Genomic DNA, 144,179 nt, shown 5'->3' on the forward strand with positions numbered 1-144,179 from the left:
GAAGTGAGGAGGCTTGGCAGCTTTGTGTGCTCTCAATAGCAAAATCCAGCATCACTTGTGTGGAGGGAAATGCCAGTGGGCCACCTTCCCCACAGCCACCAGTCTCCATTGCCCCAGCTGAGAGGTCCTCTCAGTGTAAGGCCCACAGAACAGCTACCTTCCCCCTTCATGAATATTTCAGCTGTAGCCCATAACAGTTCTGAAACCCCATTCCCTACAGGCCTGTGATACTCCCTCAGGCTCTCACCACCTCAGTGTTCTGCCTGTCCCACCTGAGAGTTCGGATGGTGAGCCAGGGACCAACCCGTTTCACTCATCACAGTGAGCACCTGAACACTGGGCTAGCCCAACCCTGGTCCAGCTCTTTCATGACTCATACACACTCTCCAGTGGGCCATCTAGGGGCCAAAGAACTGAGGAACTACCTACCCCATTCCAACTCAGCTATTAGCTGACCACTTCCTTAAGAGCAGAGCCTGAGGTGGGGCTGACCCAACCAGTTGACACCATTACAACCAACACCCACCCACACAGACCTAACAGTGGAGCTCCCACTTTTAAACAAAGTGGCAATGCTATAATGTTGGAGAACAGGTGAGAAGCAAATCCAAAAGACCCTTCTGAACATACTCTATAATCACACTGCCTAGGTGAACAATAAAGCTATCTGTATTGTGCTCAGTGACAAGGTTCTGCCCTGAAAGCAATCTCAGAGAGAGTCACAAAACCAGGTTTTCCCCACGACCCTCAAGCACATCATGGTCTGGAGATAGCCTACAGTGTATGCCTGAACTAGAAGTCACCATCCCTGGAACAGGGGTGAGATAGGGAAACAGATCACATTCCTGCTTCTCTTGGATGGGGAGCCAGTGACAGTCCCTCACTCTCCCACAGACATCTCAGTGTCTTTCGACAGGAGCTCCCTGCAGCCACCCTCATCAGGGTTGGTGCTTGTGCTCACTACTGGGGTATTCCAGGGCAATTCAGGGACTCTAGCTCTGCCCAGCTGTGTCCCCTCACCCACACAGAATAGGAAGCTCAGGGCACTGGGTACTCCACTATCTAGTCCATCACCTGAAACAACAGAGAGCACCTCACAGTAAACAAAAATCCACAGTTGATTGTTGCCCAAAAGTGCCTTCTACTGGCCTGTACATTAAACCACACAGCCCAATATAAAACTTACCAACAGAAGTGGCAACATGTTATATAGTCACACTCTCTAGTGAGGGAAAGATGGGAAAGAGAAATAAATATATAAGCAAAGAAAAAAATACGATTTCTACTAAAATAATTACAAATTTAGAAGTGCCAGCCACTTCAGGTAAGAAGGAACCAGTAAAAACACTCTGGCACTATGAAAATTCTGAATGTTGTAAAACTACCAGAGAATCACACCAGCATTCTAGCAGTGAACCTTAACCACAATGAAAACTCGGAAGTGACAGGTAAAGAATTCAAAGCATGGATTGCAAGGAAGCTCAGTGAAATCCAAGACAAGGTTGAAAATCAACACAAAGAAACTAATAAAGCAATTCAGGAAATTAAGGAAGAGATAGATATCTTTTAAAAAATCAGTCAGAACATCTGAGATTGAAAAACTCACTTGAGGATTTTTAAAATAAAATTGAAAGCTTTATCAAAAGACTAGACCAAGCAGAAGAAAGAATTTCAGAACTTGAAGTCTTCCAAACTAACCCAATTAGAGAAAAACAAATAATTTTTAAAAAATTTGAGAAATATGGAAATATACGAAGCAACCAAAACTATGAATTATTGGCATTCCTGAGAGAGAAGGAGAAAAACCTAGATTTTAAAATGTTTTTAAACACTTATGTTTAAAACATAGAAAATTTAAAATTTCTATGTTTTAAAACCTAGAAAACATATTTCAGGGAATAATTCAAGAAAAATTTTTGTAATCTTGCTAGAGACATAGACATCCAGAGGACATTTGTGAGATATTATGTAAGATGAATATCACCAACGTGTGTAGTCATCAGACTATCCAAAGTCAATGTGAAAGAAAAACGTTAAAGGCAGCAAGAGAACAGGGAGCCCCATCAGGCTAACAGCAGGTTTCTTAGCAGAAACCATATAAGACAGAAGAGATTAGTGAGCCTATTTTCAGCCTTCTTAAAGAAAAGAAATTACAACCAAGGATTTCATATCCTGTCAAATAAGCTTCATAAGCAAAGGAGAAATAAAATCTTTTCCAGATAAGAAACTGCTAAGGGAACTTGTTACCGCTAGAGCAGTTTTATAAGAGACCCTTAAGGGAGTTATTAACATGAAAACCAAATAACAATAGTTGCTACCACAAAAACACACTTAAATACATGGCCCACAGACTCTATAAAGCAACTATACAATTGACACTACTAAGCAACTAACAACATCATAACAGGATCAAAACCCTGCATGCCAATATTAAGTTTGAATGTAAATGTTCTAAATGACTCACTTAAAAGACACAAAGTGGCAAGTTGGATTAAAAAAACAAGACCCAGTCAAAGTAAAGGATTGGAGAAAGATCTGTCACACAAACAGAAAACAAAAAAAGAGCAGGAGTCACTATTTTTACGTCAAATAACAGACTTTAAACCAACAACAGTTACAAAAGGACAAAGAAGGGCATTACCTAATGATAAATGGTTCAATTCAACAAGAAGACTTAATTATGTATGCAACAATATTGGAGTGCTCACATTCAAAAACAAGTAATTCTACACCTAGGAAAAGCCACAGAGTAATAGTGGGGGACTTTAATAGCCCACTGACGGTGTTAGGCAGATCATTGAGAAAGAAAACTGACAAATTTTGAACTTAAATTTGACACCTGACCAATTGGACCTGATAGAATACTCCACCCAACAACCATAGAATATACAGCTTTCTCATCTGTACATGAAACTTACTGTAAATACCCGATGTTCTCACTTGTAAGTGGGAAGTAAACACTGGGCACATATGGACATGAAGATGGGAATTGTGGGGGGGCGCTGTTGAAAAATTACCTGTTGCGTACTGTGTTCACTACCTGACTGATAGATTCAGTCATATCCAAAATGACAACATTGCACGATATACCCTTATAACAAACCTGTACATGTACACCCTCAATCTAAAATACAAGCTGAAAAAAAATCTGCATAGTTAGAGCAATTAGGAAACCATCTCTTTATAGACACATCTAGGCCACTTGATTAGATAATTCACTGACTTGAAATGAGAAGACCAGAAATATTGGAGTAAAAAATTCAAAATATTACAAGAAGATTTTCAAGTTGATATAAGTATACATGCAGCTACAGACATTGCCTGTGCCTAAAATATGCATGAAATTAGTCTTCCAAGGGAAGTTCTAGAAAAGAGAAATAAGTACGGAGGTTAGAGATGGAAAGACAGGGACAGTTTGACTCCAGGCCTTAGTGACGTTCTTATGGGTGACACATCTTGAATGTGATTCTTCCAAATTAGAAACTTGAAGATGGAGAAGATTACCTGAACAGGGGCTCATTTGGGAAGTCCCTGAACTAATTTTCACTACTTACCCTATGGAACGCAACATGAGACAATATAAAGAAGATTATGAAGGAGGGTGCAGGCCAGCTATGAGGAGAGAAAATGAAAATTAATGAAAGAAACCATTCTGTCCCAGAAATCAATTTGAGCCCAAATGTACGAAAGATGTAAAAGAAACAGGCCAGGCACAGTGGCTCATGCCTGTAATCCCAGCACTTTGGGAGGCTGAGGCAAAAGAATCACTTGAGCCCAGGAGTTTGTGACTATCCTGCGCAACATAGTAAGACCCTGTCTAAAAAAGAAAAAAAAAAAGTGTAAAGAAAGCAATGGACACATTGATTCAGCTGGGCCTCCCTAAAAGAGATAAAAAAATATAGAGCAATGAAATAACAGAGGTATGAGAGGCATGACTCACTGCTGCAAAAAATGATGGAGCAGATAGAATGTTACTCAAGGCTAGAAAGCCACACATAAGCCTTTCAAAAGCTGAAGAAATATACAGACGCTGTGGAATGACTAAATCTAGCTAATTAACATGTATTAACTCACAAAGTTATCATTTTCGTAGTGGGAAAACTTAACATCCACCGTCTTAGAATTTTTTGTACATGATAAATACAATTTTATCTGTCAATTAAAATAACTAAAATTAAGAAATGCAAAAATAAATAAATAAATAAATAAATAAAATGTCAGTGTAGAAGAAAAAATCCTGAAGAAATACAGTGCCTCGGGAAGGACATATTCTGATTTGACATACTGACTTGACATCTTCTGACATTCAGAGTTTACTCCTAGTTCTGACTTGAGCCATGCGGCCCAAGTTCCAAACCTCAGTGGCAGCCTCAGTTCAGAAATCTCATAAGGACAAATACATATCTGAAACAAATGTGGAAATGAAAGAAAAACCTTGCCTAAGAGGCAGATATCAGCTGAAAGCCTGTGGAAGACATATCTTTCCTAGAGGCTGTACTCAGCAAATTAAGGGGCATATTAAGTAGGAGAGTTCACATGTGCTGGATGGGTACATCTTGTATAGGCTGGGCCAAAATGCCATTCTCTGAGAAAAGACAAAGTATGAATCTATGACGTTTCCTGCAACAGAAAAATGCACAATGTCAAAATTATCATTTGAAAGGAGGGTATTCTAATTACATCTTAAGTCTCAAGCGACGAACTCTGGACAACTAGTGCAGACAAAATGGTAGCTATTGAGGCAAAACAAACAAACAAACAAAAAAAACTTTCTCTTCTGCTCTTCATCTGGAGACACTACTGAGTCTCCATTTTATGTTTTGGAATCACTCTGGAGTCCCAGATTTGCCAGGAGTAATTGGTTTAGGGGCTTTTTTATTTAAAAGGTTGGACTTTTAAATTTTATTTATTTATTAATTTGATGGATGAGGAGCTGGTGCTGTGATCTTATTTATCCCACTAACTCTTGAGCTCCTTTAAAAGGGAACACATGAGACTAATTAGGACTCGAAGTACTGGAAAAATTACAATGATTTTCATGGAGAAAAGCCCAGGATACAGATGCTTGAAGGTGCTCACATCTAACCAGCCATTGAGAATGTCTTTGGCTGAGGCTGAGCAGAATAAAAAATCAGGGAGATGAGCTTTAGATTTTAATTTATTTGAAGTTTACATGGTAAAAAGAATTTAATTTTGTTAGTCATTTCTACTCTTTGAACTAGAAACTGGAAACTTGGCCAAAGTCAGCCACATAGAGCTCCAGAAAAATAGGCCAAAAATAATTATTACTTTTGCATGTTTGTGATAAAGTTTGGTAAAACATTCATAACCAAAAATAGGACATTAGTTGGAAGAATAATATCCAACAGTTGGTGAACACATACATATGTATTTGTAGGTTTATATAACCATATACATAATGTTTTTATAAAGAAGATAGAGTTGGGGCACAGAGATTGATACCCCAAATTATGGTACTCCGACATGCTAGGTACCTTGAATTTTAAAAAACTGGAATGACTTAAAAGATGCTTCAAAACCCATAACTTCCTAAACTTCTTTTGTTCCTCCCCACTATTCTCCCCGCCGTCAGCGCAGGGAGGAACTCTCTTAATTTCCTGATTCAACTAAAGAAGCTTCTCTCCAAAAGAAATGAAACTGTCTTTAACACATCCCTTCCCCCAGGGATCTCATTAAATAACCAGGAAAGATTAACCACTGGAGAAAAGACTAAGAGAAAAGATTAAAAGTCGCTATGCTCAGACAGACTTTTCATCTGTTCTGAGGGCAGCACTGAGAGATTATCTAGGGGGCCGTCTGCGTCATAAGAACCTTTGTTCATGGTGAAGTTCCACCCCTCAACTTCTCTAAATGTGCCTCCACCTTCCCCAGAGCTCAAAGAAACTCTTTTTCAAGTCAATTGTCTGTTCCTTGGGCTCTTGCATTTTCCCTGAAAGTGGTTATTTGCTACTCATAATTTCTTACATCCCCCATTTCCCCCCGTCCCTATAAGAGAGTATCTAACCTTCAAACATCTGGCTCTTCTTTGAGTCTCGTATTTGTGGGACTCCGATGTCCACGTGCATGTAAATAAATGTGTATGCATTTTTCTCCTATTATTCTATCTATTGCAAGTTCAGTCTAGCGAATATTCAGAGAGGACAGAGGGGAGCTTTCCCTCTGCTCCTACAATACACAGATACATACATACATACATACACACATACATAAAATCTGTGACTCTTAGTGATTACATCATACTTTATCAATAAAGGTTGCCTCAAGGTGAGAAATATTACTGATATGTATTGTGATTGTTTTTTTCTTTCTGATGATTTGAGATATATGAAAATACGATCAAGAATTGGGGCAGAAATAGGTACTGTTTTGGGAGGACCGGCTTTTTTTCCTGCTCTGAAACAAAAGAACTCCAAAATTAATTCTTTTATTTCTTTTCTTACTTGCCTACTTTTGATATATTTGAATAAACTATATATATATATATATAAAATCTTCTAAAAGATCACCTACTGTACATATTGATTTTTCAATGTTTCCCTAACACAAATTTGGAAAAAGAAAAATAGCTGATTGAAAATGAAAGTAATAAAACAATACTGACAATAATGGGTAAGATTTTAATAACATTAACTTATTAAATGCCAGATGCTGTTCTACAGGCTTTACAAATCCTAAGTATTTAATCCTCATCATACCAATATGATGTTTTACTCTATTATATGAGATTAAGTGTCTTGCTTAAGGCCATGCAGCTGTTTCTGAGAAAATGATTATTAGGATTGGGACATCATTGTTGCTTTGCACAGAACTTGATCAAAGACATTTCAATTTTCAGAACCTGGCTGGACATTTCTGAAATTTTTTTGTTTCTTCACTTGTTAATGTGTTGTCACAAAAAAAAAAAAAAAAAAAGAAAATCATCTAGGGTGATTTGAATTTGCACCTGATCTAACAAATTACTAGTTCTGGGATCTTAGCAAGCTTATGAATTTGATATTCATTCCTTCAATAAATACCTATAAATAAATACCTATAAATACCCAATGAATAAGAAAGTATTCTCGGCACGGCACTGAGGGTATGGTTGTGAAAAGACAGAGCAAGATCTCTGTTCTGGGGATTGCATTCTAGTGAGGGAGATCTACAATAATCAAAAAAACATATAATACAAAGTAATATCATTTTAGGTGTTTAATATTCCTTAGCCTCAATTTTCTTTTCTATGAATTAAGAAAGATACTACCGACTTCAGGGCTGTTCCTGAGATCCAATAAAAATAATATGTGGAAAGTGTTTAATACAGTAAAAATTGCAGCTCTTCTCTGGCTACTATAGAAATACATATTTAACTTTTGTTTGAATCTTTCTCTGTATATAGTTTTTTTCTTCTAAAATAACACATGCATACTTTTTCATTTAAACAACACAAGCGACTTTCTTAGGTATTACACAATAGGATCTCAGTTTATCTTTGAACATCTAGGCCTCCTTGTGTTCCCAGTGTTAGCAATAATCTATTCTCTGTTTAAAATTTTTGCTTTTATTAGTAGCTTTAAGGAATTTAAGATAAATATTTGCATAAGAAAGACTTTTTATTGAAATGATCCCAAATCAACATATGCTTTGTCATTTGTGATATTCCCACTAGGGAGTAGAATGAATAATAAATGGCCAGCCAGATGTAGGACTTATTTAAGTACTTAACAGAGAGTTTATATTTGAGGCATTTAGCCGTAACCATACTTCAGCTGTGCTTTTGCCTTAAGACACATTTTTTAACTCCATGAATACAGAGAGCTTCAGACATCTACTCTGATTCTCTCTCTCTCTCTGGGCTCAAACAGAATTGAGTAGTAAGAGAGTACATAATTAAAACATGGTAAAAAACAATCTCAATTAAATTTTGGTTTAATCTGCTATGAAAAATGGCATTGCTCACATTGAACTACCTGTAGGTCAATGGTCAGTTTACTATAAATACGAAAACATAGTCAATTGTAAGATATGCCTTGAGGCACTTTATCCTGGTCAGAATTCTACAAAGTACTATAAGCTTATACATTATATATAGCAGACAGTGCACTGTACATTTTTAAAAACAGACATACTAAAGGTTTATTAACAGCTTTTATACTTAGCATGTATCAGCCTGTTTTAAGCAATTTACAAATATTATTTCATTTAATATATTGCAAAAATCTAATGAGGATAGTTCTAATATAGACCCTATTTTACAGATAAGGAAACAAAAGCCAGATAAAAAGTAAATTTCTCAAGATTGTAGAGCTAGTAAGTGGCTGCAAGTTGGATTCAGCACTAGCACATGGGGGAGTCTAGATAAACCATTAATCATATGCTATTTACCCCCATCGGGCCATCACGTTCTCCTGTATCATCATCGCATGTGACTCTATGGCAAATGCACCTGAGAGCAGTAACTCAAGCATACCCTTAGAATGACCCTGTGTGGCAGACACACCTAAATGTGTGTTCCCAGTTCTGAGCTAAGGAATCCAGGAATGACCAACCCAGAGATTCGTTCTATGAGGAGCATCTGAGCCTCCGTCTTGTACCGTGGACCACAGGCTGGGTCATATGCAGAATCAAGGCCCCAAGTTTTGGGTTGAATAAATGTTGCCAGGTGGAAGCTGTTAGGGAGAGGGTGCTAAGTGAAAATGCTATATAAACTGCCTGCTTTTTGCAAGCAGTTGCAATTCTTCTGCTCAGCCTGCCACCATCAAGCCATGCGATTCTCCTGTCCAGTCTGCCACCAATGGACTCTCTTTGAGATGTAAGCCCTTCTGAAACCCCTCATTTGCTAGCTCTGGTTTGGCTTCTTGAACCTGGTGCCATCCCCATTGGCATCGATACAGGTTGGCCACAATGGCGATTGACCCTTAACCCAGATCAGCTGCTTGTCAAAACACAAAGTCTTCAGACTTGACCAATAAAATTAAATGGCTCTAAGTGTGGTGGTTCACACCCATATCCTCAGTATTTTGGGAGGCAGAGGCAGAAAGATTGCTTGAGGCCAGGAGTTTAAAACCAGCCTGGGCAACAAAGCAAGACCTCATCTCTAAAAATACAAAAGAGTTTTAATTAAAACAAATAGCCAGACATCGTGGTGCACACCTGTTTCCCAGCTACTCAGGAGGCTGAGGTGGGAGGATCGTTTGAGTCCAGGAGTTCAAGGTTACAGTGAGCTACGCTTGTGCCATTGCACTCCAGCCTAGGCAACAGAGCAAGACCCTATCTCTAAAATTAAAAAATTAAACAAAACATAAAACTAAATAGCTCTATATAGGTACCTAGAAGTTTCATCTTGAATTCCTTTTAATGTCTATCAAAATTCATCATTATTAAACAGTAGTTGATGAATCTGTGTCCCATCCTCTTTTCTAAAATTTTCCGAGAGTCTACATGATCAGAGAACAGTCTATTGGACATTATTAGGTGCACAAATTTCCTGAAGTGTTTCTTATGCAATGGTATTAGTTTAGGTTTTAAAATATTGTCAGAAATAGGCCCATGAAACATCATCACTCCAAGGATTTTGAGAAGTACATTGCTTATTAAACTGCCTTCTTTATTGGGACACTTAGAACAAATTCATGTCCGGTCTTAGCATCAAAAAGAGCTTTGCCTCTTCTGAATAATTTTTGACACAAACTTTGTGGCTACCTACATTTCCCCCTTTGTTAAAAAGCTTAAAAAATAGCTACCTCTGTTTATCAAGCCAGTATGTTTTGGGGCAGAGTTTTATGTAGTACCTTCATCTTTGCTCACTGGTGTGTTCCTACCATTTTCTTTTGGAATCATGTTATCCACTTCTCATTTATGTTATTGTGGCAGTCCTAGGGCTCACACTTATCTATGATTGTCTTCCCAGCTCCTCTCAATTGGTTTCCATTGTGTTCAGCCAATGAGAGGCACTTTGGGAAGGCTGGAGCCCACAGGCTGGGAGAAGCCAGGGTACTTTTCCCTCTCTCTTTCTCTCTCCAGAGATGCAGTCAGCAACTACATATCTGCTGAGGCCCTAGTTCTGCCAAAGAGCCCTGCAGTGGTTCTAGCTCCTGTGGGAAGGATTCAGTCCTTAGGTTCCATTAACACAACCTTATCTTCTTTCAGCTGCAGGATGGCAGCTGTCTCCTGCTGTTGCTAATTTCTGTGTACCTCATGATCCCCTATTTACCATTTTCCTCAGTTTATCGCCTGTGTAAACACTGTTTTCTATTAAATTCACTTTATTAAACATGTTTAGACCAGTTTCTGTTTTCCTGGTTAGACCCTGACGGTTATCTTGCGAAATGTCATGCATTTCTATATAAGGTAACGTAAATCCTTTTGGAAGACAGCCAGAAGTCTGGATAGATAGGGAGAGGGGGCTGAGGAAGATAGAAGGAGACAGAGATAGAGATGAAAGAAAGTGTGAGACACTATGTAAATATTCTAAGTTCATAGTGTTTGTAAATAGATTTCTCGGCATAATTGCTTTCAAACTTGTATTTCAGACTCTTTGCACTTCTCTTTGCACTTCAGATATTTAAATTCATTTTTGCTTTCTTAATAAGATGTTTGTGATAGAATGTTAAGGAATCTAATTTATGAAAAGAAATGATTAGCTATTTTTTTTCATGACAGTGAAAGTAGCAGTAATCTTTTAAAACTTTCCATTTTTCATTTGGATTTATTTTAAGCATTCTTCAGTCTTGCCTAAAATAACATTTCTTACTTACATACTCTTACACTTTAAGTCACGTTGAAAATTATGTGCAAAATCTGATTTTTTTGAGAAAGACACACGTGTTTTCCTTTTAATGTCATTAATATTAATTACTACTAGAAGGCCCTGATATTAACATGTGGGAAGTATAATGGCGATATTATAAATCTGGTTAACCTTACAACAACCTAACAGCTGTCTTATTCCATATGGGCTCCAGATATTTTTCCAGGATCTTTTAATGGGAAATACTCGTATTATTATGTATACACACAATTGTAATATATTTGTTACGAGGTTTTTACATTCCTCCCTGATATACCATGACAAGAAAAAGACCTGTAATATGTGAGCTATAGCTCTTCAGTAGCAGCCATATGTTCATGGGAGACCTTGGGTTTCCTTTTGTTAAACATTTCTGTGACATTTACACCACAAGCTAAGCTCTCAATAAGCAGCCCTGATTATTTTCCTCCACACAAATCTTTATTTAAGGAATATATTGGCAAAGGCAGCCCAATATTAATTATCAACATAAAATCAGTAATTATTACTAATTAAAATTTAAATTCTTGAGACAAAAACTTTCTCCTCCATCAAAAGCAGAGATAAAGTTTCACACTTGGTAATTAGTATTTCTGTTAATAATGATGGTCTTTATTACAACATTTATTATTTTTTCATAATTCATTAATTTTTTTATCCTAATTTACTTATGATATATACTCCACCCTCTTCCAGTAAGATTTTTGGTAGAATAAAATTAAGTGTGAAAAAAATGGGGAAAAATATTATATTATGAAGTTAAGGAATGAATTTAAGACCACATATATATGAGTTGCCTAGCACTAGATCAACTAATCATCAATATTAAGTGATAAATATAGTTATATATTTCCTGACAAGATCAAAGAATCCAAACAAATATTGTCATTCACAAACATATGCCAATTCATGTGTAAAGATCCTTTTTCCCCCCCAGAATTCAATTACAGATTTACCCTCCATAGCATTTAACAATTGAGAAAACAAACATTCTTAACTATAAAGTTATCTAAATTTTATTTTAAGTAGTTCAGTAACACCTGTTTTAGCTAAAAATTTCCAGAAGATGCAGTTACTGTTTAAATGGTTAATTCTTAAAACATCCTTCTATGCAGAAGATATGATATTAAATCAATATATAAGACTAAGATATAAGGTCTGGACACTTTGCTACTTTTTTAATGCTATTACTTAATATTGGACTAGAACATGGCAAATGTATTCAAGTAGACAGTAAACATGTCCATTAGGCTTTCCTGAAACATCTGTCTTGAAAGAGGTTTTGGCCGGAGCCGGATGGCCATCAAGACATGATTGAATCCCCTAAGTATATTTCACTCAGTTATATCGCTTAATTGAAAGTCATATGCTCTGTTTAGCAGAAATGAGGAGGATAAGTCCTCATTCTGCTTTAAATTTTTAAGAATTCGATATTTAGTCTCAAAGACAATTCAGAATTGATATAGGCATCAGGCACTAGCTATTAGATCTAGGTTCATACACAGAAAAAAAGCTTTGAATCTTAAGTACCTTCAGAAAATGTCAAAAGTGTGGACTTTAAAGCACAGAAGATAGGACAGTATGAAAACAAAAAATGAGGAAAGTGCTAGTTCTGTATAACTAATAGAATGTCTAATATATATTTCTTATATAAAGAATTGTACTTGGACATGGGGAAATAAGCTGTAAAGCTGGAAGAAAGATTCAATGCTATTATTTAAATCTCCTGGTTTAAATGTTGAAGAACACATATGGAATGCAATCATTTTTGATTAATCATTAATCAGAATTCATACTGAGATGCCTTTCTAAGCATCTGTCAGTCATCAAGCCCAATCTCAATATAAATCTACTACCAAAGCAATAGTGATGCTTTGTTTTTGTCTTTTCATAGATAAAAAATATTTTTCCAATGCACTTGGAGGCTAACAAGTGGTTATACAATAAGCAGTAAGAAGATATGAGAAAATGGCTGTTTCACAATATTTAAAAGTTGAAGTTTTATGTAAATGTAACTGATATGGGAATACACAGCATGAAAGATAACTAGCAAAGATTAAAAGAATGAATTAAAATTTGTGAAGATAGAAAAAGATTCAGAAAATTAGAAATAATGTTTGAAGAAACATCCTGATAAATTGTCTTTTATTGGCTATCCCAGGAGACTAGTTCCAGGGATTTCAGATATCATAGAAGACAGAAGATAACTGGCTTGTGATGTTTCCAAAATTAATTTTGGTTTACACTCAAGGCTTTACATGATAGCCACCAAAAAGTACCTCGTTTATTAAGCCCTGGTTCTAAGTGGTTTGAAGGACTAAGAAAACGCAAAACAATTCATTAAACTGTATAAAACCCCTTCTGAAACTGCATTTATTTATTTGTAGTTTTTCTCTTACAGGACTTGTTGTGATGAAGTGATACCTACTGAGAATGAAACAATTCAAAGTATGTAGGCAGACTGTTAAGAAAAGCTAAGTCCTTTGTGTTTATTTGATGCCACAGTTTAAATAGGAGAATTCTTTTAACAGCTTCAGGGGTTGCTATTGTTTGGATGTGGTTTGTCTCCACTAAAACTCAAGTTGAAATCTGATCCCAAATGTGGCAGTGTTGAGAAGTAGGGCCTAGCGGGTGGTATTGCGGTCATAGGGGCAGATCCCTCATGAATAGATGAATATCCTTCGGTAGGGATGAGTTCTTGCTCTCATGGGAAAGGATTGTTAAAAAGTCTGACTTCCTTGGTTTCTGTCTCTGGCCTCCTCTCTTCCATGTGATCTGTTTGCACACACCCACTCCCCTTTTGCACTCACAGTAGATGGGGGCAATATGAGGCCCTCGCCAGATGCGGCTGCCGAATTATAAACTTTCCAGCCACCAGCATCATGAGCCAAATAAACCTCTTTTCTTTATAAGTTACCCAGCCTCCAGTATTTTGTTATAGCAACACTGAATGGAGTGAGGCAGTAGTGGTGACAGTAAATTTTAAATACTTCTTTTTGAGACTTCTGGCTTTTGTCCACTTAAACTTAATGGCCTTGCAGTCAACTTCCAATTATATCCATCCAATCCTAGTGATTCCAAAGTGCCCTACCACATCACCAATATCTGTCATCACTAATGATTTTAGTTGGAAAAATAATAACTATGAAATGCATGGTTGCAACAAGGAAAAACTTTTATAATTTTGAATTAGTAGTAGTACTTTAATTCATCTGTTTTGTATTTCTAGTCTATGTAAACTAGGACCACAACTAAAATGCAATACCAGCCCCAAACTCTTATTTGACGATTATATTCTCCCAAAAGACAAAGGTAAGGTAAATCAGTAACTTTAATCACAACATTATCTATGAAGAGATTGACAAATAAATATAAGATAGCTGAATTTACCCACAAAACTGTAATTGCTGTTAGTTGTTCACATGCATAGTGTAGAATCCTCACATTTCGAATGCCTAACAAAACGTAACTGAAGTCCTAAAGTAAATGTTAAAATTAGTTAAAGTTAAAATGTGTCTTTAAGCCAAACTTGAAAGTGTCAGAAAGTGCTATAGGAACTTAAAGGCAAACTTGGTGACTTCCTTTCTCTAAAAGAACTGAAAAATGATTTATTTGTACTTAGATTCACAGAAGTATATGCTCTAGTTTAAGGCAAATTAATTTAAATTAACATTTGATCTTACTTTATGGTTTGGTTTAAAATATATTTGTGTATTTTAAATTAATTTATTTGTAAAGGAAAGTAATTTTTGTCCAACTGTGGTAATGTTCTCTTCTGCTCTGAAAAGGAAGGAAGGAAAGAAATTTGAAGTTTTGCTAATGAAACAACTTAAAAATACAATATATTTTATTATATAACTGCATTATATTTGTGCAGGGGAAAAATTGTGGCTAAAATATCCCAAAGGTAAACACTAAACTAAAAAAAAAAAAAAAAAAAAAAGTTAATTTGTTTCTGCAATTCAGCTAGGAGAGTCAGAGCAGCAAGCTAATTGGAGCAAGGAGGGTTGCATTAGGGTAACAGTTTTCAAATTTAAAATATATACCTTTTTCCCTCTTAAGAAATACTTACTTCTTTGCTGGCTTCCTCACTGCTAGTATTTATCATTTTTTTTCCCCATGGATTTTTTTTTTTTTTCTTCTTTAGTCCCTTCTAAAAAGGGAACAGGAACTCCATTCTGGAACTGACTCCCTTCATTAGGAGCCAAGAATCTACCCTACGAACTTTCTGGAGGAACTCCCAGTTGCTGAAACATAAGTTAAAATACAGCAAATAGAGTTATCAATTGTTACGAAAATAATATATAGGTGTTTATGTGGCTATACTACAACATTAGCACCACTTCCTAGATCATACTAATGGAATAGACTGAACATTATTTCAATAACCATCTTCGTCTTAAAGCCAAAATAATGTTAAAAGTCCTATTTTATAACAGATAAAAGTACATTCACACATTATTGAAAGCTACATTTCATTTTATGTCATTCTTTAAAGAGAATTTTACTTTTAGATTTTTTGGGAAAAAAAAAACCAGCTGCTTTTAGTTTAAATAGTTTACTCTTGCTAAATGCAATGGCAGTCTAGAAACATTTTTCTATCAAGGTTTATCTCCACTTGTTAAAGTTTAGATAAGAGACCGCCAGATTTTCTGCTTCAAAAGCGATAAGAACAAATGTAACCATCGATTCTGCTCATTTATCATTAGTATGTATGGTTTCACAGAACAAAGTAAAAATGCATCCAGCTCTGCTTAGAAAGAGGATACATTTGATTTAGACCAAAAGGGAAACATCAGATATTTAATTTCAAAAGATAGTGGTACAGGTTTTATAGAAGAGGAGAATAATTCATAAATAATACAATAATGGAATTTTAAGTATAAAGTTATTGGTTTGAACTTCACTAGACTCAGGTGTTTTTAAGGGTTTGTGGGGCAGACATCTTAAAACAGTCACTCATCATTATTCTAATGCTTAAGGTTGAAACACAGTGCTTTCTCTATTCAAGACGATTTGCAAATACTTTGTATACCTACATAGTATCATTTCTAATTCAGCAATTAACATTTACATGCACTTAAATATTGCACAAAATAACTATTGGGAATCATAGGACAGATAGTATAGTCTAGGCATGCTAAACACAGCAAGATAAAAGAATGCACAGGGAGATGATACACAAAGATACAAATAATCCAAATGTAGTATGATAGGCATTATGGGTGAAAAATGAGTGAGCAATTTATGGACAAGGCACAATTCATGGAGGGAAAAGGATTGGATCTAGGACTTGAAGAACAATCAAGATGATTCCAAGTAGAGAATGAGAAAGGGAGAAGACAATTCTGCATAAGGGGCATAAGTAAAGGCACTGAATCATAAAAGGATATCAGGAGTTTGGGAACAGAAATATTGTTTAAATTGGTCATACATCATCAGTTGTTGAAATGGCATAGGAAACAATGGAGGAGATACAGATTTAAGTCAGGATAATGAAGGAAATTTAACTGTAGCTTTGGCAAAATTGCATGATATATTTCTGTCATGGCAAATAGGTCACTGGCTAAAATATGTGGTATCTTTGACTAACAAAAGAAAGAGGCAGATGAAATGACTGGAGAGATACATATGTAAAAAATTGAGAAGGGTCTTGCAGAGTGTGCTAAAATGTTGTATTTCAGCTGCAGTCAATGGGGGTCCACTGAAGAATTTAAGCTGGGAGATGACATGATGAGTTCTGTCATTTGGGATAACTGGGTGCTGCTGTGTAGCATGAGAATGTGAAGGAAGTGAATTGCATAAGACCAGGTCATGTTAATTTTGCCTTCCCACCATTCTTCCTTCCCCTTCTACCGAAAGGATCTTTTCCTTTCTTTCTTTTTTTTTGCTGGTTCTGGGAGCAAAAGTCATCGTATTATGTCTTGGCTAGGTTAATTATCTGGGCTAAAGAATACTATAGTATTCTTTATCTCTGGCTACAGTGAAAGAATCAGAGATAGGTATGTATCCCTAGTGGGGTTTACCCTGGGATATTTTTTTCAGACGTTTCTTCTGAGGAAGAATGTAGTTTCATTTTAAGTGCGGAGCCACTTACAACTTTAGAACCAGCCTCGTGGGATTAGCTGGCCTGAAAATAGATCAGAACTGAACAGAGGAAAGGAGAAAGGAGACTCCTGATAGACTCTATCCCCATAGTCAGCCTTCTCTGGAAGTAGCTCTACCTCATTTCTAAATTGTATTTATGTGATTACAGTAGTTTGAAAGTGGCCCCAGTTCTTCCCCTCCCTTTATCTGTGCCCTTTGCAATGTGAATTTTCAGCTCCTCCCATCGAAAAAATGGATTCTATTCTCCACTTCTCAAAGCCAGGATAACCTTGTAATTAACTTTGGCCAATAGAATGAGGAGGAAGTGATCATGTACCAGCTCTGAGCCTGAGTTTCAAGAGGTCTATGGCAATCTGTCCTCTTGAAACCCTGCCATTGCTGTAAGAACAAACCTACACTGGCTCACTGGAGTTTGGAAGACCTTGTGAAGGAGAGCTGAGTCATCCTGGCCAGATGGCAGCCGCCTTGCCAGCCTACCTCAAATATGCTAGCACAACCAAAAGTATTCAAACCCAGTCCAGCTTAGCGGTTGTGCTCACCTAACTCATAGGCTTACAGGGCAAAATCAATGTTTAGTGTTTATATTCCACTGAGATGTAATGACTATTTCTGACATTGTTTATTGTGACATTATATAATTGACAGTGTATGGCTGTGACAATATATAACTGATGCAAGAAGCCAATAAATTTACCCTTTTTAGAGTAAATTAACTGGATTCGAGATTATGAAACAACTAAATGAATCCAAACATAACCAGTTAACGAGGCATTTCAATCATCTAGATGACAGTTCACAGCCTTAAATACCATGGAATGCACAATTATTTAACATTGTAAACAAATTAGAAAACCTAAAGTTGCACTAAAATAATCTTTTAAAAACAACAAATGTGATGGGTGAAGCACAAAACTTGTTATACAGTTGGATGCAGTCTGGGAGTAAGGGGACATTGTTAAAAATGATGCTAAGATTTCAATTTAGAAAAATTAGGAGTTTGATAACTAAAATGCAGAATAAAGAAGCAGAGCAGAGGACTGAGAAAACATGACCTAAGTGGCAAAGACAGAAGTTAGGGAAAGAGTAGAATTCAAATGTGTTAGCATTTAATGATTTCCATGGTTATGGAAAGATCAAGTATGATGGAGTCTAAAACGAAGGCATTGGTTTTGATAATTAGAACAGAGTGGTTGAATTTTCCATTGCAACTTCAGTGAAAACAAAGTGGAATGTATGAGAAAATACAATCTGCACCAATTATTAAGCACTATTATTTATATTGTATATGTCTGTTTTTAAGTATATATGTCTATATTTACTTTGAAAGGAAGGCATACATGTGTATTTACTCATTCACGCACTCAACATTTATGCATTGTCTGCTTCTTGTCATGTTGATTGCCAGAGATATAGTGTCTCTGCTCATATTCCTGTGAAGAAGATATTATGTAGACATACATATGAAATGTGTAAAAATTAGAAGAAAACATTTAATAAAATAAAATATATCACAGAGAAATCATCAACTCTACCTTTCAGAAGGCTTCCTAAAAGACAACATATGAATTGGGTTTTGAAGCATGAATCTAAATTCTCCATTTGAATAAGCAAATATGTGACCATCTAGTCAAAGGAAACTATTGCCTAGATGGTCATAGATTGTAAAATTGTACTGGATATGATAATGACATTTCAAAATTTGATTCTGATGAAGCACAAAGTGTGCTGGGAAAGCTGTGATCATTGAGATTGGTGATGAAGTCAGAGGCCAAATCTGCCTTTGTTGCAGTCTCAATGATCACAAAGAGATTTGTGCATTCCTAAGGCTGACATCTGTACTATAGGGAAGGCTAAGAGTTGAAGACCCCTAATGCAAGGGGGCCACAGAGTCATATTTTTGTTTGGAAAGGTAATTCAGGGGATAGCAGAGAATTGAAAAGTAGGGAATGAGACTGGGGTAAAAAGATGGTCAAGATAAAAATCTTTCTAAATATCAGTGACTATTCCTACAAAATGCTATCAAGATTTTTTGCATATCCATGTATTAACTATATATCTTTACTTGATGCTTTATATCAACGTGCTTTAAAATTCAAACTTATTCATTCAGAACAAAACTAATTTCACTATCTTAAAACAGAATAACTTTATTTTTATGATTTATTCTTACATGACATCTAAAATAATCTTCTGTACTACTAGTGCCAAGTAAACTGAAAACAGTATCATCTGTCAATGATGGTAAGAAAAAGGAGAGGATAGAGTTGAGAGACACAGAGAGAGATTCACCAAGGCCTGATAATTGATTGGGTGATGGTAGTAATACTAACTTTACATTAGACACTTCATATGTGCTGAACACAACTGTAAGCACTTCAATATGCCTACAATGAGAATAGAGTGAGTTGTCTCAATTTTTATGGCATTATCTACGTTTTACAGATGGGAAATGCACCACAGAGTCTAATAGAATGGTTCTTAGGTTTCTCATCCCACTGGTTTTCTCTAAAGATTTACCTGGATAAAATAAAGATTCCATATCATTCTGAATAAGCTAGCATTTATTGGGTGCTATATATTATTAGATAATGTAATGGGACTTTGATAGTATTTGATGATACTAAGTCTAGGAACAAAAAAAGAACCATAGTCTCCCCTGCTAATAAAAACTAAAATTGGCCCGGTGCGGTGGCTCATGCCTGTAATCCCAGCACTTTGGGAGGCTGAGGCAGGCAGATCACGAGGTCAGGAGATTAAGACCATCCTGGCCAACATGGTGAAACCCCGTCTCTACCAAAAATACAAAAATTAGCCGGGCATGGTGGCAGGCCCCTGTAATCCCAGCTATTCAGGAGGCTGAGGCAGGAGAATTGCTTGAACTAGGAGGCAGAGGTTGCAGTGAGCCGAGATCACACACCATTGCACTCCAGCCTGGGCGACAGAGTGAGACTTGGTCTCAAAAACAAACAAACAAAACTTTTTGTCTCACTACCACATTAATATCCCTGTGGAATTATTATTACAGAATGGTAGCAAACTTAGGTAAAGTGCCAATTGATTAAGAGCTGAGGTTGTCTTATTCCATATCCTAAAGAATTCTGGTGAAATTGAATTGGAATGTATAGTGTGGGCATTCTACCTTCTGCTCATTTATCTGTATTGCTTTTTTTTTTTTCGATTATTTGGAAAATATATATTAAAGACTGACTCTGACAAGTACTCTGGTTACAAGATCCAAGAAACACCTGTTGACCTTCATGGAATTTATATCCTATTGAGGAAAGAGATAATTAATGTTGGATGGCCGTAAGTGGCTTGGGCAAATAAATAAAGCAGTGACAAATGACAAGGAAAGCCAAAAGGCTCTGAATGCAGTTTATAATGGATGGACACGGAAAGGTCTCATTGAGAGCTTTGTGATTTTGACAAAGATCTGAAGGAAATAAGCCGTAAGATAACCCAGGTGGAAGTATTCTATACAGAGGAAGCAGCAACAGAAAAAAAATCCCATATGTTTCAACAGGCATGGGGAAGATACTCTCCCCTGGGTAAGGTAGAGAGAGCTAGAAGACTCTGCAGGGTCTTTTTTTTTTTTTGAGACGGAGTCTCGCTCTAGCCCGGGCTGGAGTGCAGTGGCCGGATCTCAGCTCACTGCAAGCTCCGCCTCCCGGGTCTACGCCATTCTCCTGCCTCAGCCTCCCAAGTAGCTGGGACTACAGGCGCCCGCCACCTCGCCCGGCTAGTTTTTTGTATTTTTTAGTAGAGACGGGGTTTCACCGTGTTAGCCAGGATGGTCTCGATCTCCTGACCTCGTGATCCGCCCGTCTCGGCCTCCCAAAGTGCTGGGATTACAGGCTTGAGCCACCGCGCCCGGCCGACTCTGCAGGGTCTTAACCACTAAGCTACAAAGAGGAAATAGGAGAGAAAGTACCTGATAATAGCAACTACCTTTTAAGCCATAATGACTCCATTGGCTCGTTACTATGGTTTATAGTAAATTCAAACTCTGATCAAGTAGATTAGCAACTAGTTCCTCCCTGAGGAAAAACTAGAAATGAGTTTAACAGGAGCAGGTGTAGCATGAAAAAAGGGAAAAAATTGTTCTTTCCAGTGGCAGTCTTAGATGAAATATAGGTGAATCGGGGATCTTCCTTCAGATAGCTCCATTTCATGCCAGATTGCATTTCCAAACTGGCTTCCCTGTGTTATCATCATGTATGCATCCATATCCTTTCATTTATTGCTGAAATAAAGCCAATACTATGCTTAAATACAACAGCTGTTTTATAGTATATTATGGAATAACTGAAGATAGGTTTAAACACCATAATAATGCAACTAACACTCATGTTTTCAGAGTTCTCTCACTTAAATGTAATCTTATTTTAATAAAGTAATTGAGTTTCAATTTATAGAAATTCATACCTTATTTGAAAAGAATTTTATAACAGCATAAATATGCATATAACCAGTTAAGTTGCTCATGAGAACAACTTCCAAATATAAGATACTGTTGAAATGAATTTACTTCTTTCACTTAAAAGATTATTTCTAACATAAGAAGGTGCTTATAAAAAATAAATCAAAAGTAGCTCAAACATCAGCAAAATCCAATAAAAGAGACATTCAAATGGCTTTTCAGTATTGGATTTACCAGAGCTAGAAAATTATAAACAGAGCAGTCATAGATGTCATGAAGTTACACAAGGCTCTAATGCCTTAAAAAGAGGCCAGGGGTAATTTCCCTAGGTTTTTTTCTTGTGCCCAATAAAACAATATGCATTGGACCTAAGTTCATAGTAAACTCTGGCAATATCCGTTGGAATATTTAAATGGTCCTAGAGTGGAAAGAGAAATCTGTCCTATACTCTCAACTTTTCATAACAATCCTAGAGTAAAACTGGCTACAGCAGTAGAGAAGGTTTGGGACATAATTAGTATGGTCCATCCATACAAAAATACTCATCCCTCAGATATGCAGATTTAGATTATTAAAGCTGATCTATATTCTCATGGTAGATTTGGTAATTTCTTATTCAGGGGTCAGAGTAATTTCTTATTCAGGGGTCAGAGGAACCTAACCTCAAGTATTCTATGGTATTTGTTTAGCTCTCATTTCTTGAGCACTATTTGTTACCTTAAGAGCTAGACTGGGTAGAAGATAAATAGAAGCTACAAATACAAATTTTACTTTCTAAAAGTTTGTGCTCCAGTAGAAATAAAACCATAATTGCACTATATTATGATATGATATAAACTATGGTAAAGGCATGTCTAAATTGATATAGCAGCTCATAGAAGGAAGTGATTATTCTCTCTGAGGAAGTTTAGGAGGGCTTCCCAGAGGTGGTGACAATTTAGTTGTATGGAAAATACAAGTATGTTTACCATGTATAGAAGGAAGGTATAGTAGCATTTGAGAAAGTGATATGCAAAGTTATGACATGTAATGTTTGGTGAATGAAAATTAGTTCTGCATGATTATAGGATTGAGGGCTTGGAGACAAAAGAGTTTAAATGGCTTTGAAACTCTGTTGAGTATTTCAGACCAGATACCCTAGAGAATTGCAAGCCATTGCAGGTTTGTAACTAAATTAAATTTTATTTTTAGGAAGATGAATTGTGAAACAATGTGAAACAAATATTATTTATTATAAACACTTAAATGAGTAACCTTAAATGGTTTAATAGAAAAATAAACACTATGTTTTTATACAGACATGTTCAAATACTATCAAATCCATTTATCACCTTTAGTTTTTAGCCTCTTGAAGTCAGTTTTCCCTTCCCTTTATGAAATGATCACAATATATCTAACTTGCATGACAGCTAGTTCATACAACATTGGGCACAAAGGAGGTGTTCAATAAATATTGAATTACCAATGGGTTTTATTCACAGAATTTTTATGAAGATAAAAAACATACATATTTAAAAGTCCTAGTATAAATCCTGGCACATATTAAGCACGATGTTTCATTTCCCTTTCTTTTTCAATTTTTGACTGAAATAATTGGATTTTGATACTTATTTTTATAAGAAAAGGCAAAGAAAAATTACTTATTTTGAAAATGCCATAAGGAAATCTAGGGGATTAAGCAGTGTGATTGAAAGAAAAAAATGACGATAATAAGGTTGTGTGATATCCATTCACATAAAAAGCAATAGCTTCCCAGTGGAATACTGATCTATATAAATATATACACCTAAAGTATAGAATAATTTCAGTTATGGAGGATGGAAATGGTCTTTGAATGTGATCATGGAAAGATATATATGATAGAGTGTTGAGAGTATTAAAAAAATTACAGAACAATATCTGTAGGCTGATTACATTTTTGAAAAGAGCATAAATTATATAAATAGAATAGCATTTAAATGATATATGTCAAACTGCTAATATCTCTGTGATGATGTGCTATTTTCAATTTTACTCTATACTGTTCTGTATTTCTTACATTTTTATATTCATAGGCATATATTACATTTATACTATAAATACAAAATGGTAACACACACACACAGACACCTCTCACCAAGCTCTTTATTTTTTGCTAAGCTAACACACAAAAGATAGCACTAAAGAATAAAACACCAGCTCCTTTTACCAAGGGACTCAGCACACAAAAATGCAAAGGGAAAGTGGTAGCTTTGCCTTAATGAAGATAAAGCTGACAGTGAGAAAGTCCAGGGGAGGGTAATTGAAGAGATGTGCAGACGTATGCCTCCACTCACTTATGGTTACTGACTACCAACGCTGCTGCTGTGCGTGGATGGCAGAGGCAATCTATGAGGCTTGAAATTAAGTAAATAAAGACAAATTTCCCCTTTTATTACACATAGAATTAGAAGCAAAAAGAATGAGGGAACGTGGTGATAAATAGTGTAAAGCTAAACCTTAGCATATGGCACCTACAGCCACACAGGATACATTTTTAGAGACTCCTACTACAGTTAGAAACAAAATTCTGAATCATTTTAAATGACAAATTGAAGGTATAAGATTATGAAATTGATTAATATGGAGTCACAAAGAGACTCGTTCTAACTTGCACAAAGAAAACATGGCAATGTTAAGGGGGAAAATGCTATTTTTCATGTCCATGAAAACTCAGATTTTCTCTTTTAAACACTTTATGAGCACTTTGTATGTGCATATATTATGTTTTCTGCTTAATTTCAAGGCTGAGAGAGAACATTTGGAAAAACACAAACTAAAATTACCTGCTAATCCAATACATCATGTTTAGTTTCTTTTCTCCCTCAATTAAATCTTGTTTTTCCAAAGATCAACCACAAAACTCTACCTTCCAAATCCTGCAGGCCCTATTTTGTTCCATATTGTGTGTATATGTTCTATATTGTGTGTAAATATCATAGGGTGATGACATTTTGTTAAACGTGGCAAGAATAATTTAAAATCACTCTTTTGTCCATCTTATGGCTATAGATGTCACCTTTTTTCCTTGCTATCCAGAAATACTCATTTTCACTTTTATTTTTACTATGTTTTATATTTACACACAGACATACACACACACACATATACATCATCACATTTTCACAAGTAACTCTCAACAATGTGACATATTTTAATAGCAGCAAAATATATCTGAGTTTATGCTATATATTAAACCATCCTAAAGTCAGATATTCAGGTTGTTTCACGGTTTGAGTATTATAGAAATGCAATGATAAACATATTAGCACACTTTTTTCTCTGTATATATAATTCTATCCTTAGGCTAGATGAGTTAGCCTCCTCAGCCTTGCTCTCAATAATCAATACTACTACTTATGACAATAAATAAGTCTCTGATGCCACTCATCGTAAACCAAACCAGAGTCATCTGTGAGTGACAGGTTAACTCTAAATCAACACCTCTTCATTTGGAGTTTCCACCTGTCTGAATTTTAATTTTGACCTCATACATGAAACCACTATTTGTTTTCACATTCCATAGAATCGGAATGCTTATTGTGTGCTGTTACTGATTGACTGTCATGTAGCAGTCTTAGTGTGCCTTCATTTCAATCTTCTGAAGTGTGATTATTTCAGTCAAGATAGTCTAGGTTATGCCATGGTAATAAACAACACCAATATCCTAGTGTTTTTCTAGACAAAGGCTTGTTTCTTTCACACCATTTTCCATTGCAGGTGGAGAGGACATGAAAAAAAAAAAGCCATCTTCAGAGCTAAACACACAAAAATTCTAGCTCTTCTTACAAGCCAGAGCAGGAGAAAGTACCCCTGTTATATCAAAACAGCAAAATACAAGAAGTCAGAAAACAAACTGCTAATGATGCTTCAATGACACTTAAAATTCTCATATGTTGTTATGAGCTTAAATTCATGAAAATTCTCATATGTTGTCGATGAGAGCATAAATTCATGCATCCTCATTTTGTAGGCAATCTGGTTATATGTTAAAGAGCTTCAGAAATAATTATCTCCCTTACTTTAATCCAGTCATTCCTTTTCTGGAGCTTTAAATAAATAAAGCCAGACCTGTCTAGCTGATCTGTTTCAATGACATAGCTGATTTTTTTTTTTTTCTTGCAAAGTTGGGAAAAAGTATTTTAAATTGTATGATTTAAATTCTGTCATATGGAATATATGAAATTCATTTGGGGTCCCAGAGGACCCTCCAATTAACAGTTACTTATGATAGGTTGTGTTATGATTCACACATGTTCCTTGCTCTTTTCTCAGGGAGAATTACATTCTGACTCACTGACTCAGGACTGGCCCTGTGACTCACTCTCATCAATGAACTCTAACAAAAGTGACGTGTGTTGCCTCTGGGGAGCAGCTGTGAGTCCCTTCTGCAATGCTGACTGGCAGTGGTCCAGAGTGAGGCTGTTCCCTCAATCTGAGTAAGCAGAGCTTCCTACTAAACTCCTAACCATAGCCTACAAAGCTTTCCATTTAGGATCTGGCCCCTGTCTATCTCCAACCCTACTTCTAGACCTCCTCTTCCACCACTTTCTAAACTCATCCAAACATGCAGACCTTCTTGTTGCCCTAGAGTTCTCCAAGCATGCACCCACCACTTCATGTCCCTTATGCTTGCCGCTCCTCCCCATGGAGTATATTTTGTTTTGGTTTTCTTTCCTTCTTGTGTTTTCTGTCTCTACTCAAATATGATCTCATGAAGAGAAAGGTCTTATTTGATCATAGATCTTATATCTCAGACTCTTCCTCAGATTTCTTTAGCTCCCTCCTTTTTTTTTTATTTTTTAAAACTGTTTTTATGTTTTTAAGTTGTTTATTTATTGCCTAAGTCATCCCTACTGTGTTCTCAATGCTTAGGCAAGTACCTGACACATAACATCTGTTTAATAAATATGTCAAGTGAAATTAACAAATGCAGTTTACAGCAGGGCCGAATTTCACATTCTTGAATAAACGGTTTGTTCTATTGCCACAAGGAATTTTCATAAATAGCAACAAGCAGAAATAATTTAACTCCTTGAAATATATACTTAAAAATAAGGGAGGCAGAACACAGAATAACATTAGTATATCTTTCAAAATAGATATGTTAGCTTTTTCATCCTGAGATTATGAAACAATGAAAATAAAACATATGTCATGGTGGAGCAAGATGGAAAAGTCTGTGGCGAAGAGTATAAATTGGATGCCCATCACTTAATAATGATCACCATGCCTACTTCCTAACTTTCCATTAACTTGTTGGTAAAATGAAGATAGACAAATATACTAGTCTGTTCTCATACTGCTATAAAGAACTGCCTAAGACTGGGTAACTTATAAAAGAAAAAGGTTTAATTGACTCACAGTTCCGCAGGGCCAGGAAGGCCTCAGGAAAGTTACAATCATGGCAGAAGGGAAAGCAAACACATCCTTCTTCATATGATTTCAGGAAAGAGACGAATGAGAGCCAAGCAAAGGGGGGAAGGAAGCCCCTTATATAACCATAAGATCTTGTGAGCACTTACTATCACGAGACTAGAATGGGGGAAACTGCCCCCATGATTCAATTATCTCCACCTGGTCCCACCCTTGACATGTGGGGATTATTACAATTCAGGATGAGATTTAGATGGGGACACAGAGCCAAACCCTATCAACAGATTATTGTGAGATTAAAAATCTATACTCGTGGCCAGGCACCATGGCTCATGGCAGTAATCCCAGCACTTTGGGAGACCGAAGCAGGTAGATCACCTAAGGTCAGGAGTTCAAGAGCAGCCTGGCTAACATGGTGAAACCTCGTCTCTACTAACAATACTAAAATCAGCTGGGCATAGTGGCGGGCACCTGTAATCCCAGCTACTCGGGAGGCTGAGGCAGGAGAATCCCTTGAACCTGGGAGGCGGAGGTTGTAGTGAGCCGAGATTGTGTTTCTACTAACAATACTAAAATCAGCTGGGCATAATGGCGGGCACCTGTAATCCCAGCTACTCAGGAGGCTGAGGCAGGAGAATCCCTTAAACCTGGGAGGCGGAAGTTGTAGTGAGCCGAGATTGTGTCGCTACTAACAATACTAAAATCAGCTGGGCATAATGGCGGGCACCTGTAATCCCAGCTACTCGGGAGGCTGAGGCAGGAGAATCCCTTAAACCTGGGAGGCGGAAGTTGTAGTGAGCCGAGATTGTGTCGCTACTAACAATACTAAAATCAGCTGGGCATAATGGCGGGCACCTGCAATCCCAGCTACTCAGGAGGCTGAGGCAGGAGAATCCCTTGAACCTGGGAGGCAGAGGTTGCAGTGAGCCGAGATTGTGCCACTGCACTCCAGCCTGGGCGACAGTGTGAGACTCCATCTCAAAAAAAAAAAAAAAAATCTATATTCACTTTTTATATCGTGAATACACATAGTTCTGCACATAGAACGTATTCAATAAGTATTGGTTCATTTCTTTATCTTGGCTTACTTATATTGTATTAATTGTAATGTTTTAAATGTTGAACATATAACACATCATTACTTAAAAGTAGATTACCTAATCATAAATATTTTCCAAATAGAAAGCCTATCTAATGGTGAAAAAGTAAGCATTACATTATACACTTTAACTAAAATTTTAACCATTGTAAATTAAGTCTCTTTCCTCATGAATATATGAAATTCATATAAATTCCTATAGATTACTAGGCTTTAGTGAGATTAAAAAAATTTATAGCTTACTTTATTATAGGAATATAAGTATGTTTAAATTGAAATGGTTGCTAGCAAATGTATTTTAAAAACTCTACTTTCTTTCCCATATAAAATCCAACTCTCATAATTATCTAGCATATCATCAAATCACATGAGTGTTGCTTGAAATAGTCATGACCAGATGTTAAGTATAGTTTTGTCTTCATAATTTTAAGATATTGTTTAGTTTTTTTCTTGTCTTTTAAAGCTCACTGATTACACAATACATTCTCTCTACACAAAGTCTATAAAGTTTGTTCCAACAAAAGTATAAAAAATAAAAAAGTAAAATATATTAAAAATGAAATTTTAGAACTGTGATCCGATGAAAACAGTAGAAAATGAAGGTAAGAGGAAAAATTTGGAGATAAAAATTTTTTCAGTAAATATTCTTATACTCACTCTGAATCACTAGAAATGATGTCTCTAATTGTCCCTTTATGTAACCTGATCCTTCAATTCAAATAAAGTTCTACTGTCATTAAGTGGGTTAAATAATTGTTTGTATCGATACTCCATCTAAGGAAGTATAATACTACTACTTTACCTTTCCACCCTCACCATTTATGTTCTGCTACACAAGGAAAAGAGAACTATATGTCACATTTTCCTCCTTAAAATTATGAAGAATTCTGAATCTTTGAAAAGAACGGGAAAGAAAGTTTAAAGTTTTTCTTTATAAAAGTAAATATCCTTTAGCACAGAGTTGGCTGGTGCTCCCCTAAATCTATTTTCTACTTCTGTTAGTAATAGAATTCCAAATATTTAGTTGGGCACATGAAGCCTAAGTCACCCTTTCAGCTAGGTTTGGCCATGTAACTAAGTTCATGGTCAAGGCAACATAAGCAGGAGAGCCATGCTTGGGCTCTTGGGATACGTTCTTAAGGAAAGGCTGCACTTCCTTCTTTTCTCTCTCTGGGTGCTTGGAACACAGACTTGATAATGTCCTTAAGCAACCGTTTTGTATATGAAATGGAGCTGAGTATTGGGAATAATTCAGTACAAAATAAACAGTATCTGAGTCCCCAGTGATTCCCAAAACTACCGTGTCAACTCGGGACTTCTACCCCTACTTTGCTTTTATATGAAGGAAAAATAAAATTATTATCTTGTATTTTTGTCAATTTAGCAAAACCTAATTCTAACTGATAAAACCACATTCATGAGACTTTCTTTCATATTAATAACATACTTTATATTGCAAACAACAACTCATAAAGGCATAGATAGAACACCTTAATATCACACAAGTGATGTTAAATATTTAAATGTAGGGAAATTACAGTGATTCAAACTACTGCTGATAAACTAAAAATCTAAAATTAAGATCAAACAAACCCAAGGTCATAATTATTTTAAGAGCTATTTATGTGTGCCTTGTTCTAGATTTCATTTCATGGCAGAGAAAGCAAAGATATCGATTCATGGTTCAGTGGTGTGCACACTAGGCAACACTTGATGTAGAAACCGAAGCTCCCAGGAAGAGAGAATAGCTGTGAGAACAAGGTCTAAGGGGTTTTATGTGCAACAATGTCAAGCTCTAAGTGGGCTAAGCTCAGTTACAGAGCTGAAATCCTATTGCTTCAGGAAAAGTAGGTTCTTTCAGGTTACCCACTTAAAAACAGATGGAACAGATCTAGAGCAGTGTTTCATGCCCCGACAATGGGGCTGGTAGGAACTAAACTAGAAAGGCAGGACCCAGCCAGTCACTTACTTGGTTGGGATAAGGGCCAAGAGGAAGATACAACTGAAGTCAAACTCAAAACCTAAGTAGGATTTAGCAAAGAATATAGATGATAGGTAGAATTATTTAAGAAAGAACACCATGACAAAACACCAAAATGCAACACCATGACAAACACCATTGAGGCCAATAAAACAAAGGGACAGATAAAAACAAACAGCAAAACAAAAGATATGAATATTCTTCCAAAGAAAGACCATGCAATCTCTTCGCTTAAAGCAGAACTAACAATGAGGGAAGAGGTGAGGGTAAGCTCTAAGGTCAGTAAAAACCTGCCGCCTGCATCATGGCAGTTGGAAAGCCACAGAAGGACAGTAGTGTTGGCTGCCTTTTCCACATGTGCCTTTTAAAGAGGTCACTCCAACAGAATAGGGGAGAGGGGCTTGAGGAAAAACTAGTTTGCATTCAGCTTTTTAGAACAGAGGCAGTGGAGGGAAATGATGACAGTTTCTACCAGAGCGAATGAGGCAAACAGGAAGAGGAATGGTAACTCTGAGGGCATAATTACAAGCACTTAATGAGAGAGCTGAGCTGTGGGGCAGTGGCAGAAGAATGGGATGAGCCAGGGCTCTGGCTTTGGTGGTTTTGCAGATGCTACTGCCAGAACTGGAATAGAAACTTGAAATTTTTAGAGAAAACTGGGTTCTGGAGGGAAATGACATGATCTGTGTTTGTAAGATATCATTTGAAGTACCTATTGGACATCCAGGTGGATAGATGCACAAGAGTTTGTCTTTTTGAGTAAACCTCAGAAAAGCATCCAGATACACTAAACTCCAGGCATGACACTATAAGAGGGTTCCAGAAAATGTAGCTAAAATTTGGGCCACATTGCTATAATGTTACTCAAAACATGAAAGTCGATATAATACAATTGTACATCATTGACCACATGCAGACGTGATCAGGATATCTCATTTGCCAACCCTCTCTCTTCCCCGAAACAGTACTATTTCGTAAAGGAGACTGCACAGTTTCCACAGGGATCATTAGAGTAAAGAGGGCTTTTGTTTCATTTTTAAATATGTGAAAATCTTGAGAATACTCATAAGATACACAGAGTTTGAAGATTCAAAGTAATGAATTAAGGTGGCTGAGAAATCCATAAATCACGAGCATATTGAGAAAGATGAGAACTATTTACTAAGCCTGTAATCAAAGTGTACAATCTGTATTTGGGAAACATCAAGTTAGAGTCTCAAACTGGTCTATTTAAGAACTCATCTTACAGGTTGCACAGTCACAGAACACCCCTAGTTGTATAAAAGTAAGTGAAAGCAATTTTAAATCTGCAAGTAAAGATAGTCATCTAAAGCTGCTTAAAAAAAAAATAAAATCACCTCTCTAAGTCAGGAACTCTTGCAGGTTTCTGAATTAGCAGGGTCATTTCCCCAGAGGTTGAAAACAATGGACCTGCACTCATTCCATTTTATGCTACCGCTTGCTGGCTTGTGCTGTTGTTTGATTTGCATTTCAACTCCATTTCTGCCAACAAATTCAGCCCCAGGTTTTCCTTAGGAGAACTTCTTCCTGGCCAGGCATGAAGTCAAATTACAAACTGAATTGGGGAAGGAGGCCAAATGAAGATCCACCTTGGCTTGCTCCTTATGTAGGAGTTTACTAGGGCTGCACCTGGGATTGGCTTTCTCTGCCAGGCCTTTTCTATTATCTCTTTCAGCTGTAAGGTAGGTTGAATCGCTCCTTTTCTCTGACAGTGTTTTAAATTTTTAAACTATTCATGCTTTTAAACTCTTTTAAAAGTATTGCAGATACTTTAGAATTTTGATTAAATTTTAATATACTTGAATATGATTAAAAATAAGTAAATAATAAAACTAAGGTTTTAAATTTAAAATAGAGTAGATCTTGTTTCCAGGACTGGCTCTGCCTCCAGCTACATGACCCTGGGCAAGTCATTATACTTTTCTGTTTGTGTGTGTGTGTGTGTGTGTGTAAGTAAAATGAAGAGCTGATTTTTAACAGGCCTTGGCAGTTGTCAAAGTCTATGTAATATAGACTTGTAATGCAAAATGACCCTACGAAAAAGATTGTAATTTCCTTTGAAGGTGTTTCTCTCTTTCATAAAACACCTTCTAGTATCAGCAATAAAGGGCAAGGGACCATTACTGCTTTTCTTTGTATCAGAATAAATGTTGAACTTTTTCCCAACAAAGCCCCTTAGAATTCTTACCAATACACATTTCTCTACAGTTCTATTTCTGTCTCACAAGCCTGTTGCTTTTCTTTTTCAATAGCTGCATTCCCTTCCCCAAAAAAGATAAATAAATCTCCTCTGCTAAACTGGCCTTTCCCTGCTAACTTTCAACTCCATGGTAAGAAGCAACTCGCATGTTAGCCAGGTGTATTTAGAGATGAGGAGGCCATGTTCCTTTAGTTGACATCTCAAAGAGCTTTCGGCAAGGCCTGCCTGAAAAGCAATTTGACCTCCGAATAACTTCTTGCTCATATCCTACCCAGATGATAGCAGTGTTTTCTTGTTTAAATGAGTGTTTTCCCTCCTTCCTACTTTCCTGGAAAATAATTAAATCAAATGTCCACCACACAGTATAAAGCAAAGGGCCAGGTAGAATTAATATTGAAAATCCACTCCTTAATGTATTCTAATTATCAATTATTTGAACATTTCCTTTTCTCTAAAATGGATGTAGTTTTAGAACCTGACTATGCAAAGTTGTAATGGTGATTAAATGAGATAAAACAGAGCCTGGAAAACAGTAAGCACTGAATAAGCATTATCTACTGTTATTTGATCATCTTCAAATGTAATTAAAAACTTATGATGAAACATTTGTCAATTTCATCCTAACTAGAGAAATCTTTGTAATTTCGTGTGTAAAATTTGCTAGTGTTTTCACTATTTGAGAAACTACGTTATTCCCTTGATAATAGACACAGACCTCTTGAATCTATTAAGTGTTATAAGATTCTTGGGAAAGTAAGGAAGAAGGGGCAAGACTTAAAAGATTAGGAATCTCGAAAAACTCAACAAAGTAAGAGGGAGATAAAAGATAGAAACATTAAATATAATTAAATAATTATGTCATAATGGAAGTGTTCATAAAAGAGAAAAAAAATTCAAATACAGGATTTAAGATCACCACAATATTGAAAGATTAAGGAAGGGTGGACTGAAAAGCACAGTAAAATCTTGCTATAAACTCCAGAAGCTATTTGCACTTCTCAGTTAACACTTTCAGATTCTCGGTTTGTGCCTGTTTCCCAAACTTGTTTGTATTTATAAGAAGGCTGGGTCAAGGTTTATTTATTCATGACGGCATCCACAGCACCCAGTACTATCATAGTAAATGCTCAATAAACATGTGCTGATTTAAAACAGAAGTGTATGACAGAAGGCAGTGGAAACCACCTCCCCAACACTACTGCCAAAGGAATTTGGAGATGCTATTACTAAAAGAGTAAACAAAAGAGATTGTAATGCTGTCATATATTTGAATTGAAAGAAAACAAGACAAAAACTGTGCACATAATTACTGACTCATTCATTTAAAAAATATTTATCATGTAGTAACTAGCCTAGCCCATGTTCTCCTGGAGCTTAGAATCTAGGAGTAGAGACATCATTTGTATCTATGTATGCAAATAACAATTTAATTAATTGAGGTAAGTGTCCCGAAATAGAAGTGTGTCATCCTGTGCGGTGTGTAACTGGGTCAGGAAGGTGGGTGGGGGGACGATTGGTGATATTTAAGCTGAATGATGAAGTAGGCATTAGTCAGGCAAAAGTTCGTGGGTGGGGGGATAATTCCAGGCAGAAAGAACAGCAGATGCGGAGGATCTGAGGCAGGAAAGAGTTTCCTGGCCTACTCTCAGGACCAAAAGATACCAGTGTAGCTAGAATATAGTGCACAAAAGGAAAAGAGGTGACTGAGGAGTTGAACCATCAGGGACAGTTCATCTATTGGTCAGCTGATAGGAGATTATTGAGAAAATTCAAACAGGAGAATAACACAGAGTTACATTTTAAAATGTATATTCTAGCTGGATATGGTGGTGCATGCCTAGAGTCCCATCTGCTTGGGAAGCTGAGGTGAGAGGATTGCTTGAACCCAGGAATTCAATACGGTATTGAGCCATGATGGCCACTGCACTCCAGCCTGGGCTACAGAAGAGAAGCTGTCTCAAAAACAACAACAACAACAAAAAAAAAAAAAAAAAAAAAAGAAAGAAAAGAAAGAAAAGAAAAAAAGAGAAGGTGGAGAATAAATGTGGAGAAACAAATTTTGAGATCACTGTAGTCATGAAAGAAAACTGTGCCTTGGGCTAAAGTGGAGCCATTGGAGATAGAGACATGTGAGTGATTTAAGATGAATTTAGAAGATAAAACTGATGTCTGGGTGATTGGCTGAATGGAGAAAGGACACAAATAGGTTAAAAATCACTTTCTGGATCCTAACTTAAGCAAGCCCGATGGATGTTCCTTTTATTGAGAAGAAGATTGAAGGGCAGGGAGAGATTGGGGTTCAGTTTTAGAAACATTCAGTTTAGATGCTGAGAGCACATCCAAACAGTGAAATCAAGTGCATAGATGAGCCTTTGCTTTTGTCTCCACCTGCTTCAGTGCTTTCCCATTGAGCTGCTTTGCTGAGATCCAGCCAAACTCCTCTGTAAAGTCATGGTGGTGGAAAGATGCTAAAGCATTTGAAGCTGAGAAGGGAGTTATAATATGCTACAGAGCAATTTTACTAAGTACTGGAGCCTTAATGTACATCTTGGTAACTATAGTTAAGAAGATGTTGTAGACTTGAAATTTGTTGAGAGTAAAAATCAAGTGTCCTCATCATACACGGTACCTGTGAGGTGATGAATATATTAATTAATTTGATTGTGGTAATCATTTTGCAATGTGTACATATATCAAACATTGTTTTACACCTTAAAAATATACAATTTTTATTTGTCAATCATACCTCAGTAAGGCTGATAAAAAAGACATTACTGAGGAAGTTCAGAAGTAAAAAGAAGAACAAGGATGATTAAAAAATAAAAATGGGACGTTTTGAACGTGGAAGAACTGAATTCTCTGTGCTTGTTAATTTCGGGATGACTCATTGTATTTGGTTTGTAAGTGGATTTTGGAAGTACAAGTGATTGTAATTAAGAGGAAAGAGGCTAATAAAGAAGAATAATGTTTTATATCTTTTTGTTGACCTCACTTCTAAGGACATGTAAATGCCTTCAGAAAACTTTTCTCAGCTCCCCTCAACTTCTTTTTTAATCTTTTTTCTTTTTTCCTTTTTCTTCTTTCGTTTTTATTTTTTTTCATAATCTTTACATGTCTTTCTTTTCCTTGGTGCCCCATTTCTAGAGCTGGAAATTTAGGCAGACGAGGGGATATTGTAAACACTAGAAAGATTTTTAAAAACAGACATTTTTTTTTAAGCTTTCGTACTGTTAAAATAGGACTACCTTCATAGTTTTGTGTAATCAATTTTGGTTCTGTATTATTGATAGGAAAGTTCCTATAGATGGTATGTATATGTGAAGAAAAATATGCATCAACTCCTCCTGTCTGAATTTTACTCAAATTAAGTAGAAAAGAGTAAATCAGGTAAAAAAGAAGTTTGATCGGGAAAATTTGCTCTGAGATGCTTTTGTTGAGAAAAAAATATTTTACATTATAGACATAGAAATCTCAAACCATATAGTAATAACTGCCTCTCATTTAGAAAGTAAATTTGAAAATCCAGTTTTTCTGGACTGCATTTATCAGAATTCTAGTGTCTTAAGAGGAAATGAAATATTGGCTCTGTAATTGTAAGGGGGTTCTGTAATACAATAAATCTGAAGGATGTGCTCTACCATACTCCCTCATGGAGCTTCAAGACACACATAAGCACCTAAAGGCTCTCAACTGTCCCACAGCAAAGTGGCCTGTATAAAGCATCCCAGCATCTCCAAAGCTTACTTAAGCCTTGAACAGTTTATTCTTCTCAGTATAGCTTTTGAGGATCCTGCAAAAGACGAGTTTGGGTAAAGCTTATGAAAGTCATTAAAGAAATATTTCCTTCTTTAGAAAACGTTTGTAGTTAGAGACTCTATCCTTCTTGTTCATTCTTCTGCAACCCTCACTTTTGGGAAGTACTGCCTGGTACCTAAACTATCTGATTGAAATGTCAATCTTATTTTTCACAAATTCTTACTTTTTTAACCAAAGGGACCTGAGCATTTCCTCTCCGAAAGACTTTTTGGACAACTGAAGAAACATTTAATCATATTTGCACCTTCTCTAATCTAGAGATCTTTAATCACTTATTTCATAAAGTCAGTTTTCCACGTATTAAATAATTTCATTATTTTTAATAGGATGTAAATTCTTTGTTTTACGGCACAACAATATATTTTGAACTATCACTACATTTAGGTTTTAATTCACCTAAAAAGTCAGAAACTTGAAAACCGCACACTTTGTAAAGCTTTAAAAATACGTGGCCGGGCACGGTGGCTCACGCCTGTAATCCCAGCACTTTGGGAGGCCACGAGGCAGGCAGATCACGAGGTCAGGAGATTGAGACCATTCTGGCTAACACGGTGAAACTCCTTCTCTACTGAAAACACACACAAAAATTAGCCGGGCATGGTGGAGTGCACCTGTAGTCCCTCCCAGCTACTGGGGAGGCTGAGGCAGGAGAATGGCGTCAACCCTGGAGGTAGAGCTTGCAGTGAGCTGAGATTGCGCCACTGTGCTCCAGCCTGGGCAACAGAGGGAGACTCCATGTCGCAAAAAATTAAAAAAAAATAAAAAATAAAAAAAAGGCTTTAAAAATACATGAAAAATAATTAATACGAAAATCCATCTGCCTTCGGTCCACCTCATTTCTTGCAACATGCTACCCATGTTGATTTCTCTCAGTTAAGAAAACTCATCAAATGAAAACCTCTTGTTCCTTAAATAATGATACTGTGAAACTTCTCAATGCACAACAGATTGGATATATTTGGCACGTATGTAATGAGTGGACTATTGTGGACTCAGGATATTTTTGCAATAATTTATCCTTTAACTTCATCCTCCAATGTTATGACATCAACCTTTCATAGAAGAATCTTTTCCCAGATGGGAAAAAAGTGTTCACTAGCATAATCTAAACTCTATTAGTTTGATAAAATAATATATTTATCCATAAGCAAACTAAAATTTAAATTTTCGTTTCTATTTTTAATAACCACATTGCAAATGTAAATGTATAAACTCTCTAAAGTTAATAATTTCTCTTTTCCAGCTGCATTGTCTGTTGTATAAATACAATAAACTTTTAAAAAGCCCCACTTACTAATTCAAATCTAAATAATGCAACTAAATACAAAATCTTAAAATTCTTAATCCACATTGAGAGTTGCATAAGTTTTACAAAAATCCCAAACGTCTTGTTAACATTGATAAGGCTTCAAGAAGAGGGTGAATTATAGAATATTAATAATTATAAAATATATATTGGATACCATATGTGAAGCACTGTACAAAATAGTGTACAAATATTACTAATGTGACAATGCTAAATGTCTTCAAGGAGCTCAAACTCACTGGGTGATTGCACATTGAAAACAAAGCAGAATAGCTGGGCATCGTGGCTCAGGCCTGTAATCTCAGCACTTTGGGAGGCCAAGGTGGGTAGATCACAAGGTTAGGAGTTCAAGACCAGCCTGGCCAAGATGGTGAAACACCGTCTCTACTAAAAATGCGAAAATTAGCCAGGCATGGTGGCATGTGCCTGTAATTCCAGCTACTCGGGTGGCTGAGACAAGGAATTGCCTGAACCTGGGAGGTGGAGGTTGCAGTGAGCCGAGATCATGCCACTGCATTCCAGTGTGGGCAACAGAGTGAGACTCCGTTTCAAAAAAAAAAAAAAAAAGAAAGAAAACAAAGCAGAATAAAACAAAACTAATCTAATTCAGCCATACACACACTATTGTAACAAACAAAAAGAAAGCATCAACAATTCACAATTGCCAAATTGTGGAACCAACCCAAATACCCATCAATCAACGAGAAGATAAAGAAACTGTGGTGTGTGTATGTATATAGATGGAATACTATACATATAGTATACATTTATATCATGTATACATATATATGATGGTGTATATATATATGATGGAATTCTACACAGCCATAAAAAGGAATTAACAGCATTTGCAGTGACCTGGGTGAGATTGGAGATTATTATTCTAAGTGAAGTAGCTCAGGAATGGAAAACCAAACGTCGTATGTTCTCATCAATATGTGGACATTAAACTACGAGGACACACAGCATAAGAATGATGCAATGGACTTTGGGGACTTGGGGGGAAGAGTAGGAGGGTGGCGAGGGATAAAAGACTACAAATATGATGCAGTGTATACTGCTCAGGTGATGAGTGCACCCAAATTTTGCACATCACCACTAAAGAACTTGCTCATTTAACCAAATACCACCTGTACCCCAATAACTTGTGGAAAAAATAATGAAATAATAAAACATTTAAAAATATATATTAAAAAATAAAATAAAGCATAAGCAGCCACTGTAGCAGGCTGAGGAAATGATGATTTTTTGGATAGAGATGTTGAGGATGGAATCACATAGGAAACTCAGTGACATATAAAGGTTTTTAAGTCTGATATTCATAGGGACTGTTTGAACACAGACATGAAGTTTAAATATGAAGACATGTTCAAAAATGATGAAAATAAAATAATGAGTGTTAAGGAGTATTTGAGAGGATGAGGGTCTGAAGTTGGTTTGGTGTTAGATTATATGCCAGATTGATAAGTTTTTTGTTTTCATTGGTGGTTTTTGATGTAATTATTTACTTTTAAAATCCATAAACAAACATATAACATATGATCCCATACTTCTTTTGAATTATATAAAATAAAAGTAAGTTTCTTTCCTTTGCCAGGTATTTTCTGTCTTGCTTAGCTGTGCTTTAGGCAATAATATATTCTTCATAATACTGTAAACTCTTTGCCAATTACTAGAAGTATTCCTTTTATTTTTTAATTCTCAGCTTTTAAAAATAACACATGCAATCGAGATATTTGTAAATACAAGGGACAAAAGAAAAATATAGAGTGCCAAGAATAAGACTTCTAATGTGAATTACACATGAGAGGCTTGTAATTTGGTGAGAGTGACATAGAAAGCCTGTAATCTCAGCACTTTGGGAGGCCGAGGTGGGTAGATCACAAGGTCAGGAGTTCAAGACCAGCCGGGCCAAGATGGTGAAACACCATCTCTACTATTGTATAGGTTAAAGATGGTGCCTGTGTAGGAGAATAATAAAATACAATGGCAATAGAACTCTGGGACTAAAACACAGAGTTCTATTCAGGACGTTGACAAATGGTAACTATTTAGAGCATGGCAATTTATAAGAGTAAATAAATAAGAAACCAAGAAAAATATTTTCTAAATATTATTTATGAGACCCCAGGTATCAAAATAGCTCACTCCTTAACTTTTACTGAGGACCCTGTTCAAATATCTCTTAAAGAAGCTTAGCTGGACTATTTTATTAAAATAGCAGAATATAAGTTTAGAATGGAATGGAATTCTAGAAAAGAGAGAAAAAAGGTCAAAATCTAGAGAAATCAAGTTAATATATTTGAAATATTCTTACTGTCACCATAAGTGGATAAGTATATGTTCTGCTTTAATCATCATCACTTAAAAGATTAGATATCTTAATATGGGCTGTAGAATTAGATGCATTAAACATCACTTGAGATCACTATCTATGCCAGAATAAACTAGTACAGCAACCTTTTGAGGGAAAAAGGCAGTAAAATACAATTTGAAATAATCAGTGGTGTTATAGAGCTCTCTTTGCATAGATCATTGATGACTAGTTCTTCCAATTTGAATTACATGAATCCATTGGATTATTATTTATTCTTAACTGAATGCACACTTTAAAGAGATACCCAAAGTGATTCATTAAATAATTTAAAATCACCTTTGTATTATATAGTGGCATGAGACAGGAAATTAGGTGACAATTCATGGGAATATGTTGTATATCTTGGCAAATAACAACATAGCACCATTCTAGCAAATATGAAGAATGAATAAGTAGTTACATTTTACAGTGGGAGAAACTAAAGTGCACAGAGATTAATGGTTTACTGAAGACCATCTATATTGCTGTGGATATTAGTTGGAATAAAATAATACTTTTTGTCTTAGTTCTATAGACAAGTTATATTTTTTGCAAGAACGTATATGTAATTTTTGTCAGTGATGTTGTTGTTGCTATTTTCTGCATTTAAGCCATAAGATACAAATATGTACATGTAAATAATTATAACAGAGAAAATAAGCATTTTGATAAAATATTTTATTAATAATAATAATATAATCATGGTTATAAAAATAACAACTTTATTAACTACAGAAAGTTTATAATACAAGTCATAACCACAGTGTTCCCTTTTTTGGGTAAGCATACAGCTATACCACTCAATAGGCAGCTTATTAATTTCCTATTTACATAGAAGACAAACAGTCATAACATCCACAGTATTTCATTTTCAGTTTCCTAAAGACAGAAACTTTCTGTGCAAATGGAAATGAACCTACTTAAAAGTTACACTGTCAAGATATATATGGTCCAAAACATTTTAACTTTTTTTGTATTAGTAAATTCTTAGCTCCAAACTTAGTTGAATATTGAAAGATAACTTCTTTTTGGACTTTATCATGACAAGTGATTTATTTTAAAATTATGTATTTTAAAAACAAACACCATGTACTTTTACCAAAATTAATTTTATTTTTTAAATGAGTTTGCCTACATATATAGGATATAATTGATTATAATAGTATGTTTTGAATCTCAGTAAATCGATTTAAGGCTTTTTAGTATAAGAGCTTATTGAAATTCTTTACCTCATGATCTCTATCTTGCAAAACCAGTATTTCTTTTTAAAAACGTTTAAAAACAACAACGAAATGCCTACAGCAATTTCCCACTTCTTGACAGTGTTCTTTTCAAGAGAATGTTGTGGCTATAACATTCACTTTGTACAGTACCATTGGTACCAACAAGAAATATTCACAGGAATAAGTGAAATACAATTTTGCTATCACATGCCATTACTGTTACTTTTCTTGCCTTCCAGTGTCTCACACTTTCCATAATTTGAAACACTTAGATAGCAAGCAAAAGCCTGTTAATACTAGAAATTGACTCAATAGATTTTACTGAGGACCTGCCCACAGCATATAGGTAAAAGTCATTACACATTTTACAATAAAATTAAAGAAGTATACAAAAGGATTATCATTCCTTCTGCACGGCAGAGGCATTATGAAAAATATTTTAGTTTTACACTTCAATTCCTGGTAGACATGAGAAAATGTCTGCAATTATAACAGTACATAACCATTATGCAAACAGCCAAACCAAAAATCACATTGAAACCTCTGATTTAAAAAATCCTTTTGTCAATGACACAAAATAAAGTGGATAATTGGATTTTAAAAAATGTTTAATAATTTATTCAGCAAAGAACACGTGGTAAACAGTATCTTCCGCCCACAAATAATGATATGACTCTACCCTGTTCTATTACCTAAAATAACATGGACCTTGTTCATCTAACTTTCATTGTCAATTCCACCCATGTCCCTCTATCACAAAAGGAGCCTCCCAAAGAGACAATTATTTTGGACAGTTTGTTTGATGATTTATTGGTGGTATTGTTTTTAGCCTTTAATAAAATGAAAAATACTGGGCTCAAAATGTCTAAATACTTAGCTGCATCTTGTATCTAGCTAATCTTTATCTGTATTTCCAGGAAATTTAGAGAAAGAGTCATAAAAGAAGTATTTTTAAAATGTGAGTATTTAAGAGTATGACAATTTTTATAAAAGTTTTAAAAGTATCATTAATATGCAACAATAAAATTTCACTGGTTCAGCCAGAAGAAACTATGAAATATACTTTATATTTTGGCAATATACTCTTGAAATTTCTAGGTGTTCTTATTAAAATGGCGTATTATATAAGGAAAGGAGAGAAATACAATCAGATAAGATGACGGAGACTAGCAACTAGTTGGATGTCTTATTGCTTCCACTTTAAGTTTCTTGATACCAGCACATACCTTATTATGAAAAAAAATTTTGTATAAGCATTTCTGGACTTGCCGCCAGAAGTCCAGTTAGTTCTGTGGACTAAACTCTCCATAAACTTAAAACCATTTTAGTCCAGATTAAACAGTATTCTAAAGAGCTGTTAGGGAATCATTTGGGGACTTAGCTTTGATAAAAATCACTCAAGAAAACTAAGTCAGAGAAATGGGAATACTGGATTCACACCATTCAAAAAATTATTTTTAAAGATGTTTTGTACAGGAAGATTTTTGCAAAAATTCAAAGCCTATCCTATTACTGTTTGTTATTCTATTTCTCAACAATACATGATTTTTAGCTAAAAATGACAAATACAATGATAAATATGATCATTTGGCTGTTATACAGAACACAAAATTTAAATGTCTATTACATATGGCATTGGGAGTGATCTTTGTAAAATGAAATAAGAAAAAATGAAGATATCTTGATAAAATATCTGATTCAACAGATTCCACTGTACTTCAAAAAAAAAAAAAATGAATACAGAGTTTAGACAAACTAGTTTCTTTCCTTTTACAAGTTTTCTTTTACTTCAAAAAAACTTTATTAGGCTAAAATCTCCAGGTTGAGAAAAGTGTTTTTATTTTTTTCTCCTATATATACTTTAACACATGACTTGATGAAGGGTATTTATAAAACTTTGGAGACATGGAAATTTTCCTCTTAAATTTTTGTAAATTTAAAGGCAGTGAGCTAGAAGTCAATCACAGCAGCAAGTCTTAGAATTAACCTATTTAAATACGTTTTTAATGACCAAACAGTTTTAATCTTCTTCAATTAGACACTGATCTGAGCACTTAAGAAATGCTTTAGGAAAGTAGATACACAAATATCTTGTGTAAATAAGTGGCCTTAAGTTTGGAGGAAACAAATTACACAAAGAGAACTATTACCCTCTTTCCTTTCAGAATTAGAAACTCCATGAAATAACTAGGATATTGAATACATGTAAACACCTAGATTAGGTGTTATTGAACCGGGGTGATGGCCACACCTGAAATGTTAACCAAAGAAGATCATCTGCAGATTATATATGGAGAATTAGCTAGTCATTTTGATTTTGCATCATTTTAAAATATTTCTACTGGTCTTTAGAGATTTCTATTTTTTTGAGGTAAAACTATAGGTATATACTTCTAAACTATTTAGGGGTTACATTAGGTACATCATAATTTAAATTGTAGTGCATGCACATGTGTACCTAGGCATGTGTACATGGGTATGTGGTTTTGTAAAAAGTGTGTTCGTGTACCAGTATTGCAGGATACATGGTGAAGAGAAATGAATGAACTATAACATATAGCATATGAAATGTAATATAATTTAATATAGGGCTACAATGTAAGGACACAAGGTATAAATTGTTTTGGTGAGGTTAAAATAACATTTAATTTATGGTTTACTCATTATTAAGAAACCAATCTCAGAAAGCAGCTTAGAGAGATTAATTGATTTTTTTCCCACGAAATCTTTATCCAGCAATTATACCTGTGTGTTTTTTTAATCCATTCAAGTATCTTCAGGAGATATGTTACTACACTTGCATGTACCTTAATTCACTTCAACACTGACAAAATAACACTGACAAACAAAACAACAGAAAACACCCATAAACATTAATGAGAATTTTAACAAACATGACTCTCCAGTAGTTGTCTTAGGATTGTTGTAAGTGACACTTTTAATTCCACATTCTCTGAAATCTTCATGTAAAAGACAGTTGTATTGGTGGGTGCTTCAGACACACTTACTTCAGCTATGACTGTGGTACCTTATATGTTAAAATAATTTTGTGTATCCATTTTGCATAATATGCTACTCGGACAAAAATACCAGGACGATTTGGAATGGCACATCCACGGCCGGGAACAATGACACCAAGAACCATTCTCATTTTATGTTGCTCACAAACAAGTGGGCCACCATAATCCCCCTAGGAGTAAGACATACAAAAACAAAGTATTATTAGGAATTTAAACAACAGTTCATTAACATTATCGCATATAGATTTGCATCTCAGAGATATATACAGAAAAAGAGAATAACTGCAACTGAAATATGAAGATATAAAAATTAGTGTACTAGACCATTTGTTGACTTTCTACTGAATTAGCCAAGACTGAGATAATACAAAATTTAAAGTGTTCTATTATGTGTAGTATTGTCCTAAAATGACTTGCCTTTTCCAAAATAGTCAATCATCCTTTTAAGTGTACTCTGCCTTTGTTGGATGCAGACTAACATATAACCGTTGGTACCTATTTAATAAGGTAGATTTTATATTTATTTCAATCTTCTTATGTTCAATATAGAAAATTTGGAACATGTGGAAAAATACAAGTAAAAAAGAAAATAACTTGTAATCATATAATCTTAATAATTAAACTGCATTATATTTTATCTTATTTCTAAACCTTTTTTTATTTGCCTCACCCAATCCTGCCCCAGATGATTTTAACAAGTTAAATAAAAAACTTGTAGTCAATAAAATAATTCTGTTATTGAAATTGCTTTTCCAAGCAAGGAATATTCCTCCACTTACTGCTGGTATTAGTAGTTAATATAGTTATATTTATATTTTATACCCTCCTTTCTGTAGGATGTCCTGTGATTTCATGGCATTTCTTATATGGTAAGCCTGTTGCATCGTCAGATAGAGATAGATAAAAGATTAACAGATAGCTTTACTTGTGTTATATATATATGCATTCATATATTCATCTATGGTTTTATTTATTCATATAAATATAATTATATAAAAATATATAATAAGTCAATATAAATAAACAATGCACTTATTGTTATATATAACCAGTACAACTGTGCTGCACCACTTTCATGAACCATGTAGCCTCCTAAGAATGCAATGGCTGGCTTTTGGTATCCTTATATGCAGAAGAGTGTTTGGAACTACCTTAATTTTCCCCCAACAGCGACGGGGGAAACCACTGCAAAATTAACTTCTGTGATTCAAATGGGAAAGAAGAGAGACATTGGCATTCTATGATGGGGAAAACCAAATTAGGGGTAAAGCAGAATATTAAACAGTAAAGAAAAATTGTTTATTCCAAGAGACTTTGCATAAACTATGCCAGTTGAGGAAAGAAAACTGATTTTTATTTATTTTATTTTTTTTCTGAGGCAGAGTCTCGCTCTGTCACCCAGGCTGGAGTACAGTGGTGCAATCCCGGCTCACTGCAAGCTCCCCTTCCTGGGTTCACGCCATTCTCCTGCCTCAGCCTCCCAAGTAGGTGGGACTACAGGCACCCGCCACCATGCCTGGCTAATTTTTTGTATTTTTTTCTTTTTTTTTTAGTAGAGATGGGGTTTCACTGTGTTAGCCAGGATGGTCTTGTCTCCTGACCTCGTGATCCATCTGCCTCAACCTCCCAAAGTGCTGGGATTACAGATGTGAGCCACCGTGCCTGGCCAAGAAAACTGATTTTTAAACAAATGCACTAGTGATTACTGACACAAACTCCTCAAAGTAATTTACTCTGGAAACTTTCACTAAATATGATGTTATTGCTATTATACAAACATTTGGGAGGTATCTCCTTCAAATTTATTTCAGTGGTTAAATTGCCTTGATTTAAATGTCAGTGACATATATATTTTTAAAAACATTCTGGAGGATAAATTCATTTTTTAGAAGTGGCAGAATCTATTTGAGGTCAAGTCTTATCAATAAGGTTAAAAACAACACATATAGTAGACAGAGATGAATAAATCAAGCTGAAGAAGGGAAATGAAGAATATATAGTTGATAATCCAGATTAAAGGCTATTCTTCAAAAGCAGTTGTCAAATTGGTTTTGGTAGTGACAATAATTAGATGATCTGTAAGGTTGGGTCTACTTAGAAACTTCTGTGTTTCCGGGATGCTTATTGCTTTTTCTTTTTAAAGTATAGTCATTTCTTTCTCCTAGTAAAATTTCCCCTGTTACAATGAACAACGGTTTCATTGTTCATGATTTACTAGAAAGGCAACAAATTTGAAACTGGTTATAAACATGTAATCTGTTTCTAACCATATCATTTTTAAGCAGTTCTAAAAACTGAGTAAACAGTAAACATTTTCTCTTCTTTTCAGAAATAAAATCTCAGAGCAAGGTGTATAGCACTTGCATTTCAATACATATTTATGTTCCATACTTACAGAATGCATTTTCCTATATATCAAAGGACATTTCACTATCATTGAACTCATTTCATCCTTTGCCACACACAGCATTCCACAATCCCACAGCCCTGAAGCTTGGAGAACATGTCTCTCACATTTAAAAGCTAATTAAACTAACAGCTTAACAGCTTGTCTATGTAAAATAGGGATAGGAACATTGCCAAGCCGAAATAACAGTTGCCTAACAAATGAAATGTCCAAGCTCATAAAGTCACAAACTTTGACCTTTGGGCTTTTTAAAACAGAATGTTTAAACACATACACAGAGCGAGAGAGCAAAAGAGAGACCAGCTTACCCAAAAAGAGATTTTAAAGTTTAAAGCCAGGCATCTCTAAATGATACAACTAGTGGAGTTCATTTCGAGATAATTTGGGAAGATGAGATACATTTAGAAAAACATTAGAAAAATGCAAACTGTTGATTTAACTGATTTGGACACTTCTCCTTTGAATAGCTCTCCCTTGGAGTTCCGGCTCTACACACTTAATTGTTTTTTGAGTGACAAATGTCATCATAGTTTGCTGCTAATAAAGCATTGATTATCTCACTGTTTAGTTAAATAAATGCAGAATATTACAGAGTTAATTTTCCCAGTTCCTCTCTCCTAGAACAGGTTGGTATACAACATTTTTGATTTGAGAAAAATAAACAACAACAACAAAAAAAACCATGAAACACTAAGCTATTAATCACATCCTTCTTATGAAAGAACTTCCTTTTTACCTCACATGGTCCTGATCCAATCTTCTCAGCCCCAGCACATATTTCAGACTCATTCAGAGTCACCTTCCCTCGGTGGTGCTGGCTGCATTTCTCATTTCCCATTATATAGAGATGTGCCACTCGTAATAGACCATCATAGTTGATCACTAGATTGATGCAAAAAAACATGATAAGGTGAAAAAAGTAAGAAACAAAAATAAAATAAATATAGCCTCATCTTTTGAAAACTAGCTTACATCCAGTGTAGCCCCAGCCATAAACACTGCAACTGGTCTTTTCAGGAATTGTGCATCCATAATTAGGTAAATCAATTGTACTAACAAAATCATCCAGGACAGCAGGCCTGAAAACACAAAATAAAATGGTAAATACTCTTAACTGGATTCAACACAAAATTAACATATTACATGTAGTATTCATGTTTAATATGGCATGGACTTTACAGAGAAGTCCTGTTTCTTAAAAAAAAAAAAAAAAAAGGGAATGTCCAAATGTATTGATGAAATTTGGAATAGGTAGTAAAGAAATGAGTCATGTATTTGCCAATATTTAAGAATAAATGGTCAATGCTATTTTTTAAAAGAATTATTTTACATTAGAAAGTTATCAAATAACTGCTAAGTTTCCATTTTAAAACAGACTGATCAGACTGTTGGCCCAATGTTAGTTATTCATTTTTTACAGTTTTGCAAATACTTCTCTCTATATACACACAGAGAGACCCATAGGCACACATATATACATATATATAGCATGTGACATATGTTTATAATGCATCTGCATGAGAGAGAAACAACTGCCACACAGCTGAAGAAAATGCTCCAACAATTCTAGTCCAGGTGAAAAATACAAAATCTTCTAAAGTAACTAACCTGGCAAGCTTCATTAAAACCAGATCTGATCCTTCAGGGCCATATACCAGCTGGGAAACATTGAGAACCTGTTTGCGTTTCTCATCTCCTCTTCCATGGACATCATGAATTCCAAGCCAAGCTTCATAATCTTTCAAGTCTCTGTTTTGAAGGAAAAAGCTTTAAATGTAAAACACAGTAATTCCAAATTCTGTAGTATTATTCCTATCTATTGTTATTTTAGACTATTAAGGCACATAACCTAAATTTAAAATTTGATTCATAGTATAATAAAGATCAACACATTTGTTATAGGTGATTCTGAATACTACAAACATACGTAAGCAGAAAGAGGCTTTTAAGTTGCTGAGATTCTAAATGATTATTTTAGAAACTTGCTTATGCTTGCTAGAGTAAGTCACTTGTGAAAAATGCTCAGGTAAAGCACTTTACATGAATTACAATTTTTTTCTGCAAATTTTGTTTTGTTTATATCAGCTGTGTATATATTTGGTTGGGTAACAGGTGTTGAAGTTTTCTACAAACAAAATCAAAGTGACCTTGCTGAGAAGCAGGAAGGAAGTTTACGAATGCTACCTCTTTATCTTTTCCTTAGGCCAATTTTCTGAAAATTATGCCCAGGATGATCCTGAGGCTGACTCTACAAGAGAAAGAAGCAGTGAGGATTGGAAAAAGCCTATTGCTAATTTAGAAAAAAAAAGAATTATATCTAGAAATATAGGGTACAAGTAGAAAGGTGGGATATAAAATATTTACTATAATTCTAGCAAAAATTTTCCCCAACTGAGAGTAATGCTAATTGTGAAAAGAGGTGAACTGAAGTAGTGTCTTATAAATATCAGTGAAGTCAAAGTAAGTTTTGTAAGGCAAATTCTAAAAATAAAATAATTTGTTCACCCCACTGGTGAATCTCTGTAAAATGAATACATATTATAACCTTAAGAGCAAAGTGGAAGACATATAAATTTTAAAGACTCAAAATAATACTAGTTTTAAAAATACTTTACCGAGAAGGGAAACACTGTCGTGCAGTAAGAACCCAACTTTCCTTTATCAATGATCCTCCGCAGATATGTTTATTTCTGTGAAAAAGAGGAAAGAGAAACAAGTAACATCTGTGCAGAAAGAGTGACTGCCAATTAATGCAAAGCTTGTGGCTCCATTTGTTAAAAATAAATGCACTGCAGAAGAAAATATATAAATTAACCCAATTGGGATAAAATGAGAAGTTCTTTTATCTGAAGGTTGATACTTGGTGATTGTAGCATTAGAACTTTTTTTTCATAATGTGACTACAAATTTATGAAATCAATTTTACTTTTGTGTAGTCTAAAGAACTCAGTTATTACACATCAATAGCCATCCCGAACATACACATTTGTGTGTATGTGCATCTATCCTTATGAGGAAAGTATGTGCTACAAACATAGAATAATTATAATTTTTTAAAACTGTGAACCTATTTTAAATTCAGTGTTTCCTTATTAAAAATGCAAAGTTGAGTTCTATTTGAACCCTGAAAACCATCCAGTGGTAGCAATTTTATTTGTGCACTATTTCCTTCTTCTACTACCATTATGTAGTTTTGATATATTAACTTAAAATGTAACTGAATCTGAATAAATTACTTTCTCCAGTATAAGATCAGGAATATAATATTTCATCTCTAAAGTAAAACAATTTTGCGAGGCAAATCATTTAGGAAATTGTAAGATATTTGTAGAGTATGATGAGTACTAGTACATTTATTTGATGGTATCCAAAATCTGTAAATCCATTCTTTTTTGGCAGAGACATGGAAAAAGTACAACTTTTCACAATTTACATTTCCAAAGAGTACAGATGTTCAGTGCTTCAGAGGGTAATACTAGAAGATTCCCAGACTGAGACCACAGTTATTTATGGCCTTTACCACACAGGAGGATAAGAATATATATTGACTTTTAATTTCTATCCTTCTCAGTATGAGTTTTGGAAGAATAACTAAGCAGCTGTAGTTGCTAAGAACTTGGACTTATAAAGGAAAAAAACTAAAAATTTACAGTACTCTAATCTGATGGAAAAATAGCTTCACCTGCTTCTCCAAAAATGGAGATGACCAAAGGAGTATCCTTGTGAATTCTCTTACTAGAAAAAATACTTTAGAAGTATTAATATATGTCTTCTTTTATCCTCTGGGGTTATAAGAAAAGCAAAGAATCACCAATTAACTCAAATGTGGATTATTGAAAGATTTCTCCTTCTTTCCTTCCTTCCTTTTTTTTGACAGAGTCTCACTCAGTAGCTGGGATTACAGGTATGTGCCACCGCCACCATGCCCGGCTAATTTTTGTATTTTTAGTATAGATGGAGTTTTACCATGTTGTCCAGGCTTGTCTTGAACTCCTGACCTCAAGTGATACACCTGCCTCAGCCTCCCAAACTGCTGGGATTACAGGTGTGAGCCACCACACTTGGCCTCTTGAAATATTTTCTATAATTAAGAAAATTAAACACTCCAACAGAATTCTAAAGTCTTTACTAAATCCTCATACTGCACACTCGGCTTTAATATTCTGGTTAGTTTCACAATTCTGTTTTAGTACTACACACTTAGGACAGCTATACGACAATTATTGGCATAAATATTTGTAAAATCTGATGAGCCATTCCTTGAGAAAAGGGTATACTAAAAAAGAACGTCAGGCCATCTCCTACAACATTATGGTCATCTAAAGTCACATATATCAAATGATATAAACTCTTGCTTTCTAATAATTGGTTTATTCATAAAAGGACTTACGTTTCAAGTTGTCTCTATTCTAATGTCACTGTGATTTAATAATAGTAACACACATACTTTTTTTTTCTCTACTCTAGGAGGCTAGGGGTGAGGGAACAGGAGGGTATTCTAAAAGAGAGGGTATTTAGGCTGAAATTTGAAGAAGGAGAAATAATTTTCAGGCATAAAACATGGAGGAAGAAAGCCACAATATGCTGTGGGAACAATAGAATAAAGGCTTGGAGGAAGAAACGTGAGGTATCTAGAAAACAAGAGATGATGTGTTCAAATTCAGATGTACCTTGGGGTGTGTTGCATGGCGAGGTTCTGATAGAGAGAGCCAAAACATAAATATTTTAGCATTCCGATTAACATACGGAATAATATATGTAGTATATGAAAGTTGTAAGATCAGATTTTTAAGTTAACTTATATTTTCAATTGTTAATTCTTATGACATAATTATTAAGCTTAATTTCCTCTAACAACATGATTTGCAGAGTGATTTTATGTAGAACATATCATTGATTCTTAAGAGCATTGAGAAATAGATATGTCAAGAATTTTGTATCCCCACTGATTATAGTAATACCACGACTATTTAACTATTGGCCTTTTTGTAATGATAAAATGCTCTAGAATTTAAAATTGCCATTTTTCTTTTGATTGACAAGGAAAAAGTCAGAAATTAAAAACAAAAATAAATGTTTTGACATGATGATGCCTAAACATATTAGAAAATAAACCCATAATATTCTAGATTGGAAATTTAATAACAAGTATAATAACTATTATGGTAATAATAGGGCTTCCATAGGTCCTCCGTATTTTGCTTAATCAGAACCAAAGTGTCCCTTGGAATCAGGGACAATGCCAACACATATGGGACCTTTGTGAAGATTTAAAAAGGCACTACCTCTGGAGGCACAGATTGCAGTCCGGAGCTTACAGTTTGGTAAGCAGAATGTGATCAGGCTCCTCTTTTACTGCCTCACCCAGGTGCCCTGTAGAGGCTACAGCCTTCATGACCACATGTGTCCATATTTTGGGGAATATGACTCTTGCACATATTCTGGATATGCATGATTTGCATCTATTAATAATTACCTGTATCTCAAACTAACCATCCATCCTACATTTGTTCGTGTTGGAATCCCATTTACAACTCGCAACTGTTTCGTTTTGGCGCAAGATATTACAGGATCTAAAAGAGGACCAAACAACATTTTAAAATAGGAATTTGAAATAATCAGTGCCTCTTAGTTTTCTTAAATGCAATGATAATTAGACAAATGTAACTATTCTTGTTGTGTCCAAAGAACAGTTTGGAGAAAGAGTAGTTTTATATGACCACAGCATTATATTAAGCCCTTAACACTTGCCATCCTCATCTAAGAAGTTGAGTAACTCAGAAAAACAAATCAACTCAAAGCAGACAGGATTGCCGTGATAGTGACAGTGGCTTTGCTCGCAATCCACTAACACGGAGCTCCTCAGATCTAATCCCTCACCACCTTCAACATAAAATAAACCAAAGTTATTTACAATGATTATTTCTAAAGGTCAGTAGAAATCAATAGCTTCAGTGAAAAAAACAAAACCAAGCTTTACTTGGATATTACTTCTGAATTTGTACAGTTAGATTGTAGATTTATTCGATATGTCTTACCAACATTTGATTTATTGAAATCATATCCAAAGGATATAATTATTATATTCAAATCCTTATGTCCAAAGACATAATACAAAATTCATTGGAGTAGATGTTTTCCTGACCCTTCTCTGTGCTCCTCACCTTATCCTCTCTACTTCTGCCCACGGTCTAGAATAGATTTCCCTTTGCTTCCTGAGCCTGGGGCACAGCAGGTGGTATTTTAAATCAAAAACACTTGAGTAACTTCCTTCAACTCAAGAGATATGTGAAAATAAAATACAAGTGGCCGCCAACAGATTCTTAAACTGAGGATTAACTGAATATCTCAGACTGTGTCATCTCATGCCCACTGGACTGTAGGGCCTGCAGAGATGTTTACAAATAGAGTAGAAGAGAGGCACTGAATAACTTTCCAACTTTCGGGTTTCATTCTTCCTGATTTCAGCATCCTAATTTTATTAAAGCATGGTATATATAAAGGTGGTCCATTATATACATTGTGCCCCAAATTAGAAATAAATATAAACACTCTTTTCAAAATCACAGATACCATCTTATAGATTTTTTGCAAGAGAATTGAATTTTCATATTCAGTATGCAGTTGCCTTTGAAACTCCTTTACACCTATGCATAGAAAAATATATTTTAAAAAGTAAAACTAAATAGATTAACTTTTTATAATGAAAGCTAATATAGATAATTTTCTTTGAAAGAAATAATGACATTTCTGACACTCAGAGAGAGACTCAGAATATACTTCACATTGTGAAAGATTACTTACGGTCTAAATTGACTATTGTAGGTGTGGTATCACCTTCACCTGTAAAAATAAATGTATAGATAAATACATAATTCATACATGCATGTATCTGTTATATAAAACCAAATATATATTAAAATCCAAGTATCAATGAATTCAATAATTTACTAAAATTCTTTTTTGTTTTTGTTTGTTTGTTTGTTTTGAGACAGAGTCTCATTCTCTCACCCAGGCTGGAGTCCAGTGGCGCTATCTCAGCTCACTGCAACCTTCCCCTCTCGGGTTCAAGCGATTCTCCTGACTCAGTCTCCCAAGTAGCTGGGACCACAGGTATACACCACCACACCCAGCTACTTTTTGTATTTTGAGTAGAGATGGGATTTCACCATATTGGCCAGGCTGGTCTCAAACCCCTGACCTCAAATGATCCACCTGCCTCAGCCTCCCAAAGTGCTAGGATTATAGGCATGAGCCACCACATCTGGCCAATTTACTAAAATTCTTGACATTTTATTCAGAGATGAAATCTAAACTCTTTTGAGTAATTATGCATCACTTTTACTGGATAATATTGTAAATATATGCCCTCTGGTACTAGGTGATATGAGCAGAGCCCTATTTTGTGACTTTGGAGGCTCTCAGGTGTGTGTTTTAATGATCACTGGCCATTTGAATTACATTGCCATCATCAAGGAGCTGCCTCGATCCACCAGGATGTCCAACATCCTACACAATGAACATTCCATTGAATAGCACTCATGTTCATTATTGTCTACTTGGACTCTTCATATTGATAGGCCATTTTGCTTCTGTAATTTGAATCATTTATTTTTTTTCTGAAAACTTTTAGTTTTATATGGTTAAGGATAATTGCAACTACACAAACTTCATAAATCTCTGCAAGGATTCTAGAAGATAGAAATCAATGTCACTAGTGGAAAAAGAGGAGTAACACTATATAATTATGCTTTGTTAATTGAATATTTCAAGGGTTGTTTTTTCCAGATGCTAGTAAAAAAATATGGAAAAAACAGAACACTGAAAACTACAACTTAATTCTAATTAAAACCTGTAGCTTACTACTTTTTCATCTCTACTGGGGCTTAATTGCCACAAATAAGAGAAAGGCTTGGAAGATGTGAGGATTTTGAAATACTTATGCTGTAATGAATGAGACACAAGACATTTCCTGGAGCTTAATGTCTGACTATTCAGAATTGATGGCATAGAGTTCAGTTAGGCAGTGTTTAGACCCAGATGGTTGTTAATCCCTGGAAATGCCCTGAGCTCAAATAAGCCAGCAACAAACCAATAATGCATATGGATTCCTTTGTAATAGACACCAATGTGATTGTTATTTATGATGATAGTTGTGAGAATTAATATATACTTATTTATGCTCAGTTTCCAGATCTAGATATTTTAAATGAATAGGTTAATGGTGAACATACAAAATTCATCATTTCTCTTGCCCTGTAGCTTATCCTAGAGGAGGGTTTGTCAGTCAGCTGAGGACAGTGTTTTAGTTCATAAGTATGAGTTAAGATTGGGGCCGACTATGGTAACAAAAACATCAAGGATATTGGTTTTCCACATAAGTCAAATACTTGAAAATGTTAAATAAGTAGATATTTATTTCTTATTTTGTGATGAGAAAGACTGTTCTATCTTTACTTGTATATTAAATCTCTTATTTGTAAGCATTAAGCTAATAGGTCAACAAAGTGCTTAGTTAACTATTGTATCTTACAATATATTTAGTTTTAAAATTTTGTAGATATGGCCTTGCGCGGTGGCTCACGCCTGTGATCCCAACACTTTGGGAGGCCGAGGCGGATGGATCACAAGGTCAGGAGTTCAAGACCAGTTTGGCCAACCTAGTGAAACCCTGAATCTACTAAAAATACAAAAAATCAGCCAGGTGTGGTGGCAGGCACCTGTAATCCCAGCTCCTTGGGAGGCTGAGGCAGGAGAATCGCTTAAATCTAGGAGGTGGAGGTTGCAGTGAGCCGAGATCATGCCACTGCATTCCAGCCTCGGTGACAGTGTAAGACTCTGTCTCAAAAAAAAAAATTGTAGATACTATAAATTTGGGGTTTTAATAATTAATAGTAATGTATATGTTTTCCTTTCTCTAATCCAAATATTTCTCACACTTTAGCATAAACTGAAATATCTTTTAAAATTAAATTTCTGGGGATTCTGGGTTGGTAGCTGGACTCTTAACTTTTAGCAAGCATCCTAGGTTTTTCTGTTGCATACCTGGAGTAAAACTTGAAAAACTACTTTCTAGGCCTTTTCCATTTCACTACCAAATACTATTCTCACTTTACTTTCATCACTATCTATACTACACTATCTATACCACACTAGTTTCAGACTCATGTCTAAAAAATATATGTGATACAATACTTATTTTTTATTGATTCAACTTAAATTTGAAGAGAGAAAACACGTCAATGACAAAAGTTTTACCTATGGAAGAGTAGGGGTGTGTGTGTGTGTGTGTGGTGTGTGTGTGTGTGTGTGTTTGTATGGCCTCAGAACCAAACATGGACTTTTTCTAAAAACATAAAGAAAACTTTCTCCCACTCTTCTTAAAGTGGATTTAACTCAATTTCAAAAGTTTACAAACATCATGTATTTCTCCATGAAGAAATCTATGTTCACATTCTCATTTTATATATTGTCAATATATACATATTACATGATTATATTGCTTTGTAATTGTTTACATAAATGTCTCCTTTCTATATTATGAACTATTTGAAATTAAGAAGCAATGTTTGTATTTTTATAAATGTAGTCTGTTAAATATGGCTTTGTACACAACAGCAGCTCAATTAACAATAATGAATGAATAAATAAAAACAGAGATGGAAGTTAAGGCTTTGACTGTTTACTATGCAACAGACACTGTTAACAATAGCCCCATATAATAGGCACTTTTATTATAAAATATTGTAAATACAAATATGAGTCCTAAGTGGGTTTAGTAACTTGCCCAAGATACTTAAAAGTGATGGGTCTGGCATTCTTAGGAAATGTGGACTGAAGTTGTTAACCACTACGCTCTTGGTAGTTAATTAAGATTTTTCTAAAATAGTATACCAACTATGTCTGTGTATACTCATCATATAGGCATCTCTTCATTTTTATGTTTGCATATTTGATAAACTTAAAAACATGTAAAATAGTATTTTGTAAGCATGTTAGAAAAAAGAATAAAAACCTTTACATATTTTGTAAGAGAATTTTACAGTGTGAAAATGATTTATACAGTCTCTGCAGTTATATAAATAATAAGAACTCAAATCTTCTAAAGATAAATATTATTACCCTTTCACCAGGGAGAAAATGTAAATAAATCCTGGCTATAAATATTAGTTAGAAAAATGACAGTGTAAAAATCTTTATTGAAATTAATGTGTGGTATACATTGAAATAAAATGACTCATCTGCAATAGCATTTAATCAAATACTAGTAACCCCCTCAAATCTTTCAACAGCACATTACTTTTAGTTTAAAAATATTGGTTGAAAAAATTTTTTGAAAACTTGTAAATTATTAGAGTCCTGGCTCCCTTGGTTTGTGATTATAAACCAAATCACAGTGCCTTGAGATTCTACAGGACATTTCACTGTTAACCATGCATGTGTGCTAGATGGAGCTGCTGTGATCTTCAAAAAATCTGGAAATCTGTAGAGGAAGCAAAATAACCTGTTTTAGAAGGCAGATAATTGCCTTTTTCCTTCTTCCTACACCATTGTCTATTTTATGAGCCTCCATTAGTCTTAAACATAGAGACTGAACAAAAACATAGTGCTATAAAACTAGTACTTAGAAAAATAATAATCTTTTAATAATTTTTAAATATTTTTGTAAGGCATTCTCTGAAAAGGTAGGTGTGTTTCTTTTAGTATTAACATTGGGGCTGTGTCAACCTTAATATGGGAAAAGTGAAGAACATTAGGAAAACAAATTAATTTGAAAGGCTATGATCATGGCTGATAATATGAAAATAAACTTATTAGAAATGCCATTTATTTGCAAGCATATATTTAGTTATTTATTCTTATAGAGAATTTCCCAACCTATTAAAAATAGATGGAGCAGCTCCAAGTCTTAATTATAGGTAGACTTGATTAACATCATATTTTAAAAGTTTGCCATTAACGCTAGAATTTCATAAAACACGACTGTTATTTCCATTTAAGGTGAAATTTACCGCTTTAATTTGACAGAAATTCTAGAAAAACATAGACTTGTGTTTGTATTTCGTTTTTTAAAAGCAACATATTATTTCTTCAATTTAATCTCTCTTTTTAGAGTAGACAATTTTGCTGCTGTTCTCAAGGTACTTGCTACTACTGGCTGGTCTCACAAGAAAAACATTCTTAAAATTCTTATCGAACTATAAAAGTATTTCCTTTCTAAAGAGAAGGTGGTTTAACATTGTGGTAAAGGATGTTTGTTGTAAACATAGAGTTACAGATACATAGTATAGTAAAATGGTCTCTTTCTACTGGCACAGCTTTATAAAAAGGCTTTTTCACTCAATAACATATTTAAGACATACTTCCATCTCAATACATATTACTCTATATCACTGGTTACCAGTGGAAATGACTTTGCCCTCCAGGGAACATTGGCAATGTCTAGAGATAGTTTTGATTGTCAGGACTTGGGGCAGGTGTCATGCTACTGGCATCTAGTGGATAGAGTCCAGGAATACTACTAAACATGCTACAATGCACAGAACAGCATCTGTCGGTGTGCAGAGGCTCAACAGTCCTGACTATGTCAACATTATTACTGCTTTTGATACATTTTATCAAACTGACTTCCAAGCAGGATTTTGAATTCACACTCTAAGTAGCACAGAATTGAGACAGCCTGATTACCCAGGTCCTCACTAATACTGGATATTTACAATCATTTCATTTGCTAACCTGACAGGTAGAAGTGACTTCTCATGTCTTAATTGTTTTTTCCTATTAATACATTTTAATGTCTTTTCATGTATTTATTAGCTATATTCTTGAAGACTTATTTTCTACTTTTTTTCTCCTGAGTTCTCACATCCTTTTCTTATTGATATCTAGAGACTTTTTAACATGAATTATACCAGACATGTATTTTATATGAACTATGTCAAACAGGTATTACATGTTTTTTATATAACTTTTATTTTATGCACTAATATCCTTTTTAAAAAGCCATCTGGGAATCAGGTAACTAGGTGGAAAACTCCAGGCTCTTCTTTAGTCTTAAGTTAAAGAACTGAGAAGGAAATAGAAGTACCACTAGTTCAGATCTGCTCATGGCTCTTTTAGTGGGCTGGGAACTTTGCTGAGAGCTCTGCTATATTCAGAAGTCGAACAGGTAGTATTGGTGTTGGGGAGTGGGGAGATATTTCTAGCCCAGTCACATTAGAACTGTGGCAATGAACGCTTTTGGAATCCAAATGGAAATCTTCTGAGGAAAGAGAATCTCCTTTAAAATGTTAAATCTCTTCTTATCTATAAGAGAGATGGAGAGAGAGAAAGAGACCATGTGGTGTGTCTGCGTGTGTGTTGTGTGCATTTGTGAGTGTTGCTCTCTGGAGAGTTTCCTCATTTGGGAATAAATGCCAGACCGCCTATATTATTTACAACTTTTAGATGAAATGTAGTATATTTAAAATATTTCACAAGACACCAATCCCTAACTGTACTTACAACGAGAAATAGGGCAATAATCCCAAGGAATGAGTGGATTTCCCGTGTAGCACCAGGGTCCATGAGCATCATCATCCGGATTTCGGCAGTAATTCTCATTCAACTTACTTGCATCTGGTTCCCAGAAGATATGACTGCGGAAACAACAGGCTTTGCATATCACAAGATGCTCATTCCATCCAAGAGACACAAAATATTACAAAAAGATATAATCTCAGCACATTACTTTCACTGTAGATACAGCATAACCTTCTACTTGGGATGAATTTTATCTATTTTGTTTGAGGTCTGTTTTGTTGCTGCTGTTGTTCCTACACTTTAGAAGCAGACTCTCTAACTTGGAAATCTGGAAGAGGGCTCCATAATTGGCATATTAGATTTTGTGATTTTGCCTCTATTTGAGAATCCCAGTGGCATGGTAACAATACTTCTGTGCATAGAAATAAGAGAAACATTGCCTAAAGCAAGCAGATGGCAAAGATTAAAACTATAAAGTACATAAAAATACAAGCTATTACACAAGTTTTTTTTTACATTTTAGATACAAATGAAGCATCACTAGCAATACCACTATGACAGAGTACAAGAAGATATACTGAAATTAATAATGTGTTAATTAAATAATTAACATTCTAAATTATACGGGTCATATGGTTATAAAATACTAGTTTCTGACAGATAATTGAGCAATACTTTATTTCTAATTTACATCTTAACAATTTACTACAAAAGAAAAGCAAAGATTGTAAATTTACTGTAAATTATTTTATACGGCCATTTTCATTCATGTAACATCAATATTTACATTTACCTCAATAACATGAATGAAGTCAATTCTACATGGTCACTCTGACTGCTCATAAAAGTCATTAAAACTATGCATCTTACTGAATTTGTTTCCAGTTATTAATTGCTACCATGCTTGAATATAATTAATGTGTCATTTTAAATAAAACTTTAAAAAGCTTGAACATGGAAACTTGAACTATATTTCCAGAACAAGGTTCATTTTTCTGGACCAAAAATAATAGTAAACACATATAGTACTTATTACATGCCAGATTGTGTTGTAGGTTCTTCATAGATACAACCTTAGACCAATCTTATGAGATAGTCTTTAAGGTTATACCATATTACATTTGTGGAAATTGAAATCCAGAGAGGACAACTAATTGGTGTAATGTCACATGGGTTGCAAACACTAGAGCTGGGGTTTGAACCCACAGCTGTTTCAAGAGTCAGTGCTCAAAACCGCCATGCTCTATCTCCTACTTACAAAGTTTGTCCTTAAGCCAAAATGGTACCATGTGACTTAATCCTTGATCAATTTCCTATAAATTGTTTCCAAAAGTCAAACCTAAACTTGATGAATTAAGTATTATTAGGGACCCATTGATAGTTTCTAAGTAAATATATCCCATATTTTCAGTGGCATGCTGGTAAAAGTTTACCAACTGGTACTTTGAGGTATGTGTATGTTGAGGATGAAGAGGAGGAGTCCTCGTTTGTAGCTGTTGCTGATTTCTGTCATGTAAATACTTCTACCATGAAAATTTCAAGCTTCTAATGTAAAATCACTGAAGGCAACATTTTTGAAAGAAGATGAGAACAATTATATCTCACAACTCCATAAAAGCAATCCGCCCCACACACCACTGCATGTTTCTAAAAATGCTTTAAAAAATAGCAGTGCTGAAATTAGCATTTATTTTAATCATGCCAATTCTTATTTAAAATTATTTAATAAATCCTTTTAATCTTCAGGATAAAATTTACATTTCTTAACTGAGCTTACAAGACTCTCTATATGGTGTTGTAAAGAGGTAAAAATAAACATGTAAAAAATTCACTTTGTGAATTCCTTCTCTGTGGACATTGACCAAGTTACATTCTTTCAGTCTAACCACAATTATTTCCTATATTCAAATAACCTAATGCTTTGGCCTTTGCACATGCAATTTCTTGTGTCTAATGTCCTCTTCCTCCTCTACTTCCCTTGCCCAATTCCTACTCATCATGTACATCCCAGTCAATTTCCCTTCCTTTAAGAAGGCTGCCTGACCACTTATGTCTGAGTAGGCACTTCTTTGCATTCCCATAGCATAAAATATGCTATCTTTCATAGTGTTCATATGGCATTTCCTGTTTGCTTGCATCCCACACTAGAGTGGGAGATCTAGAAGGACAGAACTCTGCTGCTCTTTGAAGTCCTAAAACTACAGTGTCAATATAGTAGCCATTGGCCACATATGGCTAGCAAGAAATTGATCCAGTCCAAATTGACAGGTGCTGTAAGTGTAAACAGACACCAGATTTTGAATATGCAGCATGAGAATATAATGTAAAAGATATGTTTAATTATTTTGTATTAAATACATATTGAAATGAAAAACTGTAGATATATTGAATTAAATAAAATATATTAAAATTAATTTTGCCTGTTTATTTTTACCTCTTTAAAAGTGGCTCCTAGGAATTTAACAGAACATATGTCGCTTACATTTGTGAGTTGCATTATCTTTATATTGGACAGCATTATTTTAGAACTATCCTTTTTGTGTGAAGTAAATTAATTGAAACAATATAATCCCCTATTGAGTACATTTTGGAAGAGAATAAGGAACTTAAAAGACTGAAGCAAAGTCATTCCATCTCTCTGAGCCCTTAAATTCCTATCCATACATAGGAATCTTTCCTATAGGATTATGGTGGTCAAATGGCATAACTTAGGTAAAGCAGGCACTCCATCAAATGACTGTAACTTGTTTTTTCTTTTATTCTAGTGCATATACTCTGGGATGTTTACGAAAAATCTGCTTTGGGTCACAATTATATGTCATACTGCTTTCACAATTTTGTAAACACTAGCACTATTGCTAGGGCTGAGTAGATGCTACCTTCTCTGTCTATACATTCCTGTAATTATTGGAACATTTTATGTATCAAAGTTCATAAGGAAACCTGTCATTACACATTTTTAATAGTTAAGGTTTAGTATTTTAGATATTTGAATTATATATGAGTGATTATTCATTGATTTGTCATAAATTACTATCAATTACTATGAAAACAATAATCCCATAAAATGCACTATTTCAAACACCAGATTTGCCACTTAATTATACACTCTTATTAAATTATGTAATTATTTTGTCAATGTGACCATCTCCTCCTTAGAGGTTGGAACTAACATATTACCACTTTTTGTTGATGTTCTCCATGATAGCAATTACAGTACAGAACACACAGTAACTGCTCAATAAATATCTACTAACTTGAATTGTATATTTAAAAGTTTGCTACATAAACAATGTTATGATGAGTTGTAAAGCAAAACCAATCTAATGTTTTTATTAGTTTACCATGATATATAAAAGAATAGAAAGAAATAGCAATGTACATATCTAAGTATACAATTTGTTGGTATCACTACATTCTATATATTTGAAAGGAAGAAATTTACACACCGGTGTAAGTCTTCCATGTTCTTGTCCCACATTGAACATGTTAGTCCAGATCTTGTTTGGGATAAGTTGCCCATATAATTTTTGCCATTCCCACGATAACAATCTAGACATAAAATATACAGAAATAAGTCTAACGACTATTAAGGCAGATAAAATAAAAACATTTTTTACAAGTATATGGAATCATGAAATCAACATAAAAATTAAAGTACTTGAAAGGGCCGGGCACAGTGGCTCATGCCTATAATCCCAGCACTTTGGGAGGCCGAGGCAGGCAGATCACGAGGTCAGGAGATTGAGACCATCCTGGCTAACATGGTGAAACCCTATTTCTACTAAAAAAAACTCAAAAAATTAGCTGGGCGTGGTGGCAGGCGCCTGTAGTCCCAGCTCCTCAGGAGGCTGAGGCAGGAGAATGGCGTGAACCCAGGAAGCGGAGCTTGCAGTGAGTTTCATCATGTTTCATCATGTTTGGCCAGACTGGTCTCAAACTCCTGACCTCAAGTGATCCACCCACCTCGGACTCCCAAAGTGCTGGGATTACAAGCATGAGCCATCATGCCCAGCCATATTGTTCATACTTTTAATCAAAAGTATGCACTCCAGCCTGGGCGACAGAGCAAGACTCCGTCTCAAAAAAAAAAGAAAAAAGAAAATTAAACTACTTGAAATCTGTACAAATCAAAAGTACTCAAATATCTCAGATTAAAATATCTTTATTTTAAGCCCAATATCTTCATCAAAATAAGGGTTTACGCAAATTCAAATATAACAAATAATAATTTAAAAACAAAATAATTTAAATGAGTGGCACTTTGGAACAGCAAAGAAATAAGAATTTTTAGAATAACACATGTATTTCCCAATATTTTCTTCTGAAAAATTTCATTCCATAGAAAAGTAATATAACAAACATTCATCTACTAGTCACATTCCTTATGTTTTGATTTTTGTCTTTTGTGACATTGACATTCTGAGTCACCCAAGTCAGCTGTTTTACAAATGCTCTTTAACTTCAGTTTGTTTGATTTATTTTCTCATGAATAAAACCAAGTTAAAGATATTTAACAGGAATATTGCATCAGTGGTGCTTTGTCCTTTTTAGAGCATAACATCTTGTGGTACGTGATGTCACTTTGTTCCATCACAGGTGATGTGTTTGATCACTTGGTTAAGTGGTGCAAAAGAAAAACTCCTCTTTGTATTTAACAAAAAATCAGTTGGGGTCTTTGAGTCTGAATAAATATCCTATTGCCAATCAAATTTTCACAAAATAGCTTAGGCATACGTCAACGAATTTTGCATGAAACACTTATTGTCATGCTGATGGTAAAATGGTTACTTTGCTATTTCTAACATTTCTTTGTATTTGTTAGTTAGCATTCTTCTGTAAATAAAAATTTTTCTTTTTCCTTTACCCCATGTATTTATGTATTAGTAGTAGAAGTTCTAGCACTAGCTGTAGAAGTAGTAAATGAAATGTGGACATGGGGATTTTCTTTTTATTTCATATGATATATAATCTATTCCTGTTATTCATTTTGATGCTCAAATTGTTCCAAATTTGGCCAATGGAACCTACTTTAAACTGACTCCTGTGTCTCTTACTATGCTCCAGGAGGTTTTCTGTTTCTCTTTTTTTTAATTGAGCAATTTATGTTCTCCTGCCTCAGCCTCCTGAGGAGCTAGGATTACAGGCATGCGTCACCACACCTGGTTGATTTTTTGTATTTTTAGTAGAGATGGGGTTTCATCATGTTTGGCCAGACTGGTCTCAAACTCCTGACCTCAAGTGATCCGCCCACCTCGGACTCCCAAAGTGCTGGGATTACAAGCATGAGCCATCATGCCCAGCCATATTGTTCATACTTTTAATCAAAATAAATGCAGTCAGAAATCAAGTTCTTCAAAAAATATAAGTTGGTCAGGTGCTGTGCCTTACACTTGTAATCCCAGCACTTTGGGAGGATGAGGTAGGTGGATCACTTCAGGTCAGGAGTTCTGGCCAATGTGGTGAAACCCCATTTCTACCAAAAAATTGGTGAGGTAGGTGGATCACTTCAGGTCAGGAGTTCTGGCCAATGGGGTGAAACCCCATTTCTACCAAAACCCCATTTCTACCATAAAAAATTAGCTGGGTGTGGTGCTCACGCCTGTAGTCCCAGCTACACAGGAGGCTGAGGCAGGAGAATTGCTTAAACTCCAGAGGCGGAGGTTGCAATGAGCCAAGATCATGCCACTGCAATCTCGCCTGGGTGACAGAGCGAGACTCCATCTCAAAAAAAAATAAAATAAAATTTAAAAGATTTTATCTCTCTCTCTGTATCTATATATTGCATTCCAAATTTAAAAAGAATTATTCTATTTTTAAAAATACTCTATAGTTTTAAATAATACCAAAAATTTTTAAAGTAACTTTTATATTTAAGATTCTTAATTTTTATATGAATGAAAACTATACATTTGACTATGAAAAGTCATCTACAAATTTACATCAACATTAAGATTTTATGTCGGGAAAAATAACTAATGAGTACTAGCCTTAGTACCTGGGTGATGAAATTATCTGTACAACCAACCCCCATGACACAAGTTTACCTATGTAACAAACCTACACATATATTCCAAAAAAGTAAAGAATAGAAAATACACAAGAGCCATAAACAAGAAATTAATGATCTACTTGCAATGGTGAGTAGAAAGTAGAAAGGGAATGGCATGGAAGCAAGAGAAAAGGACACTTCTATGAATTTACCCTTTCATATAGTATTGACTATTATCCAATGTCAAGGTTTTAAATATTCAAAAAATAATATCCAGAAAGATGGAAATAAAGACAGAAATATGCCCATGTATATATCATGTGTATACCATTAATACAGAGAAGGAAAAAAAATCCAGATGATTTTTGGGTACAATTTTCTGATTGTGTATCTGACTGTATATACTCTCACTAGAATATATTTTAAGACTGAAATAACTGTAAATACATTCTATGATATCAATATAAATATTTAAATAAATTATATTGTTTACTGCCTTAAGTGTGTAATATATAGTATATATCATAAGTAGTGTTTTACAACATTTTAAAGAAATTCTGTCATTTCAGTTTTCATTTTTCTTTAATAGTTTTTTAATATTCAGTTGGAAGAATATTTATATCTATGTTAATTCAGATGTTGCAAGATTTGAAAAATGTTTCCACTCATCTAACTATATGTAGCACTTATATTTTCTGTTTTTAGAAAAATTCCTACATCTAAGTGTCCACTTAGAACATTACATAGATCTATCTACTTAGATCTAGGTATTTTTCAATAGATATAAATATAAACATTTTTCTATAGATATAGAAAACAACACATACTATTAGCTCAGCAGTGTCAAACAACAACATAACTGACAGTTAAAATTCCACAGTTGAATGTTGATTTAGCCAACAGTGTTTTTCTTGAGTAGAAGGTCTATGGCTTCTTCATTTTTAAATTGTCCCATAGTCTAGTAGTTTGTTGCATATATCAGGTGCAATGGTGCAATATATTGTTAAAGAATAGTAATATAATGTGGTGTTAAAGAATGAATGAAAGGAAAAAAGGATGAAAGAATGAAAAGGCCAATGTAAAGAGAGTCAGATTTAATCCCAATGTGCCAATTTGAGAATTTAGGAAAGTTACTTAAATTCTGTAAAACTAATATTTTCACCTATGAATGAATTATCTGATAAGCAATAACATGTTTACTCTCCAGAATCCAAAATTTTCATATTCTATTACCTGATCCTTTTTAAGTGATGTATATGTATATAAAATATCTTAATATACACCAAAAGTTTATCAAATAATTATTTTCCTTTATCACTCACAAATTATTAACAAATGTTCAGGTAAATGAGACAGGAACACAGAAGACTCAGCTGGTACCAAACTTCCCTTAATCATTGACTTCAACTTTATTTCCAATTGACCCTTAAAAGAACAGTGAAACGGACTGAAAAGAGACTCATCCCCTCTTCCCTCTACAACTCTCTTTTCAGAGTTGCTCATGAACAATGGCATTGTGGAAAAAGTTAAAGGATGGAAGAAGTATGCATAGGGCAGTAAGTCTATGAGATGGAGCTTTAAATTTGGCTTGGGATTTCAAGGATGATTTAGGGCTAACTGTGATCATGACCATCACAATTAAGTCTATGTGAAATAGAATATGATCATTTAAAAAGGATAACTCTCAATTTACTATACATCAATAATTCCCAGGACTCAACATTATTTTTAATATTTAATGAATTATTTCTTTGAAAAATCTACCTTTTTAAAAAATTATTTTAGGTTCAGGGGTACATAGGTAGGTTTGTTAGATGTAAATTGTGTGTCACCGGGGTTGGGTGCATAGATTATTTTGCAGGCATATACATGCATGTGTCTTTATGGCAGAACAATGTATATTGCTTTGGGTATAGACCCAGTAATGGGATTGCTGCGTTGAATGGTAGTTGTGTTTTAAGTTTTTTGAGAAATCTCCATGTGGTTGAATTAATTTACATTCCCACCAGCAGGATATAAGCATTTCCTTTTCTCAGCAACCTCACCATCATCTATTATTTTTTGACTTAAAAATCTATTTCAATCTGACTTTACTACCGCTCCCTGAGACAGTTATCTTCGATGGCATCTATGTTTCCAAATGCAATGGTCATTTCCCTCAAACCCCACGGTTATCCAGCAGCTACACTGCTAACAACCAGGGTCAAGTCACTCCCATCTGTAGTCTGAATTATTGAAACAACCACTTCATTGGTTCTCCTGTTTTAACCCTTGTCAAGAATTCTAGCTATTTTCCGGAATGCAGCCAGAGTGATCCAGTTAAAACTTAAGTCGGATTGTATAACTTCTCCTTTCAGAGCCCTAAGAGTCCTTTCTCTTTCAGAGCAAAAGTGCAAACGTTTACAATTCCTGAAAGGCTGATACAATTTTAGCCCAATTGCCTCTCTAACCTCATTTCCTACTACTCTTCATCTTACTTATTTTGTACTAGCTATAGTGATGTGCTTATTTACTTAACTTTCCCAGAACTCCCTCATCTCACACCATTTGCATTTGCAGTTTTCTCTATCTATAATACTCTTACACATATATGTACATGGCACATGCTGCTCCCTCACTGCCCTTGGCTCCTTCTTATATGTTAACATAATAAGTATGATCTTCCCTGAACATTAAAATATAAAAGAGCAGCAGCCCTCTTTTCTAACTCTGAGACATTTTTCTCTCTACTACTTATGACAAACTACTGTAATATTCCCATTCTCATTTTTATTTTGCTTATTTTCTATCAGTTGGATATTAGCTCCAGGGGGTCAGATAACCTAGTTTTGTTTACTGGTATATCTCCAAGGCTTAGAACTGTGGCTGTCAGTAGCATACACTCAGGTAAACAAATGTTAAGTGAATAAACATATAAGAAAAACCCAACTTCAAACTTGGTGATTTTGTTTGCTAGCCAGCAAAACCAGTGCAGCAAGAAGTAGATCTTATGCTGTAAAATGTGTCCTCCCTTTAGGCATTTCCCCTGAATTTAATCATGCCCACCCTGCAGAATGTCAGCTATTACCTTGTCCATTTGACATATCACAGTTTGGAATTTGGGAGCAGTAACCAACTCGGATGTTTGGATCAGTGGTAAAACACCAGGGTGATTCAGACCCATCTGGATTTCGGCAGTAATTTTCTCGTAGGTCCCTATTGAGAATAAGCATGTTAATGTAAATTACCAGAGTTGTTACGTTGGTGAAGTCAGAGCTATTACATTGCTAGAATTCTAGAATGTATGCATGTTTATAAATAGAGTTCTAAGTTTTTGCACTTAAAATAGCTATAACAATTTAATATTCAGTATACATAACTGACACTGCCCAAATTACTGAAATAAATGCTGTCATATGTTAATATTTTTTTCCTTCCACAGGTCTAGAGTTTCACCCAAACATTACCGCTTCATAAAAAAGAGAAACGGTACCACTGCATTCTTCTCACTCAGTCTCAGATTTAGACTCTGAATTGGTACCATTTCAAAACATTGGCCTGTTATTTATTACATGTTCATGACCCATATATTGTATAGGAACAACATGTGGAAGAAATGTTATTATCAATAGTCATTAACTACTCTCATTTAAAATGGAAGTTCAATCTATTCAAATATGTCCCACGAAAATTATGATAGCTATTTTTTCCTTGAGTTCTGCATTTAGTCAGTTAGTCAGGATGGTCTCGATCTCCTGACCTCGTGATCTGCCCACCTCTGCCTCCCAAAGTGCTGGGATTACAGGCGTGCGCTACCACGCCCAGCTGAAACTGAGAACGTTTTAAGGAAGAAGCTTGTGTTGGCTTAGAAAATCAACAAGTAATAGTCTTATCAAAGTCAGTCCTGACACAAACTATTATTTAAGGATATGAGAACATCAGCCGCCAATGGTTAAAGCTACGGTATAGTTAAGTGTTCATAACCCATATTCAAACCTTTAGTCTTCCTATACAATTATTAACTGGAATAGATGAGACAAGCAATTTATACTTATATATATTTTTAAAAATCTATGTCAGTATAAAATACGTGTGTTAAATTTTACATAAACTTTGCATACACTTTGGCTTTATTTTCTATTATTTGGTAGAGATGGAGTCACCCTTTGTTGCCCAGTCTGGTCTTGAACTCCTGACCTTAAGCCATCTTCCCGTCTCATCCTCCCAAAGTTCTGGATTGCTCATTTAGACAAGCTAATTAAGTGAAGATCGAGGGCTATCAAAGTCTTAGTGTGGACTGACTTTAACATCTGTATTAGAAGCACCTCTGTCAATCTAGATGAAGCAAGAATGAAAGTCAAGATTTGCCGAGATATTTTTACTAAGTCCTTATCTTTCACTTGAAGAAAGGATGGTTTACAATTACTAAAGAGAATTGATTTTATGATTTGTGTAGATTCATCAGAGGCAGTATTGTTCAGTTACAGTGTTCCAAAGATTGCCATTTGTAAGGTCTCAGTACCAGGGCAAGTAATATTCCATGTTTAATATTTAAGAGACGCCTGACCAGTACACCCCTCAGTACTGGATCACAAAGAGTAAATGGTAAATCAATGTCCTGAGAAAAATGTTGAGTCAGATTTTATCAGTTTTGTAACACAGCACAAGCTTTGTTTCATAATATTTATGTTTGGTTATTTAAACCAAATAACAAAATTAAGAAATGGTGACTTAAATTCTGCCAAGATATAACAGGTAACTTTTGATACTTAAGTTTCACTTGTGAAGTCTGTGAAGTAAATGTTTATAACCATTCTGTTTTTCTTACAGATGAATTTCACTAGGTATCTTCACATACACAATTTCTTATTGGGTATTACCAGTCATTAGAAGTTAACAAAAATGTGAATGGCAGTGACACTATCTCCTTTGTCCCTTATAACTAATATTCTCTGTGTTGCTTTGTTTTTCCTACTTTGATATGTATTTCTCAGGTGTGAAACACATGGGTCAGGAATAGAGAGTGAATTGCTGTGATGGAAATTAGGGAAATAAACCCAGAATGACAACTATCAATTTTGTTATTGTAAATTAATGGGAAAACAACCTTAGATTAATATTTACTATTTAAACAAATAAATTATGGAACTAGCTAAAGTTTGTGCATGTACACACACGCACATACAACACAAATCTCCCGTCTCCTATGGTGGATGGGCCAACTAGTGCTCACAGCTCCTCATTCAGAAATGTTAGCCTGTCTTATTAAAAGCCAATTACATAAAGCCAATATATGTTATTTATAGGTGCTATTTCAGGAAAGCCACTACAAATGATGTGTGTTATTAATTTCAAAAGCAATCACTTTATGTTCCTCATAACAAGGTGGACAATTTGAAAACGCATAGCATTGTGTTTGTGCCTGTCTACAAAAGTCAAGTGGTGTGAAAAGTACCCATAGAGAATGCACAAAACAACTATGTAATTGATGCTCAAGGGCAGTTTCTTTGGCTTGAGTCATCTACACAATTGTTTTGCTTCCTCACTTTTCAAAGCAAATCCAGAAGCAATTGAACACATTCATTTAAGCTTTGAAAAATTATTTTATTCACAGATCTTTAAGGCTAATAACTCTTCAGTGGAAGGCCTTTTCTTTCCATTCTTTCAAAAGGAAAAATGTGTAATCCTCCCAAAGCTAACATGAAAATTTAAGAAGGCAGTATTTTGAAACATGCCTGGCTATCATTACTATTAATTGATTTATTAAACAGACCCACAAGAGCAAAGTTGTGATCAGAAATCCACCTAGGGATATATTTCCCAAAGCATAGTGAATCCACCCTCTGGATCTGAACCACCTAGAGTGCTTAATGAAATGCATATTTGAGGACCAAATCCCAGATCGAAAGAATCAAAATCTCTGAGTGGAGGAATAATCTGCCTTTTAACTCCTGATTATCACTGGGCACGCTAAAGTTTGATCACTAACACAAAATTAGTAAAAAGTAACCACACTACCTCATTTTCCCCAGGGCCTACTGAAATGTATAACATTTGCCTACTTTACTCACTTGCACTTGAAATTTTCAGGAGTCATGTCATGCTCGTGAGGATACTGAGAATCCCAACGCTGACATGGAATTCCATTCCAAATGGTATTGACAGTGCCCCTGTAGCCTTCTCCTTGACCTTGGATGCATTCAGTTGTTTCCATAGGAACATCAGTATCATTTACAGTATTGTCAGCTATTGGAAAAACAATAACAAAAAAACTTACATAAAATCTTTGAAGATGCCATCTGCCTCTTAGAGTTCATTGGCATTTTTATTAGCAGATTTTTTTCCTGTTACTTATAAGCTTTTATAATAATTGAGTGGAATAAGAAATTTCACTTAACATTATTACTAACTTCACTCCAATTTTCCTTTCATTCAAATCCTAAATTAGTTTTTTTCTTGAACAGTTACTTAAATGCATTTTACTTCCACATGTATAACTTACATATGCTGAATATATAGTGTTTCTGAAATGACTATACAATTATTTCTAAAATCAGCTTGCTTATAAGTACATACAAAGTGGTAATGAAATTAACCACAATTTTGCTCCAATATAATACATACATTCTGGCCAGGTATGGTGGCTTATGCCTGTAATCCCAGCACTTTGGGATGCTGAGGTGGGTGGATCACCTGAGGTCAGGAGTTTAAGACCAGCCTGGCCAACATGGTGAAACCCCATGTCTACTGAAAAAAAAAAAAAAAAAAATAGCCAGGAGTGGTGGCAGGTGCCTGTAATTCCAGCTACTTGGGAGGCTGAGCCAGGAAAATGGCTTGAACTCAGGAAGCAGAAGTTGCAGTGAGCCAAGATTGTGCCATTGCACTCCAGCCTGGGCAAGAAGAGTGAAAGTCGGTCTCAAAAAATGAATTAAATAAATAAATAAATTCTAAGTTTCTAAGCTGAAAAGTTCAATATATTTTTAGTCAACTTGTTTACAATAAAGAAAAAAATCAGTTATTCCTAGGAAGATCTATCTCCTGCTTTTTTCCTAGTCCAACTTCAATGCTTACTATACTTCATGAAGGTTATGAAATCCTCAGTCACTAAGTAAAAAAAGTATAAATTTAAATTTTTACCACAATTTGGTCTCTCTCTGTGTGTAATGTTTAGTCAATCAAAATATAACTCAAAACATTCCAAAGCAACTAAAATTCATATTTCTTAAAACATACATGGAAATGTTTATGGTTTGATAAAAGTGTAAACTTCCTAGCTACCTTTACAATCTAAATGGCCATTCAAGATGCCTCTGAATGAAACTCAAGTCAACAGCCTCTAGGACAGTTTTAAGATCTGAGTAAATTTCATTGATGTATCCATTTTGGAATTGGATGTACCACTGTACAAAGTACAGGCCAGAATTAGACATGCTTTCAGTGACTAGGAATGCCTATGAAAGTTTTCTATAGTTAATAGTGTAAATATTTTTAATAGCTCTTAAATTTCATCTAAACATTTCTCTCACACAAACCATTGCTAACTTATGTAGTTAGCTGAATGCTTTATTTCATTGCATTCTATGAGCTAACCTTGGGCAAACTAAACAATAGCCTATGTTTAGAGTTATTCTATGAAGCTTTGTGAGAAAAGGGAAAGCATTACCTTAATGACTACCCTAATTACTGAAATAAGTTGTACTATGCAAATTTCCATTAAATTCCTTTTAAATAACTTTATTGCAACCCATTTAAAAAGTGTCTCAATGTTTTGTATATCTGCTTTAGAGAATAGAAATATAACTCAGAAATACCCAAACTTAAAAAGAAATTCAAATGAAGATGAAAAATGTTCAGCAATTGACCCATAAAGTGGCAACTGAGAGCTGATAGCCTAGAGAATTCATCTATATTGATACTGATGATATATATTGATTTTAGGAAGAACACAAATTACTGAACTTGGGGAAATGCCTTGTATAGAAAAAGTTGATGCTGATTATGCAAGTCTTTTATAATTTCAATACCATCCAAAGGTCTTTGGTGAAATACAAAATAAGATAGATTTCATAGGTCCTAAGGAACTATATTTCATCAATATAAATGCCATTAAGTTGCTCTATTTCTGACTATGTGAATTAACTGTTAAATGATATGAGGAGACTGAATGTGTGGGGGAACATTTTAATAGATGATAACTCTAAAACAGGTAAAAGGTCGAGTTTGTACTGCTATATTTCATATCTAGTTATAAAACTGATGGGAAAGGAGACAAAAATAAATGTCCTTGGGCATCTATCAATTCATTAGCTTAACATGCTAAAAAAAAAGTTTTGGGGCACAAGCTCTTGGGCACCAAACTTGTGACCTCAGTCAAAACTAAGTCCTGACAATGGAAGGGAGTTCAGAGTCAGAACAGCCAGTGTAAACACACTTCCACTAATCTCTTAGACTTCATTGTCTGCCTCAGGTACCTCAACTCCTTTACTTTCCTACTCAATTGTGTGTGATTTGTTTTGATTGTTTACTACTGAGCCATTCTTTTCAAGCACTACTCTTATATTGCACACATAACTCACAGATCCAGTCTTGATGAGTCCAGGTGTCAATCAGTGCCATCTTTGGCTGGATATGGACCCATTCATTGCATCTCACTGATAAAATAGTTCAAGGCTCAGTCCAAGAAAAATTAACACACCACTCCGTGGACACAAGTATGATTTGCCAGATACCAATCAAGACAATAAATAAAAGGAATGTAATATTTAGACATGATTAAGGATTTGAACATTATTTGTTGAAATTTCTAAATATGGAAGCAGCTTTAAAAGGCTGTTTCCTCTACTATGTGAAGGTAACTTCCTACTGTAAGGATATGCCTGGGTGGGGGTGAGAGAGTAAAACTGTCTGTCTACATTGTCAATGTAAGCTTAAATATCAATGATCATTTCTAGAGCATGTTATTAGTCAAGGGTGATTCGAATTTCAAAGTAATTTTTCCAAAAATAATACTTTAAAGTTACCCTCTTACAGAAATGACCCATGATAGTTATAATCTAAAGCAATACTTAGAGCCTTAAAGTCAGAAACAAGTGGAAATATACCTTATAAAAAGGGAGACAGTAAGGTAGACATAGGTTATCACAATTCATTAAAAAATCAATACTTGGCAGGTGCAATGAGCAACTATAAGCAATCACGTGATAATCAGGTAATATTAAGAGGAATGGTAAAATGTAAATACTGATAAAGGATAAACATGTTCTTAATTTGAGAGCAAATTTTGAAATTTTAAGAACCTCTGTGAAATGAAAGATCTATATTACCAAAATCCTAAGTCAAAGAAAAGGCTACTTGCTTAAAAATATTCAGGAAAATAGTTCACTGCTGATTTATCCACTGAAACTTCAATGTCAATTCAGACATGTATTGTTAGTGCTAATTCTCTACTTCAACTGGAAGTTTCCAACCAGATTTAATAAAATAATCTTTCACTTTTAAAAATAGCAATGATATAAATCTCATCATTTGACTATCATGTTGAATAGGTTTTTTTCTAAACTTTCATTAGCATATTTTAAAGCGTTTACTATAAACTTGAAGAGTCACTGAACATTCATTTTTTAAAAAGTATGTTAAATCTTTAAATAAAAACCAAAATGCTGGCTTTGGATTAAAAAATTTAAACAGTTTAATATATTTTAATTTGGACATGGAAAAATAAACCTTTTAGAATTTTTAAAACTATAGAATACAAAGAATTACTGTAATTAATATAAATATAATATTTTACCAAATAAATATAACTTTTTCATTAGGTTTTATTAAAATGTAAAGAATCTAAATAATAACATTATTATTTTTCATCTTTTAAAAAATAAATATCTATAACTTTAAAATGTGTTTAACTCTAATAACTTCATAGTTTTATTTTTCTTGTGTTTTAATTCATTGGAAATATTTGTCATTATTTTAAACACAAACTAGAGTATTTAGCTGGTATTTTTCTTTAACTCCAAAGTACCTTCTGAAATCAGTGCATTGTATTTATTCCCTTTGACATTCAACTTCTAGAAGTCACCCCATAAATAAAAAGTACATAATTCTGGTGCAATGTATAGAATAAATAATACAGGCGAATAAAGATATATTAGTATGACAAGGTAACTAAATAGTTTTCATCAATAAATGAGAGTTATTATGAGTCTCCATGAAGCTATTTAATAAATATCTGATGAGGACCATGATGAATGATTTGTCCATAGACCATTTAACTGTGATATAAATGTTTGATCTTTGCTGCTCACATACTTACTATTCAAACAAAATTAATTATTCCTCAATGGCAGTAAAACAAACTCCTCCTGCAGTCCTGCTGTATAAATATCAAAACCGGGTGTAAAAATAAAACAAACGTTTCATGACAATTGATTTGGAAAGGGCTATTAAATGTTGGGAAAGGCATTCCTTTGTACTTAATACTTAACATGGGACCTGAGTAAGGGAGGGTTTTGAAAAATCTCCATTGGCCAAACTAAAATGTCAGAAAAGACAGAAACATTCCCAAATATCAGCTGAAGTTGATTGTTTAGACAAAGCAACAGGTATTTTAAAATACAGTAGCCCCACATACACAAATATATTTTCAATTATGTCTGCCAAGTTAACACTGAAAATATCTGGAACTCTTCTGAGAGTTTCTAGAAAGGAAACATTTTGTCAGGAGTATCAGTAGTGGCTACCCATTGGAAGCAGAAGCAAAGGTATTTGTGTAATCATCAGTGGTCTATGAGTAAAGGAATGCTTTTCTTTGATAATTGACACAAAATTTGCTGTTTGGAAATGCTTTAAGTAAAACATTTGCTATCAAAAATTTTCACTGTCCTGTTTGAATATGATCAAATACAATGAGTGTCTCTTGGAACATTAATTTCACTTTGCTGGTGTGGTTGTCATGTGATCTGATTGCTACAAAATTTGGAAGTGAATTTTTAAGATTTGAATAGATTATTTTTGAGACAAAGAGTATTCACTGTTGTCTAATTCTTGGGATAACCATCTTGCCTCCCAACAGTGACCAATAGAACAAGATCAACAATTAAAAAAAAAATCTGATTATTTTCCTCTGTGAAGCGCTGGCAAAGCCTTGCAGAGAGGCCACAGGGCCCTGTTGGAAGTCTGAATGGTAGCTAGTGAGTTGGAGTGCACAGTATATTATAAACAGCGACACGCAGGGCTCTATAAGCTTCATATGAATGACAAGTAAATTCTTACATCTACAGTTTCCACCACCCCCACCCTGCCCCTAACATCCCCATCAAAAGAAATCCCAGATTTCCCAGTGGAGACAAGCTATTGCTTCTCTTTTCCCTATAGCCAAGAATAAGTCAATTCATAGTCTGGTAGACAAATACCCAATTATCCCTTGGAGTAGTTCAACCTAACCCACTGCTTCTTCCCAGCTACTGAAGAGCAACTGAAATAGAATTTACTTTATGAAGGTCTCTCGGGATTGAGAACAGTGTGTAATAAAGCCACTCTCCCATCAACAGTAGTTATGCTCTGTGGGCCACTAAGACGAGGATGAAGCTCATTGTAAATTTAAAGAGCTTCTTGTTTTAAAATTGGCATGGGAAAACAGTAAAGACCTCCAAAATAATGAACCTCAAATTGTTTGCACGTTTGCTTTCTATGTGAAGCCAGGATTCACATCTCAAACTTTTCCCTGGACTTTATCGAAGCTTTTGCTCGTACAAAATGCTCAGGAGACAAGACTTTCATGAAAGGTCTTCAATTCTATATAGCTTTATTCTTTAGGAAATGATTTGGAAGAGACCTCCAAGTAAAAGACTTTTCCCTTGAGAAAGGGTATTGATAGCACTGTTTTCTCTCTGACACAGGGCACAATATTTTATTTCTATGAATGTCTATTCTGGCCTTGGATAAATTAGGAAAACTCAAAGAAACAATCAGCTTTCTCTAAGAAAGAAAATAATTTGTAAAAATTATGCTGTAATTGTATACAATTTGTAAAAAATATTTTCTCATCATATGAACACACTGAATCTTAAAAGATGACTATGTTCTTTTAAAGTGATGTCCATGTTCATTGGTTACTAAGGGAAAGGATTTTTTTTTTTTTGCATATTTGTTTCCAATGGCAACATACCTATATTAGTCTGCTCATGCTACCATAACAAAGTACTGCAAATTTGCTGATTTAAACGAAAATAATTTATCTTCTTACAGTTCTGGAGGCTAGGAAGTTCAAGACCAAGGTGCTAGCCAATTGGGTCCTTGATGAGGGCTCTCTTCCTCACTTGAAAATGGCCACTTTCTTGCTATGTCCTTACATGGTAGAAAAACAGAATTCTCTCTTTCTTCCTCTTGTTATAAGGCCACCAATCCTACCAGATTAGGATCCACTATCATGACCTCATTTAACATCAATTACCACTTACAATCCCTATATCTAAATATAGTCACAATGGCAGTCGGGGCTTCAACATAAGGATTTGGTAGGATAAGCAATTCACTCCATAGCAAGACCTCAAATAGAATCCTTAGTTATCAAAGATCTACCCAGGTCTCATTTCTAAAGTGTTTCTGGGCACTTAAGTATATTAGTTCCTCCTTAATTGCAGTTTTGCTTTCTGCCATTTCAGTTACCTGTGGTCAACCATTGTCCAAAAATATTAAATAAAAAATTCCAGAAGTAAATAATTCATAAGTTTCAAATTGCACACTCCATTCTATTTTGCCTCAAATGTGCCTCATTTCTTTGTCCAGTGTTGTAAATGCAACTCGCCCATTTAGTCACTTAGTAGCCTTCAGGGTGATCAGGTCAATGGCCATAATTTTGCAGTAACCTTTATTTTACTTAACAATGGTCCCAAGGCACAAGAATAGTGATGCTGGCATATTGTTATCATTATTCTATTTTATTGTTGTTGTTAATCTCTTATTGTACCTAATTAATAAATTAAACTTTATCATAAGAATGTATGGAGATGATACAGTAGGGAAGCTCAAATGAAGGAGCTGATGTGAGGAAATCATAACTTAGTTGAAATGTGAATGAGTGAGTAGCTGCCAATTAGGTCAGGAAGAAAGTAAAATTTTTGAAAGGCAGAAGTCATGGTCGGGGTAAAGAGACTATAATGAGAACATGGAAAATACGAGGCAAAGGAAGAAAATTATTGTGGCTGTAACAGAGAGCAAGAGAGCCTGGAGAGAAATGTGGAGGTATATGAAGTCATATATAAGGTTAGAAATATAGGTAGGGGGTAAAAGATGGTTATGTTTTGTCATTGTCCTAAGATCAAAGGAAACCATCGAAGGGTTTTTAATTTATCTGTAGAGGTGTGTATGTGTGCGTGTGTGAGTGTGTGTGGTGTTCTGTAGATGAGGAATGATATCATCAGATTTTTGAAAACATTCTCTTTTGCAGGGAAAAATAATGGATAGAGATATTTCACTCTGAAGGCCATTCGTGTTAAAAATGATACTCTCTTAGACAAAGTAGACAATGATGGAGTGAAATGGTCTTACGTGAAAGGTATATAGAAGATAAAATTGACAGGACTTGGTGATAAATGAAATGTGAAGAGTGAAGGAGAAGGCTATATCTGGGATTATGCCAGGCTTTTGGATTTTAAACCGGGCAAATAATGGTATCAATCATGCAAAAGAGAGTTTACAAGGCAGAACAGATGCTCTCAACCCCCTTTACAGGATTCATGAAGAAAATCAGGGTAAAAGATAATCAATAAGAGAAGAGGCGAGTTTCTGGTTCCGAGGGGCTGAGGGAAATTGGAGTAGCCCATAGGTAAATACTAATTAGTGTACTCTTAAGGGGACTGTGTCAGTCTTGCATGTTCTGATGTATAGCAAAAAGTTGTTCTTAGAGCGTCCTGGGACACCTGAGGTTCCTGAGATCCTTTCAGGGATCCAGAAGATCAAAACTATTTTCACAGTAATGTTAAGAGATCATTTGTTCTTTACACCACGAAGGTTTCAGATGGCATGTGATATGTGATATCCTGAAAGACTGACGGCAAAAGCAAATACAAGACACCCAACTGTCTTCATTTAAGGTGTCATTAAGTAAAATCTTTTTAAATGCCAAATTTGTAAAAAGTTGACAATGCCACTGTTTACTATTTTTCAGTAAAATATATTTATTAATAGCTAATGGCCTTACTGCTGTTTTAAATGAATTAATACATGTTTTGAATTTCCTGTTTTAATTTCTAATATAGTAAACATGGATTCATATAATCCACACAGATAATTTGGGCTTCCCAATAATGTTGAAGAGTATAAATGTATGTTCAGTCCAAGAAGTTTGTGAACTGATCTAAATACTCAATGTGATTTCTAAGGGGTATCAATCACAAGACAGTTTTTAAATTTCCAGGGACCTGTTGAAGTTTACTTCACAAAAATACTAATACTGCATATTCTTACTTATAAGTGGCAGCTAAATGATGAGAACGCATGGACACATACAGGGGAACAATAGACATTGGGGCCCACCGGAGGGTGGTGGATAGGAGAAGGGAGAAGATTGGGAAAAATAACTAATGGATCCTAAGTTTAATGCCTGGGTGACAAAATCATCTTTACAACAAAACCCCATGACATAGGTTTACCTACGTAACAAACCTGCACATGTACACCTGAACTTAAAACTTAAAGAAAATACAATAAATTTAACAAATGTTATTATTTGTCTCCGAAAAGCAGGAAACTAATATATAGAACCAACTGTTATTCAGAATATGAAGTTATAATCAGGGAAAAGCATAAGAAAATCAGTCCTTCATTCAAGGACTATGCAGGACTTCTAATCTTATATTTGTGATGTCTTAAAATTCCATATGCCCAAAACACTGTTAAAAATTATATACACAGAATATTTGTGGGCTGATGACGTTTAGGTATATATCCCCTCCTGAGAAATACAGTGTAAGGAAGTCTGAAAAGGCCCATCCCAGAGTACACTGGCACACATTTGTCAATGAGCAACATTCATTCTTTACTTTGAGTGAGACATTGATTGTAACATACAAGCTTGGAAGCAAAGTGACTAGAACAAATTTGTAGTTCATTCAGCTTTTGAACAAATAAAAGGAACAAATAAAAGGAGAGCAGTATTCAAACGTTGGCTGGCAGGTGTGAATATCCTAATATCAAGCCAGTGTCATCTTTTGCTTTACTGGTTTGTGTTAAAGTTCTGAATTTTCTATCCTGTTATAGGCCTTGGTCTGTTTTATTCACTTCTGTATCCCCAGCTACTAGAAAAGTGTTTGTTTGACACATCATAGCTGCTCAGAATATATTCACTGAATGAATGCTATGGAGAAAGGAGCAAACAACACTCTTTGCGTTCTCAATATGCCGGGTGGAACTGCCGATGCCGAAGGCTTTTGCTATCTCTGTTTACTTGTGACTTTCCTTGACATTCTGGAGAAGAATGAACTTAGATGTGCTATAAACAAGGATGCCAAGTGCATGCATCTCAATATAAGCAGAACTAAACCTGTGCTCTTTCTCCTCAAATTAATTTTTATAATTTATTTTATAATTTATTATATATAATTTATTTTATAATGACGTATATTATATATACGTCATCTACCCAATAACTTGGAAATATTTTAGACTTTTCTCTCTCCCTATCCCATTTCCTAGTATAACCAATTTGTCATTATATACTGTACATTCCCCCCTTTTGCTATTGTTCAGATCCTTCCTCACCTTGTTTTTCTCACCGCTTACTGCCTTAATCACACTCTTTTTATTTCTTACTGGCCTGCATTGTATTTTGTGTTCAATAGTCTTTTATTCCTCACCTAATCATACTTCTCTGAAAGCTTTTCATTCATTGAAATTACATTTAAAATGTCTTGTGACCACAAGGTTTTAAGAGAAAAATACACACATACACTGAATACATGAACATATGTACAAACATATAGAGTATATAGGGATACAATTGTTAGTAGTCCATAAATTATAAACAGCATGAATACATGTTTAATGTATTTTCAAAGATCTCTTTGTCGTCCCCAGGGCTTTTAAACCCAGGGCAATGAGCTACAGTAAAATTCAGGTAAAGTAGGGAAGGGCAGCAGTGTGGGAGGGCAGGGGTGTTGATGTGCCTGGCTTCCAAGAAACACATGCATCTCAAGAAGGGACCTTTGGGAAAGAATTCACCTGAGAGGAGATGGAACTTTAGCCCCTTAAGCAATCTATGCCCAAAGGCCCCTAGGAGAGTCTTTGTGTTTTCCTGGTCTCATGGACACCAGTTTAAAGATCACTGTTCTAGATCACAAATGAGGTAAGATCCCTCCCTTTGCTTAATTTTTCAGTGTTTCTCATGGCAACTGAATGGGCTACTCTTGGATCTTACTTGATCTGCCTCATATCAACTTAATTTTTCTCAGCTTCTTTCATTTTTCTGTTTTTACCCCATACCCTACCCATATCAATCATGTACCTTGTCTTGAATTGCCATCCAGCCATCCATGTCTTTACCCCTTTCCTCACTGGCCTAATTGCAGACATTTGCTAAGAATGAAATAAGGATTGTTAACTCTACAATAGAAAGCACCTCTTTATAGGTGTTAAATAAATGGTGGTAATTATGATTTTCTAATACAGTTATTATATGATAAAACAAGAGTTTAGAAATTCCCCTCCAACTTTCTAGAGAGTAAGTGACATAATCATTATCTTTAGTCTTTGTTTTAGAATCATTGAAAACCCAGAATCAGTTCAGCTGGACTGGACTAAGAGAAAACCAGAAAACTGTCCCAGTTAATGATATGAACAAAAAATAATAATTAAGTATCTGTTACAACCAGTACAAGTAAACACATGTGTGGTCCCCCCAGATCCCCACCCTCTAGTGTACACACTGCATAATCTTCTCCCCTTGGGTATGGATGAAACTTTTGAATACAATGAGAACTACTCTTGTGATTAGGTTATATTATACAACAAAGATGAAGAGATTTTGCATATCTAACTAAAGTCCCTAATCAGTTGACTGTAAGTGAATTAAAAGGGAAATTAACCTAGGCAGGACTGACCTAATTAGGTTAGCTCTTTAAAAGAGAGTCTGGAGGTCAAACGCTCAAAGCAGGAGAGATGCTATCCTGTTGGCAGGAGTAAACTGCCATATTGTAGAGAGGGTTATGTGTCACAGAAAGTTAGGCAGTCTCTAGAAGAATTATACTACAGCCTTAAAACCACAAGAAACTGAATTCTGTCAAAACCAGTGAACTTTAAATGCAACATGGAGTTTTACATGAGACCAGAGGTGTGGTGGGCACCTTGATCAGGACCTTTTGAGACCCTAGCAAGGAACCCGCTTGAGTTATGGCTGAACTCCTGACCCACAGAAAATATGAGATAATAAATGTGTGTTGCTGTTAGCCACTGAAGTTTTGATAATTTGTTATGCCACAATAGAAAATAAAGGCACAATTGAATCCACCACCAAATTTTTGGTTTCACATTAAAGGCTTTACTATATATGTGAACCAAAACATTTGAAAGAATATTCATAAAACATTATCTCTTATGCTTTCCAGTATGTCAACTTCATTTCATTCACTTTAATAGAAGTATTGTCTCTTTATAGTCATATTTATATCTCTTTCATATATGTATTTTTTAAACTAAAAGCTATCCTTCCTTTAATAAAATATTTCCAAAATATTCCCAAAACTCAGAAGACTTTTTAAATCTGAATGATACAGGTTTGGCTCACAAATTCTGTTTTTGTTTGTTTGTTTGTTTGTTTGTTTAGAATTAACACCCTATAAACACTATCCTCTGCTTAACAAAGACATTGGAATTATATAGCATGTTACTTGTGTAACTAGCCAGCTCCTCTTTGGACAGAAGAGAAAAAAGAAACCTACTTAATAGCTAGAAAGTGTCATAGTCATTCTATTTCTTGCCTCTCAATCTCTTTTTAAAAATACCCTAAAGATTGGTTTGGAACTGAAGAGGAGGGCAACACTTGGATTTCTTGGTGTGTGCATGCCAGTTGAAGGGTGAATGTGCAGGTGAGCATATGTGTGTGTGTGTGTGTGCGTGTGTGTGTGTGTGTACAGGTTTTATTCCAGAAAAGATTTATAAGAGTACCTAAACTGACCAGGCATGGTGGCTCATGCCTGTAATCCCAGCACTTTGGGAGGCCAAGGTGGGCAGATCACCTGAGGTCGGGAGTTCGAGACCAGCCTGACCAACATAGAGAAACCCTGTCTCTACTAAAAATACAAAATTAGCCAGGTGTGGTGGTACATGCCTGTAATCCCAGCTTCTCAGGAGGCTGAGGCAGGAGAATCGCTTGAACCCAGGAGGTGGAGGTTGTGGCAAGCCGAGATTGTGCCATTGCACTCCAGCCTGGGAAACAAGAGTGAAACTCCATCTCAAAAAAAAAAAAAAAGTACCTAAACCACACATACATACATACACACACATACACACACATACACACACACAATCAAAAGGGAAATAGTTGGTTTATTATACCTAACTGGTGTAGAACAATGGGAAGACTAATACAATATTAAAAGTCAGTAAGTGAAACCAACCCAATCTATACAGAGAAACACTATCACAGGAGTCATTTTTTATTTTAAAGGACAAAATAGATGATTTGATTTCCTGGGAACACAGTGTTTTACTCTGAAAGGCTTCCAGATTCTTCAGTTATTTCATATATGCCAGACATATCCCCTGCCTATGGGATTATTGTCCAAAATATTAAGAGTTGTCCAAAACATTTCCTTTTATCAGTAGGTCTACATTGAGAGAGATTTACCTTGGCAGTATCATGGCATGGTTAATATTCAATTAGGTTTGTTCAGAGGAATTTCCCCATTATTCTGCTATAGTGAAATATATGAAAATCAATCCATGCCCTCTTAATTGTATATTTTACTCTAGGTGCTGGTGCCTGATCTTATGTAGCTTATTTAGCTTTACATATCTGTCCATATATACATAACTTTATATTATCAGGCCAATTTATAACATTATTATACCTTACTAAATTTATGCAATTCTATTGATTTTAAAGAATTTTAGGATCCAGTTGAAAAAAATAAGAACTGTATTCAAAGAAACGAAAATATTATGTAATATTATTTAAGAGAACAGTGAAAATGTGTGAGTTAACCATAGAGGAGAGGACCAAGTTCATAGAGCGAAAGGAATAATACAAAACAGGTTAAAAAAATAGTTTTTATCGTAAATTCAGAAAAGCTGGGTAAGGGTCAGCATATAGAAAAATGGTTGTATGGACTGCTAAAAGACAGATTGAAACAGAATGCAGGCTGGGTACAAGGACAGCCAGAGAGGTAGGGATCAGCTATAGGTATTAGAGACATCTGTGATAAACTTCTGTTAGACTTATTATTCTTCATTGCAGCCTCCGTCACTCACCACAAGAGGTTCACCATCAGTTGAGAGCTCATGTTATATCTCTGGGGAGGAAAGGTAGGTAAAGGATGCAGGAATGGAAGGTAAGGGTCTAAGGTCCTAGCTTTTACTCCCCTAATGACTTTGTGATGCTGTGCACATTTCCGATCTTTCTCTCTCTGTGATTTTTCAAATTTTCTTGATAACATTAGAATGTTTAGGCTCTTGCCATGTTGAACATTTTGCCATAAGTAAAAATGTTTTCTGTGGATGTGTGTATTTGCATATTTATCACTGTCAAAATAATCAGTCTCTGAAAATGCAAAAGATTGGATAGGATTATGTAACACATTCTTAAAATATTAAAACCTGCACACATTAAAGCATCAAGTTAAATAGTTGTTAACCTGTCTCACTAATAATCGCCTGCTTAGATCCAGTCTGTGAGAGGAAAAGGAAGCAATAAATTTGACCTTCACTTACCGCATGTTTTAATTGCACAGTACTCCCAGCGGGTGTGAGGGTCAAGAGTATAGCACCATGGCCTCGGCTGGCCATCGGGATTGCGGCAATAATTATCATCAAAGCCCTTGTCGGGATATCTGCAAACCACACCAAGAAAAGTGTCACGTAAATCTGCCTGGAAACACCACCCACCCCTCAGCTCACAAAATAACTTTCCACTTAGGTTGTCTACACCTAGCTGAGGAAAGAGGACATTTTCTATGTCTTGCCTTACAAGGACTGCTGATCACTGACTATTGAATCTACTAATTTATATATCCCACTAAGGATAGAGTATCATCCCCTGGCTATTAAGTTAGGTCCATGTGGTACCTTCCCACTAGCTGAGGTTCCAAATCGAGTCTCTTTGTCCTAGAACCCAGTTAAGGGCAGATTACAAAAACATGACCTCATGTAGAGTGCTCATTAAGAAAACAGGTCCTCTTCTAGCGAAGGCTTAAAGTTAAAACTGAAAGTTCATTTTCAATAGCGCTGTTACTAATGACAGCTCAGTTTTGGAAATAGAGCCTTTCGAGGTCATGCCCTCACCTTCACCAGATCATGAGACAAACTTCATCACACTACTTTCTCCACACCCCACCTCCCTTCAAATGAACAAAGTCCTGAATTGGTGACTTGATTTTAATTGCTACCATATCCCTTCTGCTCTCACTTAAACGACAAGACAAGCATTTATTTGGAAAATAAGCTGGAGTTTTAATTTCATTTAAAATAACAACAAACACAAAAGGATAGAGAAAAAGAACAAAGAGAAAACACCTAACATCAATTTCCGAAGAAAGGAGGGGACGAAGTTTCCTGTGTAATTATTTGTATTTTTATTCTTTATAATCAAAATAAAGGAAGTTCTTCCTTTTTTTTTTCACCTTAAAAGTTTAATGTAAAATACATGGTCAAAAGTAGACATTATTATTATTATTATTTGGTGGAGTTGGGTAATGACTTAAGCTCAAAACCTACTCCTGGGGAAAAAAGATAGATTTAGCTGCCTGACTTCTCCAAATGGGCTTTTTATATGGGCAATTTCAAAACACACCAGGATAAAGCAACCTGAATGGTTTGCTCTTTTACTCCCTTTCTATGAGCACTACTTGTTTCATGTTGTTATGCGTGTCGCCTGCAGTACCTGAGTCTCTGAAGATGCAACTCCAGATTTGCCTGCAATTAGTAACAATACCTCTAACCACAGCTAAGGCTTGTCAAAGTGGTCATTACTGGATTGGCCCTGTGGTTTGCTTTGGTTTTGTTTTGTTTCTGCTCTGAGAGAGAAAGAAGATTCTTTTAGTGCTTCCACTCTACATCCTGCTGATGATTTTGTTTAGTACCATGCTGATTTTAGAAACTCTGACCAATTCAGTGTTCTCATATACCTCATCAGAAATATTTTTGCCCTTTGACTATTTCCTCCAAATATAATGGCCAGAAATTCTGTCAGAAGAACTCCTGAACATTCTGGGAGTTCTAAATGTTATGTTCATGCCCTATCGGGAAAACACAATATAAGGAGAATTTCCACAGCGGTGTGTCATAGAGTGAATAGAAGTTTATAAAAGAATCATTGAAAGCATGATTCATTAATATTTTACCTTTCAGGCAAGAATTTGTGCCGGTGTGGTGTCTGATGATCCCAGCGCTGACAACTCTTGCCTGATTCTGTATGATCCATGAGACCTCGATAACTCTCCCCATTGCAGGTCATGCATTCAACTAATAAAATTAAAGTATGGCATGTTAATTGTTTCTGACAGCAAAATCAAAAACACCACTGTTCCATTTAAAGAACAGCACCTGTTTAGTAAACAGATTTTTAAAAAATCCTACACATCATTCTAACTTTTTATTAGGTCCTAATGTCCACAAATAGTGACATAAACTACTCCCTATGGAACACATCATACAGTTTAAGTGGGATTTTTGTAATTAGTGTCACACAGATTTACTATAGGGCCATGATGCTGTCTATCTATTTTTTTCAATAACTGTCTCAAAGGTATCTAGAAAATGGAAATAAAAGACATATCCTTGAAAATTTTTCCTGTGTTGGTCTAAAGTGCAAAGATCTCAGTATCTATTTGTCAGTACAATAGTGTTTCTCTCTCAATTTGCCCTCCAAACACATACACAGGAATTACAAAGGTTAATTGAGTGTGTGTCATACTTTTATGGTTAATGCCACAATCAGGACCACATAGATTTAAGAGATTGGCTTCACATAGAAATCTGGTGCAATTCAAAGAACACGGATCTTTTAAAAAAATAAATCACAGCTCCTTTCTGTTAGCAAACATCCATGTTGAATAGGCTGGGCAGGTTTACATTCCTATCTGGCTTAGGATAGAAGATGACCTGCTATTGAACTCCGTGTTTCTACTCTTTTTAAAATGTATAAGCTAATGTAATTAGGTAGGATCTTACAAATGATTTTGTGAGGTTAATTCATTGTTCTCTTCTGGCTGGCCCCTTATGTCACACTGAAAACTGAATCACATCAATTGCTGAAAGTGAGACTTCTCAAACAGACAGGTTGATTTGTAGCACAGCAAGCATCCTGTGGAATAAATCATTGCTTGGCTTTCCTATGAATCAGGCAAACTTCCTTAAACACATCATTTGTATCTTATAATTACTGATAATCTAACTTTAGCTGAAGTGGGAAGAGGCATCAATGTTTAGTTTTATCCAATGGAATCTAGCCTAATGAGTATTTGTAGTAATTTGGGATTATAGTATTAGAATAATCACTTTTGAATCCTTGATTCTTATAATCTAATAGGGACATTAACTATTAACTTTCTGAAACATGAGTAACTTGGCTTGATCCATCTACTTTCTTTCATTTATGTTAATATATCGGCTAAGAGGCCAACTCAGCTTCCCTTTATTTGATACTGAGATTCCCCAGACTACACCCAATAAGCATCTGAACTGTAAATGAGTGGAGTCCATGAGCGTATCAATAAAGGTGCTCAGGTTGGCCAAGGTCATTGCAGTGCTCAACACAGGTGATACAATGTTACATTTCAGCTTTCCATTTGAATGGTTAACAGGTTCATTTAGTTCTCTCTCTTTTTTTTAAAAGAATACAAAGTTTGATACCATCAAGGAAAATGATGCAGCATTTATCATTATTTGTTCCTTTGTATTGAATGAAATGTACAATAGAGTACTAGGGTAGGGTCACATATAAAAGATAAGTATTCATATATACAATTTCTACTCTTGTACTCAGGAAAGAGATTACATCTATTATGCCTTCTTCAGCAAATGCAGCTTATGATAGTATATCCATTTCCAACGAGAGTGAATAGAATTATTTTCTGCTAATCACTACATTGAGCAATATTATAAATTTTTTTCCTCGACTTATACATTTTAATGGTTTTAAGAAAAAATAGCTACATGAATGAAACAGTTCCATAAGATGACCACTTTTCATTATGAGTGTGGCAGATCAATGTTTGTTCAAGTATGAATGTGCATAAAATCACCTTGAGATCCTGTTAAGAGGCAAGTTCTGAGTCAGTGGGTCTGGGCTGGGGCATTAATAACAAACTCCCAGGGGTTGCTGCTGCTGCTGGTACTTGGACCTCACTTTGCTTTGCAACTTTCTAGATAACGGGATCTATTCTAAAAGTTCTAAGTATTGGCAGTCATAGTCTAGGCAGAGACTAGTCATAGTCTAGTCTCTCATAGGAGAGACTAGATTTTACTGGGACCTTGAATAGATGAGAGTTGGATAAATTATAAAGGGACAAAATAATATAAAATCAGAAGTATACTTATACTATCTGGATAGTAAAGTGAAGAGAGAGTTATTATTGCAGTTGTGGGCCTAAAAATAAATAAATAAAAGTTAGCAAGAATAACGTTACATTTTAGAAAGCAATGAAAGTTATTGTTGGGGTGGGAATTAAACATGTCATGATTGCATTGAGATATTTAGATATATTATAGTTACATATTATTTGATTGTTTATACCATAATTTTAACATAAAAGGTATCAGCCAGGTGTGGTGGCTTAAGCCTGTAATCCTAACACTTTGGGAGGCCAAGGTGGGCAGATTGCCTGAGGTCAGGCGTTTCAGACCAGCTTGGGCATGGTGGCACATGCCTGTAGTGCCAGCTACTTGGGAGGCTGAGGCAGGAGAATTGCTTGAACCCAGGAGGTGGAAGCTGCGGTGAGCCAAGATGGTGCCACTGCACCACTCCAGCCTGGGCAACAGAGCAAGACTCTGTCTAAAAAAAAGAAAAACAAAAACAAACAAACAAACATGAAAAGTATCTGATTCTTACAGTGAGGAAAACAAGGCTCACAAAAGTTTTAAGAGACTTACCTAAAACACAAAATGTTAAACCTGAGCCTGGAACACAAATCTTCTGACCCACAGTCTTAGTATTTTTTGCAATATCCCAAACTGCCTTTTTGTTTTACATATTTTAACTTATTTCCTACATATTCTAACTGGTTATACTTTATGATATACTGATAGCAATAACTTTAGAAAGTTGGTATCCCTACCAGCTTGTCCTCATTGCCCTCTGCTTTTTTGTTTACAATAGTTAACTTGCTCTCCTTTTGCAGTCTCATCTACTGGAGCATTGCAAGGAAAGTGCATGGGAATGTAACTAGATTGGATACCTTATCCAAAGTCAATGGCTGAAAAGTTGGCTGTTTTTCATGGAATCAAATCATCAAGTTAGTCATAAGAATTATCTCAAGAAAGTCAAATTTTTAACTCATATTCACTTTTCAAACTTTGGGAATTCTCAGATTCTTCTAAATTTTCTTAAAGTCAAGCAGTTCAGGTGAAACCAAGTCCATGTACTCAAGGAAACAGGTGAACATATAAACTATGTAACAGTTTACATGTAGGAATGCCCTCTGGCTCTTTCTATTGCTATCAGTACATTATTTAACTGCTCCAGCAAGTTCTCCTCAAAAAAAAAAAAAAAAAAGAAAAAGAAAAAGAAAAAGCTACCTACTGCCCTAGATAGATCACAGAAACTCAAGAGTAATGGTTTCTGTTCATCGGTTCAATATTTTTTCTAAGTACAGCTCTGGACTGAATAATACTAGACTACTACAAAAACTGTATATAAATTATAAAACACAGAGGATTAATTTAACAACTTTCTCATCATACTAACCAACCAAACTTTAAAAATGTGTTTCATTTTTCTCAGTCATAAAACAGGAGTGATATGAGTATACAGACTAAAACAGTTATTTTGAAAGTATCTGAATCTATTTTGAATTAGTGTTTATTTTATTACATTAAAGACAATCTCAGAAAAATCCATGCAGGTGATTCCTTCAACTAAACTAAATGTTTAATTTATGAGTCTCATAAATTTACATATATAAATAAAAGTTTTACAAATAAATTATAAGTTGCCATTTAATCTTTATAACTTGCCATTTAATCTTTGTTTTAGAAAGTTTTTCTTCACTTAGAGTGTCAAATTATACACACAAACTTATGTCAGTATTATTTGGGATTTTAAATGTAATGTATTTTTAAAAATAATGATTATGGCTTAATTAAAATATATTGACTTGGTCATTTGACAATCATTAGAAATGACATCTGTTCCAATGACTAATGATTGTTCTCAAGCAAATGCTAAAGCAAGAAATTGGATTTTACATACCTCAACTTTCTAAAACTTTTGAATCAAGCACTAATTATTTTCTTTGTATAACTCTATAGGGTTCTTTTTGAAAATTGTCCAATAAAAGTGTACATATTTATCATGTACAACATGATGTTTTGAAGCATATATACATTGTCAGTGGACTAAATCAAGCTAGTTAACATATACATTACCTTACATAGCATTTTTATGATAAGAACATTTAACATCTAGTCTCTTAACATTTTTTTAAATATATGATACAATATTATTATCTATAGTCAACATTCACAAAATAGATCTATTGAACTTACTCCTCTTATCTAACTGAAAGGTGGTAAGTGTGATCAAAGAATATTTGTTTTCCTTTGGAATATTTACTATATTTTACAGTTTTAAAAGAAAATAATATTAATCATTGACTATCAGATACAATCCTTTTAATTTTAAACAAATTTCAGGTGATTATAAGCCAAGTTTTAAGCATGGTTACAAAAATTTCAAAAAAGATATACTGTTCTATATGTCTTTTTCATTTGAACCGTCTAAAGTTTGATCACGGGTGTTTTTCTTGTTTAATTTTAAATATGCAAAAAGATTTTATAGTTGCTACCTTAGCCATAATAAAATAACCTTTATAACTTACCATTTAATTTGTATCCATGGATAGAAATGGCCCATCTATTATACAACTTAAGCACTCTGGATTTTGAGGTTTCCCCCTTATATGTATTTTAGAAGAAATTTATATCATGTCTATACTATTTTGTATATTTTATATTATTGATTTTAAAAGTCACTCTTTTTCTCTGCCAATGTTTTGACAATGCTTCTTATTTTGGATCTTTTTCATTAAAATCCTGCTAACACATTGCTTGTGTTAGCTTGAATTTAAAATACCACAGTTTAACTCATACTCTCTGAAATATGTTTAACCTACAGGGCAGATGTTGGTTCCCTTCTCCCACAGGAGAGTTATTCCACTATTGTCAGGCCACTAATTATTTCCAGAAAGAACATGTCTGCAACCTTTAGTGCCATGGTGACCAACAGCATCATATACCATCAATACCAAGGAGCAACGCCCTTTTCTAAGGGAGGTGTGATGACTTCAAATTATTAAAGATACTAGAGAGTTACATTCTAATGAGATAAGAATAACTGAAAATAGGATTTATTCAAGGACTTCTTTTCTAGCACTTTTAATCTATGTCGCCTAGCAGTCCAGTCCTATGTAGGTAAGCATATTTTGATGAATGTTTTTCATATAAACCCAGAGTTGAAAAATCATATTCTCACAAGAACCAGGCAGGTAACGAAAACAGTAAGCTGTTTAAAGTTTGGCCAAGGTACCAGTCTTTGAAAACACTTTTTCAGGTCAAACGACACCCCTTGCCAATGATTTTCAACCTCAGAAAACTGTAATAGGAGAGATTCCCTTAAAAGTAGGGTTTTTTTTTTCTTCCATGTGCAAGTTTAAGACAAATATTAATTCATTCAGACTTATTCATACAAAACAGACTTGTTCATAACGTGATCATAGAAAAGTTTATTATTTTTAAAAGAAAAGAAAACAATGAAGAGGTTATAGGGAACAGAATATGATATGGAATGGAAAGTAAGAATTTACAAACAGAGATGGAACTGGCTCTAGCACATAAAGTCAAGGATTTCAAATTCACTAACAACAGAAAACAAATCCTTTTCTGTGACAATTAGGTAACAGTAGCCTTTACTTTTTATGGGATAAATATCAACCTAATATTAAATGAATATTTATGGAGGAAATATTTTTAAAAAATATTTGGTTAATAACAAACAGGTAAGATATCTTAGTATAAAACTTGGACAGCATTCCAGTAGTCCCCCTCCCCAAATACTTTGAAATCCTAATAATTTTCTAACAGAGTTTCATCCATGTTTCACTTAAATTTTTGGAAATTTAGAGTTTCTGACAGAACTGAAAACCCAGCTATTCAGTAGCCAGATAACTAAGAAAAATGAACCCACATACAATGCTGAAATGGTTACTCTTCCATCTTGTCAGACATTCAGTTTTCCACTGCAAAAGTAAGGACAATGCCCTTTTATGCTGTGAGAAGAGCTGAAAACACAGACATGGATTTAAGGTGCCTGCCTTCAAGACAGTTTGGGCTCCATTGCTTTGATCTCTTCAGATCCTATTCTGAATGGTACTCAGTTCCAGTCTATGTGTCAGATTCTAGGCACATTTTCACCAAAACGTGCATGGGGTCAAGCTTCCAGTGATCCCTTCTTATATTGTATTTTCTTCTGGGTCCATATGCCCTTGTCACACCACTTGAGAATAGTTTTGACAAAATTTCTGTGGAAGCAGGTGCTGGTTGAATAGAATTAGCATTGCTAATGAAAGGCTAAGCTTCATTCAACTCCTTTCAGGTGCCACACAGTAAGTAGATTTTGAGGTATGTGAGCTCAAGACAGTAGATAAGTAAACCCTCTCTTTCACTTTCCCCAGAGGGATGACTCAGGCAGTGTTGAAATTCAAACTGATAACTTGCTCTGTGATTTTGCATTAATCTGGTGATAATCCAACAGTTTTAAAAACCTTGTGTAAAAATATTTAAATAATTATTTGTAGTTGCATTTGCATGAACAACATATTTATTATGGTTGATTCGTTGCTGTTAACCTTTAATGTGAGTTACAGTTCTACACATAGGGGGAATAGAATGGCCCACGTGGCATTCAGGTTTATTTACCTTCTGAACACTGAGGAATGTCACAGACTTCGTAGCGTACCTCTGGATTGCTTGTGAAACACCAGGGTCCCCCTTCTTCCCCTCGAGGATTTCGACAGTAGTTTTCCTGTAGGTCTTTACCCCGATAGCTCGAAGGCAAAAAGCTAGTTTTAAAATGATAATCATTACAGTATAAGAGCATGCAACTTTTTTTGGCCTATTAATTTTACTAATTAGTGGGTATGTTTTTGCTGAAAGTAGAAAAATCCGTTATCTTATATTCCTTCATATATTTTAATTTAAATTCTGTCATTTCCATCTATGCTTAAAACCTTTGAATTTTATTAACATTCATTTAGCTGAATTTCCATATTCACTATCAAGTTAGAACGATTAGCCTCTTAATTTGCTAAGAGTCAAACATTCTAGAACTTAATCGATGTTGTTTGAAACATAATTTCAAAATTCCATTAAAAGATAGCAGGTGGTTGAGCAAGGCCACTTAGGAGAGAACTGAGAAAATGCTGCCACTGACTTTGAAATCTCACTATTTCTTGCATTACTTGAGATTACTTGTTTATTGTTTTTCTTATAAATAGCCCCCTTTTTTCTGCATAATTGAGAAACAGATTCATAAAGTAACATGAATAAAGAGCCCAGAATCCAATTAAATCTGGGCTGAAACTTCAGCTCACTTTCTTACTGTGAGACCCCAGCGAGTAATTTAGCTTCTCTTAGCCTATTAGCTTACCTGTGCACTGAGTACAACCATAACCTTTAACATCTTACACCTTATATGGTTATTTTGAGAAGTTCCAATGGATGATAGAGTAATTGGCACCTAGCAAATGCTACCTCTCATTAAGCACACTCTACTTTGTAGTCTGTATCTACTCTGTCCTAATAAAGAATTGCTTCTTCTCTTCAATAATTTTGATTATTTTGACTGACTGGAGCTTAGTGATCCCAATTTTGGTTTATAATAGTAAGCCATTGGGTGCAGTAACTGCAACACATTATCTTCACTTAAAATTTCTAGTGCCCTACTCTTAGTTTTATTACCAGCATAAAGTATTTTAACACATCAGAAAAGGCCAAGTCTTTTTTATACTTTTGTACTGCTTGTGATATTGGACTCAGCAATTAGATATCACATCTGTCTGCCAGACTTTACACAAAAGATCATAATAAAGAATATACATCGACAGGTAATACCAGTAAACATTTCTTTGAAATTCCAGTAACATTTTTAATATTCAGTTTGATTTTGTTAACAGGCTTTATTTCTACTTTTACTGAGACTTTGAGTTCTAAATGGCCCTAAAAGTAGAGTGAAGTCCAAGGATTTTGGTCTCTTAGTAAATAGCATTTAAATGTGTTTCCTACCCAATGAAACTTCTAATAAACCATCATTCTTCATGTTGTGACACAAAACAAATACAGGTATGCATCATGTACCAAGCAATATTTTGCAATGAAATTCTTCCATTTTGGCATGAGTGCATTCTAGAGTTAAGTCTTCAAAAAATATAAATTATTGGACAAAACAAATAATGTAAGACACTTACTACTAACTAAACATTTTCAGGGAACCAATTAAACATTATCCACATTATGCAACTTCAATGCATCTAAACAGTTAATATCCTTGCTTCACCAGCATTCTTCATATGGGGAAATAGAAATAAGACACGTTGTCAGACCGTATGACTGACAAAAATTATAATGCAACTAAAATTCAGCATAATTTCACAATTCCTAACAGTAAACTTTTTAAAAAAGCCATTTTTCTTACTTTTAGCTCTATCATTCCAGAATATTTTAATGCATCTTTTGTTTGGGTCATGGCTTACTCATTTTTCTGACAGAATCAAATGTGACTTTTGCTTTATATGTTTTCAAGAAGTCATGCACTAATCAAATTTATTTATGCTTTATATGTTTTCAAGAAGTCATGCACTAATCAAATTTATTTAAGCAAAGTATACTATAGCTCTCTTTTATGGAAAAGTTGATACAGTACACTGGTGTGAAGTTACTTGTTAATCATAAAACTCATACGGTTGCCCCATATCTATCACCTAAATAATTATACGACCTTAGTCCTTAGACAGTTTATTTACTTCCTGGGTTTTAATTTCTCCACTTAGATGAGTAATACGAACTATAATTTCCCTTTTTCTATATCATATATTAAGATTATTTTATATATTAAGATTATTTAAGAAGCCTAGTAGTTATAGCAAATGTTCAATACACAAATACTCAATATTTATACTTAGAGAGAGGATTTTAGTCCCCTCTACACATGCACACTGAAATACACAAAGTGATACACCCGTATACCTTTCCAGTGGATTTGTAAAGCCAAAAAAAGCTGTGAAGAAGTAGTGAATTAATCAGTCAGCAATTTATTAGGAAAAATACAGGTAGAAAGGAAGAGAGAATAATGTAGAAATCAAAAGTAGATATGGCCAAAAGATGAATAAAGTTCCCTCATTGGAGTTAATAAAATCAAAACGAAGAGAAAAGATGGGCTCCTTTTCACAATTCTGAATCAATCCATATCAAATTACTCTCTAAGACATGAAGGTTAAAGAGCAGTCTGTGTCATCTCTTTTCTTCATTCTATGGTGCATTTTACCTTTTACCTAAATTAACTTTTTTTTTGTTAGTGTCCCAACGTGTTTCGCCTGATTTTCTTTAGCACCCCATATTTGACCAAGGGAAGAAGCCTAGCCATGCTATTTCACTTATGTGTGTTCATTCAGCAAGTGTTTATGAGAACTCATTACACACAAAGCATGTGCCAGTCAGCAGATTCTGTAATAAGCATTTATTCACATATACACTATTTTTGGTTCTCTGTCCTTGCTGTTGGCAAGGCTTTAAGAGAGATAAGTGAGGAAATGTTTAAAATTGGGTTATATCCAAATATACTTTGAAATATAAACTAGGTCTTCTAGGTGCTAGACTCCCTTTGTTTTCCTTTAATATTCACTGTGTTCCTAGGAAACTTGATCTAGTCCATCATCTGATTCATTAATGAATGCTGGGTGGCCAATGAAGGATACAGATGTAGATATCAGGTCACCTGATTTTCTAGTTAAACTTCTACACTAATTTCATCATCTATCATCATCTTTCCATTAAGCCACTTGTAAAATATTTCAATTTAGGGGTCAACAATAAATCATTCCTCCAGACAGAAACATATTTTCTTTTTCTATTTTCTGTAAAACTAAGCTTTAGTCAACACTTAAAAGTGTTAAAACATCATGCAGATATTCCAATAAGCTGCTAATTGATGAAAATTATGTGTTTCCCTCATTGAATGCAAAAAAGGATTTTATTAATATATTGGATGCTCTCAGCCGTAAACATCTATATCACAAGGAAGTGTTCATTGGTAAAATAGCTGATTGGACTGGGAAGCCAGTTCCCAGGGAGACCTATTTCACATTTACTCCTCCAGCGGAGAATCACAACCATAGAGAACTCAGGGTGAAATAAGACCTCTACTAGGTCAGTCCAGTGCATTCTCCTGGACTAGGGTAGGATTGATTTCAAATGTTATTCCTTTGTTCATGAAAAACTTAGATCCATCTACTTAAATAAAATGTTTTCTTCACTATGCAGGGAGTAACACCATGCAAACTCTCAAGAAAGGACGAAACCAATCATAACTTTTTTTGTAATGTAAGGAAAACACCATGTTTTAGAGGTATTTCGACATAATTGTTAAGTAACTAATTTTGAAAGTTGTTGTTTTCTGTTATTGAAACGTAGTAGAACTGCTCAGCTTGGACACTTACTAGCTGGTGTTAATTAGGCCGAGATCATATGTTTAATCCCAGTGCGGAGCAACAAGCTCTTTTTCTTTCTGTGTTGGTCAATTAACTCATCTCTGTTTCCTAATTAGAATCATCTTGCAGAATTATGTCCCCAAAATGGAATAGAATAAAAAGTGGATTCAACAAGGCAGTCATCACCACCACCGCAAAAACAAATTACAGCATGGATCCTACTGATAAGGCCAAATGTTTCACGCCCTGAAGTTGTTAAAAGCACAGGTTACAGAGTGATGGTGACTGGGCTTATATTCTGGCCAAGTGATTTCCTAGTTGTGCATGACACTGAAAACTTACTAAGTGTTTTTATGTTTCAGTTTTGTCATATAGCTAAAATAGAACCAATAAAACTACCCACTGTGTGGTTCTTACGACGAGTAAATAAGATTAACGAGGTACATTGCTCAGCATGAGGTACATGGTAAAGTAAACCCTTCAAAGCATTACTAACAAGGGGAGAGTTGTTTTAAACTATTTTGGTTTCTGATAAAATTGTATGTGAAATAAGCCTTGACTAATACTCCAGTCAGTATTAGATATCTATGTTTTTCCTCAGTGATGATTAAAACTCTCAGTCTGACGAGCCTAAGTATATTGTGTTTGCTCATCTCTAAATAAATAAAATCTGTTGTAATGAACACATTTATCCAATTTGGTCTTTAGGCAATAGGTGAGATGGAAAAGCTGGTCAATCTGAAGCTTGAGCTTCTAGCAGTGGTTCTCAAATTTGGCTGCACTTTGGAATCATGGTGGGAGCTTAAAAAATACTGGTGCCTTATTCTTCCCAGAGATTCTGATTTAATTGTTCTGTGTTGTCATCTTCTAAGTAAGATTCGTCGAGGGCTTGCAGCAGGTGATTTTAACGTGCAACCAATGTTGGGATCCACCAAGGTTAAAGAACCCTCAGCTTTCAGTAAGGGAAGAATCTCATCTACCTCTCACTTTTCAGTCAGCCTCTACCCCTGCACAGTGCCATACTTTTTCAAAGACAGAAAGAAGAAGAATCCTTTTAAATGAGGTTTACATTATTATTTCACAAATACCGAGATCTACAAATTGAGGCATTAAGGTAAGATATTGTTTTGGCTATGTTTTATTAACATATTAATCATTTGCTAAGTATCAGTCATGAATTCATATAAACCTTGCTGTAATACAAATCAGCAAGTTGGCTAAGTTATTCTAGGATTGTAGAATTATTCTGAAGGACTAATATGAGACTGTCAACATATATAAAAGACAGAGGCTTCATCCTCTTTTCTTCATACTGTTCTTACCTGTGTTCGTGTGGTATCATGGAACTCCAGGGCTGACATTTGATGCCACTCTTAGTGATAGATACTGTTCCCTTGTAGCTGCGTCCTTTACCAATGATGCAGTTTCTAATGTAGTCTATTGAAGAAAGCAGATAAAATTATTGCAACTATGCAAAACATATGCTGTATTTAAGAAAAAAAAAATTCCATTCAAACCTGTAAGTAATTAACTCTTGTAAACTATTTCAAATAACATTGAAATTTCTTGCCTAAAGCTTCTACTAGTATTTTCAAAATAACACATTTTGAATAATCCAAAAACAAACAGATGATTGAGAAGTTTATATTTTGTGTATATATGCATAGATAACTCCAGAGAGCAGTCTCTGTACTTAACATAGTCTGTATAGTCAACTAGCCAAGCAATTCTGATTTGCTCACATATATAGACCATTTTTAAAAAATATTAACAACAAAAATTAAATGATTTTTAAAACCTATATTGAATTCAAAAAGTTACCTAAGATAATTACTTTGTCCTTCTTAGTAAAATTGTGTCAATTTTTGCTTACATATGTATATGCATGAGGTAGCTTGCTTATTTTTTCCCATATTTTTGCAAACATTTCCACTGCTAACTGATATGACAACCAAATTGTAATAACCTATATATTCCTACCAAATAATAGTACATGTGGTTGTGAGCAAGCTAGAAGACAGTTTGAAGTAAGAAAGGTCTTATACTAGATCATGAATTATGTTTAGGATTTGTAGTATTATTGAGGTATATAAAGATTAACTTCTACCATGAATTTATTTTTAATTTTATTTAAACATTTACCCTATTAACTTGAAAACATCTACATATTGTACCATGTTATGTATCCAAATTTAATAGGACACAGTTAACAGTCTTTAATTTGATTTACTTGATTCTGCTTTTGAACAAAGTAAATACCTAGTGAATACAATATCAGACCACCAGAATAGGCAATCAACAAATAATATGGTCTCAATTCCTCCTTTAAATATTTTTCAAGTATATATTGAAACATAGTCCCAACTCATTTCTCCAAAATCTCCATATTTTGTTATTATCAGTAATCATCACTATAATTTAGTTATCCAACATTGTTAAATGCAAAATACTGTAGCAAACTCAAAATTTGCTATAATATAAAGTGTTTTAAACTAATGAATTAAAGTAGCACTTTCTAAAATGAACACGGAGAATGCCAGTTCTAGGAGATGCTCCTCACCCCACCTCCAAAAAAAAAAAAAAGAGGGAGGAAGGAATCTAGATTATGAAGTTTTGAAAATGTTTTCCTTAAAGTACCATACTAAAAATAGTCAAGATACTAGTTTCAACTGTCTTAATGGATGAATTGACTACATAAGATATCTCATATATACTAGAGAAATCAGTGAGAAAGACCACTCTGGCAGGAAATTACAACAAATATTTCATTATACTTTATTATGCACTATTTAGGGAGAAGTCAGTTACCTTTGTTTTCATAGAGGTCAAATTCATGGCCAAATTCTTTCTTCACTCCACTTGACATGCTATTGAAGGGGAACCAGAGGCATTGTTTTCTTGCTTTATCAAAAACAAAGGCCCTGAAAAAAATATCAGTGTGAAAAGAAGAAATACTACTGTTTATACAGTATTTAAAGAAAGGGCATATGGTTCATCAAGGAGGACAATATAGAAACGAATGCATAATTACATATACATAATAAAAATATGAGTAAAATTTGAAACTACCATTTTGATAGCCAAGCAAGAAAGAACAAAATTAAGTTTTTGTAGTAGTAGATTTAAATATCCGATTGAATACTCTTTGGAATATTCTCATGTTATTCCAAAAGACTTGTAGAAAAATAACAGTTTTAACATGCAAAATCAATATGTAATACTACTATTTGAAATATTTCTGAAGGCTTTATTTTTCTGTAACTTCACAGAAAGTTGGATGATTTTTAGCCGCAGTTGTATAAAATGGTATTATATTTGAGATATTTAAGCTATCTCAATTATATCTGGGATATCAGGAGTAATTTACAAAGTGTATAACTGTAAAAAATATATTCTAAAATGACATTTTCTAAGGTGCATTAGATATATCAATGCCCTAGGAGATTCTCCTAAAAAGTGGGATCTGAAACCAGTGTTTGGAAATTTTTGCATATAATGTAATTTTTCGTGAATTACAAAACATTGCAGTTTATTAAAAGCTATGAAAATGTTGTTGAGGATAAATATTTAAGCTAATATTTCCTAAATAGGTTTGTTTATATAAGCTTTTCTTTTTCTTTTTTTTTTTTTTTTGAGACGGAGTCTCGCTCTGTGCCCCAGGCTGGAGTGCAGTGGCGCAATCTCGGCTCACTGAAAGCTCCGCCTCCCAGGTTCACGCTATTCTCCTGCCTCAGCCTCCTAGTAGCTGGACTACAGGCCCCCGCCACCGCGCCCAGCTTATTTTTTGTAGTTTTAGTAGAGACAGGGTTTCACCGTGTTAGCCAGGATGGTCTCGATCTCCATCTCCTGACCTTGTGATCCGCTCGCCTCGGCCTCCCAAAGTGCTGGGATTACAGGCGTGAGCCACCGCACTCGGCCTTTCTTGTGTGTGTGTGTGTGTGTGTGTGTGTGTGTGTGTGTGTGTGTGTGTCAGAGTCTTGCACTGTCGCCGAGGCTGGAGTGCAGTGGCGTGATCTCCGCTCACTGCGAGCTCCGCCTCCTGGGTTCACGCCGTTCTCCTGTCTCGGTTTCCTGAGTAGCTGGGACTACAGGCATCGCCACCACGCCCGGCTAATTTTTAGTTTTTGTATTTTTAGTAGAGCTAGGTAGGGTTTCACCATGTTAGCCAGGATGGTCTCGATTTCCTGACCTCGTGATCCGCCCGCCTCGGCTTCCCAAAGTGCGAAGCATTTTTAATTTTAATTTAAAGAAAACTAGTAATATTAGAGGATATCATTTTGATATAACATCTCAAAGAAAGTTACGAAAACTTGCTACCCCTACTATTCCTATAGCTAAGTATTATATTTTTTTGTCGTTGTTCACTAAAATAATCTATGTATATAACAAAATGATAAATACCCAAAAAAGTGATAAATTTGTTTTTAAGTAATTCCATCTGTAAAGTGGGTAACAAGATTTCCAGTTTGCTGATCTCATTCACTCTTTTCTCTCGTTCCAATACAATGACAAATTCTTTAAGAAATGTGTTTTTTATATTGTTTTACACGTCCATATAAAGTGGGTGGAAGCCATCAAATTCCATGAGTTGCATCTTCTTTTAGGTTTGACTTTTAGAGTCTTTATCTTAACATCATTCTAGTTGTAATCTTTTCAACAGCTTCTTTTGTCTATTTCCTGGTTGTTTATGGCAGGAAGGCAATTCCAGTAGCAGTTGCCAGCCATAGCTAAAAGAGGAAAGCTTCTTATCTTATTCTTTTAAGTGAGTTCATGAATGAGCTATTTCCTGAAGAGCTTTGAATCAGACATTCTTGGTCATCTTTCCTACCCAGCAAAGAATAATTTGAAACTCTAGAAAACCAATATTATTGATATCTTCTCAAGAACAAACAGTATTTAAGAATGTTCCACCTCACACCCATTTACTTCACAGATGGTTTCGCACACTTCTTTGGTATTTTATAAGTGGTTTAGGGTATTTTTCATTGTTTTTAAATAATTCTGTTTTATATAACATGTCTACAAATAAGATCCTTTGATTTATTAAGACCCTAAGTTCATAGTATCATAGTATGTTAATTCAATTCTCTATAGCTAACATATTTAATAATTCCAAATACATAAGTGTGTCTGTGTATGTATGTGTGTGTGTGTGTGTGTGTGTATATGAACGAGGAGGATTTTACCATTTCTGGGCCAAGAAATCTTGGCTCTAATACATATTACCTGTGGTTTTCTGCACAGGTTGCCATAAATTTGGAGACCAAATATAACAACCAAAATATGGTAGGAAAGTATGAAATTTCATATGTGAGCACTTACTAATTTATTAATGTGTTCTCTAGCAAAATCATTTTAGTTCCTACTAAATAAAATAAGAGGAAAGTTTTTCTTTCCTAAGGTTCACTAATGTGAAAATTGAATGGTAGCAATACTTTCCTTACTTGTGGGTCCAAGAGAGTTTATTTTCAAAGTTAAAAAGCAGCAGTGAGGTGTCCTCTCCTTCCTTTTACCCTGCCCTTCCAACCTGGAGAGGGGAAAATACAACTCTATCCTCCTCAACTGCTGGAGCATCTCCATGAATCTACACAGCTGAGATGCTGATTGAGAGTAGCTGTCTCTATTTTTAACAATAGTAAGGCTTTCATAGGAAACTCAGGGAATGAAACAGAATTATCATAGGAATATACTTGCAAAGTCAATTCCCACTCCCCTTGCCAGGAACTATCTCCCTGAAATTGGCAGTTTCACTCTAGATATTGAAAGCAGATAGTCTTTCCTCAACCTAAACCTGATAAAGATCTTTTCTGACCATGCTGTTTCCTCTCAGGCCCATAACATTTATTTCTCTGAAAAAGGCAAGATGAAATTAGGACCGCTTGCCATGACCTTACTAAACCCTGTGGTCACATTACGGGTCATCACCTAAATGTAATTGAGTAGAATTTAATATGTAGAGGATTTTATGCATGACCCTATTAAAAAAAAAAGATAAAATAGGGAGTGAGACTGGGAAATAAGTGAGGGAAGATAATGAAGAACTAAAAAAATGTGTCTTCTTCTGACAGTTTAGGAGACTATTAGAACGAAATTGTCACCCTCTTAGCCCAAAACAAAAAGTTTTATGCTCTGGGATCACTGGCAAAGTAGTAAGGCATCAGTTCCCAACCTTTTTGGCACCAGGGACTGGTTTATTTTTCCAAGGGGGTGGAGTGGGGTCGGGGGGCCAGGGGGCGGGGGATGGTTTTGGGATGAAACTGTTCCACTTCAGATCATCAGGCATTAGATTCTCATAAGGAGCACACACGCTAGATCCCATGCATGTGCAGTTAACAATAGGGTTCAGCTCCTATGAGAATCTAATGCCACAGATCCAACAGGAGGTGGAGCTCAGGCAGTAATGCTCACTGGCCTGCAGCTCACTCCGCTGTGAGGCCTGGTTCTTAACAGGCCACAGACTAGTGGCAGGGGTGGGGGGTTAAGGACCCCTGTAGTAAGGAATTCTTCCCTATGAGGTCACACAGGGACTGTCAAAAGACATGAAACTCTCCATTTAAGTCCCCTCATGCCTCTTTAAACTGCCCCATCAATTTTCACCTGAAACTTTACCATTGCTATACTCTTATTTTAAACAGTCTCTGCTGACACCAGTCTCCCTAATTTTTAAACTAATTCTCTCAACACCTTTTATTTAAATCCCTAAAAGCAATGATATAATGAAGTTGAAGTAAATTTTGGCTGCTGCCCAATTTCTGTTCTAAAAATTCCTCGTTCCTCTTGCAAGGAAAAAAAAAAAAAAAGAAAAGGTTACTCTGAATAGATATTTTAAAATATTAGGGAGATCAGAGCCAACTGAATTTCATTTTAGTTACTCAAATTCAATTGCTCATCAGATGAGAAAAGAAATTCCATAAGCAAAGCCACTGTGGATTTTAGAAGGTAGCAGTTTTTGCACTCTCCCTTACTTAAGCTATGTTTCGATAAACTGAGAGCTAAGTCTTCCTTTGTAGTAAGTTAAATCTAGAGTCAAAGTTACTTATGATCACATCACATTGAGTACAACACAAAAGACACATGATTATAATACATGCATGCTATATTTGGAAAATTATTCTAAGAACAAAATGAAGTAACTTACTTGCAAGTGAATGGAAGTCCATTATTCCTAGTACATCTGTTAGCACATTGGTCTGCAGTATTCACTTTTTTGGTTTTTATCTTCAGTGCTGGATCTATTTTGATTAGGGTAGTCTTTGCTGATTTTTTGAATTCATGAATTGTATTTCTTCTTTTCTTATGTCCCTCTATTAAATACAAAATGTTTGAAAAAAATAAACATTGGAGAAATGTTTTTAAGGCTCATATATTTAAAAAAATTCTAAGAATCATCTACAAGAAAGTGATTTTACCTGAGAATATACTAGATTTCCAGGGGTTAGGAGCAGAGTGAGGTAGGGAATAGTTAAGAGAAAGGAAGGAATATTGTAAACACGTAAAAACAAATAACTTGTCATATAGAGTCACTCATTTACATTCCTTCAAATTAGGGAACTTTTAAAAATCAGGACAGAGTTCACACTAAAGCAATAAATAACATGATATTTTCCAAACATCATGAAAGCAAATATCAGTGCTAGAAGCATATCATATCATGCTTTATAATTAAACTTTTCATTTCCTTCTACAGTTGGTCCTCATGTTCATTATAGTATTTAATGAGATAAGCCAACACAAAGACAGGCGAGAAATTTCTCACTAAAAACTGTACAGTGGACAAATTCTTCTGACCTACTCTTTAAAGTCTTTCATATTATTCATATTTTAGCCCCTCTCTCCTCATTTAATGCATAAATGTTTTCTGTGCTTTTGGACACTATTTCTTGGTATCATTGAACTATTTGTCTTGAGATCAAGCCAAATGCTGTAAATCAAATGTATGTAAAACTTCATCCTTTAATGTAGCAATATCATTTTTCTTCATGAAAATGCAAGGCGCCTAGATAGCATGAAGCCTCCTACTGAAAACCTGAAAAACAGAACTAAAACATTCTAAAAGACTTAATCTTATGGATAACTTCAGTGTATCAAAAACTTGTTCTCTGTATTCTCAATTTGCCCAAAATAGCTCCAATCTGTTAGTGATCAGCATCTTCATAATGCAGATCAAAATGCTGAATAGAATGCAACTATTGTGTAATAAGGATAGATGTGCTTGTGCTCCTCTGCCTGTCAATTCTTTTCGAACACGCTTATACCAAAGGCGGTAAGGATACATTCATTTTTCAGTCAAAGAAACCAAGACATAGAAAAAAATTAATTGACCACTTAGAATATCTCAGATTGGAAACCCAGCAGGCTGGCTTAAAAACCACCACTCTGAATCACTGACCATGCCATCTGTATCTAAGAATTGCTAAGATTGTAATGGAAATATGGCATGTAGCATTTTCCTGAAGATTTGGTTTAGAGCTAGCAGTAGAGAAGAAATGTGGATAGTAGAGCAGGAAATACATTCCTGATCTGTATCTGTGTTGAAATGTGTCAAAAAAGGAGAGTAAAAATGTGTGTGCACAAAATTTGGAAATACACCTAGCAGAGTGAGGTACCAAAAATGCCCTCATACTCTAAGTTTGTCAGGAACCACTGGCTCCAGTTGGTTTATGAGATGAGCAGATGCTACTAATCAGTGTCCATCCTAATTTGAAGGCTGCAATAAATTAGAGAAAACATGAGGTCCTCTAAATTTCTGAATCTCTGTAAAACTCCAAAGCAGAGTCTCCAAAAGATAATACTAATTCTGCAATGATGCTTTCATTTTTAATTTTTATTTGCCTTACAGGATAGAATGGCTATGGTACAACACATACAGTTTATAAGACATTTTAACATGAAAATGAAATTAACCAAAAATTCTGTCAACATGTTATTTATTGAGCATGGACCAAATGCCTTGTATAACACTGGTAATCTTATTGACTTGCCAAATGACTTTAATTACCTGAAATGTTAACACCCCAATTTCTCAATCTAAAATATAAAAGTTATGTTAACTTGATAACCTTAAGTAAATGTTTGAAAATCAATTTGGATTTTTTAAATGTTATAGATGTGCAAAGTTTTAGTTTTGTTTTTGAAATTTTATCCTTTAATCTCTGACACGAAGAAGGAACTGTTATTCTTCCAAGCAAAGAAGGCATAATTCATTTCAAATTTTGGTTTCTGTCACAGAACGATGTTAATAGGAGATAAGTTTTTCCATTAAGAGTTTCTCTTTCCTTTGACCTTATCACCCTGTTTCTAAGGTGCTTTGAAATGCTTCATAGCATAATAGTTAAATAATTTCCTGTATAAATCTGAATGTTTCTTAGAAATAAATGATAGTTAATGGATGAAAAAAATCTATGAAACAACTGTTCACCAAAATAGAAGAGTTTTGTACACATATTTCTCAAATATGTGTATAATTATATTAACTAAAAATATAAAATTGAAGTTGGCCTGATGTATAATGTATTTAGTATACATGTCTAAGTGTGAGGGAAAAGCATAAAAATCAAAAAGTCTAAGACAAATATTAAATGTGTAATGTATTTTAATCTATCAAATGAAACAAAATCTCTGGTCAATGTTCTGGTTTCTTTTCTCAATGCCACGCAAAATGAAGGCAAGCCATGAAGAAGATTCTGGAGAACGGAGGTCTCCATGGAATTGTTGATTGTATTTAATTCTGAATCTCCGCAGTTGTCCTACTGAAATGTGTTAATGTTTTGTTGTACCTCATAAAAACAGTCTACCCTTGCTTGCTGACAAATTTTCCAATCACTACCTTTCATCTAAAGATCAAAAAGCATTTTGAAAAACAAATAAATCTATTATTTCCCTTTACTAGATAATAAATAGAAGTGAAAAGCCTGTCTGGGGCTACAAAGCTATCAGGGGCAATCAGAACCAGACACCAGAATTCTCTTCTCACTATTTTGTTCTCATGACATAGAAACTTTCCCTTTTAATTAAGTCATTTATACTAAGCCAGTAACTAATTACTAAAAAATATGAAGTTGGAGCTAATTGTACATCATGTAATCCACACATCTATAAAATTAATTCCTTATTCAATAAAAGAAAAATTCAAAACAGAAGTCATTCAAAAACAGCATCTGAAAATAAAATTCCTTTGCTGAAAATAGTTTCAACTTTCTCCTCCATATGCATTAACAACTGATGCTTGTTTTACTGAAAACAGTTAAAAGCCAAGCTTAATTTGGGAAGAAACTCAAAAATATCTTTGGATCAGATTTGTCCCTACTATTTTTTGTGCGTGACTGTTAGCTGAAGTTTATAAACAAAATATTGAAATGAAATCAAAGGGTGAGAGATCACTACAAATTTATCATGCTTCCCTGTGCTTTAAATTACAACTGCTTTTTCCTCTTCTCCCAGTATGGTAAAACATTCTGGAAGCTATATTTCCTGAAGAACCCAAAGTCCCTGTTTTAGAGCTGAAATCATTAGGATCCTAGTGAAAACCTACACACAGCAAGTAGGGTCAAATGTATCAAGGTGCTTGAAGAAAGACACATTTCTCCCTCTAGTCCCGGCACCTCACACTCATTTCTCTCAGTACCTCATATATTTTCTTCTCTGTGTGGACTAACCATTTACTTCAAAGGAAAATCATGCAAGGAAAGGATTTGCAGGGTGTGGAAAGAAGCAGGAATCTGGCTCCACATATTCTGAGAAACCTATCCACATGATTAGTGATTAACAGTTTGAAGTGGCAAGATGTTAAGATGAAAGTACACAAATAATTAATGGAAGGGAATGGTTGGGACTGGAGATTGTAAACTCTCCAAAGCCAAGAATTTCAAATAGAAATCCAAATTTTCATTATTATCTAAGACATGGATTTTTGCAAATTGGCAGTCATCTCCCCTTATTTAGCGAAGGCAACAATATCACAAATAAAGATACCAAAAAGACAGAGACTGTGTCAGATGTAAATCAAATGCTGGTATTTGAGAAGCTGCAGCATCATCTCTTCCAAGGGGATTTACAAAATGAAGTGATGTTCAGTGTGACTTGAGGGGCCTCCCTAGGTATTTTCTTCCTTCTCCTTCTTTCCAGTTCTTATTTAAGGCTTCATTCTTCTAGAAGCCTAATCCTGGCCTCCACCTTCACAGTCTGTTTGTGCCTACAACTTTCCTTCCACACAGGAACTGAAGCAACCACACTGAAGAACAACTTCAATCAAGTATCTTTTCAACAAAAAAACTTTCAGCTGCTCCCATGACATTCATTTTAAAGACCATATGGTTGAGCATGACATTCAGTCCTATCCATTCTACCCTCATCTTACTTTTCCACTCAGAGACAATATTCCGCATCACATGCCCAGTACTTCTGCCTCAAATGCTTGCCTTCAGTTGCTGTGTGGGGTCCTTCCTGGGACATTCCCTATACTTATGAACCTCTGTACTTTGGGCCACTTGTGTTCCTGTGCTAAGGTACTGACTATTCTACCATCCATCTTTTCATATTGACTTTAGTACCATATGACCCCTTAACCTGGCTTGATTCTCTATGCTAGAAATGAACTCGCAACCATAGTACAAAGTATTTCTAACCGGGGTTTTTTTTTTAATACATCACTTAGTCAAATGATTTTTTAAAATTAAGTTTCAGTTGATTTCACTGCTGCTGGCTTCAATATAAATGAAAAAAGAAAAAAAAAACCACGACGTAGTTCATTCACATAGATTTGGGTAGGAACCTGAGCTCTGTCCCTTAACTCACAAAAAAATAAGATAACTGAGGTCTTTGAACCTAGTTTCCTCAGGAAAAATGAGTCCAATAGTGTCAATCTTATTAGAATTAAGTGAGATGTACTTTACCACTTGGTTCATATCAGTTGCTCAACAAATTTAAGTTCCTTTCTCATTTGTTCATCTTTACATCCCCCACATACTCTTGAACATTAGGTGCTCATTTAATGCTTCTTTTATTACAGAGGATTGGATATTTGTTTCCCATGTAGGTGGGAGTGAATAGAGGGTAATTCTAAATCGGCTAACTCCTACAAAGATGGCTTGGGCCCTTTATATTGAATATTTCTTAAGAAGCTTTTAGAAAAAGTATCTCCATAATGTCTTCTGTTGATAACTGGTTGTCAACTTACAGTATATACTTCTTTCCTAACAATGTGTTATTTTACTATATGTACAAATATAAATTCATAGAATAAATAATTATAATCAAAGCTAGTAACAACAACAAAAGAAACCTCTAAATAGTCAATACTAAATGACTTTTAAAAAAGAACAAACTTTTATGTGTTTAAGAGGCTACCCATGTTTTTTATTTTAAAGGTTATTTAAAAAACTAGCAAAATAAACTGGCCACCTAAACAAAGGCAGACCCTCCTTTGATGACAATTTTAGAATTATCCACTTCAGGAATTATTCACAGCATATTTGTAATTCCCAACTGGACTCTCCTTGCCTGCCAGCACTCTTGGGCTGCATTCTGCCTGTACTCAGGAAACACAGTGATTTCTACATTAGGCAAAGTGAAATATAATTATAAATGTATGTCTCCTGCCAAAAGTTCATAATGCATGCCAAAAACAAATAGAAACTGCCTATGGTTGATCTACTGTTTGGGTTTTCCACACTGTGTTCCCCTTGGATTCGCACAGATGAATTCAGGTAACCAGATTCTACTTCAGAACAGTGACATTTTAATCTTTAAAAATGAAAACCCTCAAAATATTAGCCATTATTTCAATTTAAGCTCAAAATCCCCTAAACCAGCAATTGTCTGTGAAACTTTTTTTTTCTTCTTCTTCATCTTGAGATGGAGTCTCACTCTGTTGCCCAGGCTGGAGTGCATGGCACAATCTTGGCTCACTGCAACCTCCACCTCCCAGGTTCAAGCAATTCTCCTGCCTCAGTCTCCTGAGTAGCTGGGACTACAGGCGCCCGCTACCACGCCTGGCTAATTTTTTGTATTTTTAGTAGAGACAGGGTTTCACCGTGTTAGCCAGGATGGTCTTGATCTCCTGACCTCATGATCCGCTCGCCTCAGCCTCCCAAAGTGCTGGGATTATAGGTGTGAGCCACTGCACCCGACCCTGTGAAGCAATTTTAACATGACACATCTCAAGCATGATAACCTGCTTGATTTGAACTCACTTCTTTTCAACTTCTTCAGAAATCTTACCTAAATGCTTTCAAAGTGACCCTTCCAAACAGCGTCATTTTCCAAAAGGGCCACTTCACAAAATAAAAGAAAACCATGTGGGTTGAATGATTTTCCTTTTCATTTAGCAAATTCTTGAGGTTTTTAACCCTTGTACCATATCAAAAACTAGATCCGAGGCCTGATAAATTTCATATTTAACATCTCAAAAGATACAGCCAGTTTCCTTTTTTATATTGTAAAAAGGCCATGTCTCCATCTGGGCATTTGTTCCACTCTTTTATTCCCCTGTGCCCACCCTTGATATTCACTGCCTTCTCCCGTTGGCACTTCAGCCTCTACAATGATAATACAACAAAATACAGATGTTTCCTCTTGCCCTGATAACAAGAGAAACTTCCCAAAGCAGCAAATGAGATCTCTAAACCTCCAGGCAATATGAACTTTCAAGCGACTCCTCCCCAGCTGGCAAACCCAAGGGAGAAAGTGGGAGACAGAGAGGGGCAATTCTGCAGCTTTAATCAAAGTCTTCATGCACTGCAGTTTCCAAAGGGCAGACATCCGCACCCAGAAAGGATAAGATCTTCAAACAGAGGCTTTCTCTTTCATTTTTATGATATGCAAATAATCAGTTTATTCTGCCTCCTGAAAATGAAAACCTGTACAAAGTTGTAATTTGGCTCCAAATGTTGACTAGGTGATGTGGAATAGTGGATTATTATGAAAAATTTTTCTCTGGAAAAAGATGACTTCTTGCTGGACTGACCATCACTCTTGCCTCTTCAGACCAGACCCTCTCTTTAGCTTTAAACTAGTCCAAAACAGCCAAATTCAGCCAGTATTAGCACTTCCTCCCTATCCCATAATCCACAACTATTAGGCTAAGTGGGACAGGGCTTGGGTTGGGGGTGGAGGGGAGCTGAGGGAAAGTTAATTATCATTGTAAATGCTATTCAAAGAAACAACAACAACAAAAAGAATGTCAAAAGCAAGCATAATGAGAGCTTTTAGAAACTTAGACTACATACTGAGTTCAGAAAGGATGCTGGGAATAGGATAAAAAGAGGGTGTTAAAAGGAATAGGGAAGGTTAGCAGGAGACTTAAATACTAATAATAATAAAGAAGAAGAAGAAGGAAACTAACCTGCATAGGGGATGGCGATGGGGAGCAGGAGGAGATGCAGGAGAATATGCTGCAGCAGCAGGGCTGGCAGGAGTTTGGTCACCCACATGGTGCTGCTGGACGGGCTGGCGGATCCCTCTGGAGGAGATGCCTGGGTGAAAGAATCCTGTTCGGAGTCAGTGCCTAAAAGAGCCAGTCGGCTCTGAGCTGCTTTTTATTGCGATGAGCTAAGTTTGTTGTGTGATTAACTGGAAAGATCTAGGTCTGAACTCCCTCTTACGGTAAGAAACTGTTTAACAACAGCCCTTTACTCTCTTCCAGCCCCCTCCTTTCCTCACTCGCCCCCCCACTTCAACACCACCAAACAGATCCCTGCACTCCCCCATTCCCCGCCTCCCCCCAACCCCACGCTTAGGAAAGAAACTTACAAAGAAAAGGTCACCTGGCCTGAGGCCAGCTTCAATTTGGAAGCTGGAGCTCCAGATCCCTGTGGCTCCTATCCGAGTAAGGCAGGGAGGAGCAAGGCTGAGCCCAATAGCTAAATCAAGGCACAGGCAGAGGACCATTCGCTCAATTTAAACAGGAAAATACATGTGTTTATATATCTATTTGGGAAAAGAGGAAGGGGAAGCAGCATAAGAAGAAAGCGAAGAGCTGTCTTTCAGCCAAATGTGCCCCAGCTCCTAATCTGTCTAGTTTTCCTGCTAGAGCAATTGAGGGATTCAAAACACTGACACAGGTTCTCTAGGGGTTTAGAGACCTGGGAGAGGAGGGAGAGGGGCCAGGGAGGAGAGTCCAGGCAAGTCCAGCCCAGGTAGAAAGAGGTTAGGTAAGAAAAGGGTGTGGTGTTGTGGGGCCAAAATAAGCAAGCAAAACAAAAGCACGCAGATTGTCGAATGAAAAAAGTACCCCTGCCCCATGGGCTCAGAGAAAGCAGTTTTTTTTTTTCCCCCCACAAACTGTGCTAAACTCACGAAATACCACACATTTTCCCAAAGTATACAAAATAAACTTGTCTGATCTGACTTTTTAAGAGAAAGTCCAAGAAATAGTCATTGTCCACAGCCTGTCCCTGACAGGTAAATATGCCATGTGTTCTTGTACAGGCACACACGTGCACACAACACATATTCACACGTTGGTGTGTACATACGTATGCACTGGCTAGGACTGACTTTCACCGGAAGTCCCTCAAGCTGTTGGAGTTCATGAGTGTTGAATATGCCTCTCTTTTCCAGCTTCATCCGCCTGTACACGACAGCCAGCTTCCCAAAGTGGAAGTGGAAGGATGAGGAGCTTGTATGGGGATGGAGGGACTGCTAGGTATCAAATCTTTGTGAGGTCATTGCACAGACCGCTCACTTGATTCAGAGATTTTGTCTTTGCACCCAGAGGTGGATGCTCTAGTAACTTTAAGCCAGAGCCTCCTTTATGTCTAATGGATGCTGAGGGAGAGTTGCCCCTGTGTCTCTCTAAGATGGATATTAGTAGAGAACAGTGCGCCTGTCCACAGAGGAAGAGAAAGCAGGCCGAATGTGGGAATGACTAGAGCAGTGTGTAGCTGTACAGAAGTAATTGTGGGGCTGAATTAAACTCATCCACAGAACAGCCTTCCCTCCACATACCACCTTCATTTGTCCTCCAGCTCCCCTACCCCCACTTTCAGGGAAAAACGACCTGCCTGGTAAGTCCCTGAAGTTGTGGGATATCTAGAGAAGCTAGGGATTAAGCGAATTCCTTTTGAGGGATCTATTTTATATGACCCATTTCTATTGCTAATCCTTCTCTTTTATCATTTTCTCCTTACTTAAAAATCATTTGTCAGCCTCTCTCTGGTGTCCCCAGGATCCATTTTACTTTCTTTTTACTGTTCATTAGACCTTTTGGGAAATCTCAGTTCAATGTATTGCCTGACCATGACCCTGAATTGCTCCACTGCATCTCTTGTGCTTTATTAGGGTGTAGGGGCTCAGAAAAATGATACCCCAAGTGAAGACCTCAGAAGCAGCTCTCTCCGACTTTCTCTTGCCCTCCAGTCTCTGGCCCTTCATTCTCCCCAAAGGCGAGCCATAGAAATTAGAATCCCTCTTTCCCAAGGTGGCTCTTAGAAACCAGAACCCTTTTTCCCAAACCAGCCATAAAACCTAAACATATCACTCTAACACCTCAACTTTCTGTGTGAAATCTGGCCATAAAGACATTATCTGACCTACCTTGTTTGATCGTAGCTCATAAGACCCCATTGCAGAGAAGGTCCTGCCCCATACCCAGAAGGAATGAGTGTGTGATATACCAGGAAGAATCTCACCTTGCCAGGCATTCCCACTCAGTTTGTTAGCATGAGATCATATTCCTTTTGTCCAGTTGTATTTCTCCACACCTGCCCACACTTTGTTGAACCTAAGCATAAAAATGGACAATTTCTTTTGTAACTTTGGGTCTTTGTTCTAAAGGCTCTCGTGTTGTGTAAAATTATGATCAAATGAATGTGTATGCCTTTTTCGCCTATTGATCTGCCCCTTGTCAGTAATTTTTTTTAGCAAAACTTCAGTGAGTAATGGAAAAGTTTTCCCTTGGCCCAACAAGGGATTAAGGCTGTTTTTAAAAGAAGCTAGATTTTTTCTGTAAGTAAATTCCTGTAGGTAAGGAAAGAAAAAGAACAGTGTTTCTATTTATTTTTTTCTCTCAGGAAAAACTAGAGTCAGGGTTGTAAATTATTGTTATAAGTTAGGAGCAAAATCCATCTGGGATAAGGGGTTCAGGACATTAGAAAACTGAATAAACTTATTTATTAGGTTACACATTTTCACAACTTTTTTTACTGTCATATTAAATATCGTAAATACAACTAAAAACCTATATAATTTATTTGTATTTCTTTTTGACAAAAATTATTTGGTCTTTCTTTACTGAAATGGTTGCTGATATGCACTGAGCTCTTAATGTATGCTAAGCATCATATTACATACCATTGAAAATTATTTAATCCTTATAATAAGTTTAAGATTATTAAAATTCTCATTTTATAGTTGAGGAAACATAGGTAAGTTATTTTTATTCTTAAATAACTTGCGTAAGATCCCAAAGTAATATTCAAGTGTGAGATTCATATTAGTCATTCTCCATAGGATGGTATACATTTTCTTTAACCCCAGGAGGAGAAGAATCACCTATGTTCTGGAGTATAATCACCAAAATAAGTCTAAGACTGGATATATAGGAGGTGCTCCATAATAATTTATAAAATAAATCAATACACAATTTTAAATCTCGCAAAACTACAAAGAAATATTCAAATGAAATTCTAATGATGCTATTAGTTTAGTCTATTTTGATAACACATTCTCTTTGTTCTTTCTACATCATATACTGTTTTTTTCCCATCATCTACTGATTGCCTTACATAGTCATACATCATTTTATTGCTCTTCACTTTATTGTACTTCACAGATAACGTGTTTTTTACAAATTGAAGTTTTGTGGTGTCCTCGAATTGAGCAAGTCTGTTGGTGCCGTTTTTCCCACAGCGTGTGCTCACTTTGTGTCTCCGTGTCACATTTTGGTAATTCTTGCAATATTTCAAGTAGTTCATTATTATTTTACATGATGATCTGTGATCAGTGATCTTTGATGTTACTGCTATAATTGTTTTGGGCACCACAAACCACAACCCAAACTTAATCCATTAATGTGTGTATTCTGACTACTCCACTGACCAGCTGTTCACCCATCTCTCTCCCACCCCTCAGGCCTTTCTATTTCCTAAAACACAACGTTATTGAAATTAGGCCAATTGATAGCCCTGCAATGACCTCTAAGTGTTCAAATGAAATGAAGAGTTACATGTCTCTTCCTTGAAATCAAAAGGTAGAAATAATTAAGCTTCTGGGGAAAGGCATGCCGAAAGATGAGTTAGGTCAAAAGCCAGTCCTCTTGCACCAAACAGTTACCCGAGTTGCGGATGCAAAAGAAAAGTTCTTGAAGCAAGTTAGAAGTGCTACTCCAATGAACACACAAATGATAAGAGAACAGAGCAGACTTATTGCTGATATGCAGAAAATTTAAGCAGTCTAGATAGAAGATCAAACCAACTGCAATATTCCCTTAAGCCTTAGGCCAAAGTCACAGCAACACTCTGAACATCAAGCAAGACTCTCCATCAGCAAAAAGATTACCACTCACTGAAGGCTCATATGATCGTTAGCATTTTTTAAACATAAAGTATTTTTAAGTTAAGGTATGGACATTTTTAAACATAATGCTATTGCACACTTAATAGTCTGCTGTGTAACTTTTATATGCACTGGGAAACAAAAAAAAAAATTCATGTGACTTGCTTTATTGCGACTTTTGCTTGATCACAATGGCCAGAAACAAAATGAGCAGTATCTCCAAGGTAAGCTGGTACTTCTTAAGTATTAAACAGTTTGTATAAATCCCCAAAAAATTGTGTCTGAAAAGTTTTTGATAAAATAAAATAACTTGTAAAGAGATTACTTTAAATACTGCAATTTATGTAAATACTGAAATGCTAGATGGATACTCATTACCCTATAATACCATTTTAAATCTGTCCTATGATTGAGGTTTCTAGTATCTCATGGATACTAGATGGATTTAATGTAAAAGCCTCTATTACTATGCTTTTTAAAAGGCTGCTGCTTTAACACAGTATCTTTCTTTGTCTTAAGCTCATGTTTCTCCACAAGTGATGCTTGTGAGTTCGTTCGTAGGTGGGGAATAAACTGACACGACCTTATGATCTACAGATTACTAATGAGTTTTGTATTCTTGAACTGGTTATTTTGTTTACTAAACGCTTGTGATTACTAATGCGTTTTGTGTTCTTGAACTGTCATTTTGTTTATTAAATGCCTGTCACATGCCAGGTGCCATTCTGTTTCTGCTACCACTTGGATAGGCTCAGCTTAGTCATAGGCCTGCTTTCAAATCCCAGCTGAGTTACTTACTAAAACAATTACAAATTGAAGGAGCTAATTTATTGCCCTAATACCTCAGTTTCCCTATCACCAAAATGGGACCCTATGTGTCAGGTGCTGTACTAAACACTTCATACGTATCATCTCACTTGCCCTTACACCTTGTCTCAGGAAAAGAAAAAAAAAAAGTATGTGTATCTAAGAGGTATATCTTATTATTGTCATTGACTTACAGGTAATGAAATCAACATTTAGAGATGGTGACTTGGTTTAGGTTAAATTGTTAATGAAATGTGATTTGAAGACACCAGCTATCCAGGTATCAAATCACTGCTATCAAACACTATGCCACATTGAAAGAGATCCAGATTAAGAAATTTCCAACATTGCTTCTATCTTTAAAATTAGATTATTCTACTTAGCTGAATTCTTTAGTGGCCACTATACTTCTATACAATTCTTACCTTCCAAACCTATGAAGGAAGCATTTGTGTAATCTTTGGTATTGCTTATTTTTCCTACATGACCGTAACTTCTCATTCTTTTCCTGTTAGTTGATTCTACCCTCTAACTGATCATTTTTTATCTTTAGACCTCACCACTGAATATGTTGACTACCTTCAGTGTAGGAAATATTACAAAATTCATTACAATTTGAATCAGACAAAAACCACTTTAAACATGAAACAGAAACTAAAATCTATATGACAAGCAAGCATGATGACATATCTATTTGCAAAAGTATTGAAGAGTGGGTACAACATTCATGCAGACACCTAGACCTGTGATGTCTAATATGGTAGCTATAAGCCACATGTTCCTGTATATATTCAAAATTAAATTAATTAAAACAAAACCTCCTCTGTTGTGTTCAGTAATCACATATGTGTGGTTGGTGGCTCCCACAGTAGGTAATGCAGATACAGAATATGTTCATCATTGCAGAAAGCTATGTTAGATAATGTTGATCTAGTCTAAGATGATTGGTGTAAATGTTGTCTAAATGTGATTATGGGAAAAGCAAGATAACGACTATTAAAGGTATAATTTTAAAAGATACTAAAAGGTTATCTGTATGTTGGTGGCACTTGAGTTTGAAATCGCCCTTTCTTTCTACCAGTAGTTTGCATAGTATATTATGAACCAGGATAACAGGACTTTGATTACTTTGTCTTTTGAATACAAGGTAACAATGACTGAAGAGAGCTTCTTGTTTGGAGAGTATGCCAAGCACTTACCACAGACACAAGTCCAGAGAAAATGGTTAAAGAAAAGTGTTTTAAAATAGTTATGTCTAACAAAACACCTGTCTGCTAAGGAATGTGGTGCAATCTATAGAGTCAAGTATAGAGTCTCTGGGAATTTGGTGAGTCTTTGTCCGTTACATAATAAAAATGACCTAATTGAAAGCAACTTACAGGACTTCAGTACACATTATAATTATAGACTTAATGTAAATATTTTATTTTTATTAATTCATCATTGATTAACGACTAAAAGGACTCTAATGGTTACTCAGTCAAATCATAGTCTCAACCACTCACCCATGACTTTGCCACACTCCCAGGAAATCTGTTGCAGAATTTGTGGTGAGACCACAAAGCAACATCCAGGAAAATGACAGTAACAGTTAAAGTACATCATCACAGGGTAGGAATTGTCATGTGTGTAAAAATAGCAGGGTTATTTTTTTTTCCTCTAGAAATATGCCATATATACTTAAACATCATTTTTATATTGTTCACTATGACTATAAAACAATAGCAGGGTACATATTAAAAGAAATTCTTCTCAAACAGAAAAGACTGTCGTGACTTGAGCTGTGTTTTGCCTTTTGGGAGTAGAGAGAGGATAGGCGTTGAGAACACCAGGAAATCTGAGCTAAAACTAAACTCTGATGCTGCATTTTCAGTTTTCTTTTCTGAGCCACGAGGGGCCAGTTTTTGAATCCAGGGGGCCTAGTTAACTAACACTCATCACCTTGTGCTTAGAGGCCAGCTTTTATGTATTTCCAGGTGTTGGCTGCTTTGTTAAATCTGGAGTGCCCCCAAACTTATAAAGCCTAAGCACTCCACACCTGGTATGTTCGACACTGGCATATTAGTAAAATGCATGAATTGGAGGAATCTATTTCTTTTTTCCCAGTTTACAATCCAACCATGATAAAATCATTAGTATAAGAAAATGGGAATATTCACAATAAGGTACTTTCCAAAGTAACTGTTTAATCCATTTATTCTGCATCTTAAAAGCCATGTAATAAAATTGAGATTTCCCTTTTACTATATGTACATGTTCCATGTTTATTGTGGTCCTGGGGATATCTGAGGGCAATTCCACTTACCAGATGGCACTCAATACCAGGAATTACATTTCAAACCTGGGAGGAAAAGGCTCCACCTGGTGGAGCACTGCTTTTTTTGTGTGTACCGGGCCGAGGGTTGGGGGGCAGTGTTTGTTTCTTTATAATATACTATTCTGTACACCAGTCATCTGGTGCATTGGCCCTTCTTAGGAACTACTTAAAGAGTTATTTAGCTAACGCTATGATAGCATGGCCCCATATGATACGTTAATCTTGCAACATTTTTTAAATGACTGAATTTATATCTAGTTTATGCTTAATAAGATAGTATGCTTTAAGTTTTTTAAGAAGCTTCTACTTAAATTCCTAAACTATGAGCCTGGGAATCCTCATTCTAAATGGGAGAGTTCTTGGCAGACTTCTTACCATTTTCAAGTTTGTGAGGATTTGCAGTTACTGGACTCCTGGAGACTTGATAGAGCTGAGGGACTATCAAATCCACCAGAAACATTGCTTTTTCTAGCCATGGAACAAAGCATGTGAGGGAGGCAAATGCATAGTTCCTGAAATTTTCTATATTCTTTATTTAATCTTGTTTTAATTATATGTTTTTACAACTCACAATAATGAATATAGCAAAATTATGGAAAATGGTAAGTGTAAAGGACAGACGAAGTATATTGCCCGATGCTTTAATCTAGTCCTGAATGAAGGGACTAGAAGGGAGAAACATCTCTAGAATGAGCCTAGTGTCCTCATGCTGCAACTCCAAAACAGAATTATGCCTTGCATACTGAATAAGTGATGACATTTAGCAGAACACCCACTATGGAGAGCACCAGATTATAGCTATCCTTAAACTGCTTGTTTGCTTTGCCCTGATAAAAGAAAAAATGTTCATAGAGTTTTCTAAGTCTCTTTTGTGTGGTTAGTTTATTTGCTTCTTTTATGTGAATAAGAAAGATTACATATGGCCTTCTCTTTTAAGAGTTAAGTAAGAGAATTCTCTTTTTCAGCTGTCTCTGTCCAGCCTCAAAATGATGTATTTATCCTAGCATTTCTCACATTTAAAGGTGCATTAATATTTTTCTACAGTGTTTTTCTGTCATTTTCCTAAGAGACAATCTTTTACCTCTCCAAAGTGCTAGTGCATCTTATGGTTATTTAGCCATTGTCCCAAATATTACTTATCAGAAAAAAATTTTGTGTCTTATTTAATTTTTAATTCAGGATTTCTGTACAATATATAGCTTGAATACCCTACCAATTAACATTTCTTGTTAGGGATTTATTTATTTTCTTCCTAACGTACACAATGAGATAGCACAGTGTAGACCAGCTGGTTGAAGTCTTAATTATACCACTTACTAACTGAGAAAACCTGGACAAATTATTTTATGGTAATCATTTGCAAAATGATTATAGTAAGAGTTGTAGCAGTTATTTACACTTACATGTCTTACATGTGAATTATAGTGATGATTAGAGAGTAAACATGCAAAACACAGATGACCTATTTAGTAACACAATACAATTTTATTACTAGTCTTATTAATACTGAAACATTTAAGATAGTCCTTGAGTCATTTAATATCTCAAACAGAAAATACCTAAATTAAAATGCAGAGTGAAGGCATGATCTTGGCATAATGATATTAGGAAATGCCTTAGTGTTTAACAATTATTTAATCTAAAGTATCTGTTCATATTTTACAATAAGTTTTAAGTGAAATTAAACATGAATTTAACTTTGCTGCATGTATCCATGCATTAACTAATGCAGGGAAACAGAAGAAGCCACAGAATTCCATGTTATAAAGTATTGCTAGTAAAAAATTGTATTTAAGTGAAATAATTTGGTATTTTAAAATGTAAGAAGTTTTGAGCATACTTAACTTTGCATTGGCATCATTTATTGATAAATGTCATTAAAATAATTTTCTTGAAGTTCCGTAAGGGGTATATAGCACCCAGGAACTAAGCATTTGTGTTTTGTACCATTAAATCAGTAAAAGGAGAATAAATACCGTCATGCCCTGTCCAAAAAATTCTTATTGACTCAGCTTCTCATTTTTATTAATAAAATGTTAACTGAATTTTCCTATTTCAAAAGAACTCAAGCTAGCCACTCATTCTATTAATAGAGTACATGATTGACTATATATTGTCCACCTTCTGAGTTAGAGCCTATGGCAGTGTCTGGCATATCTTAGTGACTACCAAAAGATATTTAGCAGTCACTAAGTAGGCTTTAATTGTTTTCACCTAATATATTCAAAGTATTTGATATTCTTATTCAAACAACATTGCAAGGCTGACACGGTGGCTCGTACCTGTAATCCCAGCATTTTGGGAGGCCAAGGTGAGTGGATTATTTGAGCCCAGGAGTTTGAGATCAGCCTGGGCAACTTGGTGAAACCTCGTTTCTACACAAAAATACAAAAATTAGACAGGTGTGGTGGTACGCATCTGTGATCCCGCCTACTCAGAAGGCTGAGGTGGGAGTGTGTGAGCTCAGGAGGTTGAGGCTGCAGTGAGCCATGAATCACACCACTGCACTCCAACCTGGACGATAGACTGAGACACTCTCTCTTTTTTTTTTTTTGAGACGGAGTCTCGCTCTGTCGCCCGGGCTGGAGTGCAGTGGCTGGATCTCAGCTCACTGCAAGCTCCGCCTCCCGGGTTTACGCCATTCTCCTGCCTCAGCCTCCCGAGTAGCTGGGACTACAAGCGCCCGCCACCTCGCCCGGCTAGTTTTTTGTATTTTTTAGTAGAGAGGGGGTTTCACCATTTTAGCCAGGATGGTCTCGATCTCCTGACCTTGTGATCCGCCCATCTCGGCCTCCCAAAGTGCTGGGATTACAGGCTTGAGCCACTGCGCCTGGCGAGACACTCTTTCAAAAAAAAAAAAAAACACAGATAATAGTAAATTCACTATTTAATTTATTTCACATAGACATACATATACATGCATACATACACACACACACACAAGAATGCATAAGTAAAATCTGTTCATCAAAACCACTGTGAATTACTCTAAGTCAGTTTATCATTTAGTAGACTGCTAGATTTATAAGTGACTCAAGGTCTGTCAATTTACAATAACAGAAATTGAAACTGAGAGCAGATTTCTACTTTTCCAGCTTTCAAAGATTCCCATTCTCTGATACATATCTTTATATATAATTTTAAGACAAAACCCAAGATCTATGCCTATTGGCATTGTATTGAGATTGTGTTAAGCTCTAATAAATGGCATTCTAAACAGTATATGATTTGTAATAGCAGAACTTATTAACATGTATTGACACTAGAATTTATTTTTTATAATTGTAACACCATTCATTAATGCATTTATAAGTACATACTTTTAAGTTCTTTTTGAAACATTTATTTTTAGAGATGGAGTCTTGCTATGTTACCCAGGCTGGAGTACAGTAGCTATTCACAGCCACCATCATGGCACACTACAGTCGCAAATTCCTGTGCTCAAGCAATCCTCCTGCCTTTGCTTCCAGAGAGCTGGGACTACCTGTGCCTACCACCTCAAACAACAGTTTATAAGTTCTAAATGGAATCTTCAAATTTTTGACTTGAAATAATTAGATATTAATTAGATATTACTGTGCCAAAAACAAGTCATGTGAATTTATGTACAAGAGAGGTCTATTTCCATAAACCTAAAAGCCCTTTTCTTGTATCATCTTTATTGCTTTATACATCTTTCTATTTATTCATTGATTAAAAACATTTATGAAGTATTTTCTAAATGGTAAAGATACGATATTGATTTTATATGTTGTGGTAGGCAGAATAATGTTTCCCAAAGATGTCCATGTCCTAATCCCTAGAAGTCGTGATACCTTACATAGCAAAAGGGACTTTGTATATGTGGTTGAGGTTAAGAACTTTGAGACGGGAGATTATCTTGGTTTATCCAGGTAGGTTCATCATATGACTACTTTAAGTCAGAGAACCTTTCCCAGCTGTGCTCAGAGAGAGCTGTGCTGTCTGAATAAGGGTCAGAGGAATGCAACGTTGTTGATTTTGAAGATGGAGAAAGGGGCCAAAAGATAAGAAATATGGGCAGCCTCTAGAAGCTGAAGAAGTTGAAGAAACAGATTCTCCCCTAGAGCCACCAGAAGTGAACACTGCCCTGCTGTCACCTTGATTTTATCCCAGTGAGATGCATATCAGACTTCGGAGGTGCACTAACAAAGAATACAGCTGTGTTGCTTTAAAGCCAAGTCATTTTGTTGTTGTTGTTGTTGTTATTTTTTGTTTTTTATTTTTTGTAATTTGTTATATCAGCAATTAATACCTAATATCTTCTAAGTATGTTTTACTTCTGTGAATGTTTTGTAAACTCTTTAAAGGTAGTAATTAAGTCTTATATTTCATTGTATCTTTCCGAATTACCTATTTCTATGCTTTGCACTTCGTATTAAAGGAAATCTCTGAATGATTGATATAATAAGGAAGGTTTGTTTTAGGAAACTATTTGTATTGATTAGGTTACAATGATAATCTTAACCTCACAGTGGTTTTTGCCTTACCCTGTGCAATGATGCATTAACTGATCTTTGAGAGAAACATTTTGCAATGTGCTGTTTATTCAAGTAATCAGGAGAAAGCACAAATATTACACTTGACTTTGCAGGAAGATTAGCAAATAATAGTGCTGTTTTGAAAGACACAGATCTGTATCTTTGAAAAGGGAAGTGGCAAAACTGTCTTTTCCTTTATCTATTCAGATTCCTTAGGAAGGAGGATTTTACAACTAGTATTATCCTTGTTGGAGACTCTTTTATATGGCTGGCACTCTTTCAGTCCAAGTTTATCTGATACCCTAAGGTTTCCCGGAGCCTCCTCTGGGATGTAGATCCAAAGTTTTTGTGCAAAATGTAACTGAAAAAATTTGATGTAGCAGTACAGAAACTTGTCAAATAATTTATTAAGAAGAAGCAGAAAAATAGTTACAGAACTTGCACAAAATTTGTCAAACAGATGATTTTTGCTAAAAATCCTGGCCACATCCTCTAGAACCTATGGGTGTAAAGTGGGAAATTGAAAGTGTTTTTATTCCCGCCCCTCTTACCTTTTTAGCTCATTTACTATACTTTGGATGACTCTTGTATTTACATATCTTATTACGTACATAAATCATGTGTTAAAACCCACTCTAATTCTTGCACCTGCTGGGAAATGACATTAATAATCATTGAGTGCCCCATGTATTAATAGATATGAAATCATCCAGAGAAATAGGAGACAGCTTCCCCACCCAAAGGAGAAATTATCTTCTACCAATAGGACTAACAATAATAACCCGAGTAGAACCACTAGAGATTCTATATAATATATATTTAAAGTTATTTCGTGTATTTTTATACTTAATTTTATATTTCCATTCTTTGTATTTTATTTCTCGTAACTTTTTTGACTCAGTAACTAGAACTCAGTTTATTTTTTCTTCCTTTTTCCTCAGTTACTACAATCTTTGGTGACCAAAACACTAGTATATGGCAAATCTGAGATTGGAACCCAAACATTTTGCTTCTGGAGCCTATTCTATTATCCTTTAGAAAAAAGGACAAAAATAAGGCACAGCAGTCTAGGGAAAGAAGATAGAGATTTTCCTCTCAACTGAACTTGAATGTAATGTAGAAAATGGGGAGAAATCTATCCATTAGTAATAAAACTGATTTCTCTCCATCGGTAGCTGACAGCATGCATAAGTCAATTGTTGCAATCATTATTCAGGACTGCCCTATCCCCCACATGCATTGATCTATAATCCCTTTCCAGTTTTTTCCGAACACTATTAGTTGTTACAAGTTTTTTTGATATTAAAGTAAATTATTGATGCTAACATTGCAGCTTTACCCATTGCTGCTAACAACACTTCAACTACTAGTCATTTACCCTCTCTTGCATCTCCAAAGACAGGAGATACACCATCATTCTTGGCAGTTCTATTACTAAGCCGCTGTACATTCAGAAAATGCTCCTTCGTGTTGATCTGAAATCTACCACCTTACAATGTTCATGCATTTGGTTGTGATACTGCTTTCCAGAGCCAAAGAAAATAAGACTACTCTCTTTAGAATACATAAAGATGTGTAGTACTTCATAGGATGCACCCTACTCCAGTCCTTTCAACATTCCTTCTCAGCTGTCATGTTCAAATGCCCTTTTAAACCACCAGGTCCAGAAGAGAATAGAACATGATAAACATGATCCACTCCATGCAGAATGGAGCTCTGATTATCTCTATTTATGAGCTAAAAAACAAAGAAATATCAATTAGATTCAATTCTTTTAACACAGAACCTGCCATCTATTGACAGGCTATTATATGTCCAAAACTGGCAAAGAACTTCATATAACACCATATCATTTTATCCTCATAACAACTCCCTAAGGTGGGTACTTTGGGGAGCAAGGCATACTATTTCTATCCAGATGCAGTTTTTCTTTCTCCACATTTTGTTCACTGTGGTCTCTCAGTGCCCACTCAGTATCACTTCTTCAGGCAGGCTTGTGAAACTTCTCTTGCGTGCTTTGTGGATATTTAGGAACAATAAAATATAAAATGTACATAAATATATTTTATAGCAGTATTAAAATGATGTAGTAAAACCATTCTCACATAATAAATCCTCATAAATGCAGTAATTTTAAAGTGTTATTTTCTCATGTAATCCGTTCTTTAACTCACGCTTATAAGGTTATGTCAGCTCATATAGTTACATATGATTTGATTATGTAATATTAACAGGTAAACATTTGATCAAAGAATTTTTAGATGTTTTTCAAAACTGAAATCCACAGTAATTAGGAAAAAAATCATTAAGAGAAAGCTGTTTGGAACATGAAAATTCAAGCAACAGTAACAAAAGTATCCACAAATCACAAAAAAAACCTTTGAGAAATTTATCCAGATTTAAAACAAAGATCATTGTTTTTCAACTGGAATAAAATTTAATTATAATAGCATAGGATCAAGAGTCACTGTCCAATAATGTGTTTTAAATTAACTAAATGACACCTTACCCTCTTTTTATATCTACTCCAGGAAACCCTGATCTTTATAGTTCACAAAAATATAAACATACTTGTCAAACCTCACTAAATTTATTAAGATCTGGCAGAATGCCTATGCAAAAAAATATGTTTCAGAAGGAAGTTTAAAATGAGTAAGAAAAATAACTTCTTGAAGTCAAGCAGCAGAGCAAAGCAGGTTGCAGCTAACTAGTGAAATAATGAGTTCCTTTAGTACTTATCTATCATATACTAACCATTTCATTTTTTAAACAAACTTCTAAAACAGATTTGCTGCACCCTGAGTTCTGTTCACTTTGGCAATAATAAAAATTTCACTGAGATAAATCTGTGTCATGAAAATGAGGGATAAAGATGAAAACATTAAATAGGTGATGCTATCACCTACACTGATACTTTAAATTTGTTTTCACCTGTATCTTGAATTTATGTAGTACTTGGTTAATCACCTCTGTATTATGCTGGCTTGGCCAACATTAGGCATAAAACAGGGAACCATAGTTACTTCAAAATAAATAATGAAACAATAGATAAGAAGTCTTTCAAAATATTCATAGAAATAAAATGCATTTTAATCACCATTTATTTCCTTATTTTGTATGCTCATTAGGATTTTATTTGCCCTTAAGGAATAAGAAAATATTAATGAAAAATAAATACACACATACAAATATACATTTATATATTCAAGCTATGTGCAGAGAATAATAGTAAATTCACAAACATTCCTTAAAATAATTGATAGTTTTAGTGTAATTATTCTTAAATGGTCAATTCCCCAAAATTGTATTTCCTTTTATTTCCAAATATTTTGATGTTTAAATATTAAATATTTAATTCATTAAGAATTTCTGGCAGGGTAACACTTTTCAAAGACAAATTTCTTGGAATTTAATGATTCAATATCTTTGATTTAAGAATAAAAATAATTTTTTCAATATCATAAATTATGCCAAAGGTTCCCTAATGTGGTCCATTAAATGTGTTCATAATTAACCTAATTTTCTGCTACTGTGGTTAAAAGTGTTTATAGGATCTAGTCCTGAAAACACAAAAGATGTAAATTTACATAAGTTACTGTAATTTAAACTGATTGTTGCCAATTACAAAGGAAAATGACTTCTGAAAACAATACAGTTTCTTTATAAATTCCTTATTTTGCTTTAATTCTGGCAACAAAAACTAAAGAAACTCAACATTTTTTGCCTCATATTGAATGTATTATAACAACAAAGGCATTCAAGATACAACAGGTGAGACTCAAATGATTTTGGAGACTAAACTATTAAGGACATAATTACTCCAGAGTTATACATTAAGTTTCACTAAAATAAAATTTAAATGAAATTAATTAAAATGTAATTATGATTTTCTTCCAAGAGACATATTGTTTTCCTTCTTGCTAATCTTTTCCAGGTATTGAACTACCATTAATATTACATTTATTTCTAAATAGGGCCACTGATTTCAGAGGAAAATGATCATATATAATAGTTCAAATACTGTTCTGTGATGTAGAGAAAGATAATTCCACTTAACTGCTCATATGTAGTTCATGTTACTATACTTTTTCCTATTATTGTTATATATTTATTATACTATATATACTTGATATGAAAACACATGCAAATTTATATGTAAAACATCACTTAAATAAGCATTTCAAGGATGTTTGGGGCCAAAAGCAAGAATGCTTTACTATAGTTTTTTTTAACTTGTTACTTATTTTGAATAAAACTGAAAGGCTAAAAGTAGAATTAATAAGTTAGCATTGAAGTAGGACCTGTATATTTTTTTATTATCTCTGGCATTCATTGGTAAATGGCAATTTAATTTTTTTATCTTATCCCACTAATATTCACCATAAAGCATCTTTATCACTTGGTTTCCATAATATTATACTGTCATACTTTTATACTATGTGCTTTTATTTTTCTCATTTATTGGATCAGTTTGTCTCCATACACCCTATCTTTGGCTACTTGCCAGAGGCAGAGTACTTCATTGTGTTCCTCTGCCTAAATATCCTTCCTCAGAGGGCTGCTTTATTGTCATGGCATAGCTCCTTAATGACAAATAACATGTTTCATTAAATTATGATTCCTCAGTATTTAACTCAGAGACCCACATATATTTCAGTCAAATTATCTATATTCATTCATTCTTTCTTTTAGTGTTTTTTCTGTGAATGTTTAATGAGTGCCTATTTTCAGCCAATAATAATTGTAGTCTGTGAAGCACTGATGAATGAAAGAGGCAAAGGTCCCTCATCACCTAGGGATGATATTTTAGTGAAAAGAGACAGCAAGCAAGTAAATGCACAATGACTGAGATTATTTTAGATAAATAGTGCTCTGAAGAATATAAAACATGGTGATATGTTGAGAGTGCTGAAACAAATAGGGATGGAAAATTTAGACTGGACTAAGAAAGACTGAGTAGGAGAGGTGACAAGAGAATTAAGACCAAAATGTCAAAAGCAAACGGTTTTGAGAAATCTGGAATAAGAGCTTCCAGAGCAAGTATGATTTGAAAGGCGTATGTCCAGAATGAGCCCGTCCTCTGACTGCACCTTCTCAGTCCCTTCTGGTCATTTCAATAAATATTTGAATGTCAACCCAGAGTTAGTTTAATAGACCACTGTACTAACTTCCTCAAGACTTGCTAACTCTTTTAACATTAAAATGTTTTTTGGTGACATTACCATTTTCAAATCACCAAGTTCGGAATCTTGAATTAGCTGAGACCCTCATCTTTCTTTTTCATGAAGAATCAGCCAAGATTCTTTTCAGATGTGTTCTCTCTCTCCCTCTCTTTTTTGTTTGTTTGTTTGTTTTGTTTTGTTTTTTGAGAAAAGATCTCAGTCCCATCGCCCATGCCAGACTGTGGTGGTGCAATATTGGTTCACTGCAGCCTCGACTTCCCAGCCTCAGGTGATCCTCCCATCTCAGACTCCTGACTACCTGGGACTACAGGCATGTGTCACCACACCTGTCTAATTTTTATTATTATTATCATTTGTAGCGAACAGGCCTCTCTATGTTGCTCAGGCTCGTCTCTAACTCCTGGGCTCAAGCAATACGCCTGTCTCGGCATCCCAAAGTGCTGGGATTACAAGACTGCGCCACTGCATCTGGCCTCTCCTATCTTTTTCTTTCTACTTCCCTAGATGTGCCACCTGGTCCAATTACATGATTTCCTGAAAACATAGTACTTCATCTGTGAAACAGAGGTGATACTTCTAGTGGTAATGTAACTGCTGGAAGTGTTCTTCCTGCCTGTTGTACAAAGAAAGACCAAGGGAAATAACATGAGTTTTGCAAAGAGGCACACAGATTAAAATCTGGCCCACTGCTTATTAACTATCTCATCAGGGCAGTACCAAACTATTTGAATTTTTGCTTTCTTGCTTTATAAAAAAAGAATTCATTAAATAAAATGATGTGCTTGCTTTACAATAGTTTTGTAAAGAATAAGGAAGATATCACACAAAAAGAACCTAGCATACATATTTAGTGAGTGTTAAATAACCTCCCTTGTCTTTTTTTATTATAGCACCAAAGGAATTAATATACAGGAAAGTACTTTATTGATGATATAAAATATTTTGTAAAACATTTTTTTTTTAATATTCCCAGGGTCCCTACCTGATCTAACTCTCAGTTCTTCCCACTTGAATTTTTCTTTAATTTTTGGAGGCTGCTGTGGTTTGAATGTTTATGTCTCCTGAAAATTTATATGTTGAAATACTAACCCCCAAGGTGATGGAATTATGAGGTGGGGACTTTGGGAGGTGATTTGGTCATGAGGGCAGAGCTCTTATACATAGGATTAGTGCCCTTCTAAAAGAGGTCCCAGAGAGATCCCCCCACTCATCCACCATGTCAGCACACAGCTAGAAGTCACCCCTTGAACCAGATGTCTGGCCCTCACTAGACACTGCATGGGCCAGCACTCTGTTCTTGGACTTCTCAGCCTCCAGAGTTGTGAAAAACACATAAGCAACCTAACTGATGCTATTTTATTAAACCAGACTGAATGGACAAAGACGGATGCTAAATAAGGAATTGATCATTCTTTTCCTTAAGATCTCTCATATCGAGCTCATTTGAAACAGGGGCATCAGAGCTTGGAAACCAGAGATTTTGCTTAGGACAGATTATGTGGGAGATATCACTGACTATGAAATCATCAAAACTTCATTACACTTCCCATGTGAGTTTCTAAGAGTGCAGAGGTTCACATGGAGAAATCTGTGACCCCTGGCACCATGCTGTTTGAGTGACAGGTTATTCTGAAAAGACTGCAATCACTGAGCCAATTGGGAGAGCAGTCCTCAGCTTAGTCCTATACACACCACACTACCCATGATCAGGAGCCTGGCAGCTTCTCCAGAAAATTTTGCCAACAGAGTGACTATACTATCATAAAGCAGGTCATAGCCCTCAAAGATCAAGAGAAAAATCTCTTTTTGAAGCTACCATCCCCTTCACTGGAAGTTCCAGCAAAGAGGAGGTTTTGCTGTGGTTGTTTTATTTGTTTTGGGTTGTTTTTGCTCTTGCTTTTCTTGTTTTGTTGTGTTTTGTTTTGTTTTTAACCAAGTTCAAGGCCAGAAAAGTGTATCACCCATAAAGTAACCCCAGCACTTCATGCCAGAGGAATTTCTGACAAAATGAATGGTTTCAAATACAACAGCCTGCTGAACAAGTTCCCAGCTTGCAACCTCCCTGGAATCTGCAGTCTTGGATTAACCCTCAGCAAAAAAGCCCTTCGTTCTGGTGTCTTTGCCATATCTATTGTCTGCTCCAATCCTATGAACCCTCTGAGAAGGGTAAGCAAATTTGGACAACCAGAGGTGCAGTCACACTATAAAACTATTTTGTTCTACTTCTTCTAAATGTGTTTTTAAAAGAACTTAAAGAAAAAGTAGCAAAGTCTCTTTAAAAATCCACATTCAGAACCAGCAGAAGGAACACAGGAAGTTTTACTGAGTAATTGAAGTGATTACATGCAAAGCACTTTCCCATAATCAGTGAGTTTCAAAGAAGGGCACAGGGTGATTGACAGTGTTGGCCACCCTTGAAACTACATCCTGATTGGAGAAAATAATTACAAGCAGGGAGAAAGAGACTCAGTGCTCTACATCTCTTTTATTTTTAGATTTAATCTGAGAGAAGAAAGATTATAGAAGAAAATAAAGTTTAGAAAGTTTAGAAATCTTGTTCTTGGACAAGAAGAAAGCAAAAAGTCCCTGCTATACCAACCACAATAGCTTATTTTATGTTTTCTTTTCCTTTTATTCATTTACTGAGCACCTACTATGCTCCAGGTTGTAGAAAAGATCAGAGGATGTTTTGGCATAAAAGCACGTGAACTGCAAACCGATAAACAGATATAAAGCTGTCACTGTGGATATAAACTTTTCAAGAAAAAGAGGGTAAAATGACAAGCTAAGATTCCAGATCAAGCTTGCTGTCTGTTTGCTGGAATGTATATCTATCTACACATATGTGCAATAGATAGGGTAGAGCAATTTCAGTTGAACCAGACATGGAGTCACTTGACTAGAAGGATTCCAGAGCTCTAGGAAAGCCTTTGAAAGCCACTGGCCTATGAGAAAGTATTCATGCATCGTTGTCTGCTGTTGGTGTTCCGGCCCTTCAAAAGGAGCCAGGCTGTTTCGCTATCTTTGAAATGCTTCCTCCTTTCTTCCTCTGTCTTGTTGAATGCTTCTACCTTGAATTCTTGATCTCTCTCTCATTTTTTTTTTTTTTTTTGAGACGGAGTCTCGCTCTGTCGCCCAGGCTGGAGTGCAGTGGCCGGATCTCAGCTCACTGCAAGCTCCGCCTCCCGGGTTCACGCCATTCTCCTGCCTCAGCCTCCCGAGTAGCTGGGACCACAGGAGCCCGCCACCTCGCCCGGCTACTTTTTTGTATTTTTAGTAGATACGGGGTTTCACCATGTTAGCCAGAATGGTCTCGATTTCCTGACCTCGTGATCCGCCCGTCTCGGCCTCCCAAAGTGCTGGGATTACAGGCTTGAGCCACCGCGCCCGGCCTCATTTTTTTTTTTTAACAAAAGGTTGCCCTCTTCCCTGAAGATTCCCAGATTCACATTTATCTTTTGATTTCTCCCAAATGCCTATAGCAAGTACTAAAAACACAGTATTTGGTCGCATACCATTTTTCTATCACTCAATGTATGAATTTCTCATAAGTCCTATGAAGCGCATGATATACTTATCTACCTCTTCTGGAGTGCTTATTACAAGCACCTAGGCTTTGCAGTCAGCTTTTGAGGGTTTAAATTCTGGTTCTACCACTTAATTGTCAAGACCTATGAGCAAGCTATTTACCGTCTCCACATGTCATTTTCTGCATCTATAAAATGGTGATTGATAATACTCGTATATACCTTATATGGTTGTTTTAAAAGTTAAATAAAATATTGCATACTCGATACAGTGCCTGCCACACAACACATTTGAAGTATTATTATTATTATCAGTATTATAATTATTTTCTCAGGAAAGACTTACTGAATGGAATTCTGTTAAATAAAAATTAGAATAGGTCTGTTCCACATTCTGTCCCAAGGAGAAAAATGGAAACTTTTCAGAATGTCACCTATTCACAAGAATGTGTTGCTAAAGCCAAATGGGAGGGAACTAGAAAATCCTGAATAGAACTGGCTAAGCAGAAAGTATTAATATATTAGACTAAACAACAAGCTGGGTGATGTAGGGGAGTAAGGCATTAATATGAAAGCATCAGCTTGGAAATTCCTGGTTACCCATGGTCAAGTTGGATGAGCAGAAAATGATGCAGCCCAGCTGCCTCCCTCACCGCTGCTCCTCCCATGTTGCAAGCACTCTCTTAGGAGAGGTTTCATATCAGCAGCATTTAGTCTTCCTTTAGGTATTCTGTTCCATTTTATGATTAAACAGTTTCCTAAAGTCTTTAGTGGACTTCGTAAGTGAATTATCAGTGGCAGAATTTAACTGGTCTAGAAACAAGTGCAGAATCTGGGTGTTTTTAGAGACACAGATGCAGGGCTACTCTCAGTACAGAGATTAGACCGTTAGTTCTGTTGTGTGCTTTATTTTGGCAACAAAGCAGTGAACTGTGAAACATTGAGCAAAACTTCAGATTGCTACCAAACAGAGAACATCATGATTTATAAAATGAAACATTTCATAGATAGTATGCACAATGAAGCCTCTTAAAAGGATTCCTCCTTTTAATCATGTTTAATATTTTATTCTTGTCAATTTTTCTAATTCACTTGACATTCTCTCAGCAATCTTGTTAACTACAAATTGTTGGCCATTTGTCTGACATCATCTTCTCTGATTTCCCAAGACTCCTCTATGGTAATTGGGGTTTTTACAATGAGCCGTCACATGGTTTTATCTAGTAAGTGTGTGTCTCTCTTACTAGCCTCTTAGCACCTTGAGGACAAGGACGTTATTAATCAGTCATGTAATTTTAGTTCAAGGCACATGCTAGATGAACAAAATATTGATGTTGAATATACAAATGCTAAATATTTTATGAATAAAGAGTTGGGATTTTTTTTTTTTTTTCAGTATTTTTACTAATTCTCAGGCCTAGGCTTTAGAACTCTTCGAAGTTACTTTCTTAAATTCAGAGGTTTATCCAACATCTATCCCATTTCCAGAAAACCCATTAACAATGTTATGGGTTACCCATAAACTGCTTGCGTACAATATTCTGAGTTGTATTCCCTTGTCTGCAAATAGGAATACTATCTATTTCCCAGTTAATATATTAAAACAAACAAACAAGAACCAAAAAAGAAAAGACCAGAAACTCAGGGCACTAATTAGCTTTTACAAATGCAGAAGTTATTTTTGGCACTAAGGACTAACAGCAAGACAAGCAATCATCTTTGAGAGAGTGCTCACTGAAAGACCACTCCCAGGAGGGAAGATTTGTGGACCATATTTGAACAAACTCTTTTTTTTGTGGAAAGCTCTTAATCTACATTTCAGTAAACAATCCACTGAATATGTTGATGAAGATATCATATAGTAATCTTGCAAAGGACGAAAATAAATATATCTCCAAAAATTTTCAATAGCTAATAATTACATCAGGCTTATATCATTCAAGATACTACATTAGGTGACCAACAGTTTACTCTATATTTGGCTGTTTCTCCATTTAGTGTAATTAATTATGGATTAAACATCTCCTCTTCTAAAACAATATCCTCTCATTAAGAAGTAGATTGAATATTGTAGATTCTGTGTTTTGAAATTCATTTATTTCCAAGAGAATAATATCATTTGTTTCTAAATATTCTTTGGCTTAATGTAATTCTTTGATCCTATATAAAATAGAGATAGATATATAAATTTCTCTGTATTGATTGCAGATATATATACATATATATGCTTTCTACATTAAAATGCAAAAATCATTTAAAATTTTCAGATTTATATGCCAACATATTTAGCCATGCCTGCAAGATTTTTCTGTAACCTGTCCTCCTAATTTAAAAGAACTTTAAAATATACATATTGAAAAATAGATTTTATTTTATTTTATTTTGAGATATGGTCTCCCTTTGTTACCTAGGCCGGAGTACAGTGGCACAATCTTGGCTCACTGCAGCCTCCACCTCCAGGGTTGAAGTGATCTTCCTGCCTCAGCTCCTCAAGTGGCTGGGATTACAGGAAAAGACCACCACAATTCGCTATTTTTTTTTTTTTTTTTTTGTAGAAATGATGTTTCACCATGTTGCCCAGGTTGGTGTCGAATTCCTAAACTCAAGCAATCCACCCATATCGGTTTCCCATAGTGCTGGGATTACAGGCATGAGTCACCGCGCCAGGCCAACAAATAGTTTTTTTAAAAAAACGAATTCCCTGATAAATCTTAATCTCCCTAAGTAGCACCTTAATGAATTTCACTTATTTGTTGTGTAAAAATGCACAAACTTTCAGGTGAATTTTCAAGTATAATGCAGATTGTCTGGTGAAGTTCATGAGATGCTATAAATGATAAAAAACTTTATTTAAGTTACTCTCAATGAAAATGTAGATGTAGCTTAGAAAGTAGTCAAGATGCAATACAAAATGGAAATTGAATAGAAAAGTAGTGTCCATATTTCTTTTTGGCTGGGAAAAATAAATGGTAGTTATTTGCTTCAATAAGATAGCCCTAGATTGAAAAGGTTAATAACAGATTTTCACTAATTAAACAGTGGTTTAAAAGAATATTTGCACAGAATTTTAAATCCTTGTTTAGCCAGTGTTGGCTAAGAAATCTCCTCCAGCACCAAAACATGAAATCAAAATGTAAATAAAAGATCAAAGGCTTTGCACAGCTGGCCGTGGTGGTCCCTGAATTCACACCAGGCCTCACTGAGCAGTTAGCAAAATCATGTTTAATAGCTATGCTGAGTGTCAGTGTCACCCTGAAAGCAGTGTAGGTTTGGAGATCAGGGAAGGAAAATGAAGAAGGGGTTATAAAAAGGAGAAGCTGAAACTCAGTAAAATCTTCAGGAAAAACTTGCCCAAACAGAAAAGAAAAATGATTTTGTCTGTAAAATTTTTTTCACCTTTAAATAGCAGATTTATTTTGCAGACAATGGTTCTAAATTGTTTCTTAAATTAGCACATGTTTTGATTTTTCAAACAAAACCACAGACCATTACAAAGTAACCTTAAATAAGATGTGATACACTGTACATCATCAATTTTTCTCTTTAAATCAGGCATGCAAATTCCAAGTCATTTGCTAGGGAGCAAAAGTGAATTATGTCTTGCTTAGATGAAATTGCTTAATGCAGGAGTCTTCATTCATGGAATCGTTTCAAAGAACATGATGATAAATATTAATTGAAATCTTCCAGAATGAGATTATAATACAGAGCAACAATGGGTGGATCCCATAATTTTAGAAGTAGCCTATTCCCCCTCTTCTGTTTATAATGCCCTTTAAAGTCTGTCTATAATACATCTGGTGTTTGTTCTCCTAGACTGAAACTAACTAGTAGACCACCAGTAATTTAAATTGTACCCTGTTCCAAGGATATTTGACATGTGGTCCCTTTGGAAGAACTAATGCAAAAAACTGCCTCTAACCCTGGAAATAAGGTTACTATAGACTAACAGAAGGTTGCAATTAACTAATATCAAGAAGGTTAACCTGTAAATTTCTCTCTCAAATACTTACTAATCTCATTTGTAAACCATTTTATGCAGTTACAGAGAATGAAAATAATAAGGGTTATATTGTTTAATTTTAAATGTGATTTTTTTTCCTCTGGAAGAAAAAATAAAAAGAAAATGTCACATTTAGTTAATAGTTACCAGTCTACCAAACACAAATACAGACACACACACACACACACACATACACAGACACAGACACAGACACACACTGAATTTATTTAATGCCTAAACTTTATCATAGATAGGTAGATGAGAGAGAGAGAAAACAAAAGAGAAAGATTTTTTTCTAAAAACCATGATATGTCTTTTATTTTTATGTAAATGTTTACAAAACTAAAACAGTATATTTTAAGGTCTTCCTCCATCATTCTCCATCATTGTGATTTCTTAGTAGACAGGAAAATCAGACTCATTAGAGTATCAAGGGATGAAGAGTTCAAAATTATGTAATTTAACCACTACACTTCACAGATTAGAAAACAAAAATGCAGATCATTGAAGCGACTTGCTGCAGTGTGCACAGCCAGTCACTGGGTAATGCAAACTAGAAATCTGTTTTTCTGATTCAACGTCCAGAACACTTTTTTACAATACCATAGTGTCTCTCATAAAATATTCTGCATGTATCTCCATAATTGGTAAAATGTGGGCATACTTAACTAGAAGGTTAAAATAGTAGCATATAAAACTTGGTGACAAAGTTTTAAAAATTCTTGTATAATAGTTTCTCTTACAATATTTTACAAATGGATGGGAGAGGCAAAGAGAGTTAATATTCTAATGGGAAAAAGTAACATTTATTTGTATTTAAATAAATAACAGAACCTGATCACCAAGCATTTAACACTTACGTATGGTTTAAAGAATTGCTTTAGTTTCATGTTGACTATTTGGAACAAAGTGCATAGAGTAAGGAGGAACAGGCTACTACAGTATCATATGAATTATGGTGCTGCCTATCCATGGAAGATAGGATTAATAGAAATCATTGTGATATTTTCTTTTTTACCTCTGTTACTCGAAAGAATGTTACAGAAGCACATGCCAAGCTTAAAAAGCAAAATAAAATAAAAATTGAATCTCACCTAAAATATTAATTTATATGACAAAAAAGAATTGTTTATGTAGATGTATAAATATACTGAAAATAAGAAATGTATCGCTAGTTCTAGTCATTTAAATTTACCCTGCACGGATCACTTGAGGTCAGGATTTCAAGACCAGCTTGGCCTACGTGGCAAAACCTCACCTCTACTGAAAATTTAAAAAATTGGCCAGGCCTGGTAGCACATGCCTGTAATCTTAGCTACTCAGGAGGCTGAGACAGAAGAATCATTTGAATCTGGGAGGCGGAGGTTGCAGTGAATCAAGATCATACCATTGTACTCCAGCCTGGGCGACGAGAGCAAAATTCTGTCTCAAACAAATAAATAAATTTGTCCTGCAGCGCACAACCCTACTCCCCAGTGATGGGCCTTCCTCAAGTGCATTCCAGTTCTTTTTCATCTTGGCTCTTGAAGGTAGTAAAATCATCTACCTCTGAAAAATGAGTCACTCATTTACTTCCTCCGTGTAAATATTAAATGGAGAAATAGCTCATTAAATCTTAAAACAGTAAATACTGTTGCATTAAGATCATTCGTAATTTTTAAGTAATATATATTCAAAATGTTTAAAAACCTAAGCAACAAATTTGACACTAAAAATGTGACAGCTTGACTGAAGTACAGATCTTCGATGGGGAAGAGATAAGTATTTGAATACCTTAAAACATCGCTAATACTAAAGTTAACTCTCATAAATATACTCAGCGAATTGCATATCTATAATTGATATTTATACAAAGTAAAAATATTACAAAGTATTACTTTATAATCAAAACTCAAACATACTTTTGACATAATAATACTGCTGGACAATTGATCTTGATAAGTACCAAAATTCAGGAAAGATAATAAATGTGAATAAAAACAAAATTTTGCAAATCCTGTATGCATGATAAAATTAGTTTCCAAAGTAGGTGCAGGCTACCTTTATTTGTTGACACAAAGTCATCCTAAACAGAATATATTCAAGTTTATATCAAATTTTCTCTTCAAGGTCTGGAGAGAAGGTCTCCAAGAGGGTGAAGTTATAAAGTAGCAATGAAACCATGGAGATTATTGGTGTGATTCATTGCTTTCATTTCTTAAAGCACACTTTTCTCATCTCAAAACTATGGAAACTAATAAATATCTTGCAAAGTTGTGTTGAGTTTCACAAATAATATATGTAAACTGCCTGGTGCAGAAGAGGAATTTAATACATGCTAGCTAGTGTTATTAATGTGACTGGAGAACATAGGCTCAACATAGCATGGGAGACATCTCTGAAAGGAAGGAGGAATAGAAGATACCACCGTGTTGCTGAGTTTGGCTCTATTAAACATCAACTTGGCAAGAACAAATATTTTGTACAACGCAGCATTTTTTCCATGCAGGTGCAAATGCATGATTTATGCATTTATAAATAAATCTGGCTTTACACATGGCTAACTATGTAAAATGAGGCTTTTTTCCCAGAGGATATATGATCATGGTATACATACAGAGAAGAAAGTGGGACTGTTGAGAACCAGCAACAATAGAAATTGTGGAAATGATGATGTCAGGAAAAGCTTGAAATATTTGAAAATTAATTTTAAAAAAATATGCCTAAGCTTATAGTCATAATTTACTTTTTAAGAAGTATGTTTAAGAAGTATTTATGTTGCTACAATCAACATAAATATGCAGGAAACAATGTTCTTCAAGCAATTATATAAGTGAAAAGGAGTTTAAAACTGAAACTATAGGCAGTGCCCTATCATTTAAATATCTATACTAGGGTCAGGAGCAGTGGCTCACACCTGTAATCCCAGTACTTTTGGAGGCTGAGGTGGGTGGATCACCTGAGGTCGGGAGTTCAAGAGCAGCCTGACCAACTTGGAGAAACCCCATCTCTACTAAAAATACAAAATTAGCCGGGTATGGTGGCGCATGCCTGTAATCCTTGCTATTCGGGAGGATGAGGCAGGAGAATCACTTGAGCCCGGGAGGCAGAGGTTACAGTGAGCTGAGATCGCACATTGCACTCCAGCCTGGGCAAGAAGAGTGAAACTCTGTCTCAAAAAAAAATAAAAAAGGGCCGGGTGCGGTGGCTCAAGCCTGTAATCCAAGCACTTTGGGAGGCCGAGGCGGGTGGATCACGAGGTCAGGAGATCAAGACCATCCTGGCTAACATGGTGAAACCCTGTCTCTACTAAAAATACAAAAAACTAGCCAGGCGTGGTGGCGGGCGCCTGTAGTCCCAGCTACTCGGAGGCTGAGGCGGGAGAATGGCCTGAACCCGGGAGGCGGAGCTTGCAGTGAGCCGAGATGGCGCCACTGCACTCCAGCCTGGGCGACAGAGCGAGACTCCGTCTCAAAAAAAAAAAAAAAATATATATATATATACACACACACACATATATATACACACACACACATACTGAAGAAATCAGCAATATAAAAGTATATATATATATATATACACACACACTGAAGAGATCAGTAATATAAAATAAAAATGTGTGTATAAATATACTGTATATAAATCAGTAATATAAATCAGTAATATAAAATAAAAGTGTGTGTGTATATATACAGTATATATACATATATACTGTGTGTGTGTGTGTATATATATACACTGAAGAGATCAGTAATCATCGGACAGTGATTCAGTTATTCACTTGCTATGTGTGGGACCAGAGATAAAACACTAGACCTTAGTTTTATTAACAGTTATCTAGGTCAGTGTGTCTCTAATTTCCCTTTATTTCATTTTACTTTTTATTTTTATTTATTTATTTAGTTAGGCAGGTGGTAAAGCCAAGAAATCCTTCCTTCAAAAAATAGCTTATTCAGATGCCTACCACTTAAGACAGGTAAAACTATCTTTTCTGATTGAAGCAGAAATAATGGCCCTGGAAATCCAGTCTTTCAGCTTCCACTTTGCTCTGTACTCTCTCTTTCCAACGATGTTAAGTGCATCATGGAATCTAATTTAAAAAATCTTTCAAGAGTCTTTTGATAGTAAGAAATATTCTGGTCAAATGGTTCATTTAGAGTGTTCTACTTACCTCAAGAAGTTATCTTCCCTTTTGTTTATTAAAAACAGGATAATTACTTCCTCCAATTTATTTATAACAATTTGATATGAGTCATTTACAGTTCTTCTGAAAAGACAACATAGTTAAAAGTAAATAACAGTGAGTTTAAAGCCACAAAATCTCATTTGGTTCTGCTTGCCTCCATTTATAATATAGGTGACCTTGATCAAATCGTTTAACTTCTCGAAGTCTCAGCTTTCTCAAGTATCTAACGGACACAATGATCTCTACCTGCTTCAAAAACGTGTTGTGAACTTTCAATGAGATAAACATATCACAGTGTTTGTAATAGTCACCTCATTCACATTCTTTACTACAGCCCTCATTCTTGCAGGTTCAGGTTATAAATTTTTGTTTAATATTCAACTTAATTACAGACTTATTTCTCACTTTAGCTTTTTAATAACTATTTTTTCATAGAATACCAACCTATAGAGTCATCATTAACTATTTCAGAATTTTACATTTGCAATAATAATTATATCCTTATTCTTGGACTACTGATAAAATTTCAACAAGGACAGACATACATTCTTTCAGTCCAAGGGAAGAAAATATTCAGAAATGAATAATACATCTAAATGACACAGCTTCTTCCTTTTAGTGGCATCAGTGTGGCAATTAGACTTCTTGGAAACCAAATAACTTTTCATATACATGCTCAGGAACACTAAAAATGATATGGAAATAGACATTCACCTTTCTGGCTTTCCAAAGGTCAGGGCTGAAGTCAAAACCAATAAGCAGATTTTAGACAAATCTAAAGACTGAAGGTGAACTTTGGTGCATCCTTAAATATATTTAATCTCCATGAGTTCTTTCTTGTTTTCTATTTGCTCTTCTCTTTATTTTGTCTTATTCGTGTTTTGTGGACATGATTGTCTTTTCAAATATCTTCAAGAGTATTCAGTAAAGACATATTAAAGTTTGATTCTGTGTTGCAGGCAGGGACTGCTTTACATGTGTGCAACCTGTGGGTTCTCACAGGGCCCCATGATGAGAAGGTGTAGTTCTTGGTTTAATGCTCTACTGTGGCCATCTTGAAAATTTTACTAATTTTAGAAGGGTCTCATGTTATTATTTTTTCACTGGGCCCCACAAATTCTGTGGCCATTCCTGTTCTAAGTGCATTCTCCTTCCTGGGCCAATTTTGCTTTCTTCTTCTCATTGTTTACACTGTTCTCTCATTTTGATGTTGATTCTTCCCCGCAACTCTTCAGTCATCTTTGGTTGCCCACTCATTTTCTAAGAGTGACACAATACAAAAGGCTCTTGGAATACCTGTGTTTACAGGGAGAGTTTTGCCTTAAAATGCTCAGGCAGGGAACCTTGCCCTCCCTCCAGGACTAGAAGCTTGTTCCTGCAACATTCAATTTCTCCACAGAACAAATTTCTAATTAAGGATCATATTGATACAATCACCTTTCAAGTTAGGGTCGCTTCAAGATACAGATGAAAATAGACCTTACTTTATCATCCCCGCATGTAACAGAATATATCTATATAAAATTTTTTCCAGAAAATCCATTTTCTACAATAACCCACCTGCTATTTTATCATCACTCATCGAAAAATGATTTATTTCAAGAATTAAGCAATATAAAGTGTTAAGATTGAGCTACCGAAAGAAATGCTATTTTGAGTAGGTAAAGGAAAGCCACTTTATAAATGAGGTGGTTCCGGCAAAAAAATTCTGAGGGAACTTCCAGATAAGATATTTAGTATTTATTGTGGACATGAGAAAATATTAGCTTCTGTGTGTAGCATATATGGGTACCTAGAATATATGGGTACCTCCCTCTGCATATTTTTTTTTCTTTTCTTTTTTCTTTCTTTCTTTTTTTTTTTTTTTGAGACGGAGTCTCACTCTGTTGCCCAGGCTGGATTGCAGTGGCGCGCGATCTTGGCTCACTGCAACCTCTCCCTCCCGGGTTCAAGCAATTTTCCTGTCTCAGCCTCCTGAGTAGCTGGGATTACAGGCGTGTGCCACCACGCCCGGCTAATTTTTGTATTTTTAGTAGAGATGCAATTTTACAATGTTGGTCAGGCTGGTCTCTAACTTCTGACCTTGTGATCCTCCCACCTCGGCCTCCCAAAGTGCTGGGATTACAGGCATGAGCCACCATGCCCAGCCCCCTCTGCATATTTTTAATGACAGAAGTAACAGGTGCATTGAGAAGAGTAGTGGATATACAGAGAAGGCTAGAGATGCTACGAAAAGTAAAATCAAGTCTCACTTTTACCTTATTTTTACCCATTTCATATTCAAGGTGTTTGTTAGTATTTTAAAATTTGGAAAATATCCGATAAATTCAAGTTTTCTAGCACTCAGTAATTCGTTGCTTGAAAGGGCTCAAAATATTAAAAGTTCAGGGTATACCCACAATGCACATGACAGAGATACAATTTAAAATTGCAGCAAAATATATGATTCATTATGGATATCATTGCATATAAAGAAAGGCCATATTTCCTAGTTTAATCTTTCAATAAACATTTCCATTGAGTATAATATATAATGTATATATAATATATAATGTATACAGAATATATAATGTATATATTGAGTGTATATATACATATAGTAATGTAACTATATATACATAGCTTTTTCTCCTGAGAAGAGGGAAATAAGACTCAGGGTTATTATCAAATTCTAATTCTCTCATGAATCTGAAACTCAGCAAAGTTAAAAATATTGGTCCTTTTTATGAAATTAAGAATACAAAGCACTGACAGAAATTGGGATATAGCAGAGGGAAATATTTTTCAATTTATTACTGTCACTAATCATGTAATTTCATTTTCACCTTCAAGAAAAATATAAAAGACATTTAAGATTTGGAGATACGTAAGTTCAATCAATTGATAGCTTTTCCTATTATCTGGCTATGATTCTCGGCTAGAAATATCCCACAGATGTCAAGGAGTCTGTGTGTTCTTTTAAAATAAGGCTATTTTTAAGATTACACATCACATTTACATCTAGAGAATGCTACTGGCAGGCATTAAAACAAAAAGAGATTTTTGCTTCGAATGCCTCAATATTTAAATTTTAATAAAATGGTCATTTTAATTTTTTTGTATTTTGAGATACACACATACTATATGATAATAATTAACTTAAATTACCTATGTAGATCAGAAATATCTATTTATGGAAAGTTCTAGAGAAAGCAACTTCAAACTCTTTTTTAAAACCTTTTTTATTTTTTCCTAATGTGATACTGATCTTCATCTACAGCCTCATTTATGTGGCTCTTTTTAAATACAAAAATAATGCTACAGACTTTTTCTGATAATATACTTAAGATGTATTTTCAGAATATGTTTGATCGTATATGCAGACTGATCAGGGAGCTCTAATTTTACATTTATATTTCTAAGAAGCAACTGTATGAGGATATGTTCGGCATCTGTTTTGAGACAGCTCTTAACGGCGTTCGTAGAAATTAAGAACACAATCCCTGAAGTCAGGGTTGAATCCTGCCCGGTTCCATCAGAGACCATCTGGGTAACCTTGGCAATTTACTTATTACAATTATAATTACGAGCTAGTGTACTCTCTTCATTGGGAGGCTGTGAGGTTTAACAAATGTAAAGTACCTAAAATGGTGCTTGTTACCTTATAAGACTGAATAGGTGTCAGATAAGATATTTCTACTGTTGTTGCTGTTGCCACCTCTATTGGGCATGATCTGATCCTGTTTAGATGGATTGCCCAGCAACTCATTTCCTCATTTTCAATAGCACGCTGGTTTCCTTTTGGGAAATTGCCATTCCCCACTCTGGGTCACATTGTTGGGATTGTGAATTCAGGTGCCTGGTTTCCCGCTAAGGAAGTCCGTGGGGTCCTTAGAAAAGTCCTACCTCAGAACCTTCCTCTCACTGTCCCATACAAGTCAGAGCTATGAATGTCCCCTAAGCTCACCCAGCTACCCTCTCACAGGACTTTTAATCCTAAGCATCACACAGATAGGGAAACATTTTTAAAAACAGTTGTTCTTTTGTTTTATCAGGAGTGGCTCTTTGTATCTCTGTCTCACTGAAAGTGATGGGTTTACCCTCTCCATCAGTGGAGATGGGGTTGGTGGTAAGGAGGACAGAAGGTAAGACTCCCAATTAAAGTGTTTCAATGTTTTCTGAAAAATTCTGTCTGGTACAATGACAGCTACTCATATCAGATTATTACATTTGACCCTCATTTCAGTTCAATATTTCCTCTCCCCTAAGCATAGTCAATTTGCTTAATTATATTTGTCTTGACCAAATAAGGTCTACATGGACCTGGCCATTGACAGGTGAGAAGGGGTGGGAGCAGTTGATGGCAAGAGAAGGAAAGCAGTTGGATATCTCAAGTGCCTGCCACAAGTAAATCATTGTAAAAGCAAGGACATGGGAAAGTCGGACTT

At 35.2% G+C, this 144,179-nt stretch overlaps 1 protein-coding gene across 5 annotated transcripts; it reads right to left on the reverse strand.

Moving 5' to 3' along the window:
• Positions 1-41,313: 41,313 nt before the first annotated feature.
• HGF (hepatocyte growth factor) lies at positions 41,314-111,667 on the reverse strand. Of its 5 annotated transcripts, none has more exons than XM_033192970.1 (19): positions 111,508-111,666; positions 111,101-111,245; positions 103,898-104,063; positions 99,568-99,680; positions 98,082-98,196; positions 92,975-93,117; positions 86,185-86,305; positions 84,557-84,675; positions 70,705-70,879; positions 67,722-67,849; positions 62,112-62,214; positions 58,645-58,778; positions 52,945-52,983; positions 51,617-51,713; positions 48,756-48,830; positions 47,749-47,889; positions 47,113-47,219; positions 46,877-47,022; positions 41,314-43,903 (listed from the first exon to the last, which is right to left on the reverse strand). In XM_033192970.1, the coding sequence occupies exons 1-19, from the start codon at positions 111,643-111,645 to the stop codon at positions 43,727-43,729; spliced, it is 2,382 nt and encodes a 793-aa protein (XP_033048861.1). In that variant the 5' UTR covers positions 111,646-111,666; the 3' UTR covers positions 41,314-43,726. The 5 variants fall into 5 exon arrangements, with proteins under 5 accessions (XP_033048861.1, XP_033048865.1, XP_033048863.1 ...); XM_033192972.1 differs by having other exon boundaries at positions 43,727-43,903; positions 92,975-93,102; positions 111,508-111,667; XM_033192971.1 differs by having other exon boundaries at positions 43,727-43,903; positions 111,101-111,230.
• Positions 111,668-144,179: the final 32,512 nt, after the last annotated feature.

The sequence above is a fragment of the Trachypithecus francoisi genome, unplaced genomic scaffold, assembly GCF_009764315.1.
Source record: "Trachypithecus francoisi isolate TF-2019V2 unplaced genomic scaffold, Tfra_2.0 Lachesis_group4, whole genome shotgun sequence".
Taxonomy (NCBI): domain Eukaryota; kingdom Metazoa; phylum Chordata; class Mammalia; order Primates; family Cercopithecidae; genus Trachypithecus; species Trachypithecus francoisi.

Excerpts from the sequence above, each read along its gene's own strand:
- HGF (XM_033192970.1), bottom strand. The coding sequence starts at position 111,645 with ATGGTCCTCTGCCTGTGCCTTGATTTAGCTATTGGGCTCAGCCTTGCT. Across the intron at positions 62,215-67,721 it reads TGATATGTCAAATGGACAAG|ATTGTTATCGTGGGAATGGC; the intron begins GTAATAGCTGAC and ends TTTTATGTCTAG. Across the intron at positions 47,890-48,755 it reads CGACAGTGTTTCCCTTCTCG|AGACTTGAAAGATTATGAAG; the intron begins GTAAAGTATTTT and ends CCTTCAAAACAG.